This window comes from Candoia aspera, chromosome 5 (assembly GCF_035149785.1).
Source record: "Candoia aspera isolate rCanAsp1 chromosome 5, rCanAsp1.hap2, whole genome shotgun sequence".
NCBI classification, from domain to species: domain Eukaryota; kingdom Metazoa; phylum Chordata; class Lepidosauria; order Squamata; family Boidae; genus Candoia; species Candoia aspera.
In genome coordinates, this window is record NC_086157.1 from 81,066,239 (window position 1) to 81,177,936 (window position 111,698).

The window sequence follows — 111,698 nt, forward strand, 5'->3', positions numbered from 1 at the left end:
ATTGTCCTGGCTTTTCCCACTCTTGTTTTGCTTGCAGTGTCCTACCCATATAAGGAATGCTGCTTGTTCCTGGACCAATTCATGTAGCTGAAGCACTGGATTCTAGCTCTCAGTAGCACATACTATAATAATAAATGTATAATTTGCTTATTTATTTGTGGCATTTAGGACCTTTTTAAATTATTCTGAGGACAGAAAGTACTTGGAAATAACAGAAGATTCCGGTGGTACCTTAAAGAGTTCAAGGATTCCTTTTTCTGGCTTGTTTTTAAGAAAATAATTTGGACCACATGCTAAACAAATTGTACACTGAGCCATCCATAGTTTACAATTCATGCCTTATATCAGGCATTAATTAGGATAATGCTCAGTTGAGGGTAAGCCAGAATTTGTGACAATTTCTGTGATAAGGGAATTCACAATAATACAATAATTTAAGGCCAAATAATGTTAAAAGACGGACTGGGAAGGCTGGAATTGGAGTATGATACTGGTGCTGGCAAATATTCCTGATTTTTTTTTCCTCATCTAGGGGCTCCAAATGTGGATGTGAATCTTTGGTCGTGAAGTTGGCTCTGACAGTCAGATAGGATTGCTGCTAATGTACCAGCCTACCTGCTGCAAGGCAGCCTCCCTACCTCAGCTAGGATAGTAGTAGTGCTGTTCAGACCTACGATACTGGGGACTTCAATCTTCCTTCCCTGGGTGTGGATTCAGAGGTGGCTCGGTAGTTCATGGCCTTCATGGCAACCATGGACCTGATCCAAATTATCTCTAGCCCAACTTACAGTGGAGGTCATCCATTGGATCTGTTTTTTATCTTGGGGCAATGGCAACATGAACTGAATTTGGGGAATCTTATCATTAGATCCTTGTGATGATCAGATCATTCCCTGTTGGTCTTAGAGTTCTTTTCATCTGCCCCCCACTGCAGGGAGGAGTAACCTATTTGATTGGTTCACGCCAGGAACCTAATGGACAGTGCTGGGTTCAGAAGGAACTTGGGATTGTTCTTGAGATTCTGGGGCATAGTTCAGTTGAGGCCTTAGTTGCAGCCTGGAATGAGGGGACAACAACAGCCTTGTACCAAATCATGCCTATGCAGGTTTTCAAAGGAATTCCAGATTACATAAAAGATACCACAAACCCCAATTATGAACAAAATATAGATTATTTATTTTTAGTGGTGCTCACAGGGTAGGGGTAGAACGATGAAAGCAACATCAAGGGATCACAATACAAGCTTCATCCCTTTTGTAAATGGGTGAGGTTGCATGAATGTACAAAAGTGCAAAATCTTGCAAGCTCCTGTGAAAGCTGCTGATTCCTTGTTTATCACTACAGATGATGAAGAGCAGATTTAATGTCCTCAAAGCATATTGGATTACTATCCCCACCTGCTAGCAAAGTTATGACTGATATGAACATAATTATGAAATTTGTCTAATGCAAACACTTGCTGAAACAATTTCAAAAATTGCAGCACATGCAAAAATGATTGGGATTTACAAAGTGTTCAAAAGAGAGGGCTTGAAACTTGTGAGAGCATGCACAAAGCATGCACCTTTTCTAATTTACACCAGCTACATCTTTTGGAAGGTTGATGAGGTTGCTTTAACAATTTGAAGAGGTACATACCACATGCTCTTTGGTGTTGTGAAGCATCTGTTTTGAATGCTTTGTATTTCTCTAGATCACAAAACTTCATGAAAAGCAGCTGTTGTAACTAATAAAATGCAAGATAGTTCTCGAGTAATAGCTACCTGTGACATGTTGGAAGAAAAAAAACTTTGGCAACAATAGACAAGGTCACTGCTGTATGTGTGATGATTAATTCAGTACAAATATATTCCAAATATATTCTCCTTTTCTCTCCTTATGTTGGTTAAACCAAGTAGCTACTCTTCAAATTCTAGTCGTATATAGATGGATTTCCGAAACAAAACTAGAATGTATTTGATAGCATAAAAACTTGTTTGTATAATCTAATAAAACTCACTGGAAAGGAAGATTTAGAACATGACATGTTATGCTGTAAATAGCCAGCACACATTGTCCAAATTTTGTTTTAAAAACAAGACTGTAGAAACTAAAGCTCCTATCTGTCACTCTTGTCTCCTGCTGTCAATCCTGTCTCCTACCTGTCAATCCTGTCTCCTGCCCTGTAAAGTGCTTTTAAATATTCTGGAAGTCTATTATATTAATTTAAAGAATTGTTTTTTATCTAACAACATTATAAACTTTATTTCAGAACTCTTAGAACTTTATCCTAGGAGTACAAAGAACACTATTCCAACTTCTCCATTTGGCTTTTGTTCCTTTTTTGCCCCCCACCCACCCCAGTGATAAAATCTCACATCCAGAAGGGTTTTGCCCAATGCCAGATCAATTCTCACAGGCAGGCTTTGCAAACTTTTATATCACCAACTCAGTTACATCAATATTGCACAAATAACTCATACAGAATCCCTATTGTGATTACAGCAGAGCCAAAATAAGCACCCAAAACTCATTGATGGGCAAAATCTGTTTTGGCTGGTAAGAAAGGAACAAGAGCCCTCCATTTTCTCTTGGGATTTCTACCTGCTTGGTACCAGCATTGTGTCTAGTTGTACATTGTCCCACACAATATTTATCAAGCTGATGCAAAGCTCCTTTCCTTCTAAACTTGAAAAAAAAATAAACCCAACCTTGCCTCTTTAAAATGTGAGACAAGTATGTAGATAAATACTCATGTTTTCATTTAAGCATTGAAGTATTATTGCATGATAGCAGAAGATATGGATAAATGTGAGTATTTATCTACATACTTGTCTCACATTTTAAAGAGGCAAGGTTGGGTTTATTTTTTTTTTAACAAAAAATGTCATGGAGGGGACAGTATGTTATCATTCCTAGTTTATCTCTTTGATGCTTTGTTGTTCTATTTCAAGTCTTGGGAGCTGGGCCTAGGAAACATTCTTAAAGTGCAGAATAGAGTGAAATAAAAAAGAAAGGTGAGAGTTCTTTTTTATTTTTATTTATTTATTCATTTTCTATTTATTATCTTCTATAACTCAAGGTGGCTAACATACCTAACTCCTTCCTCCTCCTTTTTTTTCCACAACAACCCTGTGAGATGAGTTGGGCTGAGAGAGAGTTACTACACTAGGGGCTTTTACAATTTTTCCAACCACAGAAACTATACTTAAACAAAAAAATTCCTAGAACTCTTACTCCAGCAAAGCTCTAGTGATAGAAAATTGGCAATAAAACAAAACTTGTGCTGGTTGGAAACTGTGTGTGTGTCTGTGTGTTGTGACTGTGTGTCATTTGAATTTCACAAAAATGGATTCCACAATTATTGTGCCAGAAAGTTCCTCCACCAATTATATAAAACAAATTATTTATTGTAAAGGCAAAATTAACATTTCTGATGTACAAAAATGTACAAAAATTAAAACTTGAATGTCACAATTACTTGAGACATTAATATTTTAACCAAACAAATGTTCAGTGACTGGGATATGGTTACTTTTATTTTTAAAAAATGCTATGTACATACCTGGCTTCATTTGACTGAACTTTTTTCTCTCCAGGAACCCCATCAAGTTCTTGTAGAACACCAGTTACATAGTACACAGTTTGAAAAAAAACTGCATTACACAGTCCTTTGCATTGAAAAGATAGACTTCTTCCCATCTCTCTTTATATTTGTACTCTCGCACACATTTGCATTTCTAGACATTCATTAAATAATCTTCAGACCTTGCTCACACTGAAAACTATAGAAAATAAATCATTGGCTAACTTCATACAATGCATTAAGTCACTATGACATGTCAACATGCATGTATACAAACCATGGCTTCATGCTATGCGAAAACCTAGTCAGTTCCAATCCTGAGTGTGGTAACTAGTACTTCCTGGGAGGGTGGGTAGATTACAATTATTGTAATCTAAAACCAGAGGATTTTCTTCCCCAATCTGCGGAAAGGCAAATCCATATGAGTTGGGTTCACATAGTTCATGGTGGGTGGGTGGGCGGTTATTTATCTATCTATCTATCTATCTATCTATCTATCTATCTATCTATCTATCTATCTATCTATCTATTTATTTAATGTACAGATCAAACTTTGCTCTGCCAAAATGTAGCCACCGCCACAGCTTTATCATTAGCTTGCTGTAGGTCATTGACAGTACAAGGCTCTGGCAATAATTGGCACACCATCAGATACACCAGATTTTGGATTTCTAATCCTTCTAACACCAGATCAAACCATAGCTTTGAAGATGAATCCACCAAAATTGTCATTTTTATGACCAGCCTTGACAATGATTTCAATAGTTCATGGTTTAACTATGGTTTCTTAAGTAAACTGCCACTGGCTGGCTTCACACAATATGTTAAGCCAAAACCAACCAAACTACGCGACTTTGGGTGAAGTGTGAAATGCAACACCAGCCACCAGAATCAAAGAGCTATACTGAAGGATGAATAGCATGCAGTGAAATTGGTGCTGAATTGCACCCTTCTCGTTAAATACTTGCATGAAAAGTTAGCTTACCTCTCCCTTCAAAGGAGACTATTTAAGGTCCCCCCACCCTTCTTCTTCTATGGTTTGGATTATGCCAGCTGGTTTATGAGCAGTGATGATGGCTATTAAAAGGTCTAAGAACTCCATCAGCCTCACTTCCTGAAAATGAGTTCTTCAGCTAAAGGCATGACCTATTTAGAAGTGCTTAAGAAACAATAATGATAAAATGTCAGCAGGGCAGAATGAGTAATGACAGCTTTGAAACTTATCTCATCTTAGGCTGAAAAGGCTGGGGGATGATGGTACTTGTGTACAGTCTTTCAGGAAACAGTGTTCTGGGCTGCCAAATAGTCTTGTACACTTGAAAACACATTAGAGATTAGGCATGCCTTTGCCTGCTTTCAAAACCCATGAAGAATGCAACATTATTTTCCTTTTTTGATCAGAGCATTTCGTTTGATCTTGTCCTCTTCTCAACTTGTTAGCAACTATCCATATTGTAGCCTTTTTGATCAAAGGAACAATGGACTATTTTCACATGGCATGAAAAGTGATCTAATTGCTTTTGCAAACACAGAGCAAACTGTCAATCAGAAATTCAATGGGAAGCTTTTCAAGAGGGAATTCAGCTACTTGCATACCACCTGGGCATCATTTCAGTATCATTTTCAAAATTTGCATAAACATCCTCTGGGATTGCCTGCCCTGATTTCACAGTGAGTGGAAGGACTAATAATTGTGATGTACTGTGAGATTTGGATGTGCAGGGTTCACATGCAATTCTCTGATTGCCTCTGTTCTTAGATCCAAATTACAAGAAAAGGTAGAAATCTGTTATATTTGTTATCTCCTTAAATTTTAACAAATGGGAACTGTGAGTATAGTAGTAGAGCCTGTGTCAAGATTGTGCAGAGTTTAAGCATCTTCCATACTTCTCACTCAATTGGTTAACCCATTGCATTAAGAGTGATGTTTTGGGTTAGTGCATTATGCAACCCAGTTGCTGTAGTTTGTAAATAGTGTAACATATTGTATAAACCCAGATAATGGTGGTTCATTCAATATACCATTGATATGAACCACCCTTATCTGGGTTTATACAATATGTTACATATGTTACATACTGTATAAACCCAGAAAATGGTGGTTCATTCAATATACCATTATTAAGCAAACTATGGTTGAGTGCATTGCATTCAGAGCTCTGAGTCTCAAAGTACTCCCTCTCCAGTTTAAACGCCACTCACTCCTATTGCTTTCTAAAATACAATGACTGTATTCTTGCAAGATGTTTACCAAAGCAAAGCACTGTGAACCCAGCATTTGTGGGGCTTTTTTTTCACCCTCAAAGGACCTGAAATATGGCAGATGGTTCTGTGTGTCTGCTTCTGTGCCATCACTTGTATACTTGTAAATAAAGCAGTTATTGCATCTGTTGCTACCCCTCAGGCACTACACAACTTACTACATTTTTAAAGATTCTGTTCATTTTTTTATAAATATGGTAAGTTGGCATGATGAACAAATCTCCAGCTTCATCTTTATTTACAAAAGTGCCATGGAACCCCATATGGACCATTTAGGCATTCCTTAGAAAATTGTTCTAGCCAAGTATGTTGTTTGGAAATATGCCCAACAAAACTGGGGAAGGAGAAGTGATAGGAAGATTAGATATCCGTTGGAAGGTTAGAAATGGGGGCATCTTAGCATTTTGCTGTCTGAGAAACTCTACAAACAGCATGCTTTCCCGCAGTGGCCATTTTGTGAGAACATCCATAACATGCTCTCAAAGTTTAAAGTTGGCCCACCTGCCCAAAAAGTTAGGAGAATGTGCTTTAGTGTTTGTCCATTCCAAAGAGATAAAGCTGAGTACCTTTTGGGAATCATCAGCTATATTGCTCAAGGAAGTGGAAGGCATCCACTCATAGGAAAAGTAATGTATGAACCTAAATAAATAAGTTATTAATTGTTAACAGCTAGCTGTTGGTTGGTTTGCAAAAATATTTTCTATCTTGAGTTTTATTAGATAGGGTAGATGCCTGATTTTAAAAAAATGGAATAACTGTACATGTAATGAATATATATTTAATTTTTTGTGTTTTGAAAAAAATACATTTCATATTTTTTCACATTTGCAAATTGGGAAAAATTGAAGTAAAGCTGAAACAAATACAACTCACAAATCCCACCCTGGTACTCTACTCTGCTAAAAAGAAATAGCCAAATTTGTGTCTTTAGACATAATTAAAGTTATTAGGGAAAATACTAAGCACTTCCAACTAACTATGATAGTTTGTGACAAATGCAGATCTAACAGTTTATCACTGTTAGTTAATGCTGGGCTAAGAACTCTTCTGCATTTTTCTTACCAGTTTTCATTTAATCTGATGACAGGAAGTTTTATTTTAAAATTCTTTCAAAGAGAAAAGTATACTGGAGAAAGTAAGGAATGAAATATGATGTTCTTGTACTTAGTTAAAAGAGGCCAAAATAGTGTAAATGTCCTGCTTTTCACTATACAACTAAGGGGTGTCTCAGAAAAGCCAAGTTTTCAGAATGATGAAATGTGCATCATGATATCATGATGCAAGCATGAAAGGGACAGATTCCCATTGCAACAGGCATTCATTTATTTCCTGTGGCCTTCATTGTCCCACCCCTGCATTCTCCCCTATATACAATCATCTCCCCCAACAAACTTCAGCATCCTTAGCTTCCCAAACTTTGCTTAAATCCCAAGGAAAGATATCATGACCTTCTTCCACAAAGCTTTTTCAGTAGCATGTTACTGTCACTATTAATTGAGGGCCTATGGCTGGGAATCTTTTCCTTCTCTTGAAGAAATTCAGAAAAAAATGTTGATCTAATTTCTCTGCCCACACATTTGATCAAGTATAGTATTTATTTCTGTCCAACTCCCTGCAAAGATAGCTTTACATTTTTGTTACACAGAAAACAGAAAATAGAAATAGAAAAATTAAAAAAGAAAAGAGAATAGAAAATGAGAACCAATTTGGTGTAGTGGTAAGGTGCAACACTACAAACTGGGAGACCATGAAAGCCAGTTGGTGGTACCTTTGGCCTGCTCTCTCTCAGCCCAATTCATCTCCCAGGTTTGTTGTTTTGGAGAAAAATAGGAAATAGGAGCATTATGTATGCTACCTGGAATTGTACAAAATAACACCAGGATATCAATCTAATAATAAATAAAAATAAAATATTATGATTATTTGTAGTATTGTAATGTCATTTCATTTACAAATATAAACATTTGATCAGGTAGGAAGCAATTAGACAGATTAAACCTCAAAACAACAGTTGTTTGCTACTATAGAATCCTAAAAACTTATCACAATGTTTTGGTAAACTTTCCTAGCCAACTTTCTAACTGCAGTAATGATACAGCTCCTGTTCAATGCCACTTGGCTCTAGATAACAGCTGACAGGCTGTCTCTAGTGTATGTTATTCCAGCTAAGGAATAGACAGATGTAGAGGCAGAACCTTCAGCTGAGTGAGCTCATAATCTTTCCTAAAGCTGGCTCACTGATTCTTTTTACTTATTTTCTTAAACTATCACCTTGCAATGGGTGAAGAATTTGTCCTTTGGATTGCCAGCCATAGGGCTAGTATTTACACCTCCCATTCCTGAGAGTTATTAAAGCTAGTGCATAATCTCTACTGTGTGGTCTTTTAATTTTTAATGTAATGTAATGGTATATATTTTTAAATATTAAGTTTCTAGGCTGCCCATTCCAAACACCTCTGGGCAACTTCACAGAATTTAAAAACAAAAGTAGTGCACAACAACAACAACAACAACAACCAAACACATCCTCAAAACAGTGACCATTAAGAAAACCGAACAATCCCTCCATATCCTTAACAACCCACAGGGCTCATCCATCCATCTCAATCCAAGGCTTGAGGAAAATGCCAGGTTTTAAAAGAATGCATAAAGACAGGCAAGGTGGAAGCCATATGAATTTCTGGGGGAAAACAATTTGAAAAAGAGAAGGAAATTGTAAAGAATTTTCATTGTTGTCTTCTGTATACTGCAACCCCCTGCAGTCCTCCTTCTAAACAATTATTTTATGTTCAGAGCATGTTATTAAAGAACTAAACTGTTGATATTAATTCTTTATTTAGAAAGCAGTATGGTGTCATAAATAGATTTTACACAATCCAGACAACCACTAGAAGATTGTGGCATTGCTTTTGACACTATCTTGTGTCTAGAAAAGATAAATCTTATTACATTCTTTTCCAAGAGGCAGTGTTATTAAAAATAGACTAAGCTAGTCACAAGATACATTATCAGAAGTCTTTATCGTTTTCTGTTTTAACCTACCAGTTAAAGAAATATTGACTTTTCTATATAACTAATGTGGACACTGGATGTCTTGATTCCAAATGTCTTAAAGCAAGATTCTGTTCTGATAGGAATGGGGTCCAAAGATAGAAATTCTAAGAAATGTCTGATACATAATCATTCTGAAACTGGCAGTTTTACTTAACTAATTCAATATAATTTATATACCTCTTCCCATGTCAAAGTAATATGTCTGAGGAGAGACTTACGATTTTGATTTTGATTTTGAGTCAGAAAAGATCTGAGGACTTTGCTAAAACGTAACATGAAAAATAGTATAGCAATTGCTAATTGTAGGCTATTTTGGCAATATGATTGCTGTTCAGTTCTACATAAATCTACACAAATGCAATGTGCAATATTTCAAAAATATTACTAATGTGACATATATCTAATTTTAGAAATATTACACACTGCACTTGTTTATTTATTTAAAGGATTTATAAAGCCATCCATCTTATGTAGCATAACCAAGGCAGCTTACAAACCACAATAAAACAAGGAAAAGGATAAAACCAACATAAAAACTCCCAGTAGCTCCATAAAAACTCCCAGTAGCCCCATACCCCTCATGACTGACAAGACAGTTTTACTGGGCTCAGCCTCACCCTACCCTAATACTTGTGGGAAAAGCCAAGGCTTTTCAGAGGACAGGAGGGGAGGGGTAGGCAAAAGGGTAAAGGATGTTCCAAGGTGCTGCTACTTAGGAGGTGTGCTGCCTGAGTCCCACTGGAGGGCAACATTTAAGAGAAAGGCCTGGAATGCACTCATTCTATTGGACCTGGTAGAGCAGGCAGATACCCTTAGAGAGAGGGGATCCCACAAATAAACTGGCCTTGTGATATTCAGGGCTCTAAAGGTGATAACCAGCACCTTGCTATGAATCTGGAAAAGAACTGGAAGCCAGTGCAGCTCATACAGCTGTGTAACATGGACAGACCATGTTTGGCAATGTAATTTCCAGATGGTCTTCAAAGGCAGGCCATGCAGAGCACATTGCAGGAATCTAACCAGGAAATGACTAGGGCATGAATGACCGTAAGCCAGGCCTTTCAGTCCAGAAATGCCTACAATTGGCACACAAGATGGTTCTGTGCAAAGCTCTCCTTAGCCCAGCTACCACTTGCTCCTTTAGCAGGAGCCATTTGTTCAGGAGGACCCCCAAGTTGTGCACCAGTTCTGCCCAGGGAAATGCAATCCCAGCAATAGTCAAAGATGATACCTTACCAAATCCAGGGGGACCTACTCCTTCTTGCTAGGGTTGAGCTGAAGCTGGTCCCTCCCCATCCAACCTCTTACAGCCTCCAGGCACTGAGCCAACACCAGGACAGTGTTGGTTGGCCAGGGGTAGAAACTGGGGTGATATGAACCCCATGTCAGCAGACGACCTCTCCCAGTAGCCTCATGTAGATATTAAAGAGGAGGGGTGAAAGATCCAAGCTCTGAGGCACCCCACATTGCAGGAGACTAGGGCTTGACTTTTTCCTTCTCCTCCCCCACAGCAACTCTGACTGGAACCTGCCACAGAGGAGGGAGAACCACTGCAGAACAGTGCGCCCCCAACCACCAGGGCTGGTCCAAAAGGACATTCATTCATTCATTCATTCATTCATTCATTCATTCATTTATTTATTTGTTACCCCGCTTTTATTATTTTTATAAATAACTCAAAGTGGTGAACATACCAAATACTCCTTCCTCCTCCTATTTTCCCCACAACAACAACCCTATGTGGTGAGTTGGGCTGAGAGAGAATGACTGGCCCAAAGTCACCCAGCCGGCTTTCATGCCTCAGGTGGGACTAGACTCTCAGTCTCCTGGTTTCTAGCCCATTGCCCTAACCACTAACCAATCATAGTCAATGGTATCAAATGCCACTGAGAGATCCAGGAGAGCCAGGATGGATGTACCACTCTCAACCCAAGCCCTCCACAGGTCATCTGCAAGCATAACCAACACTGTCTCAGTGCTGTAGCCTGGCCTGAAGCCTGACTGAAAAGGTCCATATAATTACACTGAGTCAAATATCTGGGCAACATAATTTAGTATTTTTTACCTAAGAGGTACCTATGCTTCTCTAGATGTTGTTAGACTTCAGTTCACATCCACTCCAGCCAGAACTGGATCAAGAATGATGGGAAATATAGTCCAACATCAGCATCACCACAAGTTCCATATCCTTATTTTACACTGGTTGTAACTCTCCAGAAAATTGTCTTGCAATAAAAATGTTAAGTATATGCAGGAGGACATTATCACTTAGAGTATCTAATTGTATTGTTATTCATTATATTCATAACTACCCCTGCTTTAATGCTATCATTCCATGAAAAATGTAATACCCTTGTCATCAGATTTTGAACTGACAATATATATACAAATAAAAGAAAAGAAAAGTCACCCTGCCAAGACCACAAAGGAAGATAGCTAAATGTTACACCCCCAAGTTTGTTTTTTATTTATTGTGTTAAAAAGAATTACTCTTATACTACTGCTTCTCAGTTTCGCTTTTACCTTTGTTTATGATATTGGATCTGTACTTCTGGCCTTGTGTATGATTAACAGCAGCAATTGCATTCCTTTGATCCCTTTTAGATCATTCTGTAGTTTTTAGTTCCAGTGACTGAGAGATCATCCAGATGGTGGATGCTAGCAGAATTTAATGTGTAATTAGTCTTTCTTTTCCTCCTTAATGTTTTTGCCCCAATTAAAAAAGAAGATTAAAGTTATGGGAAAATAGGAGAGACAGATACAAATGACACATTAGGTTATCTCATTGTACCTTCCATTCCTATTAAATTCCATGAATTAGGAAGGGTGAAAGTTTGGTAAGACCAAACTCCAAAAGCATCCTGAGTCATTGGCAACACATATTTGGGGTTGTATAATTGTTGGTGGCAATTCTCTCAAGTAATACTGAGAGGAGTACAGTCAGGTACAGAACAGGTTGTTATCTCACACCAAAATATGGGTGTTTCCCGCCAACAATTTGGTCCTTGGGGAAATAAACTTACTTATTTGCTAAATATATTACATTTATGCACCCAGATAATTATATGCCATATTAACATATTAGTGGCACATCAACTACAGTTACAAATCAGTGCCATTTTAATTATGCACACAAATTACCCAACTATCTCCAACCCTCAGTGGTAAAAAGACATTGCTGGTTGAATGGCAAGGATATGAATGGGAAATACCTGCAACCTGTCTTGTTGAAAGTAACTGCAACTTAAACTCTTTGGACAAGCTTTCAAAGAATTATTCATTCTTCAAAGCTAAAATCAAACAATAAATATCCTTTGATTCAAGCTTGTATTGTAGTAAAGACATGGACATGTGGTTTCTTCAGAATAGCATAGAAGTAGTTTGTCATTGTCTATTTCCATGAGGTTTTTTTACTCAGTGGTCTATTCTACAGTCCTATGCTTCCCTGGAAGTGTTTATGCAAATGTAAACCAGGTTTAACTCTGCTAGCTTTTTGAAATTAGCCAAGGGTGGTTCAGTGCTTCCACTTGCTATGATCTGTTTTGGAAAGCTGAGTCTGTTTATTTCTGATCTTTCTCCAGCTAACCTGAACTATAGCAAAATTTATATTTACTTATGAATCACTGTAACTCCACAGATCTAGTGATTAATCCAGTGTACTGTTGATGGATTAATGAAGGCAACATCTGTCAAGATCCAATGCAAAAGGCAGAGGCTAGACTTCATTACAGAAACAATGGACAGGTGCCAACCACTCATCATGCTGAGAATTAGGTGGAATGCAATTCATAACAAAGTAAGTACAGGAAAAAGAAATGAATTTTGGATAGATATACATGTAGAGACAAATGGCTTGAATTATCATGGTGATCATTCCGTTCTTCAGGCTTTTTATTTATTATGGCTTTTCTAATATCTTATTAGATCTGGGTCCTTGAATTTCTAACTGTGAGCTTTCTAGTTCTAGCCCCAGTCTGGATAAAGCCTGAGAGGAATGTTTGCTGGGCTCAAGTCTGCCTTTACTTTTTATTTCACCTGTGCTGAAAGAACTAGCCTCTATAGGAGACTGCATATTGGTAATAAGATCTATATATGCAGAGAAAGAGATAAAGTCCTCTATTCTGGATTTGCCTGCAATATAGGATGTATAGTCTCTGCCTTTAGCTTTTGATCTTGATAGCTGTTGTCCTCATAGATCCAGAATAAGAATACTTTTGAGGGCAAAATGGCAGAGAAACAAGAAACTTCTATAGCTCCAAATTGTTGGTTGGGTTGGTTCATTAAAAACGTCACCTTCTGGCTCTGGAAAGTGCATTGTCCACAATACAATGCTTATCTATAGAAATGTGTGCCTTTTGTTTGTGTCTTGGGAGTATTTGTACTGACTACAGGAAATTTTCAAACATCAACGTTAAAAAGAAGATGCAGCTATGATATGTGGGATGCTGAGTCAATATTAGAAGAAAGAATAGCTTTCAATCAGGATCCTGTTGCTTGTTAACACTTTTCAGAATCCACAGCAGAATATTGCCTTTTTATACTGCTTGATGGTCTGAAATGTAGTGTGTGACTGTCAACACATTCTGGATAGTTTTGACAGCCTAGCCAAGGAGGGATTTCAGCTGCAAGGTTACTTTCTGCTAGGAAAATAAAAAGGAATATCTAGCTGCCTTGTTCTGCTTTACTTTTGCTTCATGCTAATTTTACAGCATGGGTGGAAACCTGTGATTCTCTAACAGTTGTAGAACTACAGTTCCCAGCCTCTTTCATTGGAAGTCATGCCAACTGTGGCTGCTGAAGTTTGTAGTTCAACATCCAGAGAAGTACCATACAAATATGTAAAATAGCCCTATGGTAGAATTGTGGTATATCAATTTTGTCACTCTATATATTTTTATTTGCAAAGAATTAAAAAAAACGCCATTGGGAGCTGTGTTTTCAGTGGAAAAGAAATGTGACCGATCTAACTGCTGTATGAATACTGTGTTTCTCCTCTCCTATGAAACATATGGCTTGTTATTCTTATAACAACATTATTATAATAGCCTACAGCAATTGTGTGCAGCTACTGATTGATACCTGCAGATGAAAGAAAAAACAATTTCCTTTAAATTATAAATAACAGAGTCTAAAAGCATGAGAGGGTCCCTGAAGCATCTCCATAATTTGTGCCTGAAGTATAATTTTTGCTCTGACAAATCAATAAATATACAAAAAGTAATCATTTAATATAAAAAGTAACCATTTAATACCTTTAATAATTTAATATGTACAAGTTTAACAAATGTAGCTTTTTGGAGCATAGCTCTTGCACACTCCTCAAAAATCAGTGTGGGCATTTGCCTGATTGTTGTATGCACCCCGTCTGAACATGGTATGCATCCCATCTTAAACAAAACCCTTCTTTACTGCCCCTGCATACTTTCTTAGTAAGAGACACAGTATAATGTCTCCTTACTTGTGAAAACCCAAATATTCCACAGGGCTCATTTTTCAACTGCTTTCTTCTGCTGGAATCACTTAGCGGGTAAATATTCAAAAAGCATATTAACATGAGCAGGAATAATGTGTAAAAATGGCTTTAAATTTGCCTGGCTAAAAATAGCGAACACTTCTTGTCTAGATAGGAACAGAGTATCTAACCTAAGCTGCTTCTTTTGGAAATTATTTGCAGTCATATCTATGCTTCTATTGCTAGACATCTTAACTTATTTTCATTCCAGTAGGAGTGGGCATTCAGTATGTGCATGTGTGCAAAGGTATTTAAAGATCCAGTGAAATTCACTTCCATTAAATAGGATTCTGGCTGAGGAATCATTTTACTTGATAGGATATTGAAGAAGACACAGTCCAAAATAGCTACTGACTCCATTTTCTTTCCAGACACAAAATTCAGTTAGTTTTTTACAACCTATTCATTTCTTAACAGCCAAGTACATCTGGGATCCTCTTCTTGCATGAAGCATCCCTTTAATATGGATTGCCCAAGAGACTCCTTGCCAAATTCTACTTCCTACGAAAAGGCAGTACTTAGTTACTGAAGCCTTTTCCTTGGTAGCATCCTACCTTTGAAAATAATCTTTCCTGAAAATGTTCTCAGTAAGGAGCTTTTTGTCTTTTCAGCATCCATTGAAAAGTTGTTTTTCCCACACTATTTAGATGTTTTAATGAAGTTGTTTGTTGCAATAGCTGGTCAAATGTTGAAGGATTCCTGAATCATATAGAATAGTTGGAGGTTGCAACAGGCAAAATGACAAATGGCTAAATTTAATAAATAAATAAAATGACAAGTGACCTTCCTTTTTGGCATTTGACATCTGCACATGCATTGTGTAGAAGAGTGAGATATCCCCACATATACAACTTGTAATTTGTCTCTTTCATGTATGCATATTTCCCCCCTGTGCATTAAACCTTAGTATTACACTGGAAAAAGCCATGCTTTGGCATGATGGAAAGTGCTGCCAGATGATTGGCAGGGGATGATGCCACCAACTGATTGGCCGGAGGCTCAATTGACTTTCCTGAGTCATGCAATCCGAGGTGTGAGTTAGGGAGTCTCCAAAAGATGAAGCCTGTGTACCCAGACCATAGTGAATAAAATGTCCTCATTTCTGATCCTGATATGTTAGCAGGTATGCTGGAGCACAGGGGATTAAATGAAATAAAATCTCCAAATGAGTGAAGGAGGTTCAGTTGCCCTCCTCACCCCAGTTTGGCTCTATGCTTTTCTCTCCTTAATCAAGCCAGTGCAGACTAATATTCACTGAAACAAATCAGGAAGCATCATCTGGTCAGCTACTACAAAAATTTCTGTGATACCAAGTTGAATTTTAATGGTGATTAATGAATTATTACTTGCCTTAGTTTGTTTGGTGTGGGACCTGGTAAATATCTTACCCACGGTGGGTACCAAAACTTCATGGTACACAATCATTCTCATGGACTACTGAATATACTGTAGGTAGGAAGAAGAGAGTTCCCACTGCACTCCTTCTTCCTCTCCTTCATTTAAGTTATCACAGGACTATGAACCCTCATGTCCAAAAATTAGCATTTTTACCAGCCCTTTACAGAGACTGTCTCTCAGTCCAAATAAGGTGTGTGTATATAGGTGTTGGCTTTTGTTTTGTTTTTGGCTTTTAACTTGATCAGCAATAGTTTTTGGCTGAAATAAATTCACTTTGTAAATATTACATTGCTCAATAGAGAATGTTGAAGTTAGAATCCAAACTAATTAGTAAACCCCTCCCCTTAAAATGCCATACATTATGAAATGTTGTGCCCTTCCCCCCCACCTACTTCTAGAACCAGTGGACAAATTTAGAAGCAAGGGAAACTGTGGATGCCTTTTACGTCACTATCATCAATGACCTTGCTGAAAGATGTATAAAAGTCAGGAACAGCAGAATCTCCTTAGTTGGTCCTTTTCTTGCCAGGGTAGGTACCAACCTCTCTTCTTTCTGAAGATATATGTGTATATGTAAACCTGGTGTCCTATAAAGTTTTGCTTCATTTTGTATGTTATGCTGCTAAGATGTAAAGGTTTTAGTTCTGCTAGTCACATAAGCATAGAATATTGTTTCTGTAGTGCTAACCTGCTGCCAGTAATTTATAGATCAGAAACACTAAATGTTCAGTATTTTGAAAGGAGATTGACGTCTGTGTTGTACCAAAAATGGGCTGATAAGCTTTTTAGTCATGCTTTCTCTGTTTTTCCAACAATCTTTCGGAGCCATCCCACGATACAGTTTAAACAGACTGTGTTTTGAATCCATGGCTTACTTAACTCAGAGCTGAGCTGGAATCCTTTAAGAAATGCACAGCTTAAGCCAATTTTTATTGTTATTGCAGATAATAAAATATTAAACATTTTACCAGTATATGGCTATTTGTTGGGGTTTTTGTTTTGTTTTCTTCCTGGTTTTATTGACAAGACTCTTCTTTTTAACTGCCTAATATATTTCACTATTTAAAATGTAAGCATTATTTTATGTTCCTTTATTTTTTACTTTATTTTATTTTAAACAGGCGCTACTAATTTGCCCCACAGATTTAAATTCCCTTTCTCCCTACTTTTAACATTAGTATTTCTGTCCAATGTTTGTTTAGCTCAGGAATTGCATCCTATTGCCATCGTTCATATTGCATATTATGAGACCTTTCTGAAATGAACCTAATACTTAGAGTCTATGGAATACCTCAACAGATGAGAAAACCAGTATGGAAAAGATTATTCCTATTATTTCCAATCTTAATGGCTGAAGATGCATAAAGATTACTGAGACTCCTGTGCCTATTTTCTTAGGATAAAAACCTTAATATAGTGGCCTTATTTCCAAGTAAAGCACTTTAGGATTCTGCAGTGAAGATCTGATGCTTGAATACTTTTAGCTCTGAGTCATTGCTAGCATAAAGAAACTCTGGAAAGATTTCTTGTCACTGATAATATGAAATTACAAGAAGAGTTCAACTGCGTTTAATGTGGTTTTCAGTGAAGGAGACATTTGTTACACAAAGGTGGAACACAAAAGGAACTCTTACCCTCCACTTTTCTTTTTTTAACCAAGGCTGTCTTTTTGTAAGAATGTGCATTTGTTCAAAATTAAGCGGGCATGGTAAGAATTACCGTCAAGAAGGTATTATATCAGATATATAAACATCAAAAGCACAAATAAGAACTAATACAAGGGTCCATGTAGAACAAGGGACTTTTATGAAGATTTAGTAACCCCCAGCATGTAAGTGATACACATGATTAGTCTATAAAGTGTTGTGGCTACTTTGGTTTCAGCTAAACTCATTTTATGAGCAAAGAGGGTAATAGAACTTGTAAACCCACAGTTCAGTTTTGAGAAATCAATGATTAATTATTTTGCCCAACACAAAGTTTTAATATAATAAATTTACTCATATTTGTTGGAAATATTTATAGGTGATCCTACACTAGGTTTGAAACAAGTTTAGGAGTCAGATTTAGGCAAGGCATTGGCTGATGCAATATGGCACTCTGGGAATTCTTACCTGCTTCAATGCAGGAATTATACTTTAAGTCCTTATATTGCTGGCATTTAATTCCTATAGGAATCTTATATATAATGCATAATAATTCTATGAGGTGCTGGAGAACTGTAATAAAAAAAGGGCCTTGTTCCGAATGCAGTAAAGCCACAAAATATTGGAGGAAGGTCTTTAACAAAATATAGTAATAACCAATTAATCGATTCAGTTCTTACCAAATTTAAACATATTATATATATTTGATGGAAGGAATAAAAGATTACAAAGCAAAAACCTTATTGTTTTCCTGCTTTTAGCAGCAAAGGTAATTACCATGGAAATGGAAATAACTGGATTATTTCTTGCTTGAAAAATGATTTAATAAGGTTTGATCTATTGCTCTGCTTGAGAAGTGGAAATAATTACTTTATTGAGATTGGCAGGATTTTATCTGTTTTATAAATAGCAAAATTAATACCCATCAGAATATGGAAAATGTAATTTTAAATGACCTGATATAAGAATGTAGAAACTATTGTATGTAATGTAATGAAATAATGTAATAATACAATTTTAAATGTTAGAATTTTTATTAATTAAGTCTTCTTTTCACTCTTCCGGGCTTCAGGTCAGGTTCTTTTAAGAAATAGCAGTTTCTATTATCATACTCATACAAGGTTAGAAACATTTTTTCCGAATTATTTTTGAAATGTGCACAGCCTTGGTATGTAAAATAAACAAAAACTGAACAGTCTCCTGGTCTGATTGGTTTGAAGAAGGATGAATGAATGAATGAATGAATGAATGAAGTGATACTTTTGGTACCGAAATTCATCAATAATGGAGAAAAATCACGTATTAGTTTAAAAGTTTGCAGTGCCACTTTTATTCAAATTCATATTATTTTGAATTTTAAGATAGAAAATGTTCCCAATATCATGACTAACTAGAGTAGAATCTTCTAAATCCCAGGTTATCTTTAAATTCAAAATTTGAGGAAAAAAGAGGCAAATGCCCTGTGACTATTTCATTTCTGTATCATAAGTCTTCTTGTATTTCAGCACTCTCAGAATTGACATGTTAAAATAATAAACCTGTAAGAGATTCTGTTCCTATTTAATCTCTGGGCTGCTTACCCTTTATGAGAAAAACCTAGCAAAATGTTACTGTGCATCATTCTTGCATTGTAACTGGATTTCTGTGTTCCCTGAGAGAAGGAAAAACTGCTGTTCCTTGGCTTTTGTAATCCATTCAGAGAACTGTAATAATTAGAAATGGTAATGATGTATGAGCAATTATATACCAAATGTCACAATATCTCCAAGGAATTTTTCCATCCTTTCCACAAGAAATCTGAAGAACAGGAAGAAAAAGAGGTATTTGATTTTCTATGTTTCAAGCAAGCATTATTTCATTTATTTCATCAATTTATATAGCTGCCCACTCAACACAAGACTCAGGGTGGCATCCATCATTAGAATACAAAATAAATTCAGTAAAAGCACATAATAAAAAAGACATAAAATATATAAACCAAAACAGACACATTAGCATGCCAAGTACAGAGAAAGAACTCATCCAACAGGTCACACTGCTGCTAGAACCAATGCCTGGGGGGCGGGGGGGGGGGACAGGTCTTTAATGCCTTCCAAAGGCAGGCAGGTTTGGGGCCTCCTGGATAAGGTGAGGAGAGCAGCAACAGAGGAGGCATGTCTCCTGGGTCCCACCAGATGACATTGCCTAAGTGAGGGGTGTGCTGATGCTGTCAGATCTTACTGAAGGGACATAATAAATAATGGCATAAACAGTAATGATCTAGAAAGGAAAAACCACAAAAAAACTTCAAATCATCACTGCATATTTTGTTTTATCTTATTTTACTTATTAAATTTATATAGCTACCCATCCTACATATTTGACTCTGGGCGGTGTATTCTTATTCATCATAGTGTTTTATTTTATGTCAAAAGTTGTGTTTGTTATCTGGCAATGTCATATTACCCAGGAAAAAGCTCCACTTAACTCACTGGGACTTAGTTACAAATACATCAGTTTAGGTTGGATTGGCAATATATTTAATGCCATTAGTAGTATTGTACTGCAAGATATTTTTATCCATTTATATTTTTTTCTGTTAGTCTGTCTAGTGATCAAATAATTGACAATTAATATGTTTGCTCCATAACCCACACCATATTTCATAATGCCTCCTTGCTTCATTAAGGGGAATGTTTGATTTCATTTGGAACAGAATTAAATCACTGTGATGAGTGGTTCTAGATTTTAGCCTAAGAAACTCATATTTTACTTTAAATGGGTAATGGCAATATTCTTTGTTGAATTTCCTGCCTTGTTTAAAAACCTGGAATCCTTGAAAGACCCACAGAATTTTCCTCTGGAAATATACACTATGTATTACTGAACAATATTCTGCCTCCTTCAGTTGTTTGTGACTAGTTGTTAGCTGTGTTGCTGTCAATCTGAATAAACACTTCTGAACTAAATGGTCTGATTCAATATGGCAGCATCATGTGCCAAAATCAGCCTTCCTTAACTCCTACAATATCCAGCTGGCAATGCTACCAAGCAATTATAACAGTTGTAGTTCCAACATATTTGGAGGCACCAGGTTGGGGTGGGAGTAGAACAGGAGTGGGAAGCTGAAACCCTCCAGAGAGTGAGATACTCCTATCAGGCTCAACTTGCAATTGTTGATTTTGGTTCATATGATGAAGTGCCCTGAGATTCTCACATTAAGCACAATAGTGGGACACAAATAGCTTTAATAAACATACCAGGAAATTGTTGCATATTAGGTACAAAATGGTGTCCATATCAGAAAGAATGTTTCCAGATAAGATTGAGTCTCATCATCATTTCTCTGCTCCTCTAAAAAAATTAAGATCTGGGTATTAGGCTGGGCATACTTTGAAAATGTTTCACATGAATTGTGTGAGCCTGAAAAAAGGTACCCTGAAATAATAAGAGTATCTGAACTTGCATAGAATTAATTATCTGCACTACTGAATCAGTACTACTGAACCTCACATGCCCTACTGTGAGCACCCCTATAGGAATCAGAATGGCAGGGCCATTTTAAAAATACATGAATAGACACGTTTGGGACTGGGGAACAATGTTACTTGTAGGCTTTAGAATGGGTATTATTTTAGAAGTTTCCTCTGCTGCAGAAAATGAACAAAGTGGCCTTCTATATTTATTAATTAACTTGCTCAATTTATATCCCACCTTTTCACTAATTGCTCAAGATAGTATTTGTGGTAAGTCCTTTTCCAGTATTTCTCCACAATAATAATCCCATGAAGTAAATTGGCAGAAAGAGAAAGGTTTTCCCAATGTCAACCAGTCAGTTTTCTTCCCTAAAGAAGAACTTGAATCTGGAGGTCACCAGTCTTAGTTCAATATTTTAATTGAAAATTATTATTCCAACCAAGAAGCACATTCCTTTTCCCATCCTTAATGGCCTGCCACCTCAGCGGGAGTGATTTTTCTGCTTCAAACAAATATCTTAATCTCAATAGTACAGGGATTCTCTATTTATTTGTTCAAGGTTCAGCTGCATTGGGAAATAGGAAGGATGTTACCTACTTCGGCTTGGACTACTTTGAGTGTGTCATTTTGTCTTTGTAGGCTAGCTTGCTTCATTTTTCTTTTGTGAGCATACATCCTTCACTTTGCTTGCCAAGATGATGGACATGTCAGAATTTGGGGAAGCTGCACCTTTCCTCCGAAAAAGTGAGAAGGAAATCATGATGTTGCAGACAGTAGCCTTTGATGGTAAGATATAATGTTTTGATTCTGCTATCCATCACTTCTCCTAAACTGGTAAAGCAGATACCTGCTTGGACACAATATGATGGAAAATTCTGATATAAAGGTACATTGTAGGTCTGAATTTGAATTGTAGCCATTCTGGTTGAATCACAGTGTTTTCCACTAGGCATATCAGGCAAAGGTTGCAATAGCAGGTGAGGACCAATTATTTGTTTGTTATATATAAATAAACAAATTATCCTCTTTTAGGTGAAAAAGAGATACGGCTGGGGAATTCTGGGAGTTGAAGTCCACACATCTTTAAATTGCTAAGTTTGAGAAACACTGCATTATCTCCACAGGTTTTATAGGCATTACTGGATCTATGAAGTGGGTTGAGCATTTAGAGAAAACAAAGCAGCCTAAATCCTAGTTGTATAATATACAGTGGTTGCTGCTATTTGACGATTTTAAGTATTTAGCATGCTTGTATAATAGCAAAGAAATGTCTTTCTTTTCTAGGGAAGAAGAAATGCTGGATTCCTGATGAAAAGAAAGCATATGCTGAAGGAGAGATCAAAGAGAGTGGTGGTGGCAAAGTCACTGTTGAGACTACAGATGGGAAGGTAAGAAACCTGTCCTGCTTGATAGGTCACAAGAACAAGACCTACAAGATACAATGAGTGCAGAGAGACAGCTTGCGCAGCATACAGAGTTGGTCTAGAGCCACTTTAACAAAAAGCTCCAATAATCCAAGATGCAGAAGGAACCGCATATATAGCTGAAGAATGCCTTGCTATTTTTACCATATACTTTCTCTCTCTCTCTCCTCTCTCTCTCTGCCTTCAATTCATATAAGTCTAAATCTTTTTACCACCTTTTTATGTTACAACTGAGCATAAGAAGAGTAGAATAAAAATATCTGAGTTTTAAAAATGAACAAACAAAAAGGTGGATTTTGTAATTATCTACACACTTCCATAAAGGCATTGTAAACAATCTTAAAGAGCTCAGATGGTTTCTTTCAACAGTCAACAGTCATTTTAATAATTGCTGTAAGTTGTCTGGAATGTTTTTAAATAAGCATGTTTCTTTGCTTGGTTTCATAGGTATTTAAATGTTTCATTCTTAAAACATAAGAACAATGCTTTTCATTGGCTGGAATTTAACTTTGAATATAGTTTACAGTCTTCTATATCAGATGCCTTTTTGTTTATTCTTAGTTAGCTACCATCATTACTAATATCTTAAAACCATAAATCCACTATTATTATTATTTGAATTTCTGTACACGCTTCATAAAACAAAATTATAAACCTACCATTAATAGTAACAGCCATACATTATAAAAGCCAAGAGATATATTTTTATTTATTTTTCTATTTGATAATTAGCTATCCCAAGAGATATTGATGTAAGACTGTGCTGAGCTGTTTAAATTTAATTTGTATTTGTTAATAATACATTCTTGACAATAATCTTTACTAGTGGCTTTTTAAAAAAAAAAAAAAAGTCCTTTTGCAGTGAGGCTACTATATGCACAAAGATGGGAAAATACAGAAATACCCACAATGGAGGAGTGGACTGTGAAGATGGTAGAACCTGCTGAAATGGCTAAATTGACCCGTTTGATTAGGGAATGAACAATAACTACTTTTATAAAAGACCAGAAACCCTTTATGGAGTTTTTGCTGAAAATGGACAAAAATGAATTGGTGATTTTGGGATTTACTTATTAAAAAATGGTTGTTTATGGGAAGGAGGGAACCATGTTATGTAATTTGGGAAGGCGGAAATGGTAATAATCATGTTTGTAACTGTTGCAAAGATCAGAATTCACTTCTTTGGATATTTTTCTTTCTCTTTTTTCCCCATCTCTTTGACTTTTACTGTTTTTTACTTTTTCTTCTACCTTTTCCTACCTTTTTCTTTTTTTCTAATTTTCTGTTTCTGGAATTTTTAATTCTGTATAAAATTCATTCTCAATAAAATATTGTGTGTGTGTGTGTTTGTGTATCCTTTCAACTTAATAATATAAATAATATAATGAAAAAATGGGAAAAGGAATACGTCCAATTAAAAGTTCCTTCCTTTTTTGCAGACAGTTACCGTAAAGGAAGATGACGTTCAGCAGATGAACCCTCCAAAGTTTGACATGATTGAAGATATGGCTATGTTGACACACCTAAATGAGGCATCTGTGCTCCATAATTTGTATAGACGCTACTCTAACTGGATGATCTATGTAGGAATCCTTTATTGTTTTGTCATCTTAAAATGTGCTTTTTGAACAACATCTTCTTTGTAGAAGAATATCTTAATATTTTTTCCCCAAATAATTGTTCAGGAATTTTTTTTATGGAAGAGTTTTTATTTGGTCTACATATCTTCTATTTACTGTAGCAATTTTGTGAACTTCCTCCGCTATTCCTGATCAGTATAGTCTATTTAAAGGACAACAAGTTGGGGAAGGCTGCTTCCAAAGTGGAGCGAAGCAAAGCAAGTTAAAAGGTTAGGCTCAGTGGTACAGAGTCAGTGATTCTGTATTTTGGGTCAACAATGTTGGAAAAGTTTCCTTAATAAATTAGTATTTTTCAGCATATCTTTTTGTTCTAAAGATTGTGATAAGAAAAATATGTGGGTGAATATGGCACTTGAATAATGGCATTGCCTTAAGGCAAAGTTGATCAACCCATGGCCCACAGGCCTATGGAGTCCTTCTGGGCCTCCAGAATGCCATCCTCAGTTGACTGCTGAAACTGAGCAGCCAACATTCATGTTAATAATTGTAAAGTCTGAAGATTATTTTAAATTATGATGTTTCTTTGCTTGGTTGCATAGGTTTTTATGTTTTAATTCTTAAAAGATGTTGGGAGATTTATATATCTATTTTATTAGCCAACTACCTACCTCTTTATCTCTGCCCTCACTCCTTTTTCTATCGTAACTTGTCAGTTTTCTGAGTGCAGGTTCTGCTATAATCCTAAAAGGAAAGATGCTACTACTTGAAAAATGCTGCTGACTCAGTTCTTAAACTTCTTGGAAGAAAAAAAAAACCCAACAAAACAAAGATTACTCTCCCTTAATTAATTTCACCACTATTGATATGCAAATGGGGACTGCTTTCTGAGGTGAATTGTTGAAGGCTGCAATATGAAATGCTCTTGGTTCACTCTTCACAAAGTTATAAACGAATGTCTGAACCAGAAGAAACCATTTTCCTCTCTTTAGGATAAGGATCTTACTTTGATTCTCAGTTTCCGTGCTGAGGTAGTTCATATCTGTGAGCCAGAATTTGTAAGAACTTTCATTCTTTTTGAATGAAACAGACACCAACCTTCTCCAGTTTTCAGCCACCACAGCCAATGACCATTCTGGCCAAGGCTGAAGTGACTTGGATTATATCACAATTGAAGTGCACCAGCTAGGAGAAGACTGAATTTAGAGAAACAACAGAATTTTTGACATAAAGGCACTATTCTTATTTATTTAAAAAAATGGTATCTATTCTTTTCATTTCTAGACTTACTCAGGTCTCTTCTGTGTGACAATAAACCCTTACAAATGGCTTCCTGTCTACAAAACAGAAGTAGTTTCTGCTTACAAAGGCAAGAGACGCTCAGAGTCTCCTCCCCATATCTTCTCCATTGCAGATAATGCATACCATGACATGTTGCGTAGTAAGTAGAGCTATTTGCTTACAATTCTTATTAAAAGTTGTGTGTGTGTCTGTGTAACTTCTAGTGTCCCCAGATCACCAATATATGGCAGTGAAGTTTTACAGTTAATATACTGTAGGTGCACTAAACCTCTGCTAGGCTTAATTTCTTAATTTGCTTTGTTTTTTTAAAAAAAAGTTGTACAAAGTGGAACTAAAGTCTCAGCCATGACCTTTCTGGTGATGTCATCTTCATTCTGCCTGTGGTCTGCAAATACCTTGTTCTGTTTTGTTTTTTTAAAGAAAAAGCATATTCTATATTGGAAATAATAATCTGCTTTCTAAAAAAAATTTTAACACTTAGAAGATATCTTATTTGAAGGTTTATGTATGTGATTACTTCTGGAACTTATATGCTGCTCCAATTAGACACATTTCTGAGCAATGGATATTCCATGATCCATTAATTAGATTAAAACAATTAAAGCTAAAAGTGCAAGGGAAACTAAAAGAAAAGCAAAACAATCCAATATGATAATCAAATCTTCCTATATCAGTATAACATGACCTGATGCCATCCCTTCAGGATCATTCATCTATCCATGTGATCTTCAAAGCCTTTTGTAATAGCGTGGTCTGAAACAACAGCAAGGAAGAGACTGCCATATTTCAGAGGGTATGTTGTTCCCAAGAATGGGAATGATATAGAGGAGGCTAACCCCTGGTGTTCTTGGTGTTAGCATCTCCTAGGTGTTAGGACCTGCAGCAAACTCTCCTACTAGATGTCATCAGGCAGGCATATTTCAGTGATGGAAGGTAGTCCTGAAGAGTCATAAAGAGCTTCAAAGAAAAATAACTGTATCCAGAAACCTGCTGACAGCTGATGCAACTCCCAAAGTACTGGTATCACATGGACAAAGTAGAGCCCATCACAACTTCAGCCCCTCATTCTGGATCTTCAAAATCTTCAAGGGAGCCCCATGGACAGTTGCAACAGTCTAATTGTGATAAATCCTCACCCCATGGTGACAGTTGGTGACACCTCTCCTGGTGGATTCATATAGATGTTAAACTGGACAGAGGAGAGGGTTGATCCCCCACAGTGTAAGGTACTAGATAAAGAGCGAAGAGTCTGGAGAATGTAAGAATTATGATCCTTAGCATCAGTCACATTTTGGATAATATGTATGGCTACCATGAAACTCCAGATGACCTCTGCAAACAAAGTAAAAGGGAAGAATATTTGAGATGGTTTTCAGGAATGTCAGTTTTTGAAAACACCACTGATTATATATTTTCTTTGCAGCTTTCTTAATGAGGGAGAGTTTATATGGGTACACTTTCCCATCAAAATCGATGTTTATAAAATTGCCTTTAGCTGGGTTAAATTCAAATATAAAAATGATGCAGGGTTATCACCAACTTAGATCTACCTCATGCACTGCTGCAATGATATATTGTGACCATCATAATCCAAACTGGACCACATTGCACATTTTGGCATATCAGATTTCATCCATCAGAGGGCAGTGGTGATGCATGCCTGACAGCTGGAAGAGCAATATTTGCAGTGCTTTCAGCATTCCTGAATATTACCATACAAGCTGTGATGGATATACAGCAATTTAAAGAGCATTATGATACAAATGCATGTCTTACTTTACTGACACTAGAGGACTATAATATACAAAATAATATATTGTATATTATACAAATTTTGTATATTGAATAATATACAAAAAAGCCCAACAAAATCTGTAATTGTGCATGGCCTAGTAATATGTTTTATTTCATGGAGCTTGTAATTATTTCATATTTAAATATAACCGGCTCCACTTTAAGAGGCATGGTGTATTGCTATAAGGCAAAAAGAAGGCCTAGTTTGACTCAATCTTTTAAACTGAGTTATTTATTTAATAATATTTGTAGACCACCCCAATCCTTTCTTCTGAGTATTTTTAATTGTTACAATAGAAAAGAAGGTAAGAAAAGAAATAAGATGGAACAAAAGAATAACTACTAAATAGAGATTTTTTAAAAAAGTGTTGTGAGAAAACATTCTAGTAACACCCCAATCCTGAGGGACTCTAGGTGATGAACAGCTAAGGGGACAGAAACAAAGTTCAAGTACATTTAAAAAAAAATGTTAGCACAGTCATAAAAATTCCTGTGATGGATGCTCATAGTCAACAAGGGCCAAAAAGCATGTTGGAATAATATGGTTTTTACTGCTTCTGAAATTAAATAAAGGGTCAAATGTAAAAACAAGTTATAGGTGCCTCTTAAAGCAGGTGGTCTCAACAAGCCCTCTCTAGATGTTTGGACTGCATGGGCAGATTCAATTTTGGCAACGCTCTGCCTAATATATCCCTGTGTTGAGCCATGTAAAGTTTTGGAAGTAATACCAGCACTTTGAATTGGGCCTGGAACCTGCTGGTAAACAGCACAATGACCTTAAAACTGGTGTTACTCTGTTCTGGTCTCCTCTCAGCAGCCTGGCCCTCACATTTTGTATCAGCTGGAGCTTCTGAGTCATCTCCAAAGGCAGTTCCATGTATACTGCATTACAGTAGTCCAACCAAGTGGTGTTCAGGGTTCGAGTTACCCTCTCCAGGGTATCCTAAACCAGGTAGTGTTGTAACTGGTGCACTACCCAGGGCTGGGCAAAGTCCCCATAGTCACAGTTTGCACCTACTGCTTGAGCAGGAGCTGAGTGTCTAGGACTACTAGGACAACTACTATGGCTGATGTAACTGGATTTTCTAGTTGTTTACTAATGAATAGCAACTGTATCTTGGTAGGATTTAATCTGAATTTGTTTTCCCCTTAGACTCTCTCAGCCTCCAGACACAAATTCAGGATTTCCATGAAATTTCCAGCTCAGTCAGGGGTACCAATATATAAATGGGTGTCATCAGCATACTGATGATATTTTACCCCAAGAGATGGATGCAACTCCTAACAGTTTCCTGTAGATGTTGAATAACATAGGGTACAGCACTAAGCTCTGTGGGACTGCACATTAGAGTACACATGGGATCTCCATTGACTATCAGCTGGAGTCACTGACACAGATGGGAGGGGGACTGCCATAGAACAGGCCCTCCAATTCCCAAATTTTGTAGAATACTATAGTCAATGATACTGAATGCTGCTGAGAGGTCTAATAGTACCAAGAAGTATGCATTTCCCTATCTAGGTCCTGACAAAGACCATCCACCAGAGCAACCAAAGCCATTTTTATCTGATGATCAGGTCTGAATCCTGATAATACATTTTCTGGTAGGATTCTCTGTAGTGGATTCTCCATTACTTTCTTGACCAACTTCCCAAAAAACATGTATTTTAAAATACAGTATTTCCTAGTAATAAACTATGAGCAGCAAATGCTATTGAATATTTTTTTTCTCTTCCTCATAGATCGAGAGAACCAATCAATGCTGATTACGTAAGTGATTATTTTCAAATGTTTTATGTTCAAAACCATTATTATTATTATTATTATAACCATAATCTATTATTATTATTATTATTATTATTATTTTGTAATAGTTTCTAAAATTTTTATTAGAACATGCAAAACCAGAGGAACCTCATTTTGTTTTGGGTTGCTAAACCTTTCAAAACTGGCAGTCAGTGATTTTTCCCTTAGGCTCTAAAAGCCAGGCTTCTCTTGATTTGTATGAAAGCTGTTTACTGAGATTGCCTTAAGTCATAAATCTGGCATATTTCAGGTAAGTTGTCCTAGAATTCCTTCCTAGTGCACATGACCTATAGCTCTAAAAGGCACCTTGTCTGGAGAAGAACTTTAAGGACCTATTAAGAACTATGCTAAATTAAACTCCAGATTCTTCTAATCCAGTATCCTATTTGCTACAGGGCCCAAATAAGGGCATCAAGTCAACAGACTTTACCTGCTGCTACTCATGAATAACTTTTATTTGGTGGTGCACTGGTTATGAGCCATCAGTACCATTAGCTATGGAAAGTCTTCTCCTTAATATTGGATGAACTCTCCTCTTTCTGTGGTGTTCTAAGTCTGGGCTGCAGCTCTATGGATAGCCACCAGATGGCAGCAGAGTCCTCAGTGTCTCTTTGCTGCCGCATAGAGGTCATCTGGACTGTTGTAACCAACTTCTGGTAGCCGTATTTTTTGGAAAACATTCATTGAAAGAATGCTTTTTAAGAAAAGATGGCTGGGCCCCATTAACAAAAAGATTAATTTTCAAGTTGTATTTTCATGTAAATTAAAATGTTGAGATGCTATCATCTTTCTTTTGTTTACAGTGGAGAATCTGGTGCTGGCAAGACTGTGAACACAAAACGTGTCATTCAGTATTTTGCCACCGTTGCAGCAATTGGTGAACCTGGAAAAAAAAGTGTAAATACTCAAATGACATTCACTTTGTCTGTATAAATAATTATTACTAGCAGGAAGTGTAAGGTATTCTATTACTAGTCACAGGTAGCATGATAGTTACCTGTGATGCTTAAAAGTAATTCCAGGAGTGAAAAGACCATGAGTCTTTTTCTCTAGTAAGTTTAGTCTATCTAGAAGCTTTCTAAGTTTGTGCCATTGTTAGAATAGTTATGACAGGGCTTCAGGGTATAGCTACAGGTATATTGAATATTATATCATCTACCTACCTACCTACCTACCTACCTACCTACCTATCTATCTATCGGCTTCTCCCAAATAATCTTGAAAATGGGAATTTTGCAAGGCTGCTATGAATTTCTAAGAGATCCCTAAGCATTCTTTCAGACAAAAGAGGAATGACTATAAAAGCTATTTAAATTCACAGTATAAAATGCCTCTAAGTTCTAGAGAAAGAATACTGGTGTTTTGTTTTATTTACAATAATGTATATTTTTTGTACTGTCCTAGTGGAATAGGTATGCTTTGCCATGAATTATACAGTGCATAAAACAGCTCCATTAGGTGGGAGAGGACATGAACAGGAATAACTAGCATATGTTGGGCAAGTAACTGAAGTATTGGTCTGATTCTTGGTGATCAGGACAAGAACCAGCTAAGGATTAGTAATTCTGAGAGAACAATCAATACTAGTCTATTTGTGCTGGAAAAAGTAAGCCTATACTTAGGTACCATTTCTTGATTAAAAACAAGGATCTTAGAATTAAAATTATGCTGTGTTATACAATAAAGTGGATTGTAAAAGAAATATCTAGCAAAATCACAACTAGAAGGGATTGACAGATGAATATATATTTTATTTTATTTTTTGTTTTAAACAGCAACCAGCCACCAAGACTGGGGTAAGTCATCTATATTTGATTGATTTGTGCCATCAAATTGTTGTCAACTCTTAGCAACCACATAGTCATCTATATTACTGGAAATTTATTCCAAGCATTTCCTGTAGTTTACAACATATGTGTGCTTAATATTAGTGCTTCAAAAATACAAGTACTGTATTATTCTGTGTTCATCCATTTATTGAATTATAACTGCAGTATGAGGGATAGATGATTCACAACCCTCCCATATTTGCCAATTGCTTTTTCCACTTACAAATATATATATTATTACAAAAAATCTTATATGCACGGAATGATGGAATTGCTTTGTAATGCTAAGCCAATGTAATGTAGATGTTGTGTAATTGGGACCAAACACACAGATTCAACTTCATCATCATAGAATTCACTAGCTGACCTTGGGCCTGTCATTTTCTTTCAACCCAAACAAGTTGGGGGCATGAAATGGGAGAAAGACCTCCTTTGTCACCTTCCCTGAGCTTCCAGAAGAAAGGTATTTTAATTGGTAAGACTGGCAGCTGTCCATATGAAGGCTGCTTTGCAGTTCCACCACATCTTAACCCTGTTTTAACTGTTCTGTCAGATTATCTGGAGTTTTTTTGCCAGTGTATTTTCTGCATAGTGTTGCATTCTTCTGGTATATCAGGGTGAAGTCAGAAATCAGGTATAGAATTACATTCTAAATTACTTAAAACTTTTGCATTGTAAGGGAACCCTGGAAGATCAAATCATCCAAGCCAACCCAGCTTTGGAAGCTTTTGGGAATGCCAAAACTCTGAGAAATGACAACTCTTCACGTTTTGTAAGTATGATTTCTAACTATGGAACTTTACCATCACTCATTATTATATTCATAAAATAGAACCAGAAATTGAATAACGTTAAAATCTGTAGCTTCATCCCCCCTCGCATTTTTAATAGTACTGTATTCCTTGAGTAATGATTGAATGATTTCCTACATGTAATGTCAGCAGCTGTTCTGCTATTACTTATTGGAACATTCTGGCACAGAGATTGTACTGTCTTAGGATTTTAGCAACAAGTTTGCAAGCTAAAGCATAACCAAACAGGAATTGACTTAATCAGGTTCTCTTACAATAAAAATGTGTTTAAAAAGATTTGTTCCACAGGGAACAAAGGTCAAGAATTTTATACAAGCAGTTTTCTAGCCTCTATCACTGAAATCCAGTCAGTGATGATTATCCTAAATCAGGATCCAGGACTACTGAGAAGAAGTTCCTGGTTCTAAATCAGATGTTATACCCTGCTGTCCAGCATATGTGGGGTAGCATCAAATGCAAAAGCAGCAGGACCATCTCAAGTTTAAAAAAGAAGGAAGGAAGGAAGGAAGGAAGGAAGGAAGGAAGGAAGGAAGGAAGGAAGGAAGGAAGGAAGGAAGGAAGGAAGGAAGGAAATTGTATTATTTTCCACTGATAAACAAGTACAGTGCAGTTTTGTATATGGGAAACATAGAAGTCCTGTGTAAAACAAGCTAGTCACAATACAACCAAAGAGAATGTTTTAATTATGGCTGTGGAGCTGCAGAAACCACAGTACACCCCAAATTCACACATGAAAAGAACAGAGAAGGCTGCAGTTCTAGACACTTGAAAACCATCTACTCTGTTGTAAACTGATAATATATTTTTAACCTCTGTTTATAGATGTACAAAATGTGTGTCTTTCCAGGAGGAATATTTAGAAATGAAGTGCATATATCCTTGCACAGATATCTAAATATCATATTTCTTTTCTTAAGCAATCCTAAAGCAGCAGATTCTGTACCTACCAGTGGTAGATGATTCCTTTGTCAAATTGTTTTAGAAAGTTTATTGACTTAGAATAGTTCCATACCAGTGTTTTGCAGCACTTTGGGAATGGCCATAAACTTGATTGTTCTCAGTTTTGTTTTGGAGAAAAAGGTAAAATCTCTCTATTGTTGAGCTTGACTCCCAGTGACCTCATGGTCATATTTATTTCGGTCTCTTGACTACAGTATGTTTAATGTATCCTTGCTGCTGTATTCTTCCTGGATGTTAAAAAAACCGATTCTAGCTACATCCCTTCAGCAATGTATTTTACTTCTTTTTTGTGTGAGGTAAGGGGAGGGGAATTTGTTATTCTACATCCAATGATAGTTCAGGGCTTGAGATGATATTTTTGCTATTTTCTGTTGATCAGTAACAAGGAAAGAGTTTGCACAGTCATTGGCACGTCATGTATATTTCAAGCTCAGCAAAAATTCAGCAAAAGTTAAGACGATCATAGGTCTGCTTCAGACTACTTTATGGTGACTGGAGGACAAAAATGCATATACTTTTTCTAAAGTCAAAAGGGAGCCCTGCTCAACCAGGTTAAAGGTCTGTGGAAAGCACATAAATAGGACATGGTTGTAATATTGGCCTTCCTGCTGATGTTTCTCAGCAGACGATATTCAGAACCATATTGCCTTTGATGTTGGAGACTATATATAGTGATCATGATCAGCAAATGCTAAAATACACATTAATAGGTAGAATAAACATAGCTTAATTTAGTTTCAGTATGAAGTTCCATGATTATTGGCAATCAGTCTTCTAACTGGCTTTCACACTTCTGGACTCAAGGTGATGCAAAGTACTTCACTGAAAAGAATCATCAAACCAATCAACAAACCCTTGTCAAAACAAAGCTAGACCACCTCACAGAGACCTACTAGTAATAAGTCTTGGCTATGGTAAAATAATTTAGATAATCATAACAATCATCTGTACAAACATAGAGCATTCAAAGCAGTTGCTTTCAGGCAAGGACTTATACAATGGAAATCTTATGTTCTACCCAAATATAGGTAGTGCTGATCGGAGCTGGTTGTAGTAATGTAGTTAATCAGAAGCAATTACCTGTTCCTGAATAGGCCATTACCCTTAAGGTGCTCTTCCAAGAAATCTGGCAGTGATGATACACCTGTGGATTTGGAAGCTGTGTTTCTATGTCAAAGTCAAAATTCTTGATTGCTGAATCAGAGATATAGGAGTATCTACAGTATGTTTAATGTATCCTTGCTGCTGTGTTCTTTAGGTTTAGTCTATCAAGATCTCTGACTATAGCTTGGGAACATGCATGGCAAACTCTTTTTTTAGTCATCTTCATCATTACTTCCTTGAATGAGGATTCATCGTTCCAAGGAGTCATGCCACTTTAATTATGTATTGTGTGAATGATTTGTTTTATTTGTCCAGAATCTTCTACCATTAAACTAGATTGATGAAACTTAACAGTGTGTGTAAACCTAGACAGTATGGAATACAACTATAACTTATGGCTTACTAAAAACCAACCATTGTGGCTTATGCAACAAACAATGATTTAAATAAACCATGGTATAACTGTGTGAATCAGCCAAAGATTTATCATAACATCAAGACAAGGCAATTATCAAAGCAAGCTTATAGTAATTGGTAGGCTACTATTGGTTCTATATATTGTCATTTTCACATGTTTTTAAACTTTGTACAACAGGGCAAATTTATCAGAATCCATTTCGGAACTACAGGCAAGCTATCATCTGCTGATATTGAAATCTGTAAGTAACACACTACTTATTATAATTATACACTTTATATTTCACATAAACTTTCAACCTATTTTTTAGTTTAATTCTTCAATCTCCAATTAGATCTTTTAGAGAAATCCCGAGTTATTTTTCAACAACCAGGTGAAAGAGACTATCACATTTTCTATCAGATCTTGTCAGGAAAGAAAGCAGAGCTACAAGGTAAGAATAAAGAAAAGCATGCTTGTGTGCATATTGAGATATAACTTTTCTGGATAGAGGAACTGAAAAAGGAAAATGTTAATGTGAAATAACACAGTCAGTAATTTAAATTGAATAATATCACTGTAATAAAAAAGTAAATGTGTAATTTGGAGAACTCTGAGTGGTTAAGTTGGTAATTTTCTATCTTTAAAATAAAGGAGCAATCAACATTCTACTGAAATAATGCTTTAAAAAAATCAAATTACCGCTAACACTGAATTTAATTGATTATTTCATATCATTATTGGCCTTATTAACCCTTAGATTCTTAGTCTGCAGACCTTTGCCTTGTCCAGCACTTTAAAATTTCACGTATTGGAGCCATGGCTAGACAATGCTGCATGTATATAGAAGAAAATAACTAAGTTTCCATGCAAAATTTTTGTTTATGGTAGAAGATTGCACACACATTGAAACATGTATAATAGTGAAAGCCTAGAATTTCACTGTCAGTCAAGATAGACCATACTGGTCTAGATAGATTCTAACACAGCATGAAAATAAATGCTTATGTACCATAGTTGGATGTCTTGTATTGGGACTCAATGTATAGTTCTGGATGGACAGATAGCCAAACCATGATAATGATAATACTTTACACAGTTTGAAAGAGGATGTTCCTTCCCATCTATTTTGTTACTTAGGTCACTACACCTGTTATTATACAGATTTTTGAACTTCAGTAGCTGGTCCTGTCTATCATCTAGTTTTGAACCCGATTTATACATAGGGATTATAGTGCTTCTTGTAATGTGGCAAAGCTTCCCTTTAACCATGTACTAAATATCTGCTTGGCAAAAGCAGTAATAATCTCATTTTTGTTCTTGTCTTACAGGCTGAGTGGACCATTTGCTAAATCCTTAACTGAATTAGCCTTTACTGTGGTCTAATTAAGGTTGATTAGAAGAACTGTTTCAAAGTGGTTTTTGGCTAACAGAATTTGGATAGAAATATTCTACTGTGAAAATGTATCTTATTATTCTTATGCTAAACTTGTTGGCCATGATTTTTGCATGGATAAACTGCTGTCCACAAACCAGTTTTGCTGTTACAATAAATTTTTCACAAATTGTCTGTCTGTATACAGTATGTGAATTGGGACAGAATTTACTAGCAGTAATAATTTTGTAGATTTCCCATTGTTGACCACATGTTCTGATACATTAATAAAATGTTGAAACAATCTTTTTGTCCCAAATGGGGGGACATGCTTGACATTTGAATTTACATTGCTTCTCCCCATGATATCAAGACATTAGAATCAGACAAACACAGTTTTGATGGACTTTGGATGCAGGCGAAGCTGTGTAAATGTCCTTGCCCTTTATTATTTGTAGCAGAGGAAGGATCAGCAAGCACATCTCTATGCTGCTTGGCTGAAAAGCTAAGCAGGATATAGGATATGAGTCTATTGACCATGTGGAGTTAATTGCATAAGTATAAGAACGAGTCATTATATGGAACTATTCAGAGAGATCTGATTATCCAAGCAAAAAAATAAAGCTAATTAATAATTTTGGAATAGGTTGGAATTCAAGATCTCTGTAATGCTGCATGCTACTGAAAGTGAATTCATGTTTTAGACCAGCAACTTTGAATAAGCCTTGATGTATGACATTGCACTTGTGCTGCACTATATGTTGACTTAACAGGAGACCAGATCTTGAGAGAAGAAACTGTTTATTTTTTTCCTCATTTGCAGATATGCTATTGGTGTCAACAAATCCATATGACTACCACATCTGTTCACAAGGGGTTGTTACTGTGGATAATTTAGATGATGGGGAAGAGCTGATGGCAACTGATGTAAGACTTGTTTTTATTAAAATGCAAAAGGGCATAAGCTGTTCAGTGAGAACAGCAGCAATTTCCTTATTTGAGTCAGTTCAAACCAACCCATATAAATCTCACTGAACAGGATTGCTGAGCATAAATATGCAATGAACCCAGGATCACTGTATCAAAAGTCAGGGTGGTTTTCAGTATGCAGAATGGTCTTAGCAGTGAATGACCCTTAGCCTTCTTGTTTACTATTTCAGAACAGGGCTGTACCAATACAGCCATGCCGTCTATTGACTTTCATACATTGGGGTAAGAATGTAGTTCTGCTGGATCAGGCCAACACTCACTGAAGACCAGAGTTTTGGTTCTCACAGTGGTTAATCAAAGCCAACCAATGTGCTTGCAAACAAGAGATGGAAGCATACCCATTTCCTATTATTATTTCCTTGAAATGGGTATTCGGAGGCATTCTGCCCCTGGCCCGAAGGTAACATTGAAAGTTCAAGACAAATAGCTTTTGATAGACCTGCCCTCCATAAATTTATCCAACCTCCTTTTAAAGTTATTCAAGTTAGTGACCATAACCATGTCTTTTAATCAATACATCGAAGTGTATTTAGGGAATCTGTTTCCCAATTTGGGCACTGTACTCTTCCTGAGATTTACATAATAGTCTTCTCGAAAACAGTTTAGTGATGTGCTTGCTTTAAATGTATTTTCTGTATCTCATAATGGGCTTTTGATGTTGCTAACTGTTCTATAAGCATCAGGAAATAGAACATAAATATGACTATTCCAACAGTTTCAGTTTTGAATTTTCAATACCAGAAGAAGCAAAATAATACCAGCAGTGCTGCAAGGCAGCTCTAGAAAATAAAGCCGCATGTTGCAGAAGAAGCAAGTGACAAAGTGTCTTTTTATTTCTTTTTAAAAATTTTAACAGCAAGCCATGGATATTTTGGGTTTTGTTGCGGATGAAAAATACGGTGCCTACAAACTCACTGGTGCAATTATGCATTTTGGAAACATGAAATTTAAACAGAGGCCCAGGGAAGAGCAGGCAGAGGCTGATGGTACAGAGAGTAAGTGTGTTCTTTTCTGTTTACCAACAGTGTTCCATTTCTTGTTTTGTTATCTTGGCCTGCAGGAAAAGTCTGCCTTGTTTTTATCTCCTAGTATTATCCCACATAGAAATCAAACCTCTTTGTGGGAATCTCATCTATAGATCAGTATGTTGCAGTTCAGCACAATCTGAGCATATGGTCTAGGGGAGTGGGAAGATATATCATGCCAGGGAAAGGAAACACAGTGCTCTAGACAGCAGAGCTCCCAAACAGTAAAAGGCGTTAATTGCATAAAATGTGCCCTGAATAATTTTCTCACTGTTTGCTGACCACTTAATAGAAAGGAGAGATTAGAATTCCCACCCTTACTCTCCACCACTCTCCCAGTTCAAAAGATTCCAAGATTCCAGTCATTCTTAAATTAGAGAAAAAGAAGTATGTGGTTTTACTGAATGTTACCTTATCCATCATTTTGCAAGTGAGGACCCCAACATTACCATGCAATAGGGACTGTTCCTGGGCAAGCGTATCTGCTATGGAGCCCTTGGATAACTGCCATGTACCATATATTGAAGGGGACTTTATAGAATAACCATACAAAGTGTACATGATACAAACCATGCTGTTTTGCTTCCATTCACTACAAGACATAATTTCCCATCTAACATATGCAGATTCTATGATAACAATATATTGTTCGTACTGGAGATGCAGTTTGTTCTCTAATCACTTCTGAATCAGCCATTGCTGCCAATCAGTAGCTAATTTTTTCATGGCAATGTCTTCCAGACAATTGCCTAAACTGCAGATGTTATATGCCCATTCTCTACACTTTCGGGGCAATGCCTGCAAAAATCACCTTGTATTCAACAGAAAACATACTGGATTCCTTCTGAGCAATCAGTTTCTCAGTGTCATGGGAAGAACCTCTATGCATGCAGTTGATCAGATCACACTAATTACTTATGTATGGTGAGAGGCCTAAAGCTGCATGTGGTCCCCAAAAGTTTCAGTGCAGTCCTCAACATGTCCCCCCCCTCCTATATCTTTAATGTGTCAGAAGGCAGGTAATTCAGTTAGGGTTGTGCAATTCTTTGGATTCAATTTTGAAAAGTTACTGGGGGGAGGGGAGGTGCAAACAGAGCAGCTGTCAGTGTTTAATTAAGTACCAACACCTTTTAAAAAATATTTCTCTCACTTTCTTTTTCCCTTGCCTTTGAGCTGAACTGGACTCCTTGTGATTCAGGGAAATATTCATTAATTTTTCTCAGCAACAGTTTGAAAGTAGCTGCCTTACCATTGCTCCTTCTTGATATTATTATTGTTGATGATGATGATGTTGTTATTATTATCATGTAGAATCTCAAGGTGGAATACGTAAAACTCTTTTCTCCAAATTGTCCCATAACAATAACTTACAAAGTACGGTGGGCTAATAGATGCAAAAACAATTGCCTCTGTGTTGAGCCATCAGGTAAAATAAAAAATTAAAAACCTACCGTTAAACAATGCCTGTAATGTGATCAACCTAAAAAAACTTTCCAGATTTATTTATCGAGCAAGATGGTACAAAAAAAGAGAATGTGAAAAAAAACGACATACTGTTCCAAAGTCCTCCCTCCAAAGTAAACTTGCATGCCTAAAGTTAGTGCCCCCAGTCCAAATCTAGCACTACATTGTCTCTGTTTAGTATAAATCAGAATGAGAACTTCTGGGAAAGTGTATCCATAATCACAAAGATGGGTGCCTGTTCCACATAGTCCACATGAATGTATGTACTGTACCTCTGAACTCAGTTGCATGCAGGTGTTCAGAAGTTTGACCCTGAATACTTTTTTTCTCAAATCTCCACTAATGTCTTGATTAGAACAAGAATAGCTATAACATTGCTTTGTACTGGATGATTTTTCTTATTATTTCTATTCATATAACTGTTGGTTTATATTTGCATTTTCTTAAAATTAAATCTTGCTCAATATCTCATCTTCTGATTTACCTGACATTTGCAAATACTACTTCAGTAATTAAAATAAATATATTTCTATTTTCAAAAAGTGCTATATGAACTGCTTATTAATTTTTCATTTTCTTCTGTTTTATTGTTAGCCACCTTGAGGATCCTCTAGGTAGAAAGACAACATATATGATGAACTAATCATAATTATAATGCTACAACCTTTTTCTAGACAGCTAGAATTTCACCTATTCTATCTGCCATCAGTTAATTCTTTCTTTTTGCAAGAACTGTTGATCAATTGTGTCTTCTTGGCCTCACCATTATCATTTCTGTATGACTGAAATTATACGTTCTCTGAGTTGTGATGCTGACAAGTCTATGTTCTGCACAGTGCCAAGATTATTCACTTGAGCTAAATAAATGTCAACACATATCAATAGCTAGACTTCCTTTTTTTATATAGTAATTTTATTAAAAGTTACAGTTAAAAAGATAAAAACTAATTCAAACTAAAAAAAAGAAAATAATAAAAAGAAAAAATAGTGCAGAAAAGAAAAAAATAGAAAAAAATAAATATACAATGAAGAAAAAGAAAAGAAATATATAAAGAAATGTCTTCTCCCTTCATCACAAGCATAAACAATTTTAACTTATCACTTCCTCTTAAATAGAACAAACGATCTCTTCTTCCCATATCCATCTCTTATCTATAAAGAAATGGTTAAAGCTTCATCATTAAGTTGTGATCAGCAAAAGTCCATTAAGGGTTACCAGAGATAACAACAAATCTATTTTAACCTTGATCAAATAAACTAACTTTATAGTCCTTCCTTTTACTTTTAACAATTTTGATTTTTAGTCCTTTCAAATAATGTCCTAGAACTTGATTTCTTTTCATTTTTTCTTCTCACAAAGTTCTACAAACCCTTTTAATTATTAAGACATCAGTTGGTTTCGTTTGTATGTCCAGTATAGTATCTTTTTCCATATCATTCTTGTAGCCTGTCATTTTTAAATCCACTTTCAGATCAGTCTCAATCTTGTCAGGTAAACTTGTTCCTGTTTTATAACATCTTTGAAACACAGTCTGTTTACAGAGGCAGACTCTCCTAAAATTAACTTCTGGGTTCCTTGTTCAAAAATATCCTTCAATATGTCCAGTATTAAAAGATTTTGCTCCATTCTGTATTAATAGGTCAAATGTAAGTGTTCTTCTCTTTTAATTGTAATCTTATTTTAATTTATTTTAATTGCTTTTTAATTAATAACATAAAAAGAAAAAAAACAAAGCACAATGATAATACTGATGGAGATACATACATTGTCACAGAGAAGAAAAAATATAAAAAGTGCTTTACAAAAGTGGAAGAAATACAACAAAAATGAGAAAAAAACAGTATAGTATGTCATTATAACAGTAACCAGTTACAATTATATATATACTTATCTAAGAGAAATATTATTCAAGGATGTATATATTTCTAATACATTTGAATGACTATCATTTTTTAACCTACTGTAATTTGTACAAGTCCCATATTTCATTATACTTGTCCATACAAAGTCTGCAACTATAGGCAATCCACTCATAAGTGGCAAGTGCAATCAGGTCTTCAATCCACTGAGTAAATGGGGCCATACATTTATCTTTCCAATGCTGCAATATCATCTTTTAGTCATAGTAAGGGCATGGAGAATCTATTTACATTGTCTCCTTTAATTGTAATCTTGAGTTCCTTCTAGTTCCCTCTAGTGTCCAACCTTTAAAGTCTCATCCTATCATGTTTTTTTTAAAAAGAATTCAAAACAAAAGCAGTTTCCCATGGGATGGATTTTTATGATTAATTCCAAAATCTTATTTCAAATCCATATGGACCCCTAGTCCATTTGTAATATTCCAAAATCAAAGTACTAATCACCTTTTGCGGTTTATTCCAAAAGGGGGGGGGGAGTCCTTAAACTTGTATTTAAAACTTCTTTCACTAAGGATTGAAGGAAATTCACCCAGTGCTGTAAAACTTGTTGATCCAAAAGTTTCTAATAGCTGAAAAGCAGTTAAGAAGCAATTTTGAAAATGATTAGAAAAGGAAGTATGTGAGCCCAATGTCCTTTTGAAGGCCCCTGAGCAAAAATATGGCTATTCCTTCACCTCCAGAGCATTAAATGTGACAGAGGCCACTGTCTTGTGGTCTCCTTGTGAGCGGCAACTGTCTGGAGCACTTGTGGGTGACCTCAAGTCCTCTTCTTACCCAGAGGAATTAAGAAGAGCTGGTCTACTCGCCGGCTCTTCATTCTTCCACAGTCGGCTCAGTTCACCATTTCTTCCCTGGAAATCCGCAATAGCTAGACCTCCAAGTACAAGTACTGGATGTGAGGTAATTATAAAGTAGCCTTAGGAAAGATGTATGACCTGTCTGAAGTATTTTATTCTATTAAACATTTTATTGTAAATGCAATTTTAGTATAGAATGATTATCAGCTGAGCTAATAGTTGTATTATGGTTAAATGTCTGCTTGTATCATACATTTTACAGTTATTCCTCTGCTTTGGAGTTGTAAAGTATTCCAGAATATGTTATAGAAAACAAGCAAGCTATATCTGAAAATCAATCTAAACTCAAATCATTTTACCCATTGAAATGCTGTTTCTTTCTATCAGGTGCTGACAAGGCTGCTTATCTTATGGGAGTTAACTCTTCTGATATGCTTAAGGGTTTGGTGCATCCAAGAGTGAAAGTTGGAAATGAGTATGTCACTAAAGGCCAAAATGTAGAACAGGTGAGAAATCCTTTAAACCATATAAACCATCATGATATCCTCTCCATGTATAAGTTGATTCTTCTGTAAGCAGAAGTATTACTAAAATATTTGGATCTTTATTCCTACAACTACAATTGTCCAGTATTTCCCATTCCATGATTATGATTTCTGATTGGACCACTCAACACCTAAGTACTATAGTGATTAATGATCACCAGACCAAGCCAAATGGGTGAGGTTATTATTGGATTCCAGTTTTCAATGCAATTCATATGAAATTTGACAAAATATCATAAGATTTTAGGCAAAACAATGTTTATCCCCATATTGCCAACTTCTGCCTGACTATCCAGTCAAGTGCTGACTATGAGTTTCTGGCCAGACAGCACCTGCTGATACCTGCTGATACAGTATTTCCTAGACCCAAGTACAGAAATGACTGTATTTCAAATGAAAGAAAAATCTGGATGTGGATTGGTTTATGTAACGGTGGCTGGATATCTGTGACCAGTCTTCCAAAATTATTGTCTAGAGTCAATGAGGAGATATTAGTGTCTACAAACTGAGTAATTGCTGCTGGAACTAATAAACAGATTTGGGTCTGGTGGGTCTGAGTGAGAAATGAGGTCAGTACAACAATCCTATCAGTACTTATCTATCTATTATTAACTTTTTCATACTGCATTTCCTTAGTATAAACCTAGCCACAGTTTTCACCTAGCAGTTCGAAAACATGCAAATGTGAGTAGATCAATAGGTACTGCTTCGGCGGGAAGGTAACGGCGTTCCGTGTCGTCATGCTGGCCACATGACCCGGAAGTGTCTACGGACAACGCCGGCTCTAAGGCTTAGAAACGGAGATGAGCACCGCCCCCTAGAGTCGGACACGACTGGACTTTATGTCAAGGGAAACCTTTACCTTTACCTTAGGGAATAGCAAAGGGGTATAGAGCACTTCTGAATCATTTCAAAGCATGTGCAGTCTTAGCAAACCGAACTAATCTTCCATATATATTAATGTGATGTTATACAATTAAATTATTGACATTTTAATCATTTTACTTAACAATAGAAAAAGGGGAAATTAGCAAATATTGTATAGTCCTCAAAATGGGTCTGTTATGGAAGAACTTATTATTCATTGGATGTCTCCATAAATACAAGAGAAAAGGAGATCATTTTTTTCTGTTTCCATCTGCTGTTTGCATCACCACCCCACTTTCACTCTGTTCTGCAGGGTTCCTTAAACTCTGAAGACATTTTCATGTGTACAAGGTGCTGTGGTGAGAAGAGAGGTTGGTGAACATGGCTTTTCCTCCTAAGTTAGTAGAGTATCTGTCATGAGTGAGGATGGCGAGCAGGGGGCTCCCATCCAGGCTGTAAAGCGCATGCGTAGTACTGAGGAATTAGGTGGCCATTCAGAGACACACAGATTGGGCCCGCCTTAGCCTTTGGGGTTTATATGTCTGGGTTTTCCCACGCTTCTTGAGTTTGTTAGGATTTTTGTCCTAACAGCCAGGAACCACGCTGAGACAAGGAATAGGTCTCTAGTGTTTTATTACTGCTACATAACAGAGAATCCTAACAAACTCAAGAAGCGTGGGAAAACCCAGACATATAAACCCCAAAGACTAAGGCGGGCCCGATCTGTGTCTCTTTGAATGGCCACCTAATTTCTCAGTACTACGCATGCGCTTTACAGCCTGGATGGGAGCCCCCTGCTCGCCATCCTCACTCATGACAGTATCCACTCCAAGTTATTCCACAGCAGAAATGGAAGCAGTGGGTTTTAACTAGTATCTCCTGTAGATGATAATGTTAATTACTGTACATTATTCATTACACACCTAGCTATTGTTCTTCATGTTTGTGCAGGTTACCTATGCTGTTGGAGCCTTATCTAAGGCAGTATATGATCGAATGTTCAAATGGCTTGTTACCCGCATCAATAAGACATTGGACACCAGGTTACCAAGACAGTTCTTCATTGGAGTATTGGACATTGCTGGCTTTGAGATCTTTGATGTGAGTAATTGAAACCAAAAAAGTCCACAAAAGAGCAAGGTTGATTTAAGTTAATAGGCTTTTCAAGTATTTTGTTTGGAAAATTTTATGAAAAGAATTATTAGTGTCCTGTAGCTTACCCACTTATTAAGCAATAACTATGTAGACTAGTCAGGAGAAGATTTTCTTGTTAAAATAGCTTTCAGCAAACTCACTTTCATCAACCTGCTTCACTACCTGTCTTCCAGACATATTAGATGTATTCCAGATATATTAGATTATGAGACTTAAACTCTCATAATATCCAGCTGTGTTGAGTTGGTATTATAGTTAAAGCCCAATGTAAAAGAAAGGCATCAGATTGGTAAAATCTGGAAAACTAGAAATATAACTAAAATTAAAATCTTGATTGCATTCTGGTATCACCTATCTAATGTAACATTAATTTCAGTGGGACAAGCATGACTTTGGATCATGTCTTTGTGAAATATGCCTAATTGCCCCAGCAGACTTTGCTAATTAAATCAATGATTCTATCCAGTTTTTTAAAAAAATAAGCTATAATGTTTATGCACATTAAAACAAACCTTATGTTTAAAGGAATCCAAGTTTTACCAAGCCATACAGATTTATTTTTGTTACTCTGTTTGATTCTATACAAATTGATTTCTCTCTCTCTCTCTCTCTCTCTCTCTGCCCTCCTGAAGTATAATAGTTTTGAACAACTTTGCATTAACTTCACAAATGAAAAGCTGCAACAGTTTTTCAATCATCATATGTTTGTTTTGGAACAAGAAGAGTACAAAAAGGAGGGCATTGAATGGGAGTTCATTGACTTTGGGCTGGACCTGCAGGCTTGCATTGATCTAATTGAAAAGGTATTAATAAATTCATCTAAATCCCTGATTGTAAATTAATTTAAAAGGGTTTATCTAGCACTATACCTTGGTCACTTTTTCCCCCATAGTCATAAGAAGCCTGAACAATCTTTGACTCAGCAATTTAAAAGTAACCTAATGTATATCCAGTGTGGCTGATGTGCTGATTTTGCTGCCTGTTTAGGTTTAAAGGAATTAAAGAGGAGAAATCTGTTTCTTGGCAGAGCATTACTAACAACTGGTAGCGTGTATATAGCTTTATGGGTCATCAAGCATATAGTTCTGAGCTATAACAGTGCTTTAGTTTCTGTCTCTTTCATTGAGAAAAATGTGTCAGCCCATCAAAGTGTTTTGAAGACTAAAGCATCAATATTATGTCAGCAACTGGGATAAAATCTAACTTCTTCACATACTATGTCAACAAGTTTTATAGCAAACAGGAAGAATAATAGATTAATGGCTATGACAAAAAAGCAACAATCCTGTAACAGTATATTTATTCATGGCAACACAAATCATGTATTTGGAAAAACAAACTCCTAAAGCAGTTCCCACTGATTGTGTTGGCAAAGAATTTTAGAACTGTAGTACAACTGGAGGGGAGCAATTTGGGGAAGGCTGTCCTAACATTTATTAATCTATTTTTTGCTAACAGCCCCTGGGCATCCTTTCTATTCTTGAAGAGGAATGCATGTTTCCAAAGGCTACAGATATGACCTTTAAGGCCAAACTCTATGACAACCATCTTGGCAAATCACCCAACCTGCAGAAACCAAGGCCTGACAAAAAAAGGAAATATGAAGCACATTTTGAACTTCTGCATTATGCTGGAGTGGTAGGACCTCTCTCTCTCTCTCTCTCTCTCTCTCTCTCTCTCTCTCTCCCTCTCTCTCCCTCTCTCTCTCCCTCTCTCCCTCTCTCCCTCTCTCTCTCTCTCTTTCTTTCTTTCTTTCTTTCTTTCTCATTTGCAGATGCAGAGGCCACAGAACTCTTCTATGACATTACCTTTTGTAGACTGATATCCTATAAGAATTAAATGCCATGGAATAATGAAGCACAGTGGAATTGGGTATGGGAAGAGGTGAAAAAAATGTTCTTAGCAAAAGAGAAACTGGCATTCTGAAAAGCCTGGCATTCTAAGTGGATGTGTTCTGAACATATTTTTTGCACTAGAAATATATATCTTAGAATTCAGCAAATAAGAATCAGGATACTACTTTTAGTACACCGTATGCCTATTTCTCTTCACCTTTATATTGATAAAATACATGCATTGTAGCATAACCCTAAATGCCTGGGTAGACAAGCCAGAAATTTACAACCTTTGGGTGACCAAAGCACAAGCTTAACATTCTTGGACAGTGGCTGGCGTTTGGTGGAGAGTTGTGAGTTTTCTTGTTATTTTAGGAGACTGCACAGCTACAATGTTCATGGGTTGTTGGGTTGTTGTTTTTTTTAACCTCAAAATGACATACCACTGTGCTATCATTTTTCAGCAAACAAGTTTATAAGGGGCTCCAAGGGCTATAAAAAAGAGATTTGTGCATATCAAATTTATAATGATTTATAAATATGTTAAGCTAAAACCAGGCCAGCCACTTTATGACTTAATATCTTGTATGCATCAAATCATTTTCTTAGTTTGTCTTCAAAAATATTAGGAAAAAATCCTTATAAAGAAGGTTGCTAGTCTAACCCAGAGGTGTGCAGTACTCCAATCCAAAGTGGGCAAAGAGCTTTAAATCTGGCAAATGCTCCTTCAGTGTTATCTGTTAGAAGCTACTCCAAAGAGATGCACCTTTTCCTGCCTCGTATGTTAGCCATGCATATTCAGGAAAATACTTGTTTAAGCCAAGCCAGTGTTATGGAGGAGGTGAACGATGAAGCTCTGCATTACTGTGATCTCTCCATTTTCATTTGGAAAGAAAGAGATTGCCAGTGTAGACCAAGAATTCACACTTTTTTGGAGAAGTGTTCATGGAGACACTCCCTGAATATCGGGGGTTACTCACCAAAAAAGTGTAGCTGAGATAAAGAAGAAGATGAGATCAGGATGAAAGCTAATAACCAAATATTAAATAAGTCAATCAGATAAACATAGGTAATATGACTAATGTCAAACTAAAAATTAAAGTTTTGTGGCAATTTGGAGAGTTCTGAAGTCCACACTTCAATAGATCATATGGAGATACAAATTGCACAGCCCTCATATAAATCATGCTGAATTAGGTGGAACAAGTCAGTGTAGAATATCTTCCTTTGTTATTAATGGATGTGGGGAAATGAAAGCCTGGCCATGCAGAAGAATGAGAAAATTATTATTCAGGAGCTAAGATATGATATCAGTTATATTATAGTCACCATTAAAAGACTGAAGAGCAAAATACTTGTTTCCCATGTACTTTGTAGGTCAAAACTGAATATAAAATTGATGTCAGGTAAAGAGAACAATTGGTTGGGCAGTTTAGTTTCTAGCTTGTTCGCTTTTAATTTTTTTTTTTGATGCTTTTTTTTTTCTAGGTGCCCTATAACATAATTGGATGGCTTGAGAAAAACAAAGACCCTCTCAATGAAACGGTGGTGGGTATTTTTCAGAAATCTTCCAACAAACTTCTGGCCAGCCTGTTTGAAAATTATGTCAGTGCTGACAGTGGTAAGTGGAATGACCCTATTTAATGTAATTCTTCAAAGACTGGAAGAGGTGGCTAGTAAATTTACCAGCTTATGACCCTGGAAAATCTGGCAGCTGCAAATGTTATGCACATAACATCTCTCTGAGGAAGAGAGTAATAGTCACTGATTCAATTTGCTGGTACCTCATTCAGTCTTTTTGCTGGCTCTGGGAGGTTGAATGGCAAGTATAAAGCAGATATTAAATGGTGTTTTACATGTAAAAGTATGCTTCACAAATAAATATTGCCTCTGAGGGCAGGACCAGAACCAGTGGGTTAGAATTACAATGGAGGAGGTTCAGATTAGAAACCAGAAGTGCTTCCTGAATATATGCACTGTCAGCTAGTGGAATAAGCTTCCACGTGAAATAGTGAGTTGTCCTTTATTACAGTCTTCAGACAGAGCCTGGATGGTCATCTGTCAGAGACACTCTAATAGATCCTACTGTATGGAGGAGGGAATTGGATAAGATGGCTTCTATGGTCCCTTTTACTTCTATGAATTTAGGATCTCTGAATATAGCACAGATATTTGTAAGTAAGCCCTGTTATAAGAAAGATATACAGAGAGCCAGTTTGATCTAGTGGTTAAGGCATCAGGCTAGAAACTGGGAGACCATGAGTTCTAGCCCTGCCTTAGGCATGAAAGCCGGCTGGGTGACCTTGTGCCTTGTTATTGCTGGTATTCAGCTAGTGTGCCTTGTTAAATTATGCCTTTTTCTTTAGAACTGTATAAAATGATTGTACATGGGTCATCTTTTGATAATGGTTGTGTGAATTAGAAATTTTAAAAGGGCAATATATGAATCCAATCTTAGTGGACACTGGCTATATGGTTCTAATAAAACAAACAAAGCTGAGACAGTTATATATATCTATTTCTAATAAAAAAATGAAGACAACACAGATCTTTAGTTATCAAATATTGTATATTTGATAAGTAAAGAACGAAGTTCTTCTCCATAACAAATCTCTTGATTCTCTTGATTGCAGAAGCCAAATATACACATATTACACACACATTTTAACTTTAGAATTTCTTAAAACCTGAAATGTTGCACCAGCTAACATTTTACCAGTTGTACCAGCAAGCCATATGATCAGCAGAGTTCCAATCACTCAGCGTCTATAACTCTTGGAGCCAAAGTTTTCATGGAAGCATCAGCTGTGATTAAAAGTTGACCAGTCATTAATGGATAGTTGTTCCTGATCCAAGATTTGGCACTAGTTGAAGTTAGAGGAAGTTGAGAAAGAATGAGTGGAAGTTGAGAAAGAATGAGTGGAAGTTGAGAAAGAATGAGTGGAAGTTGAGAAAGAATGAGCAGTCACAATGAATTGCCCAACACTGTAACACTGAAAGTACCACTGAGCCAAAAAGAGTCAGTCTGATCCCCGAATGTGGCCTTCTAAAATACTCCCAATAAATGTCTAAATCATGTAAGAAGTCTGTGGTTATACATCAGTGCTATAATCAGAATTTAACTCTGTCCTTTCTTTTATCTCAAGTTGATCACAGTGGAGAGAAGAAACGCAAGAAAGGGGCTTCCTTCCAGACAGTGTCATCAATGCATAAAGTAATTTTACGCTTCCTTTTTAAATTTAACATCTCATTTTTTTCTTTCACTACTGCAAAGATGATATACTGTATTCAAATCAAGCAGAACAACAATTAAAAATTCATTCATCTTACAAGATTTGAATTTTCAGCATGTTAACTTTAAGAAAAGACTATTTCTTAAAATAATTATATGAATAAAGTTCCACAGGATTCATTGTTATCTTCAGGGCAGCCAGTGGTTAGATTTCTCAAATTGGATACATGACCAAATTCACTTCTCAGTGATCTGGATTCTTTCTCAAAAGTGGCTAGCACAGTCCACTTTGGTAAAAGTAATTGGACAGCATTTACCTATTAGGACTCCTGTGAATATAATCTGAAATTTTCATATCTCCACTTATATATATATATATATACACACACACACACACACACACACATACACACACACACACACACACACATACTGCTAAGCCATAAAGTAGTTGTTTTTTTTAGCTTAGCATGAAGTGCAAATCTATTTATGCATTATGTGCAAACCAGGCCATAATTGCTTGTTTAGCAAACCATGGCTCAAACGTCCTGGTAGATAATACATATCTGAGAACCAGGGACAGCTTATACTTCAAAGCCAAAGGACTAGATGTGCATAACTGACCAGCATATGGGGCCATTTTCCCAGAAGATGTGACAGATCCCAGTTTACGTTCAGTATATTAGGTGACATTTTTACCATTGGTAAAATCTGTGGCTTTGCCCTAATTGTACTGAGAAGATGTGCAGTTCTGGGTAAAAAGTGCAATTTCTGTTTGTCACACTCAAATGTATAAATAGAATAACTGCTAAACAAATAAAGATCACACGTTCAAGGGTAAATGTTCTGTGTTTAATTTTGTTTGTATTTCCTTCAGTGTTATCAGTTAAGACAGAAGGTGGCCTTCCTTCAATCTATTTAACTCACTAAAATGATCAGACATTTCTTTTGGGAGTGGGAATATGTTAGAGCAGTGTTTCTCAAACTTATCACCTTTAAGATGTGTGGACTGCAACTCCCAGAGTTCCCCAGCCAGCATAGGTGTTACAGTGGTAACACAACACTGTGTTAGAGGAAAAAATAATTGCAGGGTCCTTTTGGCCCAGCAGTCCCCAATATATGGTGTAAGAGGGCAGGACAGATCTTGCTGGAAAAACTAGATTGCCTGATTTAACGACAAAAAGACAGAAAGGGGGTGAAACTGCTGCCATATGTAAATAACTTAGTTTGATATTTGCTTGTTTAAATAAATTTTCGTTTAAAACTGCAGTGTATAACCTTTTTTGGGAAAAAGGCACATCCAGTCTACAAATAGTATGTGGAAGACCTTATACCAGAAGGATGTTGGAAGAATTATAAATAGGTAGAAGGGGTTAGGGCAAAAACTGGGTTTTATTTCATTGCAATAAAATTTGAATTCACAGTTAATAACTTTAGTACCTCATGTTTAATATTTTCTAATTATAATTTGTTAATAATCTAATGGAGCTGCTAGGAACCATGCCCAGCATTTTTGGGAGAGACAGGTGGCTCTGATGCCTTGGGTTAGGTGGTTTAAACTAAACACAGGATGGTCCAAGATGACCCAAGATGGACATCGCAATAAGGTACTTTTACTTTCACGAAGCAGCTGCTTCTAATCTGCTCCAGAAGAAGAAATGTGAGATTTGAATATGCAAGCCCAAGACTCACCCAAGCTCACTGTCATATGATAAACTTATTATTTAACATTATATCTAAATTGGCCCAATACCAACAAAGCAAGAATACTTAACTATAAGTGAACACTTGAAAGTAGACAGCAGAGAACTGATGTAATCTTAATTTTAGGACTACAGTCAATGTTCTATAAATTTATATTCTCTGTAATTCCATGGTTTAGCTTTTATTTATTTATTTATTGTCTCTATATGTAGGAAAATTTAAACAAATTGATGACTAATTTACGATCTACAGCTCCTCACTTTGTGCGTTGCATTATTCCCAATGAAACAAAAACTCCAGGTAAAACTCTGTGTTTTCTCTTAGAATATATTTAGTTTTTAATACTAAATCTTATGGGGAAAAATCCTGCTTCTGAGTATGCATATATAGGAATGTTTTCCTGTCAGTCGTCACCACCTCCAGTTCCCCCAAGATGGGGATGTATAATTTATTATCTTATTGTTTCAGGGGCAATGGATCCTTTCCTTGTCCTGCATCAGCTTCGCTGTAATGGTGTCTTGGAAGGAATCCGCATTTGCCGCAAAGGCTTTCCTAATAGAGTTATTTATGCTGACTTTAAACAAAGGTAATGTGAAGATCAATGGCACAATCAAATTGTTTCATCTGTAGGATTGATATTTGTTCCTTCTTCATCTCAATAGATCCAGTTCCCTACTTATTCTGGCCAAACCACCTTTGAATAAAAATCCAACAACATGAAAGATATATTTTAGGATATGCAATGCTTCACATTAAAACAAGAAAAAGAAAAGTGCTTCAGAGTCCACCCATATGTAGCTCCCATTTCAACTCCTTAAAACAAACACATTTTCCCAGAATTGCATTAACTAGTGGTTTCCCAGTTTAGCTGCCCTCAGCTTACAACCTTTAGAATTTCCAGCCAGCATGGATGGTGGCCATGGTTGGTTAAAAATTCTGGGGGGTACAGTTATAGCATCTCTGAAGAGCACCAGATTAAGAAAGGTTGATGTGGATGTATTTGATTAGATGGACAAAGTGTCTGGGTTCACATAATACACTTAACCTGGTTACATTTTTTGGGTTGACAAAGTACCCCGTAATATTAATCAAATGGGCTGAATTCTCACAAACTGCTAAACCACACACAAACACACACAAACTTAATCCAGATTAAAACCAATCAAGTTTAGTATGTTGTATAAATACAGTACAGTCCTCACATTTTTTTACTGATATAGTTAAGCAAATAAATGCAGACACTGTGAAGTATTAGTACACTTCCTGCATTCCTAAATCAAGGAAGGAGTTACACCATGGTTTGGAATTTAATTTCTTTGTCCATTATTTATCTGCCCTTACCAGATATCGCATCCTGAATCCTTCTGCAATTCCAGAGGACAAGTTTGTGGACAGCAGAAAAGCTGCTGAAAAATTACTGGGCTCTTTGGATATTGATCATAACCAGTACCGCTTTGGGCACACCAAGGTAAAGCAGTTCACTTAGTTCAGCAATGGAGAAAATAAAAAGGCATGCTCCTAATTGGTATCTTGATCAAAACTCACTAGAAGCTTGAAATAACTATTCTAAGGAAGAGTGGAGAAAAGAAGCAATGCCTTTGGGAAGCTTCCTTGATTTATGTTTTTTAATCATGTATCTTCTCATATGTAGCCCAGTTGATAAGGCCTGTCTGCATTATGTTTAGGCAGAGTAATTGTATCTCAAGAGAGGAAGGGAGAGACTTATAGCCCTGCTATCCACAGATTAGGTAAGATTTCAGTCAATTACGTGAACCCTTTAGTGGAAAAAAAAAGGTTTGATCCTGTGGATCTATAGTCAGCCTTGAAATCCTTCCAGAATGCCCCGTCCCCCAACTCTGAAGAAATGGGCAACATTTCTCCAATTTCCTCTAGCTTCTCAATTGGCTTCTTGCACAGGCAGAGTTGCTCCATTGTAAGTAGCTTACCAGAATGCTATTATGGTTCAAATGCATAAAGGGAGAAACAGATCTAAACTGTCTTGGATAGGGGTCAACTACTGTGTAATTTGGGTTGAAATGGCTTTGTTGTATCTCTGGCAAATCAATCAGGATTCACATATTTGAAAAAGGTACAGCTGAGACCATTTCTCCATTAGTGATGTAGAGCATCTTCTAGCATCACCCATCCGTAGTAATGATATAAAGCCTGCCCTTTTATTGTTATATTGGCACAACGGTAGTTGAATTACTGTAGAAGCCTTTATAAATCACTAGTAGAGATCCTACCTTAGATTTTTTCATCTGATTTAAAACTCTTGCTGCTTGCCAACCTGGTGTTTATTCAGATAGGGAAAATGTTGTAATATTTATTCACATTTAAATTTCCTAAATGTCTATTAAAAGTTTAGCAGGATGCTTTTAAGACTCTCAAAAGCTTTCCATTCTCTATGGCAGGGAATATTTATTTATTTTATATGTGGAATGTTACAGGCAATCCAAAATAGCAAAATAACCCTTGGGTTTATATTTTAGCTGATCAGATTTCTTGCCCCAAAATATGTAAAGGTAATTTCAGATACTGTCAAATACTGGATGGGCTATCCTCATTTTGGGCCCAGAGCTTTCCATTGATCTCCTTTTCCTTGCATCAAAGCAGGAAGATTAACAATTCATCCACTTGTCAAAGGACTGCAGTTGAAGAAGGATAGTAGCTATTGTTGTAAGATTACCTGTCTTTGTTCCCATACAGCATTTATGAAATCTGGCACTTTCTCTCCCTTCATGAAAACCTCCTCTCCTGCTTATACCCACTTCTTTACTTAACATATCGATTTAAACACACTGCTAGAAGAAGACTTAATTATTAACCTCCTTCTCAACTGTACTTTAATTGGCATATTTTAATTAAGTTTCAGAAGAGCTGAGCTTTTGCAAAGATCTTTACTAGAATAGGAAAATCCATAGCTTTCCTTCTATTAACATATTCATTTTTAGAAATTATATTACATCCTTCATAGAATCCTAGAGTTGGAAGGAATAAGCTACCAGCTGGTGTGTGTGGTCTTCCAATTTGCATATGATATCACCCAGAAGAAGATATATTTCCATTGCTAGATTGTCCAGTCTTCCACATTGTAGAGTAAGGGTTAGTGACTAGAGCATGCTCCCCTCTATCAATTTCGCTTGAGATATAAAGACACTATTTCTTTGTTATTATGTTTACACTTACTTGTATATATACATAAATATATGTATCACTTCGTTACTGTAAGCAGTTGTAAGAGTAAGTAGCACATTAGCTAATCTGGCTCCCATGTGTGTTGGTTTCAGTCCCCATGCTAAACCATCTTCCACTTTCATTACATTTGTGCAGCTAAGTGTGCTATTGTGCTACTCTCAGTATTCTCAAGGGCAAATAGCCTTAGCTCCTTCAACATATTTTCATGGGAATTTCTAGCCCCCAATCATCCTCATTGTCCTTCACTGAATTTATTCCAAGTGGGCTCAATAATCAAAATGCAATCTGACCAAAGCAGAATAAAGTGGAACTATTACTTCATGTGATTTGGAAATCATATTTCTCTTGATGCAGTCTAAACTTGGATCTACCTACCTACCTACCTACCTACCTACGCTGTCATATTCAGTTTGTTATCAACTACTATTCTAAGATATTTTTTTATGAGTAAAAGTACAAGCCAGGTGTCTTCTATCCTAAACCCATACATTTAATTTTTGTTCCCAAAGTGAATTTTTCATTTGTGTCTTAAATTTTATTCTTTTACTTGCAGCCTACCTTTCTAACCTATGAAGATCATTTTCAGTTTATTTCTGTATGAAATATTAGCATATTAGTGATCCCATCCAAGTTTCTGTCATCTGAAAATTTGATAACCATTCCTCTATTTTTATATCTAAATCATTAGTAAAAATGTTGAAGAATAGAGTGCCCAGGCCTGAGTTATCTCACTCAATGCCTCTTGAGATGAATGTGGAACCAGTGATAAACACTTTTTGGGTATGATTTTAAAAACAGTTATGTATATACCAAATTGATATGCCATTCAATCCATACTTAACTAGTTTGCTAATTAGAATGTTATGGGGTACTTTATTAAGTGCTCTGTTGATATCAAGATATATTATGTCTATACAATCTACTTTGAAAGTGGCCCAGTGAAAAAATGATATAAAGGTAGTCTTTCATGTTCCTAATGCAAGCATGCTGACTTCTGGTAATTATTGCAGAATTTTTAGACATATTTCTTTACAATCAGACTGTATTGTTTGTATGGCTGGGTGCCTGCCCACCTGCAAGTCCTGCTGTGCTGCCTCATCATGGCCCTGGGGTGGGAGTGGGGAATGTTCCTTGGAGCAATGAGTGAAGAATGCCAGAAGTGAGTGCCAAGAATAGAGTCATCCAAGGCATGAAGATCATCCTAGATGCCCAGCTAAAGGAAGCACCTATATTGGGCAGCAGTGATATACAAAGATACTAGATATAATGGTTGCCTAACCTAACAAAACCAGGCTCACCAGTAGACTCTAGGAAATCTGGTTTATTGAAGGATTAGTATGCAAGTACAGAGAAAGCTGAGAATGAGCAAAAGCACGCCAAATACAAATTAAGAACCCTCGGCTCAAAACGTAAGACCTCCCCCCACCCGGCCGTTCTAACCTGCCCCCCCCCAGGTGCCAGTAACTGTCTTCACCATCCCTGGGAAAGCAACCTTGAACATTTGAGAAAACCCAAACACATTCCATTCCCTCAGCCCAGAGATAATGGTCCAGGGTATGGAAACCTCCCTTCCCTGCAAATCAACCACGCAATTAACAACTGACACGTGAAGTGTTATAAATCAAATACGGGAGTAGCAAATGACATGTGAAGTGTTACGATGTACCAGGCACATTGAAACAGTGAACATGACACTAGAGGTGGAAGATCACTTTACTAACAATGGCAAAGGCATCATTTCATATTGCACTGGTGAAGGCAATGGTACAATACTCCTCCTTTTTACCATGAAAACCATATGGATAGACAAGATAAAATGATTAACAATTTAGTGCTGGATTACGCCCCCTCTCCCCGGGTTGTATGGCATTCAACATAGAACAGAGGAAGAGCTGAGGAGTTTTGAAATACTAATGGTGTTTAAGAGATGGCTAGATTAAAGCCTTTAGGATGTCTAGTTGCTGATGTTGCCGTACACAAAAAGAAAACCAAGGCTACAAAGAGAGAATTAAAATGGGAATATGGAATATAGAGTCCCTCTTTTGGGGAAGATGGGTGGTAGCAAAATTTGAAAAATAAATAAATAAATAAATAAATATAAGAAGCACAAACATCAGAAAGTTCAGCATAATAAGAGATAACATGACATCTTAGGCATCAGTGAATTGAAATGGGCTGGAATTGGACATTTTTTTCTTCACAGCTAACACTGTCTTTAAACAACCAAAATTCTGTACACAAGGACATCACCAGATGGAGTACATAGAAATCAAATGGATTATATTATTGCTAAAAGGAGGTGGAGGAGCTCAGTTACAGCATCAAACACATGGCCAGGAATTGACTGTGGAATGAAACATGAACCACTCAAGTGCAAGTTCCAACATAAGCCAAAGTCGAAGAAGGAGTTTCTACAATACATTCTCCATATGCCCACCATTTTCGAGGAGAACATCAGGAACCACTTTGAAGTCCTGAAGTTCATTGCTAGGAAACCATAGAAAGTGTAGAATGAAATCAAAGAAGCTGTTAAGGATTAATGAGAAAAGAGGCTGCCAAAGACCAAGAAACAGATGAAAGCAAACTGGACTTCAGAACAAACAGTGCAAATTGCCAAAAAGAAAATAGAATCCACAACCAAGAAAGACATAGATGTCAGGAAAGACACGGTAAAAACGAGTTTCAGAAAGTTATTGGAAGAGCCAATATTACAATGACATTAGTAAAGACACTGGAAAAATAAAGAAAGTCTTCAAAACTATCTCCGCACTCAGAACTGGTATGCTAATGACTCCAGTGGACAGAAAGTAACTGATTCCAAGAAGATTAAAGATAGAAGGAGCATACTGAAATTCTGTATGGTAGAGATGTCAACATATAAGATATCATAGAAGATATTCCCTACTTACAGAACCTCTAGTAATAGAAGACAGAGTTAGATTACTATTCCGATTAATACCAAGTCAAAAAGCTGTATGAATTGAGGGACTTTCTGTAGAAATATGGCGAGAAACAGAAGAAGGATCTTTAAAGGTTGTAACCAAACTATGCCAGCATATCTGGACAACAACACAGTAGCCAATAGATTGGAAAATAGCAGTCTACATACCAATATCAATAAAAGGAGATTTAACAGGATATGCAAACTATTATATAATATCCTTAATTTCACATGCTAGCAATCATCCAATGCAGCTTAGAGCCCTACATGGAAAGGGAGATGCCAGATGTTCAAGCTGGCTTTATAAAAGGCCAAGGAACATGAGACATTATTGCTGATGCATGCTGGATAATTGAGAAAGCCAAAGAATACCAAAAAAGAAGTCAATATATCCTTCATTGATTATAGAATGGCCTTTAATTGAGTCAATCAAATCAAACTGTGGAATGTGATTAGAAAAATGGGAATCCCAGAATATCTCATTGTCTTTATGTGAAATACTGTATATACATAGGTCAGGATGCCACAGTCCAGACAGAACATGGCAAAACAGACTGGCTCAAGATTAGCAATGAGTGAGACAAGGCTGTATACCCTCCCTTATTTATTTAACCTACATGCTCAATATATTTTGAGGGAAGCTGGATTGGAAGAAGATGACTGTGGTTCTCAAACTGGAGGAAGAAACATCACTAACTTGATCTATGCTGATGACAGGTGAAGAGGCAAATGAACTGCAAGCTCTAGTAATGAAAGTCAAGGGGAACAGTGAAAAAATGTGACTAAAATTAAATATAAAGAATACCATACTTATGACATGTAGAACAACCATCCTCAGAATCAACAATGAGGATATTAAATGGTGGATAGCTTCTGTCTTTTAGGATCAAGTATCAACACTAAATGAACCAGTAGTCCAGAAATATGCCACAGACTAGCACTTGATAGAGTAGTAATCAAGATATTCAAATGCTATAAAATTTCTATACCTATAAAGTTCAGAAATATGCAGGCTATAATTTTTCCTGTGACAGTCTATGGAAGGAAAAGTTGGACTTTCAAGAAGGAGAATGAAAACATTAGTAACACTTTTGAATTTTGGTATTGAAGAAAAATTCTGAGAATACCATGGATAGCCAAGAAAACAAACAAACAAACAAAAAATGATCTTTGAATATATCAACCCTAAATTCTCACTCAGGATGTAAATGACCAGGCTCAAATTATCCTACTTTGGACACATTATGTGAAGACCTAGCTCTCTGGAGAAGTCTAATGCTGGGAAAGATGGAAGGAAAAAAAAGAATAGGATGACCAGTAGCGAGATGGATGGACTTAATAACAGTGTCAAAGAGTACATTGTTGGAAAACTTGAAAGACTAGGTTGGGACAGATTGTCCTGAAAAAATCTATGGGGTCACTAACTTGATGGTACCTAATTTGTCAATACTGATTGGGCAGTACTAATCACCAACACACTACTGATTTTATTTGTTCCTTTGCTTATTTTAATTTAGTTGCTGTCTAGAACATAGCCAAATCAATTCTTTTAGATTTCAAACCTGGAATGATGCTCTTAATCTATAGTGCAATTCCTCCCCCCTTTGTATTGCTTGTGTTCCTTTTTAACAAATTGTATCCTTCAATTATTGTATTCAAGTCATCGGACTCATCATGCTAAGTCTCCCTTAGAGTTATCAAATCATGTTTACTTCCTTATGCAAAGCAATCAAGCACATTTTGTTCAATTGCTATTATTTGAGCATTAAAGTATAAATAACACATGAGCTTTATGAGCAATGTTATTTCTAAATTTTCACTGATATTTTAATATGATGTTTTATAGCTACCCTCCCACTTTTTTCTACAAATTGGAACAGTTTTTCTAGTCTTATCTAAAGTCTTTACTTCTAAGTTTTCATCTCCAGCCTCCACAGGACCCTGATCAAACTTGCCATGCTATGCTCAAAAACATTTTTACAGTCACAAGTTGCTATAAAATCTTATGCCAGCAGTCCATGTTCAAGATAATTCTGTCCCTGGTCCCAGAATACAAATATCTCCTATTGACACAATTTCTATATGTTTGTTCATTTATAGCATTTACATTTTTCTTTCTTGTGTTTTTTCATAGACTGGAAAGATAGAATGGAATACCATTTGAACCCTCAGTGTCTTGACATTTCCAAAATGTGTACTGAAAATTAAGCAGTGATTTTTAAAGACTCTGACAGGCTCAGGGCAGAATTTAACTAATCTGTTTAAAATAAAACTCCAAGAGAGATGTTGGTATTTTGGGTTTCCATATACATAAAACTTCCTGAGAAAAAGGATTAAAAAATAAAAAAGAATAAAATTACATTGATGTAGGATGCAGTGAAGAGAAAGTAGGGGTAGGGACATTAAAACTGGACCTAATGTTAGGACTAAAGGGCAATTTTTATTAAGTAAGAAGCCCAATGAAAAACAGATATATTCCAAGCTCTACTGTATAGAGTATATACTACATCACTTTCTCATTTGCTTTTACAATTTTTAAAACAAAATTAAACGTGGGATAGGTCTAGATCTTTGCAAAACTCAATAGTAATTTCAACTATTTTAATTAGTGGCTTTGTGCACTGGATAGTGCAGTATTACTTCCTCTAGACCAGTGTTTAGATTTCATACTCTACTGTTTTTATCTTGCTATTGCAATGTGCTGATACAGCTATCATTATGACCTGAAACTGTTGTGCTTTGTTACATGTCTGAAACTGATCTATGTTTCACCAATAACAGTTGATTAAAATTTATTTGACAAATTGATGTCATGTATTTCAGGTCTTTTTTAAAGCTGGTCTCCTGGGCCATCTGGAAGAAATGAGGGATGAGAGATTAGCCAAGATATTAACACTAATTCAAGCACGCGCACGAGGCAGACTGATGCGTATTGAGTTCCAGAAGATGGTAGAACGAAGGTATTATGCTACAGACTGTTTATGACATTGTATACTGGGGAGACAAATCTTTATTTCTGTTTTCCAAGTGATTATAGTATACAGCAATTTTCCTCAGCCTGGCACCATCCAGATAATGTTTATTCTCCAGCTTCCAAAGTTTCTAGCCACCATCTCCTTTAACCATGCTGACTGGGAATTTGTAGTCTAAAATTACAGCATTTGGAATGAGCCAGCTTGAGGCAGCAGTAGAAATTTGATTGATGGAAAGGAACTGCAACTTTGCAGCTCATATAGTACCTGATACTTGACAAGGAATTTAGACCTTATGATGATATGAAAGGACAGGAAAGAAAGAAAAAACTTGTTTTTTCTTCTTTCTCCATACATGCAAATATGGAACTTTTGGGCTGACTCATAATGGAGCTGAATAAGAGTTTTAATCCACTTCCATTTCTGCACATGCATGCCCTGGCTAATCCTGTTCCTCCTGTGTCCCACAAGTGGTATTCTTCTCATCCTCAGTCCATGAGTGAGACAGCCTTAAGTCATCCTTAGGTACACCATTGTTAAAGTAGCCTTTTCGTCCATTATTCTCACATCATCCAAGGACAGCCTCAAGGTATATAAAACCTGTCAGGCTGTGCCATGACCTTGGAAGGAAGTCAGATAAATGCAGTAACTTGAAACATAGGCAATAAGGGCAGAATAATGAGTGATGACTGGCAATGGGCACAGCAAATGTCATCCCAGTATAACTACCAGGAGTCATTTGATATGGAATGACACAATAAGCAAACAATAAATTACATGAATTCAAGGATAGGCATACAGTCCTATAATTCAGCAGTGGAGAAAGACCTATATTTGGAACATTAAGAAGGAAAAACTGCAGCAGCATACTTGATCCTCTTATTACATATAGTAGTATGCTCATATATTCTTGTTTTTCATTTCAAAAGGTACTCACACTATATAAATATAATAAAACAACATGCATACTTGCCACAATATGGTAACTGTCAAAGCTGTTTGTGATGCTGTGCAAAAAAATAAATAACTGTATTTATTGGTTTGAAAATGAAAAAAAAATGTAGAAATTGTATATACAAAATGTAGTATAGAATCTAGAAATGGGAATTATTAAAATATGTACAATCACTGTAGTATTTAGTAAAAGGAAACAAATTATTACAAAGGCCTAAGATCATGAGGGAAGTTCCAAGTACTAGTATTAAAGGTGGCTCCATTTCAAATAACTCAAGACTTCCTTCCTTCCTTCCTTCCTTCCTTCCTTCCTTGCTTCCTTGCTTCCTTGCTTCCTTGCTTCCTTGCTTCCTTGCTTCCTTCCTTGCTTCCTTCAGAGATGCCCTTCTTGTAATCCAATGGAACATTCGAGCTTTTATGGTTGTGAAAAATTGGCCTTGGATGAAGCTATTCTTTAAGATCAAACCCCTCCTAAAATCGGCAGAAACAGAAAAAGAAATGGCTAATATGAAAGAAGAGTTCCTGAAATTGAAGGAGGCCTTAGAAAAATCAGAAGCCAGAAGGAAGGAGCTTGAAGAGAAGCAAGTTTCTCTCGTACAGGAGAAGAATGACCTGCTTCTCCAGCTGCAGGCAGTAAGTAGACTAAAATATCAGTGCTAATTAAACCAACCCAATCTTTGGCCCAGCTAATGAGGCTTGCTGTGGAACTGTTTCCATAAAATACAAACAGTGAAGTCCAGGGATACTAAAAACAGCACCCATTTTATTCTAGCACAAGCTTTTAATAATGCCAGCCTTACTTCATCCAAAAGTCCTTTTCCTTCCTTTCTTTCCTGAATACTTCTTACACATAACATTTAATTATATTATATGTACTATGAATCATAAAAAATGAATTGATAAATAGAATTGAAGAGCAGAAAAATTATTGATTTGTCACTCTTCATCTGATAAAAAACTAAAACTGATGGGTGCCAAAGTTGTTCACAAAAATGTTCAACTGTCAGACATTTTGTAGCAAGGAAAAATTGAATGGAGAAAATGGTGTTTTCTTTTAAGAATGCCTGAGACCAAGTCAAAACTTTTTTTTTATTTGTTTCACTTGCTGCTGGTAAATATGGCTCCCCAAAGTTCATGGCAATAATATCACCTAAGCTACCTTCAGATAAAGATAGGAAAGAGAGAAGTGCCTTACTGCAAAGAAACTGTTGATGGCCTGTTCCTTTTAAAGAAGGACAATGTATATTCACCAGAATTGGAAAGAGAAAATGCTTGTTTTTATTTCCTTCCAAAAATAATATTTCTAGACTGATTATTCTTTTTTACTATGAAATGTATGGAAAAGAAATTGATCAGACTCTGTGGTGGTTTTCACTTTCATATTCATCCTATGTTGACATTATGTAAGAATAATCCTTCACAATTTAAAAACCCAGAGAGATGTTTCATGTGTTCTTAAATGCTGTCCTTCTTCCATGGGGCCTGTTCACAGATTCAGCCTGGGAACATCAGTTTAGAGTGATCAGGGAATCGTATAATGCAGTTGTGCAAAAAGTATTGCCAGCCACCAGATGTGACCGCCCCCCCCCCCCAAACCCTTCAGAGAGGGTGGGACCCAAAAATATTAGTCCATTTTATACCATTGGAGCTTGAGAGGTTAAGAGGCAAAATTAGTCCTTATTCCTTAAAGGTACACCCATTTTACCCTTTCAATTCCTGAAACCTCCGATTGGGTCCCGATCCCACCAACTTTTGGACAGTGGCACTTGACATGCCATGCAAACCTTGTATGAACTTCAAGTTTTTATTTTTTGTATTTATTTTCTATCCCGCCTTTATTACTTTTATAAATAACTCAAGGCAACAAACATACCTATTACTTCTTCCTCCTCCTATTTTCCCCACAACAACAACCCTGTGAGGTGAGTTGGGCTGAGAGAGAGTGACTGGCCCAAGGTCACCCCCACCCCCGGCTTTCATGCCTAAGGCGGGACTGGAACTCTCAGTCTCCTGGTTTCTAGCCCGGTGCCTTAACCACTAGACCAAACTGGCTTTTGTCAGAAGTTGCATACTCCTGTCATAATGGAACTATGCAGTTGGTAAGCATAGAGCTTTCACATAAAGTTTGAAAAGATAAGTAGAACCCATTATGAGGAATTAAGTCTTGCATCAATAGTGTTGAAACCAGGCTGGTTCTTGTGCTTAGGCAGGCATAGGATCATCAGGTACATTTTCTGCAGGAGAAGAACTATCTTTCCATGGACAAAATGTTGCTATAAGAAAGTTAGGAAAATGTTCTTCTATTACTGGAGAATCCCAATCTTGATAAATTCCTGCAAGTAAAGAAGTAATAATTCTGCATTTTTTTCATTTAAAGCAAACACACAGATTGCATAAACAGCATAAATCTATACAATGAAGGATATGCAAATTACAAAGGAGAAACATGATTATATTCAAAAACGTCATGGAAATTAACAAGGGGCATATTATAAATCTTTTATTCTGTAAAATCTGGAAAAAATAAGTTGCTTGTTCTTCTATCTTATTTTACAAGAATATTTCATAATAAATTTAGTTGGCTTCGGGCTCCTTTTAAAAATAAATATTCTAAAAAAACTGAAAAAAAGAAACAACCAGTCTCAATAATTTGTTCAACTAAGGATGACAGCCTTCGTTTTGCTCTGCATTAGTTAACATTACTTTACATGTAAATACATGAAGTGCAAAATTTTAAAAGCTTGGATATAAATACTAATGTTTTTATACATATTTCAGTCTTTGAGTCAGTTACCATGGTAAATCAACGAAGAAAGGAAATGTTAAATTTGGGATATGTAGCATTTTATATACAGTTGGCTAGTGCACTATTGCGCTGGCAAGGAAAAAAAAATAAAGATGACAAAGAATGCATATTTTAAGTGTTTGCTTTCTTGAAGTCATATCTCAACTGACTGATTATTATGTTTATACATGCAAGAAATTTATACCACAAGCTTTTTCCACTTCATAAATCCTTCATGAGATAATATTATATTCATTTCAAAGATGAAGAATTATGGTTGAGATGTCATTGAGGCTGAAATGTTGTACTCACCTGAGAATAAATACTGTTGAAAGCAGGAATTACTTTTGAGGAGATATGTATAGGGTTCAGAAACAATAAAAGGTAGTACTGTTATGTTTTGTTTTGTTTTTTAAAAAACTGCCACCATATGTGGTAAAGTCCACTAATTTAGATTATTCCAAAAGGATGCTTAAAAGAAACCCACATAAAATAGAGCCATCATTTGCTATTATGGTTGATAGTTTATTTAGTTATTATTTATTTATAAAATAACAGGGGTGCTAACAACACATTAGTAACAATACAAAAAAAAATATCAAGAGAAGTGTTGTATGACTGATTATTATGTGCCTCAGTTCAGTGTTAAATCTTAGTGACTACATAGATAGTTTCCAGAATGATCTGTTCCCAGCCCGGTCCTGTTGGTCTTTTGATGGTCCACACATTGCTGCTGTAACTGAATCTTGTAATCTTGCTGCTGTTTGTCCTCTTTTTCTCTCTATTTCCACATTTTCCAGCATTATAAATTTCTCTGAAGAGCTAGGTCTTCACATAATGTGTCCAAAGTATGATACTTTGAGCCTGGTTATTTGTGCCTCAAGTAAGAACTCTAGGTTGATGTGTTTGATGATTCACTTGTTTGTTTTCTTGGTATCCACAGTATCCTCAGAAGTCTGCTCCAACCTCTCCAATTCCAAAGCTTCAATACTTTTTCTATCATGCTTTACTTCCATAAAGTATCTCATGAAAAACCATTTGCCTGCATGATTCTGGTCTTTGTAGTTATAGACACATCACAGCATCTTTTCCAAAGCCTTCATTGCTACTTTAACAAGTACAAGTCTGTGGTGTATTTCTTGATGGCTGGTTCCTTCATTGCTGATTTTTGATCCTAAAAAGCAGAAGCTATCCACTATTTCAATATCTTCATTGTATAGGTTGCTGTACCTGTTGTCATTAATTTGGTGTTCTTTATATTTAATCTTAGTCTCTTTTTTTTCACTGTAGTCCTTGATTTTCATTACTAGAGCTTCCTTGCTCTCTCCCTTAAATTTCTCTAGCTCGACTATCCAATCTTCATCCAGCATTTCAATAGAAATCCTGACCTCACTCTTAGAAAAAAAATGTTTCTATAGCTGTTAAATTCCTTGGTTTCATCCATGACATCCCCAGTCAGATGACACATTTTAGACCTCATATTTTCCACAATGTCCTGAATGTCTTGCATGAAGACTTGGTAGGAGTCAGAAAGAATGTTTAAAATCTTGGTGGAAGTCAGAGAAAATCTGTTTAAAATCCTCCATGTCTCAAGCAGTAGATTATGGTGCCCCCTAGGAGCTTAACCAGCAAAAGTCAAAGATGTGAAAGAATTCCAGAATGTGTTTACACAAGCAAAAGTGAGATATGCAGACAGTTCCCCAGAGAAAGTAGAAGCAGAAAGCTGAAGATTCAAATCAGCCAATTCAACCTGTAGGGAAATGCTAATATCTTCAAATTTAGTACAAAAATAATAACAGGGAGAAAAGTATTTACTCTCAATCCTCCTTAATATTTAGAGGGAAAACAAAGTCCAAAACTTAATTAAAAAAAAAAAGTAATCCCCAAAATAACAATAAGCACCAAGAGAACCAGCTTCTCCTTACTGTAGAAAGCCTCTCTTAGGGTATGTCTATGTAAAAGAATTGGATGATTTAGAAATGGGGTGGCCGGTCTTAGTGTCCCTTTAAGGCTACAGTGTGGCTTGAAAAATGGTGACATCCCTGCCTCCCAGCTAAGCTCTTATCAGTCTAATGTGAAACACTGTTTGCGATCTTCTGGCTGCAAGCAGCCATCTGGAGGACAGATGGGGTGATTCCTGGTGTTTTCCTTTTTCTGGAAAACACTCCTGGGCTTCAGGAAAACCTGCCTGAGCCTGAAAAAACTGCCTGTTGTCAGCTCTGCCTGCTGAGCCCACGGGCACAGCTGTTCAGTCTGCCATGTCCCCATCAGAAGCGCCTCCCCCCCGCCCCCGATGTAAGTTTCAAGTTAGCAGCAGTGGAAGAGGACCATTGCCTGTTTGTCATGCCTGTTGCTTGTGCATGTACCTGTGACACAGTTTGCTAGATAGGCCTTTCATTTGATCTAACAAAACTTTTATGTTCTTAGTGTTTCACGAATCTAGTTTTCTATAGAAGATTACTTTAAAAAAAAAATTGGCTCAGAGGTTAAAAGTTGTAGCAATTATACATGTCCTATCCTGGACTTCTTATTTGATTGTCTAGGTTCCACTTGGCTATGGTTAGTTGTTTATCATTAGTAGTAGTCATACTACATAGTTATTTTAATGCAAAACAGAAACAAAAACTCTAACACACATAATATTCAAAACCACCACAAATAATAACAAAATAAAGCACAGCAAATTATTGTTTACATTTAAAAAGTCATACAACTGAAAGTTTAAACAACTTTACCCTTGACCATGTAGGATCATATTGTCTAGTCCTTCATTGTGTTAATGAATAAAAAAAACAGTTTAAAAGCTAAGCGTACTCACAATTCATCTATTCAGTCTTGGGTATCTAATGCTCAAATGTTTTTCCAAGAATACAAAACAATCTTTTTGCAATACTGTGTTGCATCTAGCAGGGGCTTAGAGCAGTATTCAGTCTATCAAAACCACCAATATTGTGGCTTAATACAGAAATGTGTGGTTGAGGATCTGTTACTTAAATAGGTTTTCTTGAGCTATTAATACAATTCTCTGCCAATCCTGACAGGAGCAAGATACCCTTGCAGATGCAGAAGAACGATGTGATTTACTGATTAAATCCAAGATTCAGCTGGAAGCCAAAGTTAAAGAACTGACTGAACGGGTAGAAGATGAAGAAGAGATGAACTCTGAGCTGACATCTAAGAAGAGAAAACTAGAGGATGAATGTTCTGAGCTGAAGAAAGACATTGATGACCTTGAAATTACTTTGGCAAAAGTTGAGAAAGAAAAACATGCTACAGAAAATAAGGTACTTTTAATAATATATTATTTTTTACAACAACAACAACAAAAAACCCTGGTCTAACTCTATAATGATAACGTGTAAAACATTGCATATTGGAATAAATTATACTTAACTTGATTGATATGCTGAACAATCAGGAAAGGGATATTTGAATGGTGGTGGAAAACTTAATGAAAATGCCAAGCCAGTGTTGGTTCCTCTGAAGAAAACTAAATTTCAAAGTAAAATGAATCAAAAATAAAATGCCCACAGTTTGAACCAAGGCTCAGAAAGCTGCAACTTCTCAGTGGGAAAAGGTTACAACAGTTGGAGTTTTTGGACTAGAAAAAAAAAAAGGCATAGTGGGGAGAACGAATGCAATAACACAACCTCGTAAAATTGTACTTCCTGTGCTGAAAGTGGACAGAGAAAATAACATTAAATCTTCACTATGTCCAGTGAAATTGAATACTTTAGATTTTTTTGATGACATATGTAGTTCCACATATATGGACTTTGCTAACTCAAGGTCTAATAACTTTTCAGCAAAAAGGCAGGGATGGGACAGCATCTATATAAATTGCATGAATTCCACCTCTTATTTTGTCATCCTGATAAGAAGCAATCGATGTCTATAGAAGCAATCTATAATTCTGTTATTTCCTGTTAGCAGTTGCATGAACAAATGCAGTATCTGACTATTTGTCAGCAACTCTGCATGATAGTTCTTCATTTTATTTATTTATTTATTTATTTGTGTGTGTGTGTGTGTGTGTGTGTGTAGCCAACATTTATTTCATGGAATGTGAAATAACGTACATCCAGACTTGCACAGAGGATACGATATACACCATCACATTGTCAGTGTTGCAAATTGTTATGCAGGTTATTTTCAGCAACCTATTTTTTTACCTGGATATGGAACTTTCTTTGCTCCAATACTCTAAGCCCAGGTTTTTCAAACTGTGTTCTTCACTGCAAAAAACTTGATGAAGTTCCATGAGAGACTAAAATTCAGTTGAACACAACCTATTTTCAATCACCAGAGCTTTGCCCATGATAAGGAGTTCTAGGATTTATTTATTTTTTTAACAAATAGATTCCACAGCGGAAAACACTTCCTCTAAGGTATTTTCATTCCTTTTTCATCTGATGGGATGTCTATGATTCAGTTTACGTGAATGCATACTCAAAAAGGGCAGCTTTGTTTGTTTGCTTTGTATGAATCAGAAGCACATTATCTATATATTGTAGGTTACTTTTCACAAACAATGGTAAAAAAACATTTGAATTACGATGCCTCTGCAAGGAACTCTTGTCTTTTATATCTACTTCCAATTCATTCTTCAGGTTAAAAACCTAACAGAAGAAATGGCAGCACTGGATGAAACCATCAGCAAACTTACAAAAGAAAAGAAATCTTTACAGGAAGCTCATCAACAGGCCTTGGATGACCTGCAAGTAGAAGAAGATAAAGTCAATACTCTGAGCAAGGCCAAAGTGAAACTGGAGCAACAAGTAGATGATGTATGTTTGTTTTTTGTTGTTCATTTACCTAGGTTAAGCTTCCCCAACTGGTGCCTCCTAGATACAGTGCAGTACAACTCTCATCATTGTTGGTTAATATTGCCATGTTGACTGGGAATGGTGAGAACCGTTATCCAATGGATCTAGAAGTCTCCTTCTTTGATAAAATTGGGCATCTTAATTGATTGGTTGGTTTTTGACAAGTAATAGATTTGATTGTCTTACCATAGATGTCAGACTTATTTGAATGAAAGTAGATCTATTACTCAGCTTCTCGGTAGAAAGAGAAGATATTCAGTTGCTAGACAGGTATATAGCTGGGAAGGAAATGAGGACAGTTTTTTTTTTCTTTGCTGGTTTTCTAATACTTTCATTATCAAGTTCCTTTTAATGAAAGAGAAGCATATGGGCCTAATTAGAAAAATGGTTCTATGTTAGGTTAAGTCATTATGTTAATTATGTTAATTCATCATGTTCATGAGGTCTCTGCCCCTGCCCTCTGGAATATCATCCCCCTGGAGGTTTGTCAGGCCATGACTTTGCAATCATTGAAAAAGCTCTAAAACTGTGGTTTTTCAAACTTGCCAGTTGTGGATGGATGTTTGATATTTAAATGTATCCTTTTCCCCAGTGTGCTGTACTTGCCTGTGTGGATGGATGGATGGATGGGTGGGTGGGTGGGTGGGTGGGTGGGTGGATGGATACATGCTGTTTTTTTTTTCCTATATGGCATCTATAACCTTTGATTTTGGCAGTCTATAAATCTAAATAATACACAGATAAATAAATAATGTAGCCAGGGTTTATTTAACCATTGTTCATTGATTAAACCACAATTGGCTGAATTTACACATTACATTAAGCCAAAAATTTCAACAACAATGGCTTAATGTGAAGTATGAACACACATGGTGATTCAATTCTCACATCATGCTAAACCACAAGTAATAGTTTACAAACTACAGTGGCTAAACTCACACAGCATGCTAAACAAAACCAAACAATCCATATTATGTCTTAGCAAGATGTGGGACTACAGTTTGTCTATACTTTAGTACAGCTTGCAGAACCGAATGTAAGGTACTGTCAGAATTCATAGTCCCTTGAGGCCTTAAAATATCGAGTGTTCTCATCTACCCTTTTATGTCTGTAGCTTGAAGGCTCTCTGGAACAAGAAAAGAAAGTGAGGATGGATCTGGAAAGAGCCAAACGAAAACTGGAAGGAGACTTGAAGCTGACTCAAGAAAGTGTCATGGATTTAGAGAATGATAAGCTGCAACTGGAAGAAAAGTTAAAGAAGTAAGGTTGTTTAAGTCTTTTAATAGTTCAATTCGATATGGTAAAATAGAGAAAGGCAATCCAATGTGTTTAACCACAATTTCCAAATCCCTTGCCCCTCACAATTCGCCATGCTAGCTGGGGCTGGTGATAGTTGGAGTCCCACACATCTAGAAGGGACCTGCCGTTTTGGTACAAACAGTTTGGGTCCCCTTTACATTCACTTCTAAACATGAAAAGTAAGTACCAATTATATGAAAGAATTCCACCATACCCAGGCTTGTAGTATAAACTGCGGGGCACTTGGACTCCCTGCATTTTTTGGTTCAGGGAAAGCATCCAAAAACTGAAGGTTTGCCAGTCTCCTGGGGTTTTGCCATATGTGTCTGGTGGGTATGTTTGGCTTAGTAAGTCAACACTCCTCATAACAGAAATGGGATTGTTTGGGAGGGAAGTGTAGAGAATTGATAGCTAATAAGATTTTTAAAAAGAAGGGTCAGGGGAATGATTCCTACCTACAAAGTTACCTTGGGAGCTTTTAAATTTTACACCTCAATAATAAGAGGCAGCAAGACAAAACAAAGCTTCTGTGCTGCAGGATTCTAGCTCATCCGATCTGCTGCAGTTTCTTTCATTACAGCAAATTGGCTTTGACAGGCAGATTAAAATGTAGCATGAAGTATACTCACCACCTTCACCCAACAACAGTTCTTAAAGGTACAATATCTATGGCTTGCTTAGTTTGCAAATCAGGAGACAAGAGGTGATTTTTTTTCAGCTTTGCATTAACAACTAGCTGTTTCTTAAAAATCTTGATGAATAGCAGTAATGGTGGCCATTGCTTCTGAAACTGTATTTCTGCTTAGAAAGCAATAAATCTATGCTGATGAATCATTGTCTTATATTTCACCACAACTAAACATCTATTGCATTAACAGGAAAGAGTTTGAAATCAGTCAAATGAACTCTAAAATTGAAGATGAACAGGCCATAGTGATGCAGCTCCAAAAAAAGATAAAAGAGCTTCAGGTAAATAATTAGTGATGCTTAGTTCCTCCCACCATCAAGCTGGTAATTATTTATTTATTTATAATTTATAAATTGTGACTCTGGGTGGCTCACTGCTTAAAAACAAAGTGTATTAGAGGAAAAAAAAACTGTACCAAGGGAACAAATATGTAATAATAATAATAGTTGTTGTTGCTGTTTATTAGATGTGTACACCACCAAACTCCCAGCAACTCTTATCTACATAAGTCAATCCAGGTGGATACCCCAATGCATCCTAAGGCCTGGAGAGAAAGTTTGGGTCTTCAAGGCTCATTTAAATAACAGCAGAGTCCAAACTGTTCAAATCTCTGGGTGATGCTATTCCAGATGGCAGGGAACATGACAGAAAAGGCTCGCTCAGAGTGGATTCTAGCCACTTCAGATGCCTAGAATACTTCTCATAATGGCCCTGTAGATGTTCTCCAGCAGAAGGTAGATCTGTTTAAATGGGGCTGATGACAAGCTATCTGCAGACATGATAATAATGCAACCTCTAATGTAGACTCTTATATATATCTGGTTGTATTCACTCTTCATCTTTCCTCAGTGGCACTTTAGGGCATCTTTTCGAAGGAGATCCATCTTTTCTGTTGTTTCATCTTCAGGATCTCCTTTGAAAATAATGGGCCCCACCTTTGGATCAACAATGGTATATCTCGATATAGTTTCTGAGCAGCTTTCAATCTGAATTTCTGGCAATTAGAGCCATCCATGTATGAAAGGTTTTGCTGGATTCAATTAGAGAACACCTTATTCAGTTCCATGTTTTCCACAGAAAACACCCAGATCAATTTTCTGTACTCTGGTCCTGCTAGATAAGTTGGGAGTCCAGTTTAAAGAATTTCTAAAGCTTATGCTGTTTGAAAATTCTGGGAGTTGTAGATCTGGAGGATGTCATGTTGGTGGTCTAGATAGAGCTTCTCCACGTGCTGTCTTCCCACAGCTAGAGGTTCCAACTACTACTGATAGACTATCCTTTCATGAATTTATCTAGTTTTCTTTTAAATCCATCAAATGTTGAAAGGGGTTTTGGACTTCATATGATTTCGATTCCTTCTCTTATTTACCTTGTCTTCCTCTTCCTTTACAGAGGGTTTAATGCTTTTAAAGTCAAACCTATAAAAATGAAAATGCCTAAGTGGTGAAATTAAATAAGAAGGCTGCACCATCAGAATACCTGTTGCCCTTGTATAGTCATTTCTACAACCCGGCTATAAATGCAAATCAGAATCAGTTATCATTCCCTATGCCCAGCACTCACACATTCATCCAAAGCCTGAACAAAAATGATAGGTGTGTTATAAATAATATACACAACTTGTGAGCCTGTATCTAATTCTTCATTTCAGATCTTTAGAACAGGAGATGCAAACTGGGACCACAGCCCACAGCCTTCCCCTCTCACCTGCCCAAATCTCTGTTTTGCAGAGAGCTTCCTCTGATTGTAACAACTGTATGATTTTCTGCCATTTTGAGTCAGGAAACACATTAAAACTCTAGGGTAAGTCCTCAAATAGGTTTAATATAGCCTTTTAAAAAGAAACTCCATCAAATTCATCCCTTAATCTCAGGAAACCAAAAATTATAGCTTATCCATTTATATCATTGTTCGGCAGCCTTTGGGCTCCTCACAGATCTAAATGGCTGTCTGTCACCCCTGCTTTAAAAGATGTGTAGGTATACTTCCTGTGAGGGGAATGAGAATCATGCTTATTCCCTCCACAGTAGGTATACCTATATAAACACTCTCCAACACACATAAAACTTCATTGAGTTTTATTTTGTAAGATTTTTTCAGAGAAACTATTGATCGCTTGAGGACAGCAGGTTTGAAATCTCCTTCTTGAACTGTAGGAAATCCTACTAATAGGCAGAACTTAGTTGTTGGATTGGCAGTCATAAAGACAACAGGAGACACTTGGAAAGAAAGATATATGAGAGAAAGTGGAGGGGGAAAAAAAGAATATCCTTAGCAAAAACAAAAACATCTCTCCCAATACCCTTGATTATAAGTATATACTGTAGGGGATGGTGAGTTACTCACAGAATAAGACTGTACCTCAGAGGAAGACAACATGAACAGTGTTGATGTGTGACATCAATACTGCATTTGTACAGAAGCAAAACTCTTCCAGGAATGAAAATACTGCCCTTAGCTATTGATCCATGGAGACTTCATGATCATCTTGCTTTAACAGCTGCCAAAATTAGTTTTCATTTCTCTTTGGAGGGGAGGTTATGGGGAGTGCCATTAATAAAGCTGCAACTTGCTCATTGCCCAGAAGTAGAATGTGTGGCTAAACCGCTTTGACAGTTCTAGTTCAGAGTCAAAACATGGAAAAGAACCACAAAAAGGGCCTTAGAATTCACTGCTTTGCTTAATTTTAAAGGGGCATAAGACCCTCTTGGTTTGAAAAATATATTTACCACATCCATCAAAGTTTGCTTTCATATGCTGGGATTTTTGCATCTCAGCTAACTTAGAGCAATTCTATGCATAGTTACAATAAACCCTGCAAAGTTCAACAGAGTATTCCAAATAAATTCAAATAGAACTGCAGTCTGATGTCATGTGAAAATGGTGCAAAACTACCTTTCCAGACAGGTGGAATTATGATAAATTCACCATGTATTCAGAATGCATACTGGACACTTACCCTTATTTTTATGTCTCTGTGATTTCCCCCCATCCAATTATATGCTGAACTGCAATTCTTGTCATCCCAGTAATAATGCTATCTGGGGATGATAGAATTTAGATATCTAGGACTCATTATGCTGGGCTGTTTTTAGCTCTACGATTAACGTTCCTAGTAATGCAGAGATATTATCCTGTATTTTTTTTCCTGCTGGTTTTCATCTAGTCTGATCACAGATTTTGTGTTTTACAAATTATGATAAAGGAACAGATGAATTCAGAGGAAATTTCAGGGATGGTGTATGGTATACTTGCACTTATTTAACTGAGAGGTGGTCAACAGAGCTCTATGAATCCTGCCATTTTACTGTGCAATCAGTGACCAGCAGCCTCCCAAGCTGCACACATACCAATAAATCCATTATGAAGGAGTCACCTCCCAGGACTTTTTGAGTAGTAGTGTACTGTCAAGGCTAAGAGGGAGTCTTGCCCTTAATAGATTGTTGAAGGATTTCTCCTTCCTTTCAAGCCACTAACTTGGTTTAGAATTTTGAAAGACCTGAAGCTCAAATTCGTATTCATGTAGGTGAAGGGAGAACTCTGAATAAGAGAGTTGGGCTTAACATTCAGGTTATGTATACAGTTTGTAGCACATATAAGTGGAATACGTAAGGATTACACTCTTACATAGGAGTTTGTTTTATTTGTTTGTTTTAATCTGTCTGATAGGCCCGTATAGAGGAGCTGGAAGAAGAACTGGAGGCAGAAAGGGCTGCTCGAGCAAAAGTGGAGAAGCAGAGATCCGATCTGGCCCGAGAACTAGAAGAGCTGAGTGAGCGGCTAGAGGAAGCTGGGGGTGCTACTTCAGCACAGCTGGAGATGAACAAGAAACGGGAGGCAGAGTTCCTCAAACTACGACGGGACCTCGAAGAAGCCACTTTGCATTATGAAGCTACGGCAGCTACACTAAGGAAGAAGCATGCAGACAGCATGGCAGAGCTTGGGGAGCAGGTTGACAATTTGCAGAGAGTCAAACAAAAACTGGAGAAAGAGAAAAGTGAGCTGAAGTTAGAGTTGGATGATCTATCATCCAACATGGAGCAGCTGGTCAAGGGAAAGGTAAAACCTGTCAACGTAACGTGAAAAATTGGATGGGGATCAGAACAGTTTCAAGTCATCTTGGGATATAACTTTTTTTTTTACTTCCTGGTCTAATCCTTCCATCAGGGATGTCAGCAGGAGGGTCAAAAAGGTCAAGGTGTTGCCAGAACTATGTAATCAAAGCCCTACCCCTTTTTTATGTGTGTCGTGATGCAGGTAAAAAAGGAAGGGACTTTGATCACATTGTTGTGGCCTCTATGTTGACTTTTTTGACCCCCCCCCATGGACATGCCTGCTCCTAACCATTTGTTTCAAGAAATATTATCCTATATCAAAGCTAACACATACAAAACACATACATATATATACATATATACAGAGAGAGAATTTACTGCTTCTTATTACCAACCAAAACTCTTTAATTTTAGCAGAGTGGTGAGGAACAGTTCAATGCAGAGGTAGACAACTTGGTGCCCAGCATGTTTTGTAGTTTATTTTCCATTTGTCCTGGCCAGCTTGGCCAACAGAAAGCAATTGTTGGAGTTGTAATCCAAAATATATGGACAGGACGAGGTTGCCTAGTCATACTTTAAAACATAGTACTGAATTTGCACATCATTAGCAGAATTATATGACTTGCCCCTCACCTTTTCCAGTAGAACTGTGAAAAAACTGCATGTGGTTACATCAATGCATGTGATTAAGGAAAGTCTGGAAACCCTTTCTTAGAACTCCTATTTCTCTATCGATTCTGAGGCATCAATATCTATTGTACAAGTAGTTCTTGTTTAGCAACCACAATTGGGACCTGAAACTTGGTCATTAAGTGAAGCTGTCACTGAATGAAACCGAACTGTGCTTACAAACTTACTTCAGCTTTCCTTGCTTTACAGACTTGTGAAGATCATAAATGCAAGGATTGGTTGCAAAGATGTTTTTTCATCACCATCGTAACTGGCTAAATGAGGACTACCTATATTAAGAAAAATAGCAACCACTGATTGCTTTGACAATTTCTGAATTCATTTACAGAAATCTAAAGCTAGTACCTTTTATGGACTTTGGCAGGAGTGGGTGACAGTTTTTTGTAAGATCACATCATGATCTTCAGAAAAACTTCTATTTTACTTTTCTTTAATAATAAGTGATGTGTGGAAGAATTGTAAAATATTCCTACAGGGTTCCCCCCCCCCCACTAGTGACAGGAGTTTCTAAAAGAATGTCTAAGGCTCAGAGAAGCATACTATTGTCTAAATAAGATTTTTCATCTCATGAATTCAGTCAAATAATTCAAATCTGATTGATTCCTTTTCATATGCCATCCATATATATTCCTATGTGCTTATGTGTGTGTTTTGGTGATATAACTCCAGTAAAGTATTAATTATAGGAAATAAAGTTTTGGTTGATATATAGATATAGATGAAGCAAATTTTTTGGTATATGTTGAGAAAGAACAAAAGGTTATCTTTGTAGTTGGAAATGTAAAAATCTTGAAATCATATCATTATAGATTTTAGCATTTTGAACGTGTAGGTTTTGACTATTCCCAAGAATAAGCTGATTTATATTAGATAATAACAATTTTAAAAGTAATCTAGGCAGATTTTTGTTCCTTCAGTTAAGTAGTTATTGGTATGCTATTTTAATTTATTCCGACCAAATTTTACAGTTTTCGGGGTCTATAGGTTCATGGGTGGCTGAATTATAATTTCTGTTTGGATTTTCATTCCCTTCCTACTTACAGTAAGTTTGTTCCATCGCTTTAGGCAAATGCAGAGAAACTCTGTCGTACTTTTGAAGATCATCTCAGTGAGGCCAAGACAAAAGTAGATGAAATGACCCGGTTGGTAAATGATCTCACTGCGCAAAAAGGGAAGCTGCAAGTTGAGAATGGTAAGAGATTGGACAGTGCTATACAACACTTAATTATTGCATTATATCTTGCTTTTTTTCTGAGAACTCAAGACATCACTCCTCAGTTTATTTTAACCACCCTGTGCAGTGACAGATTCAGCCAAGAGAGAATGACTGGCTCGCCTGTGAGTTCTATGGTTGAGTGGAGATCTGAATCTAAATCTCCTCTATCCAAGTACAACAGATATGTGGATTTCCACTCCCCCCAGCATACTGGCTAGGGGAATTCTGGGAGCTGAAGTCAAGATATCTTTAAGTTGCTGAACTGGAGAAACACTGCTCTATGCATTCACCGGAGGACTGGTGAAATGTTGTATTTGTTGAGTGAGCAAGAAGTGCAATCCAAACTCTAATAAAGCAGGGTTCCTTCCAGATTGCACATCAAATGCAAATGAAGCACAAATGCAAATGAAGTGCTGTATAGATTTCTGCTTGAATGTGAGCAAAAGACTAGGGCCAGCATTACTATGGGACAGCATTAGGACTATTAGTTGAAGCTTCTGTTTAGCTGAGCATCTGGAGAGGGGCACAATCTACTTTGCTTACCATACACACTCTGTTGCTAATTGAAATTCAGCTTTTCAAACTGATCCCTATATATATATATATATATATATATATACATACATACATACATACATACATATACATACATACACACACACACACACACATACATACACACACACACACACACACATACATACACATGCATGCATACATACATATGCATGCATGCATACATACATACACATGCATGAATGCATGCATGCATGCAAATAAAGCAAAAAAAAAAATGTTTGGCCAGACTGCCTGAACAGCAGCCCACTTGTCTATTGGAGAAGTACTTTTCATTCGAGTGTTTAATCATTTTTAGAGAAAAATACTATTCAAAACAAGAATTTATTGAATACCCATATTTCTTTAATGTCCACAAAGCAGATATATAGATTCAAAAGCATTTGGCTCAGAAAAAGGATTTGCTCTTTGAATCCTGGACATCAATGTGTGAATTTATATACTGGTTTTCAATTAAGGATACCAAACAGAACTACCAAGCCAGGCTTCCACTCCTTTATTTCTAGTGACTAGGAAAGTTTCTACATGCAACAATTAAACTTTGTTTGCAGTATTCTTCTGCTATTTTTTTTAGTGTTCTTTCAATATTCATACAAAGTAGAAGCCAGTAGATAGCGTTTGTAATGAGATTGAATATCCTGGCTAGCACAGCTATTGTATTTGCATTATGCATTAACCTGAAACTTCACTTCTCAAGTGTAAAAATATCATGTATCTTTTCAGTCCCACACCATGTAATTTGTCTTTTTCCCCTTTACTTTCACTGTGACCAGAGGACTTCTTGGATCCCTAATATAACTCCAATTTTGGCAAAGTGTGACCCACTTTACAAATGTTTTGTAGCAAAGAATACCCACTTTACTCTCTCAGGCCATCCCATGGTGTCTGAAGGACAATCTTACTTTCATATAATCAGAACTGATAGAATATTTGCCTCGAGTAGCAAAATACATTCCATCCTGCTTCCCTGTCACAAAAAGCGAATGCTCATTATTGTTTTTGATGCCCCTCTGGCAGGTGAATTTACAAGACTGCTAGAAGAAAAAGAATCACTTATCAACCAACTTTCTCGAGGGAAGCTGTCTTTCACTCAACAAATAGATGAACTTAAAAGGCAGCTAGAGGAAGAGACTAAGGTAATGCTTTCATTAGGAATCCTGACATGATTTTGAGACAGCCAGGAAAACATTCTTATTTTAATATCTTTTCTGTAAATAGGTACAGAATCACATATCTCATGTCAGTGCAATGGAACGGCACTGATTTGCATGAGAGGGCAAATTTGCCCATGCAAATCAAGATTTGTGTAAAATATAGAATGGGATTATAAATCCAGAGTCAAGGTTGTGGTTGCTATTATGGATTGAGTGAGCTAAAGTGATGTAACTAATGAGAATATTAAGTCTGAAATGTGAAACCCAAACTGGGAATCCATCACAGGAACTTGCTAGTTACAGTTTCAGTTGTAGCTCCTTTTTCTGCTACAGAATGTGCTAATTCCAGCTCTCTTGTCCCACAGTCCAAGAATGCTTTGGCCCATGCTCTGCAGGCTGCCCGCCATGACTGTGACCTCCTGCGTGAGCAGTTTGAGGAGGAACAAGAAGCTAAGACTGAGTTGCAGAGGGCACTTTCTAAAGGGAATGCAGAAGTAGCACAATGGAGAACTAAATATGAAACTGATGCAATCCAAAGAACTGAAGAGCTGGAAGATGCCAAGTAAGACACATCACAGTTACTGGTTATCTTTTCACTATATCCTTTTATAAACTGGGATGAATAGGTGGAAAAGAAAAGTAGAACCTAGTGTTGAAACTGCAGCAGAAAACTCAAAAGCAGTCTTATGTTACATAGAATGAGTCACCAGAAAGAACTTTGGGGCAAATCAGAACTGACTTCTGAGGTTGACTGGTCTCAGAAGTCCCTGAAATCTGCACTGGCCATTTGCTGCAAATATATGCCATAGCTGATGGTATTGGAAATATTTTTTGTCAATATATAATAAACAACTGAACTGGCATTAACTGAAAAGTACATTGTTTGGTTTTTGTAAAAGAACATTTGTGATAGATTAATATAGTATGTATATCTGCTGTTAGGAAAAAGTTGGCAGCTCGTCTCCAGGAGGCAGAGGAAGCCATTGAGGCAGCCAATGCCAAATGCTCATCTCTGGAGAAGACAAAACACCGACTGCAGAATGAATTGGAGGACATAATGATTGACTTGGAAAAGGCCAACTCAGCTGCAGGAGTTCTGGACAAGAAACAGCGTAATTTTGACAGGATTATTGCAGAATGGAAACAGAAGTATGAGGAGTCCCAAGCAGAGCTCGAGGGTGCCCAGAAGGAGTCTAGAAGCCTCAGTACAGAATTATTTAAGCTGAAGAATGCATATGAAGAAAGCCTAGACAGTATGGAGACATTAAAAAGAGAAAACAAGAATCTCCAAGGTAGGTCATTGTTACCAAGAATACTGCAGGGAGTCAAGAATAATTTGTATTAGGAGCTGGGAGGCCTTGTCCCACAAAGATACATAGCAATTTGTGTGCTTGAAAGGAGGGTGAATAAAAGTCTGCTTCAGTGATTCATGAAGTTCCAGGTGTGATCTGGACTTACAGTATTGGTCTGGAACTTCACCTCTAGAGTACCACAAAGAACTTTCAAGTCAGAGGCAGTTACTTCCAGAAAACCACTAGAGTATCCCTAAAAAGTCTGACTTCCCATGAAATAGAATGCTCTGGAATTCACCAGATACATTCAGTTCCAGAAATGGTAAGGTTCACAGATAGATAATATAAAGCTATGGGTAAATGATACTGATTTATCAAAACAAGGGGAACACAGTGTCCACAGATACTGGACTGGGGAGGATGCCCCAAAGCATAGAAAAGCATGGCACAGAAGATATAACTATTGTCACTGATACAACCCAGTGTTAAATAACCCCACGTCCCTCTTTATAGATGAATGGATATAGCATTTTTTCCATGTTTATGACCTAAGTCAGTTCATAATGCAATACTCTTCAAAACAGCAGTATACTAACATTGTATGTTCAGTACTTCCTTGTGGTTTATGTCCTCTAACTGTAGTATAGCATCTCCTTTTCATCAAAAACAACAGTATGGCCATTCAAATATCACATGATTCCCTGGAAGCTGTTTTAATTGACAGAACTGGGAGATTCTTTTTTGCTCTGCCTTGTACGAACCAGTGATGCACTATGACATATTCAATATCTTTCAGCTTTGATGGCTGGTAACACACACACACGCACACAAATGTGCACACATACACAGGCCCACACACATCGGTTTACAAGAAATGGAGGGGACTTCAGATCCTTATATTCGGTTATCATTAAAAAAAAATTCTTCCAGAGGAAATTGTAGATCTAACTGACCAGATCAGTGAAGGAAACAAGAACCTTCATGAGATAGAGAAAATGAAGAAACAGACTGAGCAAGAAAAAGCGGAAGTCCAGTTAGCCCTGGAAGAAGCTGAGGTAAGATAAAGATTTGGAAAAAGAATGTGTTTTTATAGGTGTCTCCAGAGGGGCAAGAGAGGGCAAGTGCTGAAACATATCATGATGTCTTGAAGCAAACTCTCCCCCTTACATATTTCTGCATGATAGCATGGCGCATGTATGAAAGGGTGCAGCTTGCATCATGACATCATGATGCACACATTATTTTTGAATTATCAATTTTGAATAATTGAATTAGGAATTTATGCTTATGTGTGCTTTTGACATTGTAATTATTGTATGATGTGTTCCTTCAAACAAAAGAAAATAGAAAAAAGCAGTTTACCTATAAGGGCGGCAACCACCTCTTGTGTCAGGTGACTAAAGATACAGCTCATAGTTAAAGTATTGTATAAGAGCTTTTTTGCTATGAGCGTTTGGGATGTATTTCTCAAATATTTGCAGCAAAGATCTTGAAAAACCCAACTGGCTAGCTAATAGTGTTAGATATAGATTCTAAAATCCTTGACTTCTTTAAAATGTACCAAAAGTGGCAAATTGGCTTCTCCAAATGCAGTTTTTATGCCATTGCTAAAGTTCCTTCACGAAAAAGAATATTGAACATGCTTGTAAGGAAGGGTGTGTGTGTGTGTGTGTGTGTGTGTGTAGATATTGCTGAACTACAATTCTCAGAAGCCTCATCCAGCATGAGAAATAGTGAGAGATCTTAGAAGCTTTAGTTCAGCAGCATTGCAATTTTCCTATCATTACTGCTGCCCACCTAACCAGTGGGGAACAGACTAGTGATATCATGTAACCTGGCCTATATTCTCCTACTAGAATGGCTTATGGAACCATTTCTCAAAACCATTTCTTTGTGGTACCTAAAACAAGCTTGTGTGACTCCCCACCCCCATCCCAGCATAAAACTAATGAGTTCATTGGTGTTAGGGTTGGGCTATAAATAAATACAGATAGTCCTCATTTAGCAACCACAATTGGGACTGGCAACTCAGTTGTTAAGCAAAGCAGTTGCTAAGTGAAAAGTCATGTGACTGCGACTGTGCTTACAATTTTACTTCAGCTTTCCTTTGCTTTACAATGTCAGAAGGATATGATCCGAAACAGCCAGGTGAGCCCAAACGGCAGGACAGGTTTCTGGAACTCAACTTATGAGGAAGCTGGGTAAAAGAGCAAATCATATAGCCCTTTTAATGATGGGAAAGTTGCAATGCTGCTGAACTAAAGCTTCCAGGATCTCTCACTATGTCCTTTGGAATGCTCACCTTGGTGCTGGGATAATTGGCAAGAAGAGAATTGATGTTTGTACTTACTTTCATTGGAGAGGAAGGGATTACAAAAGAGTAAGGAGGCACACAATGGCGAATACAAATCAAAAGGAATGTGCGGGCACGGCTGTTTGCTTCGTGAGCGGCTTAGGAGGCAAAAAAGCCTTTAGTGTGAAACTGATTAGGGTCTTGTCAATTTCAGGCAGCAGCTGCAAGCCCAGGAGTGTTCTAATCTAATTAAGGTCACAGAGCTGAGCTTGTTAACTTGCAGTTAGCACTTCTCAGGGATGTGCTGCCAGCAGAGATAAACAGCTGAGGAAGAGATAGATAGTTTAGGCAATCACTCTGCTCTGGGGGTGGGAGAAAAAATGACTCAGAGTGTACTAACTGAGTGTAATGGGGAACATGTGACCGAGAAAGATGCTGCAAAGGTCGAAAATGCAGGCATTGGTTGAAAAGTTACTTTTTATCACTGTTCTAACTGCGAATGGTTCTTGAGGCTGTCACAAAATGAAGACTACCTGTATACCATTGTAATAATTAACTTTTAATCTGTACATCATGGGATTCTCAAACTTTACAATAAAGCAACTGCCCTTTGCAAAGCCTAATTGTGGAACAAGGCTCAGAGTGAGTTTTAAGCATGCAATTAAAAATGACAACAATGACTCCACTCTGGGGCTTCCTGATCTACAGTTTGAGAACAACTGTCTTATGAGATAGTGGGTACTTCCACAAGAAAATGGACTGAGCTGCAGTCATTCCAAAACTGGTTATTTGAGCCAATTAGTGCAACTATGCTGTTGAGGAGATAAGATTCATTTAGTGGCTGACTAGGAGCAAATCCCTGCAACTGCTGGCTCTGGTACAGTGCCTCCCTCCTGTACCAAAGCCAGCAGAATATCTTGTTGCCCCCTCAGCATGTCCTTACCACACACCCAGAATGCATTGGTGCAGGTCTGCTGCCCATAGAGCTTTAGTGCATGTTACTCTGAAGTCAGCGATTGGTGGTTCTCCTCAGCACCATTCAACATTATGTATCATATAAAAAAGCTCCTCCAATTGCTATACAGAACACTCCACTTTTTTTTAAAGCCATCCTGCTCTTGACCAGTTAGCTGAATTCAGGATAACCCAGCAAAAATACTCTTTCCCACACTGCAGTGTACCCACCGTTTCAATAGACCTTGCAAAGGCTCCCCTTCTTTGGCCAAATTTCTAACCCCCCAAGCACAAGCATGCATAGGGTCTTCTCGTGCTGAGTGATTGTCCTTATGTATACAGAGGAACCTCTGTGGTTGGGTGGCTGTTGTGATGATGGCAAGATAAAGCAAACAAAAAAGAAAACTCAGAAGAAACACAAGACCTGAGTTCTTTCAGATACTCTTTCCCATGTATCTATGTATGTATGTATTCAAATTTCTATTACTGCCCATCTCCCCCCAACGTTTACATGAAGCAGAGATAGGCTAGTCAGGTTTAGGGATATGCCAGTCTCTTTCTGGACTGGTCAAATGTTTGGCCAACTCACTTAGAAAATGAAAAGTGTCTGTGGGAGTTGGGATGCAGTCAAAACAAGGTCAAGGTGTAGAATAAGAAGTCAAGAACCCCATGGAAGAGACAGTTGCTCAGGAAACCAGCAGAACCAATTGGAGCCACAACAAAGCTGATACAGAGCACATCATTTCAGCTTGCCTCCCCCAAGTTAGTTAGTTAGTTAATTAGTTAGTTAGTTAGTTATTTTATATTTCAAATTTTGTCACCGCCCATCTCACTCAAAGAGCAACTTTGGACAGTTATCAACAGGCCCTACATTGCCTATATGCAGAGTCTTGAGGCATGATTATAAGGAAAATATCACTTCTAGAGCAGAACACCACAGACTATCTTCAACTGTGGACATGCAGAGGTATGAGGATGTACATATATTCTGAAGCCAGTGGAAGGGTGTGCTCTCACTGGGAGGATGTGGCCATGGTTATGCAGGTTGTGTAAAGCCATCTAACCTGGGCTGCAAAACTGCGGAACTCTTTGCTGCCATCCAGTAGTTGTCTGATATTTGCCTCCCAAGTTTGGTAGCCTTAATGTTTATTTTATTTTATTTTATTTTATTTTATTTTATTTTATTTTATTTTATTTTATTTTATTTTATTTTATTTTATTTTATTTTATTTTATTTTATTTTATTTTATTTTATTTTATTTTATTTTATTTTATTTTATTTTATTTATTTCTCCCGCCTTAGGCATGAAAGCTGGCTGGGTGACCTTGGGCCAGTCACTCTTTCTCAGCCCAATTCATCTCACAGGGTTGTTGTTGTGGGGAAAGTAGGAGTATTAGGTATGTTTGCTGTCTTGAGTTATTTGTAAAAATAATAAAAGGCGGGATAAAAATCTAATAAATATTTCTGCACCGCCTATCTCACAAACAACTCTGGGTGGTTTATAATTCAGTTAAAATAGCAAGAGATTAAAATCATAGAAACAAGTACATCATAAAATATAAATATAAAATATAAAGTATTTAAGATTTATATAAAATATAAATTCCTCAGGACCACATCACAGCATCAACCATCCCCATGATTGGATATCCCCCCTTCCACCTCAAGCAAGGAGGCAAAGTCATGTTTTCACTCCCTTTTGGAAGGCCAGGGGAGTGGGGACTTGCCTCACCTCTGGAGGAAGAGTGTTCCACAGGGTGGGGGCCATGGCAGAGAAGGCCCTCTTCCTGGACCCTGCCAGTTGACAATCTCTCATGGGCAGAGTCTGTAACATGCCCTCTCTGCCTGACTGGGTGGGACGGGTCGATGCAATGGAATGTTGTGGAAATAGGGCCTTAAAGTCAGTGTTGAAAGAGTTCCCTTAAGACTGGGAATTGTTCTGTATGAAAGATAATTTTGGGGGAAAGGTAAATTAGTAAAACAATTAAGGAGCAAATTTGTATAACCTTAAACTGGTTTTGTATTTAACATGCAAATAGAATCAGCTGGGGGAGATGATAACTATCCAAATCAAAGAAGGCAAACAGGGAGTCTGACTCTTTTTCTCCTCTACTGTGATCTTGAGGGAAATCCTGGTCTTTGAATTGGGGAAATTCCTGCCTGCCCCCAGTGAAGCATCACTAATACCAGCTTCCAAGGAAGGGCTTTTCTAAAGACCTCAGAAAGAGAGGAAAGGGCTAAATCTTCCCCTCCATCTGTTACAGTCAGATAATTAACAGTTACATATCCAGAGGTACCTACAATTTTAAAAGGACATAAATGCAAATACATATTTAACATTATGTAGCTTGGCCAATTTGCTACTTCTGATCTGCTCTGAGGGTATATTCATAATGCATGCTTATCCATGGTTAATTTAGCCATAGTTTACCTAATTAATCCAGGGCACAATACAGTGAACCAAAAACTAGGCACACAACCTGCGGTTGCACAACTTGCTAAACTAAAATATGGCTGGCTGCTTTGCATGTGTCATGTGAACAGAATAGTCTACAAGCCAACTCTAGAGTTTAATTAATTTTGCAAAAGAAGCATTGGATCCAAAGATCTTTTGGATCTTTTCCACAGTTGTAGGGTCTTTCTGAAAAAGGTATTTTTACAACTTACCCCAAAGTGAAACCCCCCCTGAAAATCTTACTTACTTTGTACAACCTCTTGGGCAAACTGGAAAAGTAAGAATTGCTATAAATCCTTGTAATTATAACACCATATAGATTCAGAGGTAAATGCTTCTTGTTTTTTGGCTATAATCCAAATTCTCATATTACCCAGTTGGGCAATAAGATATCCAACACTGTCATAAATGTACAAGTATGGAAAAGCTGATATATTTAAAAATCATGTTCACTTGTCTTGGCTGCAGAAATCCAGGTTTTTGTGTTTTCTGCAATCTAATTGTTGGAATTTTGCAGCCAAGACATGATTTCCCTGTTTTTTGTAAAATGGCAATCATCAGCGTGGTTTTGATAAGTACATTCTTCTGTGCTCTCTTCAATATAATTTAGTGCACCTGATTATGATGTTTACATAACAAGTTAATTGAATACATTCAATAGCACTGTCATGAATTAAAATTTTAAAAATCATTTATTCATTTTTAAAGGGACACACACCATTTCTATATCTAAAAATGTTTGGAATGCACTGATACTGAAAATAAGCTCTGAATCAGCCACATGTATCATTTTATTAATCTGTCTTTTTTTTAAAAAAATTGCAGGGTATTTTATATTTTGCAGGGATTTCCCCATCAAATAAAAAGGTGTTGGTATTAAAGCAGAGGAACAGCATGCTTTGTTCTACTATTCTGAAGAAGCAAGCATATATATTTACTTTAGTATATAATATATGCTGCCCAGATAAATTAGCAACTAGTTGAACCTCATATATCCATTGTGATGTATTCAAAAGCTTTACCTTGACAGATCAGTCTATAATGCACCATGGCTTGCCTGCTAAAGCAGCCATTCCATAAAAGTACAAGGAAGATTTTTGGTTTTTGCTAAGCAATACATTCTGCGGTCATCCAATGCTGAGAATCCAGGGCCATGTATGACCTCAGAGTCTCTTTTTGGTGGGCCCCCTGATGACAGTTGTGAAAATCTTCCAGAGACATTCAAAAACTATAGTGTAAGCACTGAAATAGGCTTAACCTAGGGTGTTTTTTTTTAACTGCCCCACCCAGTACAGCCTTCACTTTCCCCAAAATATTAATTGTGGCCCCTGGCCATCACAAGGTGCAGAAAAACATTCTCAACATCTTGCTTGCCCTTTGGTTTTTGGGCTGCATGGCAAAGGTCCATCATGATTCCATTTCAGCCATTTGTTGATGCATATTCACACATCATGCTGTCTTATTTCAGAGTAAACAGCTTTATGCATTATATAAAGCACAGAAAAAATGTAAGTAGAGAGAGAAAAAAAGGTAAATGCAGCTGAGACGAACAGGCTATCTAATTAAAGCTAGATTCTTGCTTCCATCATGTTCATATATGAATTCCTACATTATCTTTTGTTCCTCAATACTGCAGTCAATAGCTTGTAAATTGAACAAATGAGGCCTTGCAATAAATGTTGCTATATATTCCTGGTGTCTCTATGAGTATGAGTGTGTGAGAGAAAACAAAGACCCTGGTCTGTGAGTCTGCGCGCTAAATAAACCAAAGACAAATTTCCCTGCAGTCCCTTACATGAACAAAAGATATTTCTTAATTCCATGTGACAGATGACTGAAATCAGACAAATATGTGCCTTCATTAGCACTACTGTTGCTTGCAACCTGCTGGGAGAGTTGTACTAGAATAACAACGTCTGATAAGCATGTACATCCACAGGCTGAATTTGCTTCACTTTACAGAACCTCACTGTGTAATATCTAGTCAGATGGCACAAAACTGTAGAGAAAAACAAATGTTCAGTCCACATGAAAGTTAAGAGGGAATTAAATTAATTATACTGTTCCTTCCCATACAGCAGTCTGCTGCACAATCCTGTATTTTAAAAGCCAGTTTGAAAACTGTGATAGACATCTATGTTAGAAAAACAAATACTAATGAAAATCAAGGGATTATTACTGCAGGATTCTATATTTTTGTTTTTGGTTAAATAATTAACTTTAGCCCTTGTTTGGAATCTTGGCTAGGAAATCTAAAAGATTCTTAATAATTCTTAATTGCCTTTTGTTAAAGAGGAAATGTTATGATTAGTTGGCTGGTTTTTGACACATGCAAGCTGATTCTCCTCCATATCCCTTTTTCCTGTCATTCCTCAGCACGTATTTTCCCATACTACTTTATCATGCAGTTGTCTCATGCTGGAGATTAAAGCCTGCCATAAAATCCTGTATTTTAACATCAGCAACAGACATAAATGAGCAAATGAATGAAAAAAATAAATGAAGAACCTGCACATGCAAATTAAAAAGAAATGGAAAAATTTCTATCAAGCTCATATAAGAAAATGCCCAGGCAAATATTTTAGTGCCATTATATGAAGCTTTGACATCCAGAAAGGAATTAACCTTCAACCCTACCACCCGCCTGTGTTTGCCTGCAGTAGCTGTTATGTTCCAAGTGGAGGCTTATTCTAGACAGTACAAATGATGTCTTATGCAACACGTGGGGCTAAGCCAAAAACATTTTTCTACCAGAAGGGGAAATCAGCTGGCATCCCAATATCAAGTCAAGTTGTAGGGTCATTAAAAGTGCCTCTTCTCATCCTGGCAATAAAAATAAAACTAGTAAATTAAATTACTAACAATTTGCTCCCTTTTTATGATATCCAAAATAAATTGCCCCTGATAGACGTTTCATTCTCTTTAATGGTAGAGTTGAGACCCAGTTTGGTCTAGTGATTAAGACACTGGAGTGGGAAAGGGAAAACTTGAGTTCTGATGCCAGCTGGATGTCCTTGGACCAGTCACTTTCTCCCAGCCCTTGGAAGAAGGCAATGGCAAACCACTTTTGAAAATATAGAAAACTGCAAGGATTTGTCTGTGTAGTCATCAGGAGTCAACACAGTCTCTAAGGCACCCATAAATAAACAAACAAACAAATAGGGTAGGCTCAGTGATGACAAGATTACCTGCTTTGAGTAACCCTTGCATGTAAAAATGTTGTAGCAAACTGTGCTAATGCTGATAAAGAATACCAATAGTTTGTAGTCTTTTGTTTGTCCCTTTTCTGCATTATCAGAGTGAATTGTATGCTCTGCAACTGAACAGAAGATTGGATTGTGCCTTTCAGCTATCACGGCATATAGTGTGGTGATTTTTCTTTTTTTAAAGGCATTTGACCTTAATTTATATTGTGTATCTTATTAGGGAGCTCTGGAACACGAAGAAAGCAAAACATTACGTTTTCAACTGGAACTTTCCCAGATTAAAGCAGACTTTGAACGAAAATTGGCAGAAAAAGATGAGGAAATTGAAAACTTCAGGTACAGTATGAAAAACTTTTATACATGTCATACAAAGAACAAAACTGGATTGGTACTAACAACAAACGATATGTGCAGTTTAGGCTTAGAACCAGTCCCTTAAGCCCTGTTCAGGAGTTCATTATTGAAACTGCTCAACATATGGGCAATCTGGATAATGCTACCACCATCTTTCTGACAGCCTCGTTTTGATGTTGGCCATGGCAGGTGCAAATGTCTGTAACAGGAAAGCATATTATGATTGTACATGCATTAGCTTCTACATAAGCTTTATCAGTGTCCTAGCTTTCCTAGAGACCAATGTCACTTCACCACTGCTGATATTAATGTGAATATGTGTCATTATTAGGTGATGTCATTTGACATCCCCCAATATGGGAGCTTATCTGGAGCATTCAGGTGTGAAAAAGAAATTACTGTGATTTAAGATGAGTGACTGACCCTGTTAATTTCAACTATGGCTGAATCTAGGCTGCAAAATTCTAGATGACCACTAAATGGCAGACATAAAGGCAGTTCTAATGCTTTGCTTTCATCAAGTGGTCATCTGGAGTTTTGCCATCCAGATCTGGTAGCCCTATTGCAATAGAATCTAAAAATTAGTTTGCAGAATGGATGAATCTGTCAGATTTGTGTTTTCATTCAAATAATTTTAAATTCTTTTTTTTTCTGTCCCACTTTGTAAATTCTGGTTAGCTTTTTTTAAAGTGAGAAAAAGAGAACACTGAACAGATTTCTACCTAAGTTTAATATCTTAAGTTTTCCCCAGTCTTGAGATGATTGGGTTTTATCATCTTGACATTTATTGTTAAAGTTGGCAAAACTGCCTGTAAAAAGAGGTAACAGCTTTAATTCTGCATCACAAATATAAATGAACTCATAGGAATTCAAACCCAAACTTTTAAGAGCTCCATAACCATCTGCATGGATGAACAGATTTGCTTTCTTTCACATTTGCTTTTCTTTTTTAATCTACAATTATTTCCATCCACTTATAATGGTATTAACTTTCCATCCCACTCTAAGTAGCTCACAATCCTAAGCAATCTTACTAAGAGGTAAACTCCATAGCAATCAATGGTCTTGTTTTTGAAAAAAAAACATTCAAGAGATTATGCTGTTAGTCTGGATCCAATGAAGTTTTTAAACATGAAGTAGACACAGATGATCTATATTTCTTAACTGTCATAAGATTTTTTTTTCATAGTTATTCTGCCAGTAACACATTATGTAGAAGAGGGCAATTTACTTCTGCTTATGAATCTGCTGAACCATCTGCACATGCTGTCTTAATTTGCAAGAATGTTGTTAAGACTGATTGATAATTACTGTCTGCGCAATATGTTGACAAAAGATAAATTAATAAACAAAAGGAAATAAACAAGAAAACCTGGAATCACTTTTTAAGAATTAAGAATTAAGCCAGGAAGGCAGGCAGGCAGATAGACAAAAATATAATAGCCTTCCTGATAGTAAAAAAAAAAAAGGAAAAATGCTTGAAGATGACTTGAGGAGAAAGGCGTATCTATATTTAAAATATTATTTCAAAATCAGGAGAAACCAACAGCGTACAATAGACACACTGCAGTCTACCTTGGATTCTGAAGCTAAGAGCAGAAATGAGGCTGTCCGACTGAAGAAGAAGATGGAAGGTGACCTCAATGAGATGGAAATCCAGCTGAGCCACGCTAACCGGCATGCTTCTGAGGCAACAAAGACCACACGCATCCTTCAGGCTCAAATAAAGGTATTCCTTGAATATTGTTAATAGAATCTGTTCATTAACCAAGAAAAAAAAACTCTGAACAGATGCAGATGGCATGCTAAGTTTCAGATTTGGCATTGTAGGAAAACTCTGGAATTGCCAACCCATTTTATTTTCAACGTACTAAAGTGGGTTTGGGGAGCTTTAAATAGTGGTGTTCAGCCTCTCTGCTACATCTCATCTGATGGTCGGAAAGACATTCTTTTCCTGCCATTCTAAAAGAAGAACAAGTTCACCTGGGTAAAAGAACATGTATAGAGAAAATTGTGGGAAGAATAAAAAAATCCATCAGCCAGACTACTTAGCCTTTTCTGTTTATGCCATAACTTTCATTCTACAGTATGATGGCAAATGTGGTATAGAGACTGTAAGTTTGCTATGATATCTACCAGTATTTTTCCCTGCTGACTGTGCAGCTTCAATAGTGTTAAGAAGCTCTATCTTTCTCACACAATAAATGCATTTTCAAAGAAAGTTATTGTATCATGCTCACGTCGGCATGCAAATTATGACAGGATTTCCCAGATTAGTGCATACCTGTCCCATCCATTTTAATTTTCTTCTCTCCACTCCTTCAAATATAATGGTCATAGTAAGCATATGGACAGGCATTACATAAATATGCAGACATGTATGTGTGTATGCACATATGTGGCAGAATGAAATTTGAAATTCTGCAAGTCTTTCGGCTAATGAGGAAATTCAGAACTCTCTAGCTTGTTTGAAAGTAATCAGACTTTCCATACATTTCTTTAAAATATTCATTTTACTTTGAAGTGAAAAAATAGAAAGCTAGATGGAAGTGAGACAAGGAACATATTTAAAAGTGGTAGAGTTTTGAATTTCATTCTCTCTGTGTTTCTTTTTATATTTTTAATGAAAGATGTGCCTACAGATGTATGAAACACATACGCTCATGTTATTTGTTAGAAAGTGGAGAAAAGAGACAGAAGGGAGTTATAACTATCACTGCAGATGTTATATTCTGCCCACCTGTAAGATTAAAACACTAAGGAAAATCCAAATGTTTGGAGAACTGTACTTCTCAAGAAGCAGATCTGGAAGAAACCAATACTTTAAGAAAATATGATTTTGAGATCGCTCTTATAAGTCCTGGAGCTCTTGGTTCTCTTAATGACAATTATGTAGCTCAGGTTACCTGGATATAGACCTTACAGCTGCTCCAAGATAATGAGAGGAAACATTAGCAGTGTCTACCTAATCTTTGCTGGTCTCAGTAAAAATGAAACACAGTTGAGCCTAGGTGTGGACAGGCGACATCAGGAATCCCAGGGCTGTAGCTAAAGAAGAGAGAGAGAGAGGGGGAGGGAGGGAGAGAGATCCTGCAAGAAAGCAATGGCAAACCTTTTCTGCTTTGTTGTCAAGAAAACTGCATGGACATGTCCAGGCATTCACCAGGAGTTCAGCTTGATCAAAGGTGCCAGCTGCAGACATATGTGAGAATTCCTGTTTTGTTTCAGGATTTGCAAGTGCAGCTTGATGATTCAACACACCTGAATGAGGATTTCAAAGAGCAATTGGCTGTTACTGATCGACGTAATACTCTTCTCCAATCTGAGCTGGATGAGCTGAGGGCTGTATTGGACCAGACAGAGCGTGGTCGTAAATTGGCAGAACAAGAATTATTAGAAGCCACTGAACGTGTCAACCTTCTGCACACCCAGGTTGGCTTGCATGCTCACTCTAGAGTTCTTTTCTTTGTCTCCTTGTGGATAATAAACCCAACATTTCACAAGAAGGGGTGATGTCTTTGTGCTTCCTGGTTGTGGGCAATCATTCCTTTATATATGAAATAATGGATTTATCCACCAGGTTTGTTTCTGAGTGAGTAGGGAAAAAAAAGACTAACGTACTGTATATATTACAGAATGAGCAATATTTTAAATGTGTTGGTCTTTTGGCCTCTAGGTCAAAGAAAATTGGCTTTGTACAATAGTTCTATGATTGTGATCATTTCTTTAAAAAACCTTTGTGCCTAAGAGAATATTTATCCACCCATTAGCTGTTTGTTTCCTGTTGGACATTCTTTCCATCCAAATGATCTCCTTTAGTTTAAGGTTGTTCTTCTGTTCTGCTGCAAGAAGTTTAGAGAATATCCAGATAATTTCAGTACAAGAATTAGGTACCTTGTTTAAGTTTCTTTAAATCCCTCTATTTCCATAGAAGTCTGAAAGTCATAGGTCTTTCTTGTGGAAATAATGAGACTTCCAAGAATATCATCTTGACTAGATCACTTTTTTCTTGCTTCCTTGCTATTGTCTTAGTTACAGACTGGGATATAGTTATCAGCCAATATTGGTGATGTTTTTGCAAACTAGTATGAAAAAACTTTGTAATATTTATTTATTTATTTATTTATCAAATTTGTCTCCTCCCACCAGAGGGACTCTGGGTGGTTTACAACAAAACAATCACTAAAACAATAAATATATAAAATGCATATAAATATAAAATATCATGCTTTCTAGGCTCTTTTTGCTTGCATAAAATATAGAGCCCATTTTATTCAGATGGGAGATTTCTTTACCAGTTTCCAAAAGTATAGAGAATCCTGTGGCCTCAAAAATTTAGCAAATATATTGTGTCATAAGCTTTCATGGGCTAGGGACCACTCCATAGATGCATCTCATAAAGAGGCCCAAGATTCTCTGTTGTTTTTCTCTGGCAAATGCTCAGGATTCCCCATCCAATTTATGCCAACACATACACCATTCGTAACTCATGGCTGACTTCTGGTGTTCTGAAGTTCTGGTGGCTCAAGAAGGATCTGATGTGGAGGATTCTGCTTTGAAGCAGAAATTGGCCTTACTGATTTTTCACTAGTGTGCCTCTTGGAAATAATACACAAGTTACGCTACCAGGCATGATGTATGAATAAGTCTCGTGTTATATTTCATCTGATTAGCACTGGTTCCATTGTTACAGATAATCCTGTTCCCCTAATGAATGTTCCTTTCCCTTTTATTTTTGAAACAAAAGAATACAAGCCTAATCAACCAGAAGAAGAAGCTGGAGAATGATATCACTCAAATACAAAATGAAGTGGAAGAAGCTATACAGGAGTGCAGGAACGCTGAAGAAAAGGCCAAAAAAGCAATCACTGATGTATGTAAAACAAACTCCTATTACTCTTATTTTTGCATGTTTGTCCTTTTTTAATATGTCAGCCATTTTTGAATCCCAAGGAGTCTGGTAGCACCTTTTCTGCCTTACAAATATTATTAAAAGGGATACATTTTTAAATAAAAGCTTAATAGTAAAGTTATATTAATTATTAATAAAAAGCTTACTATTAAAAAGCTTATTAAAAGGTGCTACCAGACTCCTCTGATTTTTTGCCATGATAGACTAATGCAGCTTTCCTCCTACAGTGTCTCTAGTGAAATGATAAAATGTTTACCAGGCACCCTTATTCCAGTTTCTTTGGCACAAAGAACACAATGTTGTTCTTTTTTTGTTTTGTGCTGAGTAGATTTTTAAGATTTTTAAAAATTGTGATAGTATTCTGTTTTTTTATGACCTTCTGCAATGCCTAGAGAACTTGTTAACTAATGAATAATAATAAAAATATAATGTTGCATTCTGAAGTCATATGACCCTGTATGGCAATATTGACTTTGGTGTCTCCTCCTTTGAGGATGGTGAGATAAAATTGTAAATTGCTTTAAGATGCAATAGAATGAAATGTAGCATTTAAGCCTATCCAATAAATGAAAATTAATGTTAATTAATAGGCATGCTCAAAAAGGCTGTGTATCTGCGGGATACACAGCTAACCAGACCTGAGAGAAGAGGGAACTATGCAGTCCAGTAGCAGTAGTTTGTTTCTTTCCATTGGTTTCAAGCAATTCCAGAAAAGAAAAAAAGGAAAATGTATGGGTTCGGCTTTTGGGATTCTGAGATAGGAATTTCTCATTCCAGCCAAAATAATTGCTTTGTTATAGTACTTATTTAGACCATTATCATCTATGATTAGATGTGAGGATTTATCTGGAGCTTAAGGACTTCCTATGTATGTTAAATCATCAAAACTAAAACTTACTTTGGTGCTGTAGGAGATATCATTTCACCTCTTTATGTTATTCCAGGCAGCAATGATGGCTGAAGAACTTAAGAAAGAGCAAGATACCAGTGCTCACTTGGAGCGCATGAAAAAGAACATGGAACAGACTATCAAAGATTTACAGAAGAGACTCGATGAAGCAGAACAAATTGCCCTCAAAGGAGGCAAGAAGCAGATTCAGAAGTTGGAATCTAGGGTATTTTTCTTTGAATTCACATCAAGTGATTGTTGCCTACTTCAAAAATGTGTACTCATTAACAGATTCAGAGCACAATTCTGGCTGAGTAAATATTATTTGCTTTAAAAATAAACTTAGTACACTTTGGTTTAAAAGTACCTAATATGTCTTTAAAAATGATAGAAAATAGTATACAGAAATGATTGATATTTTTACCCAAACTTTTAGTTAATTTTAAAGCAGATATAGCCCTTGCTATAAGATAGGAACCGATCCTTAATACAAGAACTGATTCTCCCCAGAAGTCTTCCAAGCAGAATCTATAGAATGCCTGTCCATCAGCCCTGGTGCCAAACCTTCCACACATAGTCCAAAGGGGCAATTTCCCTTCTAGGGTATCCAATAACATAAATAATCTTCCGCCTCTCAACTTCTTACAGTTTTGCTTATATCGTTAGAGAGCAGCTTATAGATATATGTACAGGTACAATCATAACATTCTACACTACCAGACTAAATTCCAGTACCAACTCTCCCCATATGTTGAATAAATATATTTACTCTAAATTATCTCTGCCAGTGTCTCATGTAGGTGGCTGGTTTTGTCCTGCCTTTATGAGTCAGGTCTTTAACTTGGTTTTTTTTTGCCTCTCTTGATCTCAAGTCTGCTGTGTAGTCTCCTTCCTGGTAACACTTGTTAGCCTCCACGTTAGCTGAGCTGCACATGGACACTCTGAAATTTTAATTCTAGGAAGATCTAATGTATCTCTTCCCCAAATCAGTCCTCTATTTCTCTACCATATCCAAGGTTCCTGTTTTTTGCATCCTGTAATTTAGCTATGTAGTTTAAAAACTTTTACATTTTCTGCCAGGTACTAACATTATTGCAAATCACTGGGTTGCACAGATCCATAATCTCATGGACTAACTTACTAACTTCCTGGCATTACAAAGCCAATGCCATATAAACCATTGGATTCTCATCGTATTTTACTGTAAACCATACTTTACAAATCACAACATGCGATTAACATCCTGTGCACCCCACCCGAAAGACAAAATTCAGAAGGAAATGATTGAATTTCATTGCAATCTTTTGATAAAAGGGCAAATATGGCATAGGGCCTGGATATCTGAGGGACCACTTATCTCCAATCATTTTTACCTGCTTGGTATGTTCTGGCAGAATGGGTGTGCTCCAGGTCCCTTCTATTAAATGTTGTCACCTTTGTGGGACCAAGGAAGCATGCCTTCCCTGTCACAGCCCCCACCCTGTGGAGCAGCATCCCCCCAAAGATAAAGACTATGTCATCTCTCCTAGGGTTCTAAAAAGCTCTGAAAACCTGGCTATGGTCCTAGGCCTGGGACTATTTTGTTTGACTGTGTTGTTTATAAGATTGTTTTAGTCTGTGCTGTTCATTTGGTTTGATGTTTTATAATAGAATAGAATAAACTTTTATTGTCATTCTACTATAGACCAAGGTGCACATTAAAATGAAATTTTGTTGCAATTGGCTCCCAAAAAATAATTACTATAATATATAATACATATTCTTTACCATTCCACTCCACTAATCATTATCCCTAATAAATATCATGGTCCTACATTTGACCTGTTTTTATGGATTTTCCAGCTTTCTACACCACCCAGAGTCCACTGGGTCCACTGGGCAGCTAACAAATTCAAATAAATAAATAAGACAGTGGGAGTACAAGGTCCCTGGAAGAAGAGACTGCTATTCTCACCTTTAAAACTCTTCCCATCTATCAGAAAATAAGCTGAAACCATACCACTGAAACTTGAAACAATATAGCTTAATTTTAGCAGTATAGTGTTTAGGTAAAAATGTTAAGGATGGGAAAGGGAATATAAGATTTCTGAGAGGTGAACTGTCATTCTTCCCATTCTAAAAACTTTCCATAAACCCTTTAAAAAGGCAAAAATTTTATCCCTTCTAATGACATCATAGAATAACTAGAAGAATTATTAGTAATCAGGAGAATGAATTACATTTGCAATCCATGAAAAGTTGTTCACCCTGAGCTCAGTGCTATGGTAAATCCAGTCTAACAATATTTCTGTCCCGGTGCAGGTTCGTGAGCTAGAAAATGAGCTAGAAGCAGAGGTTCGGCGAAATACAGAGTCTCAGAAAGGAGTCCGCAAATATGAGAGGCGTATCAAAGAGTTGACTTATCAGGTAATTCTAGTTAAATGAAAATCTGAAATACTGCACTAAAATAACACATGTTTTCCAAATATATACTTTCTATCACACATGTATATAAAGCAGCATTTCTTAAGAAACTCTGAAGAAATATTGGCTGCAAATAACAAAGCAAGCCTGCTATTTTGCTGTACCTCTAGTGTGAATTGTCCAAAATAGCTTTGGGCAATGGAGAATGGAGCAGAGGTGTTGAAGAGAAAGAGAAAAGGTTCTACTTTTACTACCACCTTCTCATTTCTATCACCATTTCCTTCTAAAATCCTGAATACTTCCTGGTTAGCATGGAATGCAGAAAATGTCAGTGTGACCTGGCAGTTTGGAAGCTGAACACGTTCTGTAAAGGGTGCAAGAACTACTAGTTCCTGACTTGACTTCTTTATATTATTCAAAGACAAAGAACTTCCTTACTACAGTAGAAGTTTATTTATTAATATAAGTTAACTTATTACTATAGTATAGGTTAATTTATTTGATTACTGTTTGTTAGATAATTTACTGTAACTTCTATTAACTTTAGAGAATGGAAAACAGAAATGATCAGTAGTACTTGTCAGAAGACAGAGCAAACATCAGGAGTCCATGCCTGCTGAGCTGGAGGATGCCATACTTCTTTTCATATTAAGTGTAAAGACTCTTTCCCCTAAAATAGTGTTATACAAAATTGTTCCTTAATAGGAACAGTTCTAGGTTGGAAAGGAGTCTTGAATAAAGTGCAGCTAAAGCTCCAACTGATATCCACGGGCCTATATTTCCTCTCCTGATGGAGGATATCAGTGTTAACTAGCATCTTCAGTTAATAGTGGATGATGATAGCAGTATTTATGTCCTTCATTTTTTAAAAAAGATTCTTTTTTAAAAAATGTAATTAAAATGTGCAAGAGTGTACAACTAGCCCACTTGTTTCTACTCATGTGAACAATGATGACATTTTGTTTAATTGAAATAATTTTATTTTTGTATTTTATTGTTTTCTGGAAGGAAAGAGGAGTACCATTTTCTGTATTATTCTGGATGTGATAAAATCTGTGATTCCCCACCTCTTCTTTTCTTGACTCTCATGTGTTGTTATGAGATAAAATAGAGCAGCCCAGTGTAGGTCACCCTGAGCTACCTGGAAGAACAGCAAGATGAAAATATAATAAAATTAAAGAGTTATCTCTTGATAAACAACATTTTGGACTTCCAGTAAAGCAAACAATTTCACGTATTAGGCTAGCATTTGTGCATAGCTCATGGCTGCTGACACCTAATCCTTTATTTGTTCTATAAAGGCAGAAGAAGACAAAAAGAACTTGACAAGAATGCAGGAGCTGATTGATAAATTGCAACTGAAAGTAAAAAGCTATAAGCACCAAGCAGAAGAAGCTGTAAGTGGTATAGTAGAACACATCAGTAATGATTATTGGTCATTTAGTTTTTCTTTCTTTTTCCCTAATTTTTTTTTTATTGCATGGAGTTTTCCCAGACTGTCTTATACTGTCCTCTTCTGTGTCAATGAGGCCATTTTGGCTAAAGAAGCAACATCACTAGTGCCTGAACATCAGAAATACAGGAAATTATTCTTGAAATGTACTGTATACAAATACGATTTCATTCTACAGAGTTGAAAATTAATGATACTTTATGATATGGAATCATTTATCTTGGCATGATAAGGGATGCCACTTTATCATAAAAGAGTTCACTCTATTTTCTGTTTCTGCCTCAATAGATATTGATAGATCTCACTTATTACCCTGCAGAAGAGAAACAAAGTAATATGTGTGTTTACTGAAAGCTGTAATCCCATAGGATAGGAAGCAGTTGCATAAAGCAACTTGCACACAAGGTTTTCTCAAAGATATGTCAGTCTTCTTACCTCAGTGCAATCTGTAGGTTAGATTAGGCTTCTTCCTTAAAACCCAGATGTTATTTCTTGCTGGGTTAGAAACCCACACATGTGCATGCGCACACAAACACACACCACAGTTTCTATCACTGCTGCTCTGTGTTGTGGATGCTGCTCAGTTAAAAAAATTACCAGCTTTGGAAAATAAGGGTGAAAGGAATTCCCCCTTGAAACCTTCACACTGAACATGAAACTGCCTGTCAAAAATTATATTTTTCAACCATAGGCCACAACAAATGTAAAGCAAAATAAATGGTTAAAAGCAAAATGGTGTAAGGTGTAACTCATAAAATAAATGATAAATCCAATTTTTTATTCAGATAAAGATATATATATATATATACAAACACACACACACAGTATGTATGTATGTATGTGTGTGTGTACACACACACACACACACACACACATACACATACACATATATATATATATAATTTAAAATAAGGTTTTGTAATAGACTTGAAAAAGGTTTCATTAGCTTGCATTGACAAATCTCAATAAAATAGTCAAGAGCAGAGTCATCATGCTGACAACAAAGGCCCGCATAGTTAAAGCAACGGTATTCCCAGTAGTAACATATGGCTGCAAGAGCTGGACCATAAGGAAGGCTGAGAGAAGGAAGATAGATGCTTTTGAACTGTGGTGTTGGAGGAAAATTCTGAGAGTGCCTTGGACTGCAAGAAGATCAAACCAGTCCATTCTCCAGGAAATAATGCCAGACTGCTCACTTGAGGGAATGATATTAAAGGCAAAACTGAAATACTTTGGCCACATAATGAGAAGACAGGACACCCTGGAGAAGATGCTGATGCTAGGGAGAGTGGAAGACAAAAGGAAGAGGGGCCGACCAAGGGTAAGATGGATAGATGATATTCTAGAGGTGACAGACTCGTCCTTGAGGTTGCTCGGGGTGGTGACAACTGACAGGAAGCTCTGGCGTGGGCTGGTCCATGAAGTCACGAAGAGTCCGAAGTGACTGAACGAATAAACAACAAAGCTTGCATTAGATTAGATTCTGATAAATACTTAAATGTAATTTAAATATAATAACAATGCAACACAAGAATAGAACAAGTTTGGAATCTATACTGAGCCACTAAGAGAGTGAAATATTAAACTTCCAAAATAAATTTAGTCTCACCATGGCGATGGCTCTTTCAGCATTCCATCCTGTACTTTAACAGCAAATAATTTTGACTTTATAGTCAAAAAAGTAATAATTCCCTGTTCATTTCTTAAACCTTATTCTGCTTGCTGATCTGCCTAATTCCACACTTTGATATCTACCACTTAATTGTTCAGTCCAGAAACCTTGATTTAATCATGGTTTATTGAATAGACCACAGATAGTTGGGTTCATGCAGCATGCTAGGCTACAAAGGAGAAATGCACAATTTCAGGCCCCAGAACCATATGCAGCCCCCAAGTGACATCCAGAGATATCAAAATAGAAATTACCAAATTATTTTTAACGGAGGGAAAAGTTTCATATATGATTCAGTGGTACCTGCAGGGGGTTAAAACACCTCAGTATGGTAGCTGCAATCATGTGACCCAAGCCCCACATTTTGTACATGTGTGTGACATCAGTTCATTTATAAAAGGGGCTTCAATCGTTCAATTATGACTGCCATCCTGAGTTTTTTTTATCCCCCCTATTGACACCATTGATATGATTGGAGAGCAGCAATTAATTATTTTTAATTCTAATTAAAGTTAAATGCAAATGAAATAGTGTTCAGTTTGGATTTTATCCTGTTAGCACCTACTATTCCTATCAGTCTAGAAAAAAAGCATTCCTTCCAAAAAGCATGTTTTATAAACCATAGCAGTTAGGTTTACCCATTATGTTAAGCCAAAACCAAACAAGCCAATTATGAGATGCAACTCAGCCTATTTGTCTGTTATTCTTAAGTTATCCTGGAAAGATTCATTGCAACAAATGTTGAGAATCCTCTGTGTTTAGAATATTTGTTATTTCTTCCCTTCTGTAAAGAATATTGAATTTTCTGTTCTTCTCCAACAGAAGGCTTGAAACCGATATCCCTGACTTCCAAAAATCCCTCCTTAGTGGTCTCATAGATTGGTTTAAATAAAACTGCTTTCCAGCACAGTATCATTAAATATTTAACGCTGACTTACAACAGCCTTTTCCAACTTAGTGTTTTTTAGAGGTGTTGGGTTACAATTCCCATAATCTCCTGGCCAGAAGATGTGAAAGAACTTTCAGTTCAATATATCTGAAAGGCACCAAGTTAGGAAGGACAGCTTACTATATAAAAAACTTGATTTGCCTTGTTTGCATGTTTCAGAAGACCATTGCTTCTTGATTATCAAAGTCAAATATTGTTATATCCTTGTATATTTTTCCCCAACAGGAAGCTCAAGCTAATCAATACCTTGCAAAATATAGGAAACAGCAGCATGAGCTGGATGATGCTGAAGAACGAGCTGAGATTGCTGAATCCCAGGTCAATAAGCTCAGGACCAAGTCAAGAGACATTGGCATGAAAAAGGTATGAGGTAGAAGAGGATAATTCTGCTAAAACCTGTGGAGGGAGATCAAGGGAAAGGAACAAGGGCAGGAGGGGATCTAGAATCTGTCACTGAAATTACCTTTTTCCTAGCCACTATACTTTCGATTCTCCTCTGCCTGGCTCCTTTGGCAAAGAGGGCCATGCCTGCCAGATTCATTCCTGCCAGATGGGATAAAACTTGAGATTAAAAAATGGGGCATGTGACCACTAGACTAGGCTTTTCCAACTAGGTATGTAGGGTAAAAACTCCCATCATTTATTTCTCAACCAGCCTACTATATTCTCCTAATGCATCTGGGGAAGACTCTGCTAGGCTTGTAATGGCCCACTCTTTCTGCTCTTGCAGAGCTAAACGTACTATATAGTATATGAGCATCATAAGAAATAAAGCACTGTTGAGCAAAGAAACCAAAAGGTATTATTTCAGTCTGGACTACACATATTAAAATGGTACCCACCATGTATTAATCATCCATGCTTTGCTCATGTAATTGTACCTTTAGAGTAACTGTAATTAATATTACAATTAATCATTAAAGGTGCAATCTGGGACTATTAAAATCAATTTGGGAGTTGACAAAGGATTTTTTTTTAATTCAAATTTGTGCCACAAAACAGCTTTAAAAGTGGCTGTTAATAGTATTGCTAATTTTAATAATGTGGGCAATTAGGTTTCATGTTTTCTACTTTTATCAGTGTTATTTTCTCTGACGGTGGATATTGAAGAAAAGAAATTATTCACTGATTTTACACAATGAAAGCTCCAAAAGAACAGTGGAGACTAAAGGGGTAGCCTCTAGTGGCAGATTGCATAATCATCTGTTGTTGTCATGGTCACCATGGTCACCCACAGAGGACCACCAATGAACATAAGCATGCCTACAGCCTGTGTAAATAACAAAAGCTCCCAACCTCATATACTATCTATGATAAATATAGTAGACCCACAGCAGACCCACTGTCTCTGCAGGTGATACGGGTGCCTATGTCTCCTATTGCTTCCTTTTTAAAGCAGTTACAAACACTACAATAAAATCACAGTTTGGTGTTATAATATTGAGAGAATGTGCAAAATCTAGCAATTTTTGGAAACTTGGAGGCAGTTAACCTTCTTCCAACTCAAAATACAAAATGCATGCAGGATATTTAGCCTCCCCTCCTTTTTTCTCTCTTTCTCTTTCCCCCCGCAAATATTACTCAGTCAGGAGAGCATGACAAGAACTTTGTTTTTATCTAGTCCAGTATTCTGGGTCCCACAATGGCCAAGTGGATGCCCATGGGAAGGATATGAGGGCAATTGTGTTATCTGCAGAATTCTGCTTCTGTTTTTGAAGTAGTCCAGAGTCTTACAATCTGAAGTACATTTCTATTCTTGGAAAAAATATATACTACGTGGGTTTGTGAATAAGACTTGATGTTAGTTAAACTGAAGATTTAATATTTGCAGGTGCCCAATTCAATTTTGCACTTCAAGATGCCTTTTTTATCTTAACAAGAACCACCTCTGGGAAGACACAAAAAGACAATGAATGACAAATCTCAATGTGAATTAATTCCTAGAGTTGTGCTTGCTAGCAATATTCTATTTGAAAGATTAGAAGGGTTTCACTTCTCAAATGGCTTCCTTCCCATAATCTTATTGCAGGTAGGTGCCAGAGTTAGGGGCAGGCAGGCCAGGAAATTTGAGTTGAGCAACTGTACCAGTGAAGACAAGTGTAGATAGACTAGCTGGTTGACACTGTTGTGTTGCTTCAGAAACTCTCAGAATCAAGCAGCTAGACTGTGAGGAAGAGGACAAGCCTAGGAGGAGCAAGAAGTAAGACACACATATTCCTCTGCACCATTGTGGGCAACAGCCCAGCCAGATTTCTGTTATAGGGTTGGTGTAGAAAGAAGTTGGCTTTAGTGATGACACCAAAGGATGCAGTTAGCTGATATGAAGGGAAAAAATGGCTTTGAGAGTTGAACAATTGTATGGTAGAGGGGACAGGCTTTGACAGTGAAGCTGGTAGTGGCAGACTGGATGGCACAGTTATATTGCTGCAGAACTTTTTGGAGTTGAGTTCACTAGTTGGATTTTCAGCTACCTCCTCTGATGCTGGGTGCATAGGATCATTTCTACTGTACCACACTGAGACTAGTCAATAAAGAGGGAAGCGTGATGGAACCCTTTGAAAGTACGGAAAGCACATCTCTACCTCACCCTCACCCTGCCAGTACCTCTTATTAATATGCAAGTTGTGTGCTGCTTGAGAAACTAATTTAAAAAAATCAGGGGAATGAAGGGGAATAAAAGATGGAACTGAGTGAGCTGAAACAAATGCAGAAAGACTGGACATAGAAACTTAAAAGCAGGGATTACTGTTCTACAGAGAAGACACATAAGTTTAATGTTTAGATAAAAGTACATTAATATGAAGAAAGGGAAAGAAAATCACCCACAAGAGCAGAAGAAAATAAGAATGCAATGGTCTTGCTTTCTCTAGCCTATACAAGTTATAGAAGAAGGAGGACACACAAAGAACAGCAACATGTCCCTTTGTGAACCCTCTGATAGGCAAGCTTTGCAGAGCTGATGGCTCATCTCTTCATATTGTTAGCAGTGCATTGCACTACTTAACCTCCTCTCAGTTGCCCGGAGGACATATACAAATAGTCACTGGAAGCAGCAGTCATGTAGAAAGCACCATCTGCACAATTTAACTTGGACGAGCAAGCATTACAGAGTCAATTGTAGACAATCTCCAGGAAAACCATTTGGCCACCGACCAATGGAACAGAAAGATTCTGGGAAGAAGAAGCCAGTACCTAATTTGAGATCAAGCAACTTCCATCCCTTACTCCATTTTCTCCTTTCCCCTAAATTCTGACCTGGCATCTGGTGATACTGTATCAATGCAAGAGTTAGGAAGGACCATAAAATGAAAAAGGTTAACTGCCATTAACCTCCTTGTTTCATTTTTAGTCTGGCAGACTTCTGAAAGTGAAAGAAAAGTGGTTAAAGAAGGCAATGCACAGTTTCCAGATACTGAATATTTCATTGGATATATATATATATAAATCCACCACAGGAATATAAATATTGATAAAGATGTCCGACACAAGATTTTTTTAATGATTTGGGGGCCAAAATGTAAGTTCAGGTTACCATGAATTATCATGTAAATATCAGATTAGGAAGATATAAAAGGATAATTCATGCTGAAGCTACTATAAATACTGAAATCAGACACCTTTATATGATGGAGGCAGTTTTATCAAGCAGTTACTTTACAAGCCTCAATATAGAAATGCGTTAGTTACCTCATTGTGTGACTGCTATACCATGCTAGACTGATTTTCTTTTGAGATATTTTTTATTAGCTGTAATAGAATCGTGTTTTAGTTAAAAAGGAAATAAAATGCCTCAGATAATGATTTGAGGATAAAATGTGTGTCTAAGACCCCAGATAAATTTATGCCCATGGGAAGCTGGATGGTGTGCTTCAATAACTCTAAATAGATGTTCTGTGAACTGCTAAGCTAACTGATGAGCTGAAGCAGACATACCACAGGTTTTTCACTAAAGAGCAGTTGCTCGCAATCCAGTGATAAATCCTTCAGGAACAGATGTTCTTAATGTTCTACCTATCTGTGTGCAGATCAAGAGTTGTGCCCCTGTGTTCTTTACAAGTTTACCAAATAATTATGCATTGAGCAAGTCACACATCTTAGTCACACACATGCTTTCTTATGCTAAAATATTTTCCACATAGGAAACTGGGGCTATTCCAGACAGACCTTGCAGTTTGCAGTGAAAGTAGGCTCATGGAGCCAAGCAATATGTGCCCACCCAGAGGCCATATTACTTCATGGCTCCAAAATGCCAATAGTGAGAAACTAAGAATTTTGTGTAAGACCTTTTCATTTTGAATGGGAAATTCTGTACATATTAACTCATAAGGAAGTTCCTCTAAGTTTAATACTACTCTCATAGCATTAGTGTAAAAGATTACTGTTTTAAGAATTTGTGTAGGGATACAAGATCATTAGTCCATCTGACCAGTATGGTCAAAAGTAGTAGGCAGAGGCTTTCCAGGTTCTAAGACATTTTTTAGCTTTACTTTAGATGCCCAGCACAGAATAAATAACTTCTCAATGTAAACTACTGCATCACATTCCTTTTCTACTGTTATTTCTTTACAATTGTAATTTCTGTTGCATCTAAATTGTATTGTTATGTTTTACTACATGTTTCAGGTTCATGATGAGGAGTAAATATATTTTCCTTGAATAACTGATGGCTAGAATGGTGTTCACAAAGAGAGCATTCATCAAATACTGAAGCAGAAGAAAACATTCTTAATTAATAAAAACCGAAGTATATCCTACTGTTGTCTTTGCTCTGTTTTAAAAATACATTTTTCTAGGCTTGATATAAAAATATTTTATTCTGTTCATTATCTTACATGTTGAGATTCCTTTAGAATGTTGGAGAAAAAGGGCACCCTTCAGTAGAAAATATATTTTGAGTAATCCCTGCTGAAATTAATGGAAATTGCTCAGCAGCTGTGCTTTCTTTCAAGTTCTTGCCTCTTTACTAGCCTTATGAATCACATCACCAACTATGAACCAACCAGAGGTGATAACGTAACTTAAGGTCATGGTGATTAAAAGCAAAAAATGTTTCAGAAAAGAGTAAAGCATGCTAAATGTTCCTGAATCAAGCCTAAGTGTTTTGGTAAAGTACATTTCAAAGATAATCATGCATAAAGAAATTTAACGTATAAAGAATGATTAAAGAGCAACCTTAAGTAATGTTCCATTGCATAAATGACCCCAAGTACTACAGTAGTTAAAAGTATGCTCCAATATTGTATTCCAGTGGGATACATCATCTAGTTTCTCCTCAACATCTTGTTGAGCTTCAGATCTTCTCTGTACTGGTAATAAATAAGCCAGTAATGACAAGAGAAATAGTATGAAATGGCTCATCAGTGTTACTAATTTTATCATAGGGGGAAAGGCTAGATATTCCTTCATTTCATGTCACTTCAATTAACAATTTTGAACAGGAAGGGACATAATTTGGGAGTATAGTTCACATATGCAGGTCCTTCTTCTTTGCATGTAGATCTTACAAATAGGCTAACCACTATAGTTCCTTGTCCTGAAAGGTTGCACAGCAGAGTTCATTATTCTAATTTCTATTCATCATCATTTGTATCTTTTTTATTTAATAATAATCCAACTTCCTATTTTCTGGCCTTGTACTCATAACACCATTAAGCCAAACAATCACTAATCACTAATGTTTTTGGACAGCACACAATCATGCTTACTGTATTTTTTTTTTAAAAAAAACATTATTTGGGGATATATAGTGTCTTTATTCATTTTGTCCCAAAAATATCTGATATTCCATGAACCCTTGGAGATTGCTGAACGACCATTACATTACCAACCCTTCTCCACTGACTGGGCAAATAGCAGTAGGTTGGGAAAAAAGGAGTGGAGATGATCTAGAGCAGTGTTTCTCATCCTTGGCAACTTCAAGCTTTGTGGACAACAATTCCCAGAATTCCCCAGCCTGGGGAATTCTGGGAATTGAAATCCACACAGCTTGAAATTGCCAAGGTTGAGAAACACTGCTCTAGAGTGCTTGTTCCAGATGAAGATTTACAATTCTCACACACTTGCCCTGTACCACCACCCCCATTTGTATCTACAGGCATTCATCTCTCAACTTTCTGACAAGCCATCACCTCCAAAATAGCCCATGGGAAAAAACACAAACATTTCTTGCAAGCCAAATACAATTTTAGTAGTAGATAAAAGCAACAACAAAAGAAGCAGCCATCTCCAAACTGTATAAATTCCAACAGAGGACAAAAAGAAACCCAGGATGGTGAGCAACAGCGAGAAAGAACATTTACAAATGAATCAGAGCACGTGCCCAGCATCTACTGTAGAACTGGAACGCCCAAGTAAATAAGGAGCAAACTTTGGGTTCCTTCTTCATCTGTGCCAGGCACAAAGGCAGTGCTTCTAAATAGATTCTGCCAGACAGAAGCAAGTCATAGTCACTTCCATGAACCCAGAGTTTTTCAGAACAAAGACTTTGTTCTCTTTTCCACATTAATCAAGATATCAATGGAACCGTCATAGGGCAAGCTACAGGCCTTGTTCAACAACACATCCCCATAGTTCTCATGGAGATTATGAATACAAGATGCAGTTATGAACACAAGAAGCAATTATCTCATCCAGAGCTAAAACCTTATTCCACCTTTAGGATGGGGTGTAAAATAATGCCACCTCACTTTTAGGTATCCAAATGCCTCTTCTACAATGTATGTCTGGTGGCTGTAGTAGCTGTTGAAGCTCCCATTTAGTTCATGTTAATCATTATTCTGAATATATTCTCATTGTTATATTACTAATTATATTTCACCAATTAAAAAGAAAGTGAAAAGGGGAAGCTTCAAACTACCACACTGTCCTGACAATAATTGGAATCCATCTGTCCACACACCTGTGCAACATCTTTGATGTCTATCATAACCTGAAGCATCATACGGTAGTACTACTTCCTACTACAGAAATTAGGTTCATTTTCCTCCAAGCCCAGGATACAAATGTAGGTGAAGTCAAAGCAAATCCCATTTAAAGGAAGTTCAATTCCTGGAAGCCCCAAATGGTGTCTTCTTTTTATCCTACCTTGATAACATCTGTCAGATAAAGCTTATTCAGCACGCACATCATCTTGCTAATCATTCAGGCTACAGATATATCCACACCACCCATGAGCTTGGGAAAGGCAACCAGCACTGAATGAATGAATGTCAGTCCACCATCTTTTCACAGACATACCCCAGTCAGGGTGCATAGGATGTATGTTGCCTAGGCAGCTTTCTTCTGGCTGGATGAGACTGGCCTAGCTTCTGCTGAGTCCTTGTGGTATTTGGAAGATTTACTTAGGGAAAACTTTTTGGTGTTGGTTTGGGGTTTTTTATGTTGGTGGTTTGGTTTCCTCTCTTGTCTCCCATTTGAAGTCCATGGAAGGTTATATGTAGATATTGAAGAATAGAGAAATCTTCCCAGGTAGGTTAATAGACACAGGCTTGATACGTCTGAGGATGTTTTGATTCTTAAGATTATGGCTTTATCTCTTGAATCTTGATGTTTATTTAAATTTGGAATGCACACGCTTATTTTCATTATAGTATAAGAGGTGCTTTTTCCTGTTTAGAGTCATCATTGGTTGTAAAGCTTGCAGGAAGCATGTCTGTGTCCCCACAACAGAGGCGACTAGAAGAAGTTAATGAACCTGTGTATGATGGTCTGTTTGGGGGTATTTTTAATCCTGCCAAGGTTAGCTGACAGAACAATTAACCTCTTGTTGGTTTTCTCAAAATTAAGCCCAACCCTGGCCTGGCTAAGTATGTTGTTAGAACAGAACCTGTAGTGAATTCTGAAGACAATAAATGACAAAATCATACCCCTGTCACAGAGTTTTATTTTTCTTGTAATTAAGTGAAAAGGCATGAATGTATAATCTATTTGCTACAGAGAATGGTGTTTTTCATTATCCTGGCTTTGTATTAAGACATGAGCTATAATGTTAGCTTCAGCACTTTAGCAGTACTTTTTCACTCAGTTATACACTTCACATTGACAACATAGGCACACAATGGCAAAGATTTAAATGCTTTATTCTTAGTAATTGACAGAGTAATTAAAGTTTTAAGGAGTGAAAGTGTTCTCAATACTTCTAAAAAGACTAGGAAAAGATGAGCATCTCATCTGCAGTTTTTGACTGAGCATATACCACCCTTCTTCGTATAAAAGGAGTTTTTGATAGAATTAATTGAAATTTTGAATCTGTAATAACTGCAAGTTTCTTCATTGCACTTTACCTAGCTGGTGTTCATAGAACAAAAGTTACATATTTCGTTCTGCTGCTAGCCAGAAATTCCACTAAAAGAAGCCCTACTGTTAGTATCAGCATAATAGGACCCTATGTTCAACTTAATAAATGTCCCAGAACTCCCACATTGGAAAAGAATGTGTTGGGTTATGAGGTTCAGTATGCCTGATTGACATATTGCACTAAGCCATTGACTGTGCTTTACAAATCACGATGGCTGGGTTCATACAATACCCTATGCCAAACCTCAACAAAACCTCATGATGCATGATGAATGAACCCAGCCAGTGCTAAGAAGAATATATACTTCTTTATGGTGTTTTGAAAACATATGGACCAAATATTGGTCTGATAGAAAAGAAATAGAAAACCAGTACCACAACATATATTTTTAAGAACAAGTAATATATTGAAACAAACTTTTAAAATCAAAGAAATAATAGTTTGCCCAGATGTTTTTACAGTTTACCATTAAATGAACCATTGCAGCTTTTTCATTTATTTTTAGAGATAGAAGCTTCATATATTAGAGCAAAAATTATGTTGGACCAAGAACTGGATTCAGATACGTATCTAGCCATAACACTCACTTGTATCCATATCAGTTGCTATTGCTGTCATGCTAATCTATCTCAGAGTGGAATTGGGCATATTACCATGAGACCTTTGAAGGAAGATGAAATATAAACAAACAGATAATATTTGAAAATTGACCATCCCATCCTCTAGTCAATTTTGTGCTTGCTGAAAGTAAAATTTAAGTGTTTGATAAACACAATGCCTTTAATAATTTGTTACTATTTTGTTGGGTGCCTCAAAAAGATATATGCCACAGACGTTTGTAGAGCTAATATGATGTATAAAAAAGAATGCTTGGTGCAATGATGAAAGAAAGAGGCTATAAAGGAGAAAAATGCATATAAGAGAATAAGTGCAGCAAAGCCTGAGGAGTAAAGACATATATTATATATTGTGTATATAGAGAAAAAGATAGCTGGAAAGAATGTGGCCAAAAGAGCAATGCTTTATTTTATTTTATTTTATTTTATTTACATTTGAGAATGCTATATAAGCTACAGCATATTAGCATGGAATGTTTTTCTTGCACCGTATCTTTTTTATGCTGGCCATTGACTGTAATAAAATAAAGCTTTTAAAAAGACAGAAAATGCAGAACTATTTTAATGGAAATTTAAAAAAAAATAGTTTTGGAAAGGAGTGAAGAACACTAAGGGAGGACTGTCAGCAGAAGAAACAGAATTAAGAAAGTAATGAAATGGTTTGCTATTAAAATTGGGGGAAAACTAGAAGAAATAATTTAGCAATTTGTACAGGAATTATAGTCATACATCAAAGATAGGAACTAAAATTGTTGCTATAATTGTTAGCGATCAAGAAAAAAATGGCCAAAAAGAAGTAAGAAATGCTGTTGAAAAAATTGAAAAAGAAAAATAATTAAGATATAGGTGTAGTTTGACTGTGAAGTGGCTGTTTGGCTTCTTCATTGCATGTGTGAAGACTGCATCTGTGATTGACAATTAGATGGATGCTGTATTGTTCCTTATACAAATAAAATTGTAATACTGGAATGGAAAAACTACTCATTTGTTAGTGTGTCTGAGAAAGTGTTGGATATCATTCTGACTAAAATGGTACAGGAGGTGACAATGAGCAAAACTGGGAAAACGTAATACTATTTTATGCTAGGTAGAAGGGGTACATACCTACAGTATGGGGTACATACATACAGTACCTACATGTTACTATTTAGCAGATCACTAAAATGGGTGATTGTGAGAAAATAAGTTTTTTGTATGCTTGTTGATTTAGAGTGTATGCTAAAGAAAATAGGTTTGAATTGTGGTACATTTTGCATGAACATGGCATTGAGGTTGGTTGCTGACTGTGATAAGAGTGGTATATGATGGAAGTAAACTATATTTGAGAATAAATGGAAAGCTTAGCAAATGGTTCGCTACTGAACAAGGAGTAAGACAACTATGCATGATGTCCCTTGATCACTTAATGTGTTTATAGATAAATGTGTAAGAAATGCTTGTGATGACATAAGAAGTATGTGGGTTGGAGGTGTGCAAGTATGTGTACTTTTGTATAAAGGTGATGCTGTGCTATTGGCTGAAAAGTCCAATGATTTGCAAAGAATGTTAAATAGATTGTATGATGATGCAGAAACAATCTATCAGCAATCAAGGCAGTTGTGTTTGATAGTGGAAAGAATGATGGTAAATTATACACAAATGGTAAAAAATGAAAGCGAGTAGATGAATTTGTGTACCTTGAAAGGATTCATGATGGGGAAAAAGAAGGGAAAATGCCAAATAGAAAGGTAGTAGATAGTATGTGGTCCATTGGGAGGAATGAATATTTGTAAGATGCAAAAGTGTCTGGG

General features: G+C 36.8%; 1 protein-coding gene across 3 annotated transcripts; it reads left to right on the forward strand.

Annotated features, from left to right (window-relative positions):
* The first annotated feature begins 21,582 nt into the window (after nt 1-21,582).
* Nucleotides 21,583-105,736, forward strand: MYH15 (myosin heavy chain 15). 3 transcript variants are annotated; one of them, XM_063305574.1, is made up of 42 exons: nt 21,583-21,679; nt 22,178-22,281; nt 23,757-23,900; nt 25,179-25,335; nt 28,734-28,761; nt 29,601-29,694; nt 30,573-30,593; nt 31,306-31,398; nt 34,098-34,161; nt 34,255-34,353; nt 36,098-36,201; nt 37,121-37,259; nt 41,858-41,976; nt 43,834-43,983; nt 44,670-44,840; nt 45,496-45,675; nt 47,361-47,493; nt 49,019-49,086; nt 51,021-51,108; nt 51,277-51,394; nt 52,153-52,276; nt 59,771-59,907; nt 61,251-61,506; nt 66,700-66,942; nt 68,269-68,445; nt 69,599-69,744; nt 70,662-70,752; nt 74,141-74,530; nt 76,282-76,408; nt 78,026-78,144; nt 78,528-78,724; nt 79,105-79,454; nt 80,385-80,509; nt 88,584-88,699; nt 90,254-90,446; nt 91,946-92,149; nt 93,465-93,590; nt 94,574-94,744; nt 96,820-96,924; nt 98,223-98,318; nt 101,221-101,358; nt 105,619-105,736. In XM_063305574.1, the coding sequence occupies exons 1-42, from the start codon at nt 21,589-21,591 to the stop codon at nt 105,634-105,636; spliced, it is 5,814 nt and encodes a 1,937-aa protein (XP_063161644.1). In that variant the 5' UTR covers nt 21,583-21,588; the 3' UTR covers nt 105,637-105,736. The 3 variants fall into 3 exon arrangements, with proteins under 3 accessions (XP_063161644.1, XP_063161645.1, XP_063161643.1); XM_063305575.1 differs by having other exon boundaries at nt 21,586-21,679; nt 47,361-47,490; XM_063305573.1 differs by lacking the exons at nt 30,573-30,593; nt 105,619-105,736 and having other exon boundaries at nt 21,592-21,679; nt 101,221-101,364.
* Nucleotides 105,737-111,698: the final 5,962 nt, after the last annotated feature.

What these genes read in the sequence shown, in the direction of transcription:
- MYH15 (XM_063305574.1), top strand. Translation starts at nt 21,589, where the DNA reads ATGATGGACATGTCAGAATTTGGGGAAGCTGCACCTTTCCTCCGAAAA. An exon ending in CAATGAAACAAAAACTCCAG is followed by an intron (nt 51,109 to 51,276) that starts GTAAAACTCTGT and finishes TTATTGTTTCAG; the next exon opens with GGGCAATGGATCCTTTCCTT. An exon ending in AAAAGATAAAAGAGCTTCAG is followed by an intron (nt 70,753 to 74,140) that starts GTAAATAATTAG and finishes TCTGTCTGATAG; the next exon opens with GCCCGTATAGAGGAGCTGGA.